The sequence below is a fragment of the Rhinopithecus roxellana genome, chromosome 3, assembly GCF_007565055.1.
Source record: "Rhinopithecus roxellana isolate Shanxi Qingling chromosome 3, ASM756505v1, whole genome shotgun sequence".
NCBI lineage: Eukaryota > Metazoa > Chordata > Mammalia > Primates > Cercopithecidae > Rhinopithecus > Rhinopithecus roxellana.
In genome coordinates, this window is record NC_044551.1 from 69,311,445 (window position 1) to 69,455,623 (window position 144,179).

Below are 144,179 nucleotides of genomic sequence, written 5' to 3' on the forward strand. Positions count from 1 at the left end.
TTTCGTAACAGTTGTACAACCAGGCTAAAGAGCACACCCTTGTCTTTCCTGAAGGGGAGGCAACCTGCAGTAATATGAGGTAATTAAATTTAGCCTTAGAAAAGTCTTTGAAACGTTCTAATCAAGACTTTCAGCTTTCCGATTGTGTGCGCTTTATTTTTCAATTCTTGCTAGTCCCGATTTTGCATTTCTAATGACAGTGAACTGACAACGCGTGAAAGCGGTCTGAGGAGCAAAACAAAGCCAGCAAGCCTGCTTCTGGTGTGCCAAGATTAATCAATATTCCAGAAACCTCGGGGTTTCCCCCTCCTCCCCTGTGCGGTTTCCATTCCCCGCTCCTCCTTTCCCGGGCACAGACTCCTCCCCTTTTCTTAAGTTGCCCTGATAGTAACTTGCAGTCTCAGAGCACATGCACACTGTCAGAGCTAGCCTGCCTGCTTACGCGCGCTGCGGATTGTTGCTCCGTTGTACCTGCTGGGGAATTCACCTCGTCACTGCTTGATATCTTTCACCCCTTACAAAATCAGAAAAGGTAAGTGTCACATTCTGTGTTCCTGCTGGGTTTAATTTCTCCTTTCACTTCTCTGCCGATCTATTTTGCCTTCCAAGCAGAGGAGTAGCCTGAATCAAGGCTAGCCATTTTGGTAGATAAAGTCCATGTTAGTCCTCTCACGTCGTGAGAGTGTGGTGTCTATTTATGCCGGGTCCTCTGCTAATTTGGAGTTGAGTCATTCGGGGTGGATTGGGAGCAGATTGTGGCGCGAGATCTAGAAAAGGATCAAAGTTGAGCGGATCTGCTTAAAAGTGACTGGTAAGAGGAATCAGAGCTATTAGTTAAAAAAAAAAAAAAAATCTGATCTCTCCTACTTCCCAGTTTTCATTTCTCCCTAAGTATTTAATCCGGTGTGACGTCTTAAACATATTATAAGTCTTAATATCACTGACCCCAACTTGCAATTATATTTAAAAGGCAAACTGTTAAGACAAGTCTTTTTTTTTTTCTTCCTGCACTGGGATTTGCTAAAAGCTTGCAAGGAGTCATTTGCGAGGAGTCCTTTGGTTTCCAGTTACCTCCCCCACAGGCGCACACGCTGGCTGCTTGCGTTGGCAGCGACACACAACCAGGGTACGGCTGGTTTTCACTCGGATTGATTATGGGAAGGGCTATGGATTAGAACTCCTGTAAAGCACCAGGAGGAATCCCTTGATTTTTCAAAACAGCTGATTTCCACCAGGAAAGAGATTTACTGAAATGTAGTTAAATAGCGTGAGTGGTTTAAAGAAACCAGAAACCACACGCTGTAATGTTTGGAATGAAAATTGGTTTCATCTCCTCATCTGTTCTAGAAATCCTAAATCTTAAAATGCTAAATCTTAAATGCTAAATCTTAAAATGCTAAAAAGTCAGCGATGGTTTCCTTGGAAGACTCCAGCATGTGTGTCACAAAGAAAAACGCTACTTCATACTTCCACTTGTGATAAAAACGAAGCTGAATTGTGATTTCAGATGATTTATAGATGTGCCCAGAGCACTTTGCTTATTTCATGGGAAAAAAATGAAAAAAATTACCCTGTAAAATAGTCACATGTATTTCCCATGTACTGTGGGCACTTGTGTTCTTTTTATGACCATATTTACTAGTAGATATTATTATTTTTTAATGAAGAAAATAGCTGATTACTTCACTACATATAATAGAGAAACTTCTACCTATCAATATCTTAATTATTTTTATTGACCTGGTTGTGCCTTCAATCATGTATACAGCATAATTTGTCAAGTAATGATTGAGTATCTTCTGTGCATTCAGTTCAATTGGACATTTATTGAGCGTGTACGTTGTGTAAGGCATCAACTGGGTTCTGCGGGGGATAGGGGATAGGGGTTCTCAGTCAGATCCAGCTCTGAAGAACCCTTTCATAGCCTCATTGGAGGGGGAAGGACGGAGTTTTAAAAAGAAAATAGAACGTAAGTTCTGCATATATATTTCGAATTTATGCACATTTCCCACACGTGGTCCACTAAAATATGCACACTGCAGCCTTGAAGTCTGGTATTGTGGCTCTCCAGTCCTTGATTCCTGCTGAGATTATGCAGTTTGCCAAGAGCTTGCCTGGTGTAGAGCAGCACTGATTTCTCACCCCTGGAGGCTATAACTCATGTCTCTTTTTCTCCCATTCTAGCTGTGTTTTCTAATACCAAAGAGGAGGTTTGGCTTTCTGTGGGTGATTCCCAGACACTGAAGTGCAAAGAAGAGACACTCCTAGAAAAGTAAAATATGACTAAAAGCAATGGAGAAGAGCCCAAGATGGGGGGCAGGATGGAGAGATTCCAGCAGGGAGTTCGTAAACGCACACTTTTGGCCAAGAAGAAAGTGCAGAACATTACAAAGGAGGATGTTAAAAGTTACCTGTTTCGGAATGCTTTTGTGCTACTCACTGTCACCGCTGTCATTGTGGGTGAGTCATTTGATTAAAAACAAACAAACCTGTATCTTGTTTCTCTGGGGCATCTGGCTGCCCGGGGAATATTATCAGATGAACTAGTTGTAGGTATCAAAATGATAGCCTAGGCTTTCCTCTGAACTTGATGGTTTTTCTCCACAAAAATGACTGTCTGGGCATGTTTGGAAGAATATATCATAAACACATCATCAGGCATCATTAAGCATTATGCAAATCAATTGTGTGAGGAAAAAAATAAATACAATATTTTCCCATTTCATGTAAGGATAAAGAAGCGATAATTTCATCATTAGGCATGACAAAGCAAGCATGCTAGATTTGGCCAAAATGTAATTATATACAATGTCAGTTCCACTTAAAACTAATTTATACAATTAGTACACCTAAAATAAGATGTTGGTTCCGAATAGTAATTATATTCTAACTGGTGCTGACTTGAAGCTAAGTATCAAGACTTAGACACAGAGGCCGAATCCTTTATATGTTTGCACTCTGTCACCCAGCAACTGGGAAAGGTAGATTGGGGAAAATGTTAACACAGATCTCTTTCATTCATTGCTTTGCAGAGCCTGCCATAACCAGCTATACCTTTTTTTGAGTCATTTCCATCTCTTACTAATTTAGCAGGGTTGACAGCAATCTGTACTAATAAAATATTACTGTTTTGTTTATTGATCTTAAAAGTTATAGTTTATTACTTATGGGTGGCATTGGTCCCACTTTAAAATATAGCTGAAAAAACCTACTTATTTGGAATTTTTGACCAAACCAATATAGAAATCCTTGGGTTGACAAACATATAAGCCAAAGGCAGATTGTAAAAATGCTCTAACTTAACCTACCAATTTGCCACCAAAAAGGAGCCATTCAGTACAGTTTTAATCTCTACTTTGGAGTTTGCCGAGATTTCCATCAACTTTAAAGAGGTAATGATTTAATAAAGATTAAGAAAATTCTGTAGTGTGTAAATATAATTATAACATTTTTCAAGGAAATTGAATTCTTAAATTGTAGACAAATGAAATATAGCAGGAGAGTTTGCCACAAGACTTCAGATACATCCCATTTTAACATGATTCTCTTACATTAGTAATCACTGGTGATAAATGATGGTTCAATTAATTTTAGAGATATTCAAAGAGAACATATCCTAACTGACCCAGAGAAGTAATGGCTGTCCACAGTAGTTTTCCAGGCTTGAATATATTCCTAGATGAAGTATTTCAGTCCCACATCATTGTCCTGGAAGTCAATGCAGAATGCTGTCTGCTTGCCTCATTTTTCACTCTGAATCAAAATCATTGCCAAGCCAAGAAATAGCTGCATAGTAATAATTGCAAACATTTATATAGTACTATTCCAGCTACTCTGTAGGAGTTTTGTTTATATCGGCTCACTTAATCCTCAAACAGCCTATGAAGCGAGTGGGAAGGTATGATTACTATGATCTTCCTCATTTTGTAGATGAAACTGACTGTGGAGACATCAAGCAATTTGCCCAAAGTCACAACACTAGCAAACTCTAGAGCTGGAAGTCAAATTCAGTCTAGTGTCAGAGGCCATTCTCTTAACCACTCTATTCTTCCTCTGCTCTAATGCTAGTTGACATCTTCTAAGAGATGTCAGGAAAAGAAATACCCTCATAAGTTGATGAAGGCCAGTTAGCTAGCAGTGCTAGATGCATTCACATAGCATTGTCATTTAACTGTATGATTTACCCAGTTAAACTCAACAGAAAACTTACAGTTCTCCTATAGACCATTAAGCCACATCCTTCTCATTCATTTAACAAATATTCATTTATAATTCATGATCCTGTACATATAATAAATAGAGCTCAGTAATACTGGAGTATATTTGAAAAAGACGGAGAAACACCATTCAAAATGGTGTTGTAAACACCAGAAGAGTTGAATTTCTAAGACAGAAATGTTTCATTCAAGAATAGAGGAATGGAAAGTCATAAAACTTGAACATGGAAGACAGATTGATGGAGAAGGAAGTTCCTAAGTGATTAGTACGAAGCAATAACATCTCTAATAAAAGGAAGATAATGCCAGTATTTAAAAGTCTGTTTTCTCTAGGAGTTCTGGGATCATTCCTCACCCAATGAGGGCTTTCCTAAGATTTGTGAGAACTGCAATAAGAGTTGGCTGAGCTAGGGTAGATAAGTTGGCCGGGTGCCCTCATGGTTGGCTTTACTAATGGAAACTGAGGAGGCAGAAGCAGCAAGAAGAAGGAGCTAACAAAGAAACACATAAAAAGAGCTCATTGACAGTCCAAGAGACCACTGAGTCTACATCAAAGACTTGGAATAGCAAATAGACAACTTAGGAGCAAATAGATTTAGGAGAGAAGGAAGAACCCTTCAGTTATCTGTTAGTGTGTCTTCCACTGAGGGCCCAGTGGATATAAAGGCTCCATTTAGCTTGTCACTGGGTTCCATGTCTACCAGTCTTAAGAGATAGAAAAAGAACGTGTCTGTACACCAACTCTTAACTTATCTGCAGTAGCATAAGAAAAAACAAGAAATATGCTAGCAAGGAAGGAGATAATTATTTTCCCCAAAGATGAGATGAGAAGAGCTATATTTATTACCTAGTTTTCAAATTCCTAGGTTTTTATTGCTTTTAGAAAAAAACAAAAATCATTGGGAAAACCTATGTACTGGGTTGAATCTTTGGTTCAGTCTGGTTTTTTCTGCCTTTTTGAAATAAAATGTATGTGATTTAATGTGTGGAAGTGGAAACTAGAAAAATATGACAAAGACATGTGAATCCATATATTCAAAATAAAGTAGAAAATTATAAGTATTTTGATATCAATTCATCTACAAGCATAAGCATAGAACCATTTGTACAATTTTATGTAATTTCTACTGTCATTTCTAAGCAACGTCAAAGTCTGAATGTGCCATGCTATGACAAAAGCTCGTGTAACAAGAGTGGTTAGCAATCTGAAAGAACACAGTGCCAAGTTCCACATCCCTTAGAGGGCCCATCATGAAAGCATTAGGTAATGGTCTGCCAGGGCTGTTGTGGACATCTGTCTGACAAAAACCGCACTGGGAAGAGTGGTTATTGTCTTTCTTCCTCCAGAAAGCAGTTTCTCCCTTCAGACTATGGTAAGTTGTGTTAGAGTGACCTCAGACATCTCGCTGAAAGAAAGGAAAAGTCCTTTGTCATGTTCAAGTCACAGAACACTGACTCTTTCCATGGCTAGGGAATGAATTACACAATAAAAGTGAAATCTCAGGACAAACAATATAAAGAAATGGGTCATAAGATCATAAGATCAGCTACAAGGTGGGGAGATGTTTATAAATACGAATGCACAAAATTGAGTGGTGGTTTTACCTGAAGGCATTCACAAACACAGTAAACTAGCAGCTTTCTCTGATGTTGGTCTTGGCGTGCGGGCACACACACACACACACACACACACACACAGAGTTTACATTTGAGTTATCCTTTTTCTGATGTTCTCCTTGCACAGTTTACATTTGAGTTCTCCTTTCTCTGACATTGGTCTTCACACACACACACACACACACACAGACACACACACACACACAGACACACACACACACACACACTCTCACAGAGTTTACATTTGAGTTCTCCTTTATATGGATTTGAAAGAAATTGGTGACTTCTCAGGAAAGAAATCATCCTGGCTAAATTTTTATAAAGCATTTCCCTCTGTTCTCTAATACTCTGGCTATGAATTTAAATTGCACTAAAATTCAGTGCAATTCTGTAATATCTCTAGATGGATATACAAGAAACTGGTCAGCATGGCTGCCTGTTGGGATAGGAGCTAGGTGTCTAGAGAATGGGGTGGAAGGAATACTGCTTTCCTTTGAGTAAGTTTTTGTATTATTTGATTTTTCCCCTTATTTTTATATTATCTACTGATAGCTATTATCTACTAAGTAAATAAGTTAAATTATTTACTTAAAAATATTCAATGCTATTCAATTTAACAAATATGTTAAATTGTTATGTATCTTGGATGTTATGTATCTTGCCCTGTGCTATGCTATGGGGATCCCCTGTTCTCAGGTAATTTCATAAGAGACATGGATGAAAAAGAAGATGAGAAAGGAATATCCAAGGATCAGAGGTGGTAATAGAGAAGTTTCTAATTAGCTGTAAAAAAAAAATTTTAATGAGATCATATTATGCATACTGTTTTACATAATATGGCATTTTTCTGTGTTGGGACTTTAGAGGTTCCATTTCCTTTTAATAGCCACATTAGGAGTCCTAGATGTGCCATCTGAAAAAAAAAAAAAAAAGAGTATGGCTTTTGATGAAGGTAGATCTGGATCCATGTGCCAGCTGTATTATTTAACAGCTGTGTGATCCAAAGGAGGCATCTCTGAGCCTCAGTTTCCTGTAGCTATAATATATTTTTGCCATAGTTATAATATGTGTTGCTAACAATAATAGAGGCTGGGTGCAGTGACTCACGCCTGTAATCCCAATACTTTGGGAGGCCAAGGTGGGAAGATCTCTTGAGCCCAGTAGTTTGAGACCAGCCTGGGCAACATAGTGGGACCCCATCTTAAAAAAAAAAAAAGAAAGAAAGAAAGAAAAGAAATAGCCTTGTTGATGTTCACTATTTTGGGCTGGGCAAGGTGGCTCACACCTATAATCCCATCACTTTGGTAGGCCAAGGAGGGAGGATCACTTGAGCCAGGAGTTCAAGATCAATCTGGGCAACATAGTAAGATCTCATCTCTACAAAAACATTTTTAAAAAAATTATCCAGGTGCACATGTCTGTAGTCCCAGCTACTCAGGGGCTAAAGTGGGAGGAGGATTGCTTAAGCTCCTTATCGCTGCAGTGAGGCTGCAGTGAGCCATGTTCATGCCATTGCACTCCAGCCTGGATGACAGAGAGAGACCCTGTCTCCAAAAAGGAAAATAATAGTAATAATGATAATAGCTAACACTCACAATGTATGGAAAGCACAGTTGTATTTAAGTATATTAACTTTATTTAATTCTCACAACAACCCAGAGAGGGAGGTAATTTTATTACTCTCATTGTACAGATGAAAAAACTGAAGCCCAAATCCTTATCACACAGCTGATGAATACTGAGTGGGATTCAAATCCTCCATTCCGGCTCCAGGTGCTCATTCACCACACTGTTCTGGGTGCTAGAACACCCATTCTGGCTTTACTCCAGCAATTCGCTGAGGGTCTGCCTGAGGTAGCAACGGAAGAGATGGAAAAGAGAGGTTGAACTGAAAGACCACTGGTGAGACTTGGCGATTGATTCAATGAGAGAAGGTGGACTGCAGACCGATGGCACGATTTCTGGCTTAGGTGGCAGAGTGGCTGGTGACGCCACTGTTGAAGGTAGGATACAGGAGAAAGATTGGGGCCTTGGGGTGCACGAGTTCAGTTTGGACCTGTTGAGTTTGCGGGGCGGGATGCCACTGAGGTGGATATACAATGGGAGAAGCTTGTTGCAAATCAAGATTTAGAAGGTATTCCTACAATCTCCAAACTGAACGAAGACAGTTCTGTCTTTGGATTTCAAGTGAATAAGGATCAGTGAATTGGGCTATCCTACTGCAAAAGTGAGTCTACTCTGTAAGTGAGTCTATTCTCAGAACAGTTTCCATAACTCTAGGGCCCTCTCCTTCATGTTTAAAAGCACTAATCTTTCAGAAATGCTATAGTGATTTCTGGACGTAACTGGCCAAGTCCGTTAGGTCAGCCAAGCAGGTTAATCAATATGGTTTGCTATCAGCTGCTGAACTGAACTGACCGGTAGTGGGACCACACCAGTCAACTGCTTGGGTTCGTGAAGCAGGCACAGTTGGGCACCCACACCTCTCAACTTCCTGAACCCCTGATAGCGGGGCATTTCCACACTGATTGAACAACAGCAATCCAAAGAACGATGGACAGATATCTGGGTTCAGACTTACGGTTTCTTCAACACTTCCTGGAAATGAGCAGGGAGAGAGGAGCTTCAGGAAGCTGGGGGGAGGGGGATCCTGAGTCCCCTGGTGTTACCAGAGCTCAGCTGTGCTTTCACTAAGCAGAGACTGGGAGGCCAGGAGGAGGAAGCTGAGGATTTGCAGAGTTTTGCTCTGGAGAAGCCACACTGGGATAGGGTATAAGAACTAGGGTCTGATTTATCTGTGCTTTATCTTCTCCCCTGGGAAGAAAAAATACAGAAAAATTGTCAGGGCTAGTGATGACACATGTGCTGCCCACAGCACATGCATCCTAGCCCTCTCCCACCTTCTCCAAAAGCACTCCAGGAGCTGCCTCCTACTGTGAGGGTGTAGCCCAGTAAGGTATAGTGGAGATCAGAGCTATGTGCTCTGGAGTCAGACAGCCTAGGTTTATGTCCAGTTCTGGAACTGAGCCTCTGTTTCTTCATGTATAAAATAGAATAATTATAAAAACTGTCGCCAAGATTTATATATCAGTTCTGCTCTGTACAAGCCATGTCACCTTAAATGATTTCCCTAAGTGCTTGCCAGGTAAAGTGTTCATAGACATTGTAAACCCCATGTCTTTTATTTACATCTCTGATATGGCTTTGAGCCGTCATATGCACTGATTTGATGATGCTGATCTTCCAGAGAGCTATAAGACCCTGGCATTTGGGGAGGCTGTGGGGCAGTGATTTCAGAAGATACTCACCTGGTTTGGGTTTAGAAGTGGCTTCTATTTCCTTAGCTAGAGAAGAGAGCCAAGAGAGTTGTAGGAAGAGCCTTAATAGTTGTAAAGGGCTTTTAGATGCAGAAATGAAAGCCTCAGAGTAAGTGATACCATCATTATCTGTCCCTTACCAATCTGGCCTCCTGAGCAGAACCAGAAAGTAATCCCCAGGCAGCCATTATCACAGTACACTACTCAGTGGAGGGGGCGCCTGAGAGTGGACGCCTCTCTCGGGAAAACGGAGAGATGCTGAGAAATGTTTTAATAAGTATTGTAATACACTCAATAGTGAATTTTTTGTTCATACGCCTCGGGGCCAATCTGAGTGTTCACCACCTCCCTGGTTTCTTTTTTTCTCCAGCCCTTTGGTGCCTACTGCCCATTAACTGCCACTCTGATCAGAGTGGGGGCTGGCTGGAACCCTGAGAAAAATGTGGCTGGTTTCCAAGAGAGTTGGGAAAGGTGGTTTTGAAGCAGTGGGTAGAAAACTTAATGTTGTTCTAAGTGTATCTCTGGATTCTGTTTTGCTCTTTTTCTTCTTGTCAATTCAGATATTGAGGAAACAGAGCAAATAATTTCAAATTTCTCTTTCAAGTAGGTCATCAAATAAGCAAGTGTGTTCAGAACAATTAACCTGCAGTAATAATACCTTTCATTTTTGTGGTGTTACAGTTTACAAAGCACTTTCTGTTGCACTCTCTGTAGCATGTAAGCTATGGCCAGGCCACCCTCCTTCTGATTCGTATCTGCAAATGTCTGGGATGCAGCTAAGAAAGCATTGAGAGTCTAAAGGTCCTGGGTACAGGCCAGGCTCTACCATCAACTAACTCGATTTATGATGTAAGACATCATAAATCTCATTTTCTCATCAGCAAAGTAAGTTTGGACTAATGTCTGCTTCCAACTCCAAAATTCTATCGTTTTAAGTCTAGTTTATCTTCCTCTAAGGTATCTGAATATATGGAATAATAAGCAGAGATGTTTTGCTTTATTTTGTTTTCTTTTGTTTTGTTTCCAGGGCATGACACTGTACCATTGCTAGAATCTTTTTCCTGGATAACCCATTCTGGCTGGTCTCTCCAGTCTAACAAATAGCCCCCTTCTCTCCCTTTGACCTCTCGAGGGCCCCTGGCTCTGGGTCTGATAATCAGTGTTTCCTAGCCAGTGTTTGAGAACACAGTGAGGGCACACTTTGCAGGAGCCCCTTCTGTCCTTCAGTCTCTGCCCATCGCTCATAAATTAGGGGAAGAAAACCACAGGCTTTTGTTTTTGCTATAGAATAAATAAGATTGTGAAAAGCCTAACTTGTTTAGAGGAGGCAACCAGAGTTTAAGCACTGTCTTTTGCAAGCTGTACGTTCCAGGTACTTGATATTTATGGAACACTAGGATACTATCATTCATCAAGTATTTGCTGGCAGCTAGGTGAGCTGCATCATTGCTGGGAGCAGAGAAAACACACAGAGCGCTTCAGTGCACAAAGTTTAGCAACTGTACTCACTGAGTATAAAAATGATGAATTTTGACTGCGTGCAGTGGCTCACGCCTGTAATCCCAGCACTATGGGAGGCCGAGGTGGGTGGATCATGAGGTCAGGAGATCAAGACCAGCCTGGCCAAGATGGTGAAACCCGGTCTCTACTAAAAATGCAAAAATTAGCCAGGCATGGTGGCGGATGCCTGTAATCCCAGCTACTCGGGAGGCTGAGGCAGAGAATAGCTTGAACCCGGAAAGTGAAGGTTGCAGTGAGCCAAGATCGCACCACTGCACTCCAGCCTCAGATAGAGACTGCATCTAAAAAAAAAAGATGAGTTTTGTGTCAAGCTTCAGTGCTATCAAGATTGCCTAGAGCTTATTCCCTAGGCCAAGAATATTCACATCACTATGCCCTATCAAGAGATGGACTCAAGAGAGTTTGAAACCAAAAAGAGAAAGATAAAAGGCCCAAAAAGGTTTAGATAAAGGAAGATATACCCTGGATGAATTAAGGGAGGGCGCTCCCTTTTTCCCTTTGTATAACTTATCAAAGATTGGAGGGTAGATTTAGGAGCAGCGAATTGAAAGGCACAACCAAGTTTTGAATTTCAAGACGGGGTTTCTGTCTCTAGAGAGAGCAACTCCATTCTTCTTGTCCTCAGGCTTCTCCAGTTCTCCAACAATGATTCCAGGCTACAAACTGCTGCAGCTTCACAGAGAGAAGACAGTGGGCTGTTAGCGAGAGACTTCTTATTCAGAATCTTGTACGAGGCTCATTTATCCCTAATGAGAGTAGGGAGAAAAATACACCCTGCAAAGATGGTGCCTTCTTTTATACACATTGCATTACTTGAAATTTCTTCTTTCAAGCAAATGAAACAAAAGCCCGGGTTTCTTGTGCTTATCTAGAAGCTTGCTGGTGTCTTCAGCTACTTGATGAATGTGAAGAGAAACATCAAGAAGGAAATTATTAGTCTACCAAGAAACTTCTTGTGAAAAAAGTAGTCATGCTTTTATTTAGTTATTTATTTATTTTTGTTTTCTTAGATTTGCTCTCTTAGGGTTAATGAAGTAGTTCGTAAGCAAACCTGAGATTCAGCAGACTTTTCAGGGCTTTGTAAGTTCTGACATTGCAATGCTTTCCACGAGATGATGGATGACGAGAAGCTTGTCATCTTCGCAGAGCGGTTTCAGTTTTCTCATTCTTGCAACTTCAAGGGCTACTAATTGGTTGAAGCAGCACATGAGCCTATAATGATTGAGTTCAAAGTTTTTTCAGATCCACTTCCTTGTCTCCAAAAAAAAGAAAGCAGTTTGGTCAGAAAGTGATCTACTCACTATAAATCTGAGCACAATGCTCCTAAATCTACCCTGCATGGCCTAAACTAAGTAAATTCCTCATTAAAGCAAATTAAAGCAGGATTGAGAAGAAATCAACCCAGACTCAAAGCGACATTTTAGAAAGATGCAGGCATCCAGCAGAAATATTGCAGAAAAGAATCCAGTAAGATTAAAAAAGAAAGAGGGAGAAACAGTGGTGGGCCTTTTTTTTTGGCCTATTTTATTTTATTTACGTAGTAAATAAATTTACATAGTCCAAAATAAAAAAGTACAAAAGCTTGTAAAAAGAAAGTATCATATTGACCCCTATCCCCCAGGGTTCCCGTTTATCTTGTTATTCATTTCTCATATGCCCTTGGAAAGATGTTATGACTATAAAAATAAATATGTATTTATTCCTTTTTTAACTCTTTGTATACAAATAATAGCATGGTATACATAGCCCACTTTTCACCTTGCTTTTTTCACTTTACAGCATACCTTGCATATTATTCCTTAGCACGTAGAAAGGCCCCTTATTCTTGGGGCTACATCGTATGGGTATACTATAACTTATTTAAGCAATTAGCAATTGATGGACACTTCGGTTGTTTCCAGTCTTTAGACATTTTTATTTTAAAATGGTGCAATGAATGATCTTTCACCCACGTATCTGTGGATATACCTAGAAGTGAAATTGCTGGGTCTAAAGGTATACTCATTTGTAATGTTGATAAGTATTGCTAACTTGTACCCCATAGAATTTGTGATCATTTGCTCTCCCAAATTGTGGGATTTAAAAAAGAGTTAGCCTCGGTACTGTACTGCCTCTGCCAAAGGTAAGCATGAGTGGACTTTGCAGTTTGTGTGGGTTACACAGACAAATGGAGGAAACTAAGGAAATCAGCGCATTGGAAAACTGCAATTTCAGGATTGAATTGAATGCAGGTATCTCCCTTCTTCTAAAGCCCAAATTTAATCCAGATACAACACCCAAAGCTTTAATTTGTATGTTACGTTCAACTTTTGAAGCACCTTCACGTCTCTTACCATCTATAATCTTCACAATAAACTGTGAAAAAGATGGACCAGGGTTTCAGTTTTTATCGCTCCCTCTAAGCCGTCACCTCCTACCACCGATTTAACACAAGTTTAGAAAGTGAAACATTGAGCAATGTGTCAAGCACACTTAGAAATAAGAGATGGCCAGAAATAAGACTATAGAAGCTAGGATCACCCCGCTCCCAGGCCAGCCCTGGCTCTTTTAGGTACAGTCTTAGGGGATGCAACCTGTCCATTAATAATTCCCCAGAATACTGGTGCTGACAGTCTGAGCACAAATGGGTCTCGGCTGGGCTCTAGAGCAGAACATAAAATCAGGAAACAGGAGCAAACTTTACTCTTCATACTGCACAGAGACGTATCAGTTAGTAGAACAGAGGCTCTGAAAGAACAGAAGAGGGAATAGATGGAAACGGGAACACCCTTGCTGTGCACCACCATATAACACACAAAAGGCACCAGGGGAACGTGGGAAATTTTAAACATATTTCATTTCCAGTTTCTACTCACTCATAATAATATCTTTTTTTCCAGAAAGGAAGGCAACAAGTCCTGCTTTTAATTGCTATTTCTGGAATAGAATATTTTTTAAAATAACAACAGATTGGACATTTAGAACACCTGTAGGATTATTTGTAAATTAAATTACCACATCACATAGCCTTTTTCAGTGCAGTTTTTGGAAGAAAGCACCAGGCCTTTCTTAGAACTCCAAGGTTCTTCTGATGCAGTTGTCTCTAAGAGTCACACACCGCATGCACATAAGTCTGTGTCTCCACTCTACTTAGTCATCAGTCACCCAGGGCTCGCTCATCTGGGCACCCCTTGTGGAACAAGGCTGGGGCAGGTATTTCCCACCTTCAGCAACAGGAAATACCAAAGGACAAAAGAATGAGCCAGGCCAAGGCCCAAATCTCCCAAGGATGTGGGAACAGAGGAGTGGGGGAGGGTTAAGAGGTTGCCTCCAACACCCAGTAGCTTCTCACCAGGAAACGCCTGGAAGTTTGACAGAAACAAAAGACCAGGGACCAGCAGAACTCTTACCCAGGTAGATTCACCATTATGGCTTTGCCTTCTTTGTAAAAATAAGCTAATGCAGCTTGGCGCACTGGCTCACTCCTGTAATACCAGCAACTCAGGGGGTTAAGGCAGGAGGATCCCTTGAGACCAGGAGTTTGAGACCAGCCTGGGCAACATAGTGAGACCCTGTCTCTAAAAAAATTTCTAAAATTAGCCAGGTGCTGTGGTGCGCACCTGTTGTCCTTGCTACTCAGAAGGCTGAGGCGAGAGGATCACTTGAGACCAGGAGTTCGAGACCAGCCTGGGCAACAGAGTAAGACCCTATCTCTAAAAATAATGAAAAGAAGCGAGTGGAAATTTATGTCCAACAGCTTCATCAAACTGGCGTGAGACAGGCTTATGATTTCTCCAAAGTGGGCCAATTCCTGAAATAGAAATTTTTATTTGATTTCTCAGATCATTATTGCATGCCTGCCATAATAGTTGTAATGGCTAATTTGCCAAAACATTTTGGACTCATTAAATGCTCTCATATGTATTATCAAGGAGTTTAGAATTCATTAACAGAAACAAGTTGAATTAGTATAAAGCAGCTAAGCTTAATAATGTTTTTGATGAGCATGGTTCTTTTAAACTCAGAACTTAAAGTTCAGGAGGATCTTAGACACCACCCATTCCAATTGGTCTCTCTCATTTTGCAGATTGTTTTAAAAAAGAAAAAAAGAGGCCTGAAGAGATTGTGTGATTTGAAGATATTGAAACAGGCAGACCTAAGTTTGCAATCCCATCCTGTCATAACACTTACTGCAATGTGACCTTGGGCAAGTGACTTATTCTTTCTAGGCCTCAATCTTTTCATTAATGGGATACTGATATTAAATCCTACAGGTTTGATGTGAAGATTAAATCATTTAGATAAAGCATCTCCTACCCTAAGTTACTGACAGGATCAGGCCCAGAACTGTCTTTCTACAGCATCACACTTGCTCTCCCTTCTACTCAAAAAAAACCTACCTTAGGAGCAAATTCGGGATCCATAGCTATCACTCCTCATTTGTGAATTTAGAAAGCTAAGCCTATGAGAAATCATAATTCAGTCAAGATCCAGTCCCACAGACCATGAGAGCGAAATCACATGGTTTTGTACAAAGGGGACATTCCTTAGGGTAGGCTACTATGCTCAGGGAGTGCAGTAGGGAATTGGATTTACTGGGGAGCACAGGACAGAGAGATTCCTGCATTCAGAAAGTGTGCTCAACACCAGGTGGGGACCAGGCACTGGTGCATCCTGTTTATCTGAAAGAAAATAAGTCATGTTTGTTCATTTGTTCAGCAATATATTAAGCACCTACTGTGTGCCAGGAACTGTTTGAGGGACTTGATATAGGTCAGTGAACAAAACTGTCCAAAAAAAACAAAAAAAATTCTAACTTTGTGGAGCTTATATTTAGCAGGTAGAGAAAATAATAAACAAGCATAATAAACAGAAAATTATATTGTATTTTGGAAGGTGATAGGAACTATTAAGACAAATAAAGCCAGCTAAGGGATAAGAAAGTTCAGGGTAGACCTCGTTCAGAAAGTGACATTTAAGCTAGGTCTTTTTTTTTTTTTTTGGCAGACTCTCTGTCTGTCACCTAGGCTGGAGTGCAGTGGTGCGATCTCGGCTCACTGCAACCTCCACCTCCCAGATTCAAGCAATTCTCCTGCCTCAGCCTCCTGAGTAGCTGGGACAACAGGCGTGCACCACCACACCTGGCAAATATTTGTGTTTTTAGTAGAGACGGGATTTCACCATCTTGGCTAGGCTGGTCTCCAACTCCTGACCTCAGGTGATCCACCCGCCTCGGCCTCCCAAAGTGCTGAAGTTACAGGCGTGAGCCACCGCGCCTGGCCGAACTAAATCTTAAAGGAGGTAAATGTTGTGAATGTGTGGGAATTATGTTTTAGGCGGAAGGAAAAGCCAGTGCAAGGATCATAAAGGGGGATCATGTCTAAGATGATGGAGAAATGACTAGGAGGCAAGTGTGGAAACAGGTGAGAGCAAGCAGAGTAGGAGATGGGTTCTGAGGCAAGGTGGATCTAGGGGGCTTGCCAGGGGCAGCCACTGATTGCATGGCCTTGGGCTTAGACTACATAAGAGGAGGAGTCAGTGGAGGGAGTAGGGGAGTGAGAAGCTGACCTAGGTCTCAGTGTTCTTTTGGGAATAGGCTGGAGAGAGGTGAAGCAGAGACAGAGAAACCAGTTAGAAGACTACTGCAGTAGTCCACCCAAAAAGGAGGGTGCCTTTGTAAACTTGGAGGCTTCTTCATTGACAAATTATTAAAAAAAGTTGAATCATAGAAGGCAATAGAGTTATCCAGGGTCACACAGGGATTTAAGGGCTAGGACTAGAATCTCGACATCATTCATTCCTTAAACATTTGTAGGGCATCTTCTCCATGAAGATAGAAGCAGCCTGGTAAGGAGGCCCAGAGACTTTTGCATGTTAGATTGACCTCTAACTGCCACGTATAGCTCACTTGTCAAGTGTGGGTGGGACTTGTGACTTCTAACCAACAGAATATGGCAGAGGTGATGGGATGACACTCTTGTGATTATATTACAATTATACATCAAATTCATGTAGCCTTGAGATAAATTGGTGCTAGTTGGGTTTTGGTTTTGCTACCAAAATGGAAAGATCCTAACTGTGAAATAGCAGCATGTTTGCCATGTAAAACCAGTGAGTGGTGTACTATCAACACTATGATTTTCCTTGAGCCACTAAAGTGGACATCATGGTCTCCTTTCTGGCTAGATATCAGGCTGAGGTTTTTCTGGGCAATGGGTATTAATGTCTCCTGGCCTTCCTGTAGCACTAATGCTCAAAGAGCTGGCTGGCTCATCTTGGTCAGGCACTTAGTTTTCTCGTGGTTGGCCTCAGAATGCGAGGTCTTTCTATCAAGATCATTGCCTCTATTGCTTTGAGATTTCCTTTTGACATTTGAGCTCCTTTGGGGCACTACCTTGCTTTCTGGAAGATTTTGAATAGTGAGTAATAACTCTTAGAAGACTTTGGTCTGCCAAGTTGTTCATGACAAGGTTTGCAGATAGAGGGGATAATTTAGTAAAATTTTACTATTTCAAACTCCAACATTTACCAAAAATTAAGTAGTGTGATTTGGTCTAAATTTTACTTCAAATTATGCCTCATTTTTTACTCTTAAATATTTTCTGGCATCTTAATATTTTCAATAGTCTTATCAGATTAAATGTGGACCAAATTCTTAAAGTTGGTCTTTAGCTTTCAACTTATTGTGTGTGTTTGGCCTTAAAGAGTAAACCTGTGATATCTTCTTTCTGAGGCTCCAATGTGCACATTGTGTCTTAGTTTAGAAAGTGAGACGATATTTAATTTTCCAAAGTATTAGTTGTTGGCTGGGCGTGATGGCTCACGCCTGTAATCCCAACACTTTGGGAGGCCAAGCCAGGTGGATCACAAGATCAGGAGATCGAGCCATCCTGTCTAACGTGGTGAAACCCCATCTCTACTAAAAAAATTACAAAAAATTACCCGGGTGTGGTGGCAGGTGCATGTAGTCTCAGCTACTCGGGAGGCTGAGGCAGAATTGTCTGAACCCAGGACGTGGAGCTTGCAGTGAGCCAAGATCATGCCACTGCACTGCAGCCTGGGCTACAGAGGGAGACTCCGTCTCAAAAAATAAAATAAAATAAAGAAGAAGAAGAAGAAGCATTTGTTGTTAGGAAAACAAGGAACTCCTGAAGGACTCCTTTCTTGAACTTTCTATATTAGCAAAGAGAAACTATTTAAGCAAAAATGCAATTTTGTTTATAGCATTCATCCAGCACAGTTAATTTTGATCACCTTAAACATTCTAGTCAATATATTTTCTAGATTCTAGAAATCTTGTTAAAATACTAACACTGGAGTAAACCAGAAATCTTAATTAATATTGCTAACCAAAGGTGCATGATCTGAATATTGCTCATGACATCCATATATTGTATATCATCACCTAGATGCAAACTTTGCAAAATTTGTTTTAGCTCTAACAAATTCTGCTAGGAAGTTATTTTGATTTTCATTGCTATTTTTGCAGAGTAATCTATAATAAAGGGTTTGTTCTTTTGCACTGAGGATCTGGAGTCCGTAAAGCTTTTTGTCAGCCGTGGGACTATCAATCAATGTGTTTCAAATAAGTGACCACTAACGGAGCTCAGTTTTGCAAAGGGTGCGCTGCTTTGCCACAGAGAAAAACTGGTTGTGGCCGGGCGAGGTGGTTCACACCTGCAATCCTAGCACTTTGAGAGGCTGAGGTGGGTGGATCATGAGGTCAGAAAATCGAGACTACCCTGGCCAACATGGTGAAACCCAGTCTCTACTAAAAATACAAAAAAAAAAAAAAAAAAAAAAAAAAATTAGTTGGGCATGGTGGCGCATGCCTGTAATCCCAGCTACTTGGGAGGCTGAGGCAGGAGAATCACTGGAACCCAGAGGCGGAGGTTGCAGTGAGCCGAGATTGCACCACTGCACTCCAGCTTGGGCAACAGAGAAAAAGGGAAGAGAAAGGAAGGGAAGGGAAGGGAGGAGAGGGGAGAGGATAGGAGTGGAGGGGAGGGGAGGGGAGGGGAGGGGAGGGTAAGGGAGGGGAGGGGAGGGGAGGGGAAGGGAGGGGAAGGGTGGGGAGGGGAGGGGACGGGAGGGAAAGGGGCGTTGGAAGGACAGAGCAAAGAGGGATCTGAGAAGTCTGTGCATCAGGCTGTGTTTCCAGGAAGGCATTTTTCATTGCTGGGCTAGAATGTAATCGGAAACCAGAACTGCCCACCAACACAAGCAGGCTTCGTATTCACCGCGTTTCCTCTTGATTTGATGCTGATAGCTGGTGGACCCTACCTCTGGCTTCAGCTCTAACATGGCTTGTAGGAGCAGAAAGCTGACAAAAAATGACTTTTGTTGATTCATTCAGCAATGAGTTAAGAAAAGCTAGCTGTTGACTTCGTTGAGTAAAATCAACACAACTTTTCCTCAGCTTAAGCTCTAGATTTAGTTAATGTCATTCAAAATAGATGAAAAAATAGGCAAAATATTGTGTACCCATTTAGACTCCTTCAGTCAGTACCACGGTTGTTGAGAGGCTGTGAGGACAGTAGAGTGGGTGAGTCTGGACCCTGAAGCTGGACAGTGTGGGTATCAGGTCCACCTCAGCTACTCCATGGACTTGAGTGAGCACATGACCCCTCTTTAAGCCTACTGTGGTGGCAGCCTGCCGGCTGTGTGGTTTTGGCAATTTACCTGCCCTCTCAATGACTCTGATTCCTCATCTGTGAGGTGTGGATAATAATAATAGTCCTGGCCTCGATGCAATATGTGAAGCAATGTGCTTGTGAGGACTTGGTATCTGCCACGTGGTCAATGACTAGGAGCTGTTGCTGTTAAGGACACAAACGTTGACACAAGTCTTCATTAAGTTCTTCATTAAATGTCCTTTTCACGTTATTACCAATGGTTTCTAGTGACTGAAAATGTGTGCAGTGGAGGGAAAGGCAGACTACTTTAATTAATAAACTTTATATAAGATTTATTAAATCATAAAAAAGGATTTGGTATAGCCATTTTTGAAAGTGGCAATACCACTTTTGAGATCTTCAACAAGTAAGAGGACCTGTAAAGGGTTCGAAGATGTGCTGGGTGCTGCCAGGACATGTCTAGGAGATCCAAGGTTATTCCTCCAGGGTGTGCACCATGTAGGAGTTCAAGATGCTAAAGATCCAGGAACCAGGCTCCTTTGAGAACTATACTCACGCCTAGGCTACAAGGACGTGTTTGTGTTTGAGAGGCATTAAAAAAGTAATGGAAAGAGCACTGGGCTTTGTGTAGAATCCCCCCACTCAACCACTTATGAGATCTATAAGCTTGAGAAAGTTAACTGACTTCTGAGCATCAGTTTATTAATCTTTAAAACAGACACAAGGCCTGGTGCAGTGGCTCACGCCTGTAATCCCAGCACTTCAGGAAGCCGAGGCGGGTGGATCACGTGAGGTCAGGAGCTTGAGACCAGCCTGGCCAACATGGCAGAACCCCATCTCTACTAAAAACACAAAAATTAGCTGGGCCTGTGGGTTCATGCCTAGAATCACAGCTACTCAGGAGGCTGAGGCATGAGAATTGCTTGAACCAGGAGGCGGAGGTTGCAGTGAGCCGAGATTGTGCCACTGCACTCCAACTTGGATGACGGAGTAAGACTCTGCCTCAAAAAGATAGAAAAGAAAATAGATACAATAATATCTACCTCATAAAGTTGTGATGAGTGTTAAACACCAACATTAACACATAGTAAGGGCTCAATAAATGTTTCCCTTTCCCAGTGTAACCTCATCTTTTTCAAGAGTAGAAATAGCTCGCCTGGTAAACCCAGAAATAGTAAACCAACAAAAGCATAGTCAGGGACAAAAATGATTCAAAGTGTATCTGAATCTACTATCACTCTAAACAACACTTCTCTTCAAAACTTTTGACGTAAAACTACCCCTTATAAATACATAATGTCTCCTCTCTATAGAGAAGAGATGTCCTACTTCAGAGAAATGATGTCCTCCTACCATAGAGAAGAGCTTTTAGACAATGTAGGTGTTGTCTTGAGGAATGTAAATAAATAGAGACACACCCTAGAGTAGCTAATTCCAGGACTGCACTTCCCAGCAAGACCAGCTTGTTAACTATAAGGAGAGACACACACAAAATATCACCACCTCTTGAGACTTTGCTCCCCTGACTGTCTTGCATTGTTCTGTTAGATATCTGTTTGGCAGGTGAGAGATTTTGTCACACATTACCCAGAATGCATTCATGGAGCTGGCTTACTTTCCCTCCTAACACCTAAATAAAAATTGTTGCACTGACTAAGTGCAGGGCTTGAGCGGGGAAGAGGAGAGAAGGTAGTAAAACACCCAAGGAGAGGAAGAGGCTGTACACACAGCCAGTGTTGTTGTATCAATGGGAGTAGAGTTAGTGTAGGCTCAGATAAGACTCTGGGAGATGAGATCAAGTGCACCTAGTGTTTAGATAATCGCTTCCTTCATCAGCACTTGTTTGACTTTTGCTCCTAGAACCTATATCATTAGCAGAATAGCTATTCTATCAGTTACTTATAAATAAGATAAATTTTTTTGGCTAGGTAGGATCCTGCCTACCCTTGGAAATATTACTGTATGTAAGTAAGTGTATTTCTAATAACAAACAGCCAACTAGGATATGAATTTGTAAAAACAAGCCTGGTCTTCAACTGTCGTTTGCAGAATATCTAAAACTCCTAACAGCTTGATACGTTCAAATTCCAGATGACCAAAATGAGCCCCTTGTGTTTACCATGCACATGTTTTGTTACAATTCAATGTCAAGTGTTTAAATCCATTCAAATGAAGATCAGAAAACACATAATCAATTCCAGTAAAATTAATTTGATTGGAAATAAAGCAAAATATTTGTTTATTTATTTATATGTGATAAAGCACTTATCTTTGTGTGACTAGGCTTTTATGTGAGCAAGCAGGAAAAAGACAGACATAACCAAAGTCTTTTATTAATTCCTATAAGTTATGGATGCTGCTGTGTTAAATAATGCACATTGTAAATCAGAATTAAATGCCTAACCCCAGATTGAGTTCCAGGAAGACTGAAAGTTAAATATTTTAAAACAAAACAAGTAAACAAAGAAAGAAAAATGAATTTAAGATGCATCAAACTTGTGAGGGGGGAGGGAAATTAAAACATATAAACTTATGAAGAAATCGCCTAATGAAAAAGGTGTGCAGACATTGTTACAAAAAATGCAAAATACCGGTACATGTTTAATGCAATAATGTAAGGCAAACAAACCAGAAAAACACTTATAGCAAATATTTTATACATAGACAAAGGGTAATTATCTTTATTATGTAAAAATACTCAACATGTACACACACACACACACACACACACGTACATGCCTAGACCCTTAAACGATTAGGATCAAATAGATGCTTGGAGAAAATACAATTAGGAAAAATAATCAACATCATTAGATGTTAAGTAAATACAAAACAAAACGAAATATATACTATTTACTCATCACATTAGCAAATTTTGCTTGTTTTAGCAATCTTTTTATGATAATACTCTGTTCCTGGGGGTAGAGGAAATAAAGTCTCATTCACTAGGGGAGCATTAAGCTACCCAGCCAGCCCACGCAGAAAGCAATTTCCTAACATGGATTAAGGTAGTCGTATCCTCTGAGTCGTATCTTTTCTCTAAAACTACAATTTTAAAAAAATCCCAGATGTAAAATAGCCTTCATACATTCATCATGATATTCTTCATAAAAGTGAAAAATGCCAAACAACCTAAATGTTCAACAATAGAGCGAGGATTAAGTAAAGCCTGATACAGTGAATGAATCTGATATCAGGAGACCTAAAAGTGATGTTTATGGTGACCGTATATGGAAAAGTACATTCTGTATGATTTCCACGTGTTTAACTATGTTTTGGAACATCCTGTAAAGAAACACACAAAGTGGTTGCCTTTGCTCTACAGGAGAAGAGGAAACACATAAAAGGGTAAGAACCTGGGATCTGGCCGGGCGCGGTGGCTCAAGCCTGTAATCCCAGCACTTTGGGAGGCCGAGACGGGCGGATCACGAGATCAGGAGATGGAGACCATCCTGGCTAACACGGTGAAACCCCGTCTCTACTAAAAATACAAAAAACTAGCCGGGCGAGGTGGCGGGCGCCTGTAGTCCCAGCTACTCGGGAGGCTGAGGCAGGAGAATGGCGTGAACCCGGGAGGCGGAGCTTGCAGTGAGCTGAGATCCGGCCACTGCACTCCAGCCTGGGCGACAGAGTGAGACTCCGTCTCAAGAAAGAAAAAAAAAAAAAAAAAGAACCTGGGATCTGAGTCCAAACTGTTTTTAAATCCTAGCTCTGCCACTTGAGTATATTTGACTTTGAGCAAGTTTTCAGTTCATTGTGATTAGGTTTCTCCCTCAGTAAGTTTGTGGTAAAATAGTACCCTCCTCCCGGGGTTGTTGAAAGGATTAAATTTGCTGCTAACCTAGGTAACGCCCAGCATATAGCAAGAGCTCAGTAAGCATTAGTTATTTGCTATTTATTTCAGTGATACAACCAATATGCACAGGCTTTTGTCCCACCTTTCTGCGTTTTCCAGTTCAACTTTTCTCTCTTGACCATGTTACTGTTATATTGGAAAAAAGCAATAAGTATTTACCTGAAGGCCCTGAGAGCTGGGTCAGTTGGATTTTTTTTTTTTTAGCCACATAGATTAAGATTCTTACTAGAATACCACAGTTTAGAGACAAAGAATGGATACTTTATGGTTGCTGAGACCCAAGAATTGAAATTGGAGTTGCAGTGACAATTCAAATGAACTTTGTGTCCCATTTCATAAGAAGTTAAGACAGTTCACTTTCCGTAAAAGATTGCTTGCCTCCTCTGGAAAAGCTGTGCCAACCCAGTATTATTCCTGCTTCCCCCCACCACCCCACTACCCCCAGCCTTTAGCTCCTAGTTAACCCAGTGCTGGGCATGCTACTTTCTCTATAACTTACATGGACCTTTTTAAAGAATGGAATCACATGTTTCAGTAACAATAGCAAGGCAAAAACTTTACAAACTTTTACAACACTGGCATAAGTAAATTTTCTTTGGCAAGGAAAGTAAATTAGGGAAAGGGGAGAGGGAGTAAATTTACGCTGTTGACACCAATACCTTTATTAATTTCTGAACATTTCAGCAGTTATCATGTATAATTTGATTTAAATGTAAATTTCTCATTCTAAAAAGATTTTAAAGTTTTAGTTATAGAGGGAAAATTAAGAGGAAAATTGCTTTCTCTTTCCCCTATATTCTCCCACGTTTTCAGGGAAAATTTTGGGGAGAAAATCTCTGCTCATATTGGAGTCTTCTCTTGCCAGCAACTAACAAGTCTGTACAATACAGTTACCAAGGCAATGTCAAGACCATGTAGACAGAGGGAGAAAATGTGATGTGAAGACAGGGAGATGATGAAAATGGACTAACAATGTAAACATGAGGAGTTTTTCTAACTGGAAAATAAATAAAATCACTCTATCCTTTAAAAGTGGTTATGTTAGCAATTCCTTTTTTTCTATATCACCTGTTCATGAACGCTTATTTGTTTCCTTTTTTTTTTTTTGAGACGGAGTCTGGCTCTGTCGCCCAGGCTGGAGTGCAGTGGCCGGATCTCAGCTCACTGCAAGCTCCGCCTCCCGGGTTCACGCCATTCTCCTGCCTCAGCCTCCCGAGTAGCTGGGACTACAGGCGCCTGCCACCTCGCCTTGCTAGTTTTTTGTATTTTTAGTAGAGACGGGGTTTCACCGTGTTAGCCAGAATGGTCTCGATCTCAGGCTGACCTCGTGATCCGCCCGTCTCGGCCTCCCAAAGTGCTGGGATTACAGGCTTGAGCCACCGCGCCCGGCATGCTTATTTGTTTCCTAATTATGCCCCAATCTTTGTAACTCTGTACTGAGCCAGATCAGAATGAGTTCCACTGCATTCAAGTTAGACAAAGGGATTTTTTTACTTGTTGAAACTAGAAAGAGTTTTTTTTCGGTAAGTTCTATTGAACCATGGATTTAGCCAGACCCTCACAGGTAATGACTGCAAAGATAGATACATCTCTTGCTCCCAAAGCAGCACAGATATTTGCTGCTTAAATAAATACAACCACCAGTCAAATACTTACTCATTTTGCTAGGGCTGTTCCTTCTGTTTCAAAAAAGACTCAATTTTTCTTTTTTTCTCCTTCAGGTACAATCCTTGGATTTACCCTCCGACCATACAGAATGAGCTACCGGGAAGTCAAGTACTTCTCCTTTCCTGGGGAACTTCTGATGAGGATGTTACAGATGCTGGTCTTACCACTTATCATCTCCAGTCTTGTCACAGGTATCATAAGCAGTTGTTGGTTTGTTTGTTTTTTTTTAAGTGTGCTTATTGCAAAAGATTGCTTAGAAAAGCCATTGCTTTAGGTTTCTGCTGGATGCATGCTCTGTTCTAGAAAAAAAAAAAGATGGAAAGGAGGCTTTAGTAATGCATGAATGATTATAACTCTCGTATTTTACCAATCACAAGAGGAAACGAATTTAAGCAGCCACGTAATCTGGTTCGCCTCACCATGAACGAGGTGCTCTGCTAAACACCACACCATCAGCCTTCTCTGACCACAGTGATGTAGTTGACAACAGCGTACAACAGGTCTGTTTTCTCACCCTCTTATCCCACCCAGATAACATCTGGTTGGACAGCCTATTAGCTATTGATGCAAGAATGCTTGTTCTCAGAACCACCAGGACTTGAGCGGGAGCCTTCTTGGAAGCCTCATCAAGAGGTAATGCCCACAACACTCACCAACTCTGCTGCCACCAACACTTATCTTTTCCTGGTGTACCCGCATGATTTCATTTCCTTCTCCAGTTGCCTCCCACCCCCATTACCTTTTATGCTGGTGGGAGAAGGGGGAGGGGGCGGGAGATTTCCCCATCTGAATATTTTATCAGTGGACACTTGGATTTTTAACAAGTGGAAGCTTTGCAGGATAGGATTCTATTTTCTATGACAATGAGATAACCATTTATTCCTGCATGGGAAAAGGTGAAAGAGTCATTTGTCTATGTGATTGGTGAATCAAATGGAGCCAAGAAGTTGCAGAAAAATGTTACTGTACATTCCTTCCTGCCCACTCTTCTCTTTCCCCACAGCACATCTCTGACTTGGAGAAGGAATTTCCATAGACACTGCCCCAGCGGGATGATTTCTGGGTTTGTAGGTAAAGCCCAGAACTCAGGTATTACTGACCCTATTCTTTTTTCCACCCTTGGCTCACTGTTCCCCTATTGGGCATATACCACTCTGCCTCTATGTGAGCTGGCACTGAGAATCCTTCCCGTCCCAGGGAGTTCTCAAGGATATTTATACTTTCCGTTCAAGATCTCTGTGTGATGAGAACTTCATAGTACAACTCAAAAGTCATGGAGGAACATTCTATTACATGCCTTGGAGGGCTGGCTATTACTTAGACAGGAACTATGTCAGATTTTCCCTCAATGCCTTGCAGATCTCCGCTGGTTTCCACTTGTCCAGGGCCTTAAACAAGTGATTGCATGTACACATGTTTTCACTGGAGAATGACTTGCCCATAAAACAGTCCTGGAGTTGATTTGGTGTACTTGTTTGTGAAGCTGGGATGGTCCATTGCTGACCAGGGGTAATCACAGCAGCTACAACTCTTACCACCAAAGCTATATTCATGCTGACATGAGGGCACATGCTTATTTTATTATTCATATGCTGATATTTTTCTGGGAAACAAATTATTCACAGAAAGCGCTTGTAAGACAGAACCCACATCTGACATTTTCTGTGGTACAGCAGAGTCTCTCCTCACCATCCCTGCTGGCAGGACATCTGAATTGAGTGCCTGCCGTTTTCCTGTACACAAACTGAGGGGTTCTGGATCTTCTATACTTTCTCTTCAAGGGTGGAACCAATGTTTAGAGGTTTCTGCTTTCTCTTAACTGTGCTGAAAATCCAATGTGTTACTCTTAAAAGAGAAAAGCCCTTGTCTGATACAATTAGAGAAGTGTTACTTCCCCGTAGTAGCAGTCCCAGTTGACCACCACCTTGAAGTGGAATTTCCTGATTTTTCTTAATACCTAATAACAAACAACTTTATTGAAGAAATAAGAGCTTTGGTTGTGTAATTTTTCAGAGAAAAAAAAAAAAACTATGATGCAATCCCTTTGCATGGCTAAAGAGAAATTTTTGGTCAAAACTTGGAAAAATCGTCAACATTTATAATATTGTTAAAGAGAAAGGAATTATAAGCTGCAAACAACTAATATAAAGTGAACTTTTAAAAATGTAACCTAATTGCAAGTTGGGAGTGTTGCCAAATTGGACCATTAAGAGAGTTTTAGCTCTTACCCAGAACTGTGTTAAGGCAAAGAGCCTAAGGGGCATAATTTAGTTTGCCAAAGATCTTTTTAAGGTGTTAGTTTGAAGTAATTTCCAAACTACACAGTAATTTAGATATTTATGATCAAATGGAATGAATGATTGTTTCAATAAGAACGTCCTTTACAGTTTTGAATACAATAATTCTAACCCAAATGAGGGTATGACCCAGTTGTAATGGGGAAGGGAGGAACTTTTACAAATTACACAGACCCTGAGGATCCCTGTGTATACTGGGAAATGTTACTGGAGAATGTGTTGCCTAGGGAAGAAACAAAGTCAGGTTCCATTATTTTAGAGTGGAAAGGCAACCTCAAATGCCTCCAGTGGCCACGTGGGTGATGTATGTCCATGAAGCTGCCCTTTCAGGCTACTTTTTGTTTTCCTATTTTGATAGAGTCACGGATACAGAGAAATATTTTTCAACAAGAGAAGTAAGAGGGGCAAGTATGATGATAAGCGGAGAGGGAACCAACTACAGAATAATGTGGCAAAAGGAAGGCAAAGAGACTACTGAGACAAGGGTCAGATCTTCCCATTTTTCAAAAGTATCCAGAAATCTCAAATTTTTTAAGAACCTGCAGACTTTTTGATACACTTCACAGAACAAAACACTGCAAGGCAAACACAGTCCATCTACAGGCCCATTCCAACCCTCAGACTACCAATACTGGAACTCAGGTTTGAATGTCAGTGCTATTCATTATGAGAAATGTACTGCTAAACTTGTGTGCCCATGAAGCTATTACCGGATTTCATACGTTGCCTTATCCAATCACTGGCAGTCCTGTGCCAAAGCTTAACTGATAATGTGGAATTCCCTACTGAACATCATGTTTACTGCTGACTAAACAAATTGCTATTGGAAAGCCTCTTCTCTCCATCTTCTGGGTATAACAGCATTGTGTAGTAGCCATTCTGGTCTTTTCTGCACCAGAAGGAATAGTAGAGTAAGAACTCAGGTCACACTCCCATAGGAAATATTTCCCAGTGGGAAAATACTTTATAGACTTGTTGCTTCTAAGTTCAGTTGTCCCAGGGTCTGTAGACAGAAACTGAAATGCATAAAATTATTATTGTTTCCTGGACTAAGCATTTTATTGTGGAAGATTCTAGAAAACATGCTATAAGTTTAATTGTACTAAAGCCACATTTAAATTCTGAGACATCTAAGTTATATATTTTACTTGAAACATCCGTGTTTATGAGTTGTGGCTCTATAGCCCTTGCAAGCCATGTTCCCTTTTCCCTGAATTTGAAACTCCAATCTTTCCAAACATCCCTGGTGTGTATTAGCATTCCAGAGGCTGCCAGAAAGAAGCTGGGAGGAAGCCTAATGGCTAGATTTCTACTCAAGTACCTATTTTTTGAATAAGAAGACTATGTCTATGCCAACACACCACACAATAAAATAGGGGTTTGGTGCCAGTTTCTATTGATTTGGTCAGGATAGGCAGCCAAACTAGAAATTTCATGCCAGAAATATGAGTTGGTTTGGCTGACTTAGCCTGACTAAATTCACTGGATAATAATTAAATGTCACATCTGGTTGTGCTGTGTAGACATAAGTATTACCTCCTCACTTCGGAATCTTTTCAGAAACTAGTGCTTTCTTCTTTTCTCATTCTAAGCGTGCATTCCCACTCAATCACTTACTTCAGAAGAAATCTTTGGTGTCACCCCAGTTTTCTGGAAGTGGGGAGCACAACTTTTGACAGGCAATCTCTGTGGAGTTGGGCATGATGTAAGTAAAAGAGGTGAGAGAGGAGTGTCAACACAAAAGTGTTTGGGACCTATGGTAGGGCACACTGGAGGCAGGATTATCAAATAGATGAAATTTCTCATTTAACATTCATTCACTCTTTAACAGCTGTTTATTGTGCTCCTACTATATGTCAGACACTGGGGATATGTGAATACAAAGATAGAGTTCCCAAGAAGATGTACGTTGGGTGCTGAGGAGTGAGCTTCCCTGCATCCCTTAATTCACACAATGTATGTCAGCAAATTCCCATTCCAGTTCCAGCTAAAAGGAGATAAGACTTGTTCTCTGTACTCCCAACAAGAAAGAGACAAGTTGATTTTTAAGAACATGATTTCAAATCTGATTTTCATGTCACAGCATCTCCATCCTAAAGTCAACTAGCCCAGAATTTTCCATCATAGGTACCACCTCAGTCTCATTTACTTAATATTTTCTTTAAACCAACATACTCTTCTTCCACAGCCTACAATCGTTACCCAAAATGGAAACCTCCTATTACTTGTCATGTGAAGGAGATAAGTAACAATGTTATGAAATTGTAAACTGATACAATTGCCTAACAAAGGCTCTGGGAGCCTGTGACCCCACTCCCCCACTCTTATAGTATTTTTAAATGGCCGGGCACTGTGGCTCACGCCTGTAATCCCAGCACTTTGGGAGACTAAGGCTGGCGGATCACTTGAGGTCATGTGTTTGAGACCAGCCTGGCCAACATGGTGAAACCCCATCTCTACCAAAAATACAAAAATTAGCTGGGAGTGGTGGCATGCGCCTGTACTCCTAGCTACTCGGGAGTCTGAGGCAGGAGAATCACTTGAACCCAGGAGGCTGAGGTTGCAGCAAGCCAAGATCGCGCCACTGTACTCCCGCTTGGGTAACAGAGTGAGACTCCATCTCAAAAAAAGAAATATAAATAAATAAATAAATAAATAAATAAATAAATAAATAAATAAAAGAGGGGATTAGTAAATGTTAACAAGGTGTTAAATACACATTAGCACCAAAATAAGACTGCCTTTCCTGTAATCCAAAGAATCAAAAGAAAATTGAAAAGAATGACTTCCTCACTGTGATTTAATATTAATTAAGGTAGGGTTTCCACACCACCAGGACACCTATCCCACTTTGGGAAGCACTGATCTGGTCCAATCATTCCTGCAGTGTCCCTTCCAAATGACTGTCCAGCTTCTTCCTGAACATTTCCAAGGACAAGAGATCTTTGGAACCCATTTGTCCTTAGAAAACTCTAACAATACTTTTTTTGTATCCAAAATAAAACAAATAAATTTAAAAACCAGAAAAACAAAACACAACACCTGTCTGTCTGGTCCTCCAAGCTCTATGATGTGTCACGTATTATTTGGGCAACTTCTTTTCAAATCTATAGACCAACCACTTCAGTCGAATGTGGGACTCAACAACTGTTGAAGGCAACAAGCTGGAATCACCACCAAAGGGCTTTCTTATTTAAAAATAATAAATGTTGTACCTCCAAGTATGGTCCTTTGGCTTCAGAGAAACGACAGTTGCAGTAAGATTGAACTGAAGTTTTGTCATTTCATTTAACACAAGAGGGCTAGACAATTCTTAAATCTGGAGCATCTGAAGGGTTTGTCAAGGGCTTGCAAAATGAGTCAAAACCACTTAAGAGAAATTTAATATCTTAAACTATGCATTGCCATGGCTCTGGTGTATAGCTGAGGCCTGTTTGAATACTCTGAGCATTTATGGACAAGAAAAGGAGCTGTAGATTTCACCACCTGCCCCCTCAACACCTACCTGTACATTGTATTGAAAAAAACAAACAAACAAACAGTATCTATCTCAGGCCGGGAGGAGTTTCTTTAGGCTTCCCTTTCATTCTCTGTAGAATGTAAGTGATAGGATACCTGTGTCACAAGGTTGTTGTGAGGATTTATGCCTGGCACATAGTATGTGCTCAATTAGTGGTAGTTGTTGGTGGTAAGAGTAGCAGCAAGAGCTGTCCTCTGGTGGTTCCCATTGTATAAATGAAAATTCTAGAGCAAGAAGACAGAGCTTCAAGTCAGGGGCACGGAACTAAGGCTCCAGATTCCACACGTCTCATTTGTCTGTGATCCCTGAAGCAACCACTTTCCTATTAAGGTAAATGGAAGAAACCATAAAATTAATCCAGTAACAACATGGGAGTCAGCGAGAATTCCTTCCTCATTACTGGAAGGGATAGGTTTCTGCCCTACGGCATGGAATTCGATTACCTTATCACAGCTGCATAATTCTAAATATTATCATTGGTTATACAACTGCTCCGTCTTTTCTGAGAAACTCAGCCCCAGTGTGTAGCACCCTGGATTCCACGGGGCAGCACATTCCATACACTGCACCCGTGCTGTGAATGGAGATTTTCGGACTGACCAAAACTTGAGGTGAACTGAGTCTCCATCATAACACTCAAACACACTTCATGGCAGCCTGGAAACAAGGCAATCATTACGAAGCTTCAGCCCAGTTCATCTGAAACCAACTTACTGGGCCTGCTTCATTGTCTCTCTAGGACTAATTACAAACATGTGGGAAGGGAAGCTAAGGAATGCCTGTCTAGAAAGGGAGGTTGTATAATGTAGTGGGAAGAACCCATCTGTGGGATAAACTTTTTTTGCATCATGTAGAAAGTAAATCTGGGTAATTAAATGTGTGTGTGTGTGTGTGTGTGTGTGTATTTAGGTTTTGGTGAGGTATAAAGTCATTTAAGCTATACCAAAAAGAATTTACCTTTCCATTACAGATGATTCATTCAGTAAGCATTTGTTGAGGATTTTTATGTGCCAGGTGCTTCTCTAGGAGCTGAGGATACCAAAATGGAGAAGACAAGATTTCTGCCCTCAAGGCGTTCAACGTCTGGTTGGGAGATGGACTCATGATTGCAGTATTCATGGTATCAGTGACACGGGTAGTACCATCTCAATGAAGGGACAACTTAGGGAAGGAACGATGCACCAGTCTCTTCTCCTGCCTCTCCCGTATTCGGGCTTCCTTGCTGGGAAATAACTCTATTAGCAGAGAAGAAGGGGCTCTTTTCTTTCTTTCTTTTCCTTCTTTCCTTCTTTCCTTCTTCTTTCTTTTCTTCCTTTCTTCCTTCTTCTTCTTCTTTTTTTTTTTTTTTTTTTTTTTTTTTTTTTTTTTTTTTTTTTGCCCTGAATTGTTTTCCTCTCACCTGAGTCTTTCACCATTAAATGCAGAAAGAACCAGAGGTGGGGCCCTGTGAAATTCCCAACAAAAGTCAACCTGGGGAAGTAAAGAAGAAAAGGTGCTTGACAGGCTTTCAACCACAGAAACCTTCCTTTTCGGAGGGAGCTTGCAGGAAGGGAGCCAGGAGACTTGAGGATCTCTGGGCTCATGCAACCTTGCTCCCAGAGCAGGAATCCCCTCTCCAGCCCCTGGAAAGTGGACATGGAGCTCCCCCGAATGCTCCATTCTTACGTGGTCTTAATTATGAAGTCTGTCTTCTGTGAGGTCCACCTATTGGTCCTAATTGTGTTATTTGGCACAATTAGGATGGCAGTTTTTCAGATGGTCTCAGGGAGAACCTAGCAGTCTCTTGCGCACCTGAGCATAAGCGAAGTGTCCCAGTGCTGCTTCTATGCCTGTTCTCCAGGCCCTTCACCATCCTGACTGCCTCTCCGCCATCCACTGTGCTCCCAGAGCTGATCCTGGTGATCCAGATGTCATGTGACTGGGTAGGGACAGTGGCCTAGATCCAATCCTCTATTAATGCAGGCCAAGGTTGGGTCTGCTGCTTTACCAGCCATGACAAACCATTGGCTTAGAGGAGTTAAGCTTGTGGTCAACTAAATCTTGCAGAACTGACTGTGGAAAGATTTTTGTGGAAAAAATGGAATTGTTCTTCAATTAAAAGATCAGTAATAACCGGCACACGGTTTTGTTGTGGGACACTGCTTTCCAGAAGGCTTGAGCCTGTGCAAGTTAGAAATTCTTATTTGCTAATTTCAGCAGCTTCAAGTGAGCCAGTGATTTTGATCAGTTCTGGTTTGGAAGAAACTTTTGAAAAATTTAAAGAAAATGTAAATAAGAAAGGAAAGTTTAAAGTTTCCTTTATCTCTAGGAAAAATAAGATTTTCCACCCTTAACTTATCAACTTAAGTCTCCTTCAGAATGCTGTGGAACTTCAGGTTTCTTCTGCTGATATGATCTTTGTTTCCAAGAGAGTGAGTTACCTGATTAATTCTGATTTGGAGGTTTGTGCCTAAGGATTGGAGGTAGCAGGTGAGGGTTGGAGGCGGGGAATGCTTCCGAAGTGAGGCACCATCTTAGGCTCTTCCAATTTCTAGAGTTCACATTCTGAGAGGATTCACTGTCCCATCAGATTAATTGCACTACATAGAGGTAGTGCCCAGCCCCCAATTCCTGCCCCCTACCCCAGAGTTCCTTAATTAATTGATCTGAAATGGAGCTTGGGAATTGACGTTTATTTGTAGTTCTCTAGATGATGTTATTTTGCGCCCACGGTTGAGAACTACCACTTTACAGTTTTTCTAGAATTGTTCTTTGTTTTCTGGTGCCACAGTTCCCCAGTGTTACCACTTTAGTTGGTATCTTTATTAGTTCAGACACCCCCTCTTTTAGGAAGCTTTCCCTGGCTTTCTCCTGCTAATACAGGCTTGCAGAGGTGTAGGTACTATGTTTCCACCTTATCACAGTTACGGCATCACAATGGAATGTGCTGTTAACATTTCTGTCTTCATCATAAAGGCTTCTTGAAGGTACTGTGTCTTTATCTGGCACATTCTTTGCATTGCCTAGAGGACAAAGTCTGCATTCTTGGCACAACAAATAAGACCCTTAGCAGCCTTCGCAAGCCCCTCTACCAGCTTTATTGCCTGCTGCTTCCCTGGCAGAAACCCTGTCCCTCTCTCAACGTCCTAATGCCCTCAGCACTTCATCCTTAGTATGTTTCCCTCTTCCCCAGCTCCATCAGAATTTTTTACCTCCTTCAAAGTAAATTGAAAGCTTAGCTTTCAGTCTTTCCATAAAGTTAGCCCTACTTGCTCCAGCTGAAAGTAAGGATCCCTCCCTGGAGTACCTGTCACTGTCACTCATACATTACCAGCACATGCTGTCATGCTCCAAACTAAACTGGAGCGTTCCACTAAGACCGTGTTTTATGTATTTTTGTGGCATCTGGAGCAAAGTTCATCCTGCCTGAGAAGTGTACAATTTTTAATGTTTTTTTTTTCTTTCTTGAGATGAAGTCTCGCTATGTCACCCAAGCTGGAGTGCAGTGACACGATCTCAGCTCACTGCAACCTCCACCTCCCGTGTTCAAGGGATTCTCCTGCCTCAGTCTCCTGAGTAGTTGGGACTACAGGCACCCGCCACCACGCCCAGCTAATTTTTGTATTTTTAGTAGACAGGGATTCATCATATTGGCTAGGCTGGTCTCAAACTCCTGACCTTGTGATCCGCCTGCCTCGGCCTCCCACGGTGCTGGGATTATAGGCATGAGCCGCCACGCCCAGCCAGTTATTTTTAATCACAAAAGCAATGCATTCTCTGTTAGAAATGACACATACAAATATTGATGAGCACAAAGTAAAAAGTGAAATGCTACTCTGCTGAGGTAACCACCGATAACAGTGCTAGACCTGTTGCTGGAGAAGCAGCGTGTGGTAGGGAATAAGTGTTCTGGCTAGAAGGACTGAGTTGGAAGCCCAGCGTGGCCACTTCCCAGCTCAGTGACCTTTGAAGGGCTACTTTATCTCTCTCTGCCTCAGTTTCTTTATCTACGCAGTAGTAGTATCTACCTCATTGGATTGTTGTGAATATGCAAGTTAATACTCATTAAGCATACTGCCTGACACACAATTGCTGCTAAAACATCAGCACTATTAATCTTTCACACTCTTTGTTAAAAGCTTACACACAAATATACCACTGTTTTTATGAAAACGGAATCTTGTATTGTTCTATAATATGCTTTATTTGGATAGTATTCTCCTATATTAGTACATGCAGATATGCCTTATCACTGAATGATTAGCGTATTTGTAATATTCTGCTCTTTCAAATAATTCTGCAGTAAACTTCAGCATGTATGTATCTTTGTAGTCTATTTCTGAATGATTGATGACTAAAAGCAGAGTTGTTAGAGCACCAAGCAAGTGCATGTAAAATCCAGAGAGATACTGCTAAATTACCTCCCAAAATTATTCTCCCAAAATGTGCTGTTTTCTACTCCTTCAGAAGATATTATCCACTATAAATTCCATGCAGTTTTATTTAAAGTCATTTTTATTACTCAGGTGGTGCATGAATGCTTATATTTGTGTAAGTAAAATAGAAAATGCTATATATAAGGGAAAACATGAAAGTACACTGCACACGCACACACGCGCACACACACATACTCACAAACACAAAGACCCCCAGTATATTGACTTTAATTTGAATCAACTTCTGAACTGATTACCCTGGAAATGACTGGGAACCTGCATTCCATTATAAAAAGACTCTGTGCCCATAAAGACAAGTAAAAAGATGCTGGAGTTTCTCCTAGCAGAAATAGACAGAGAGAGAGAGAGAAGAGGTGGGGCGGGGGGCAGCGGGGAAGGGTCTATATCCAGACAAGAATTTCTGTGGCCATGTCATGAATTGTATGCCTCCAGAGGACAGTTCTGTTTTTTCCCTCTGTTTGGCATTTGGTGGTCATTTCATGATACGCAGAAAGAAAACTTTGGAATAGTGCTATTCTCTGCTGAAGGATTGATTTACCTGAATGATCTTCCAGTTTTGAGTCTGGGCAGAATCTAGGGTCCTAAGTCTTAAGTTTCTGCAAATTTATTTTACCAGGCAAGATAGACTTCTTTTTGTTTCTTCATAGTGAAGATCCTTGCAATAATCTCAGATCCTCAGGCTGGAAGCCAGTGCATTACCCCATGATGTCCTTCTTTCACTAACCCATCAACTTCTGTACTATCAGTGTAACACGCTTCTCAACTGGACTGCCTCATATAGGCTTGCCTTCTTTGTGTTTATTTTTTAAAACAATTGTTTGCCGGGCGCGGTGGCTCACGCCTATAATCCCAGCACTTTGGGAGGCCGAGACGGGAGGATCACGAGGTCAGGAGATCGAGACCATCCTGGCTAACATGGTGAAACCCCGTCTCTACTAAAAATACATTTAAAAAAATGAGCCGGGCACGGTGGCGGGCACCTGTAGTCCCAGCTACACGGGAGGCTGAGGCAGGAGAATGGTGTGAACCCGGGAAGCGGAGCTTGCAGTGAGTGGAGATCGCACCACTGCACTCCAGCCTGGGCGACAGAGCAAGACTCCATCTCAAAAAAAAAAAAAAAAACAATTGTTTGAGTTTTCATCCAGGTTTCCTTCAAAGGGAAGAAATTTCCCCTAAATTACCAAAAGAGTTTCCTCTCACAAGGCATTGGATTAAGAGTGCCCAGTAGCTGAGTTTTGTGATTCTGAGGATAAGTAATAAGTCAAGAAGAGCTATTGGCTAATCCTTTAGAAGGATTCTATAAGAAGAGTAAGATGATTGTAAGCTTCCTAGATCCAAGCTGTTAAAATGACATCCGTATTACCAAGACTTGTCAGTACTGTGAAGGGAAAACAGAGGGGAAACCCTATATATATAAACACAGTCTTGTTTCATCTGTGATACCCCTGGTCCCCCTCCTTCATCTACATTGCCACCCCACCTACACCCACCACTTGATTATTTTATAGCCGATATTTTATTACATTTTTGAAAGCAAAGGAAACATAAGACAAATGTACTATTTTAAGATTATATTAACATAGTTCATGTTTCTTTAATGCCCCAACACACATACACACACATACACACACACACACCAAGGGCTGATCACTTGAACAAATTGTTAACCAATTGACTTGCTTCCCATTTCTGGTATAAGCTTCTGTACCAGTGCTTTATATTAATTACCAAAACCCTCCTGCAGCCAGAACATGATACATCTCTAGTACAGGATGACACAATAAAATATTTATGCTATGAAATTTGGGAACAAAATTTTTCATCATGGCATAATGTGCATGTATGGGCACACACAACTTTGTCTGTTTATTCTGTTTTCAGAAGTCCTTCCAATTCTAAAATACATTGTAGTCTGACAGTGCCTCTAATGTTAGTAATTCTTTCTAAGTTTATAACTTTTCCAGAGTTTCTTTCTGCACTTTAAGGTTTCTTAACTAGATTATTTCTAGTTGAGCTGTAATTTCAATGTGTAGTTCTCCAGAGTGTTTGTGCTAAGCGTGGAAGTTTCATTATTTTAAAGCTAACTCCCTGAAAGTATATTACAAATGTTCTACAATTGTAATATAGTGATTCATACCAAAAAAAAGAAAAAAATCCCTATTGTCAGCATACCTAAACTACACACTAAATATTTAAGAAAAAAAGTGGAAATGTTAGTAGTTTTTATACTGGAATCTTGCCATTTCTTTTTCAATTTAGAATAGAATTTGATTGTCTTATCTTGGGACTCTATGCTTCACGACATACCTGAAAGCATTCTTTTGGCATGGATTTGGAAGATAGTTTTAGAGCCAGACATCAATGTAGTAGTTCTCAAGGATACTGACAATTCATAACATTCTTATGGGTATAATAAAAAAGTTTACATATTGAATTCTATAATATAAAGTAGGAGCACACTTACTATGAGAAATATAGCTCCTATGCAATATAAAGGCAAAATTATAAGCATATTTCCATAAACAGTAAAAGCTATTGAATCTAAGCATGATTGGCAATTTCGAATGTTCCAATATCATTTAGGCATAATGCTTCAAAGTTTTCAAGCCCTTTTTCTGTTAGCTTTCAGAAAAGTAGAGGACAAGAAAGGATGAAGAAAAATTTATAGTGAAAAATCTTAAAATAGAGAGAATTCAATCTATTAACTTTAATCTATAAACTTTTTTTCGCCGAATTGGGTACAATGGCATCATTATTTGATTTTAGCAGCAAACATTTGGGTTTAGCTTATGGAAGGCAGATGTCCCGTGGGAACGTGACTTGAAGTCACCATATAACGTCTCACTAAATAAACAACTGAACTGTAACTTGACAGCTACGAAGTGAGGTCAAGTGTCTGAAAGTGCTGTGTACACCCCGTAAACATGTTTTCCTTATGTGAAAGATGCATTTCTAGCAATGCGTATCAGACTTTCAAAACATACTTGCTGCCAAACTTTGCCACCCACCGCTAACCTCCATTTGATCCTTAGAAGGTAGAAACTTACTTTACAATAGAAAAAGATATTATTTTATTTGTATGATGTCCTAAAATTATTTCTTGGTATTGATAGACCTAGGTTTATCTTATTTCAAGTTTTCCTTATTTTTTAAGAGGTTTACTGAGATGTAACTCACATACATGCAATTTACCCATTTAAAGTGTATGATTTAATGACTTCTAGTATATTTATAGAGTTGTGCATCCATCATCACAATCAATTTTAGGAGATTTTTATCACCCCAGAAATAAAGCCTGCATTCGTTGGCCATCATCCCCTAATTCCCCCAACCCCTCAGCCCCAGGCAAACTCTAGTCTACTTTCTTTCTCTGTAGATCTATTTATTATGAACATGTCATTCAATATATGGTCCTTCGTGACTGGCTTTTTTCACTCAGCACAATGTTTTCAAGATTCATCCATGGTGTTGCATATATCAGTACTTCATTCCTTTTTATGGCTGAATAATATGATATATGCATATTGCATATACATGGACCTGTGGTATGTCCATATAATGGAATATTACCCATTCATATAATGAACATATCACGTGTCTATATTCCATATATGACATGTCTATATAATGGAATATTATCCATTCATTAGTTAGATATTTGGGTTGTTTCTATATGTTGGTTTGGTTTGGTTTTTGCTATTATAAATAAGGCTGCTTTGAACATTCATGGACATACATTTTCATTTCTCTTGTGTATTTACTTAGGATAGAATTGCTGGGTCATATGATAACTCTTCTTAGCCTTTTGAAGAATTACCATGCCATTTTCCAAAGTGGCTGCACTATTTTACATCCCCAGCAGCAGTGTGTGAGGGTTCTAATTTCTCCACTTTCTTACCAACACTTCTTATTATCTGTCTTTTTATTATTATTCATCTTTTTATCAGGGCGGGTATCAAATACTGTCTTACTGTGGTTTGATTTGCACTTCTCCGATGGCTAATAATGTCAAGTATATTTTTATGTGCCTATTAGTCATTTATACATCTTCTTTAGAGAAATGTCTATTCAGATCCTTTGCCCATTTTTCAGTTGGGGTGGCTTTTTATTATTGAACTGTAATTGTTCTTTATGTATTAAACTTACACTTTGCAAAAATGCTGGGCACTAGACTATACAGGGATTACTATACCACTTGTCATAAATCATAGCTATGGTCCTCCCTGAGAATTCCTTACTGTAGTTAACACCTGTTCTAAATAAGCACTCTTAAGTGCTTGTTACAAAGTGTAACGTGGGCCAGGTGCGGTGGCTCATGCCTGTAATCCCACCACTTTGGGAGGCCGAGGCAGGTGGTCAAGAGTTCGAGACCAGCCTGGCCAACATGGTAAAACCCCGTCTCTACTAAAGATACCAAAAAATAGCCGAGCGTGCTGGCGTGCTCCTGTAATCCCAGCTACTCGAGAGGCTGAGGCAGGAGAATCGCTTGAACCCAGGAGGTGTAGGTTGAAGTGAGCCAAGATTGGGCCATTGCACTCCAGCCTGGGCAACAGGGCAAGACTCTGTTTCAATAAATAAATAAATAAAGTGCAATGTGAATAATAAAACATTGGTGAAAATCAGTAGTTTTATACTATTATGTACTTTTGAAATGAAACATCTCCCCACCTATAGCAAGGAGATATAATAGCCAAAACCAAAAAGGAAATACAGTGGGACATCATTAGTAATACATTTTGGTTGTCTTAGGTGTGAGAGGACTCTTGCTCTTATCTGCATGATACATGTTTTAGGTAAAACTTCGAAGTCATAAGATATGTAGTCTAGGTATTGTAATTGTGCATTTCACATTTCAAAAACTGTAAAATTCAAATGTTAAGTCTTTGGCTACACTAAAATAATTGTTGAAATCCCTGAAAATGTAGATGGTAAACTCATCAGTTGTAACTTTTTGTTGCATTCCAATATAATATGAGTTTATTTCTTTAGTTGTAGTGAATAAAAATAAAGTTAATTGCAAAAGTAAACCAGGTAACACAACTATTTGAATATACTTAATACTATTGAACTGTACCTCTAAAAATAGTTAATATGGCACATTGTATTATGTGTTTTATAGCATAATTAAAATTTTTTTTAATAAATCAGATATCAATATTTTAATGTCAATTGTTTTGAACGGAATATTCTAAATGATTACTTGCTTATCAGTCTAACTGAAGCACAGTTAATCACTCTTACGCTGCTTTGAGTACACTGCCTTGAGTTAGATAGCTCCTCCCCATCCTAAATTTTACTTTCTGAGATGAGTAATACAGATACTCAAGTTAACCAGGATGTTAGTCTGTGGGTCAGTGATCAGGTATCTACAAGTCAAGACATTCCTCAGCCGCCCCTGTGGTTGCCCTGTGAAGTGGTTGGGGTAATGGTGGGCCTGAGGGGAGATGGCTGCAACAGGAGGATCTCTGAATTACATACCCAAGTTCCCTCTCAGGAATGTGGATGCTAAAAGTGAAGTGCTGTTAACAAATCTCACTGGTATGAAGTAGATTTTACAAGGTGCTTTGATCTCAGGCTACATCTCAAATTATGGGGTAGCCTTATTGCTGAAAGTTCTGTGTAGATCTTTTACAATAGTATTGCATTTTACATTCATTATAATGCTTTTTATTATGAGTTCTAATTCCAAGTTAGTTATTTTTAATTCAGAAAGAAAGTAAATATTTGCTTTCTGGAGGTATCTGCACTTGAGTATCTGCAAGGAGAGCCCCTCAAGCTCTGTTTTTGGATCCTCCCCTTTCGAAAGCACTAATTGGACCTCAAAACCAGATTTTATCTTTGAGGACTGACTTCCACTGCCTTTTTTTTTTTTTGACAGAGTCTCACTCTGTCACCCAGGCTGGAGTGCAATGGCATGTTCTCGGCTCACTGTAACCTCCGCCTCCCGGGTTCAAAGCAGTTCTCTTCCCCAGCCGCCCAAGTAGCTGGAATTACAGGTGCCCACCACCACGCCCAGCTAATTTTTATATTTTTAGTAAAGATGGGTTTCACCATCTTGGCCAGGCTGGTCTTGAACTCCTGACCTTGTGATCTACCCCCCTCAGCCTCCCAAAGTGCTGGGATTACAGACGTGTGCCACCATGCCCGGCCATCCACTGCCTTTCGACCATCAATAAAAAAGGCCAAAGTGAAGCTTCCTGGAAAGGCTTTCTAAGCCAACCATTCTTGGTAATTTTGGGGTTGTTTCATTCGTCCTTATTTGGAGGAGGCTAAAATCAGTTGCACAGTTGTGGTGAGCATTATGGAGTCCTGTTATTTGAATTAGCCATTATTTCCTATTTAATTGGAGAGTTGGGGTTAATGTTTTCTTCTATCTCAAGTCTTGAATTCCCAGCAGAGGCTATACAAAATTTATTTCTACTTCATACACCAGTTTATCATGATGCAGATTATTGCTCATTTTCATTCTTGAGTAGAGCTACAAGTCAAGCAACTTCTTGCATTGATATTGATGTCCTCTTTCACATATATAAGTAATGTATGTAGTGATTATAAGACATTCCTTTTGTTCATTAAAGAAAACTCGCAGAAGACTCTTTGGAATAAGCTATGTATAAGCCACTGAATACTCTTTAAAGAAGCAAACCTATGTCATTAAGGGAAAGCTAAAGACACGTAAGCTTTTTGAAGTTGAAGCTTTTTGAAGGAAGGCAGCATTGCTTGGTTGGTGCAACTGCCGGAGACAGGACAGACAGGTCTGACCAAGGACAATCTGGAATTGTAAAGAAAGCTGACAGAATATTGCATGGACAAGTTTAGATAACAAGGGCTGGCATTTTTCACTAACACTTGGTTTCCTCTGTGTGTTTTTCTTTTTCAGATTTATCTTTTCTGTGTTGAAATCCACACAAGGGACATAAAATAACCCTCAAAAAATATAAACACAATATCCAAACTTTTTGGAAATTTAAATGTTAAGTATTATTCAGTAATGTCTGCCCACTGTAGCTGGACAAAACCACATTCAGGTCTATGTGTCAGCTTTGTCCCTCAGCCCTGTGATTTGCTTTTGGTGGCTCAGGGCCACCTTTCCAAGGGCAAGCTGCATGAAGGCAGACAGCGCGTCTCCATTTTGATGAAGCTTTGCAGTCAAGCTCCTCAGTGTGTGTTAGAGAGGCATAGAGCTCTACAAGGGTATGTTCATGTCTATAACAATAATTGACCTCCCTAGTGGAAAGACAGGATTTTCCCAAGGAAAATAGTTTGTGGTGTCACATTTGTGGTCTCTCTAAAGAGACAATTCCATAAGTGGTTCCTAAGCCTTGGAAAATTCTCTTTTGCAATAGTACCCACAAATAATGTTCAAAGAGCTATTTTTGAAGAAAGGATTCCTCACATTTTTGCAGGTGTAAGTCATTCCTGCCTCAGTGGAGTACAAAGAGTGACGTGAGGGAAGCAGACCTGCTGGCAGGAATTTTAAAAGTATACTGTATTTGTCCCACGTTAACTGTTCTTCTGGGGTATAAAGGTCAGGGATAGAACTGGTCCTGTGGGATGTTTCTCATTGAAACCACCTCTATTCCAAAGCCCTGGTGTCACTAGCCCAGATGTATCTATTCTAATAAAATATTGGTCTCATATGACAACCGTTACAAAACACACATTTTCATTTGTTTTTCTTTATCTAGTCTATTGGAAATGTGTGATTCTTTTGTAGTTTCAATTAGGAGTCTAATTTGGTCTTTTTCCTCTTAAAATACTCTTCAAGTCCTGTGAGTACTCAACAAACACTCACCATTGACCAATTTCTATTTCTAGCCACATACTGGTTGGTCATAATGAAACCTACTTAGAGGATTTGAATGAAATAATTTAATTATTTTCAGTGTATGAGAGGCAAAATTATCTGCCATGAATTTCTCTGGAGTAAAGCATCCTCAGTCCATCCAAGTAAATGTTTTCATTTTTGAAGTTCAATCAGGAAACACTCAAATTCAACTGTATTTTTTGTTAAGAAGAATATTTCCTTTGGCATTCAAAATGATCCCAAACATTGCTTGAGGAGAGAAGTGGGGAGAGAGACCACATGTATTAAAGCATATTTAACCAATTTTACTTTGGCACGTTTTGTTTTGCCATTCTACCTATCAGTCTTCTCACACCGAAGAGCACTTATAAACATTAAGATCGAATTTTCATCTTTTGTGGAAGGAGCTTTTTGTCGGCATTGGAAAAAGGGAGATTTGGGTCAAATTTTGACTGAAGGGCCATTTCCTTAGCAAACATCCAGACTCCAGGGATCCATTTTGTTTTATTTTTGCCACTGAAATCAGTTTCTGAGAAAAGGCAAAAGTCAAAATTATCAGGCTTTAAAAGAGAGCAGTTTCTTTTATCACAATTTGCCGCACTAACTTCATGGCTTTTTGTTTGTTTGTTTCTTATTTTTAATTTATTCCAATATTTATTTGGAGGAGACTAAAATCAGCTGTGGGTGTATGGTGAACATTCTGGAGTCAGGGTTAATGTGTAAGCCATTCTGCATTTCTCTCATCACTTAGATTTTTATTTAATTAAGGCATTAATTAGCATGAAACTTACTATTTGGTGTCTGCTTATCTCTTTTTTGTGGACCAAGCACATAGATGTGCAAGGAACAGTGTTTTTTTATTGTAAATACTTTTCCATGATTAAGAGGTTTTTTTATGATTATACTGTCTCAATGTTGAAAGAAAAATTTTTAAAGATTTGCATTTCAATTTTTTTACCTATAGGCAAGACTGTACCACTCTGAGCAACAAACTTAAGTTTCAGAAATTTAACTTAGGAACTTTTCAAGGAAATTTGAGATTTGTGTCAAGAAACCTTTTTACTAACGATTAATGTAATTTGGAACACGGTTCTTAAGTTAATGTGAATGTGCAAAATCTACCATTTTTGCCGCCATAATAAGTCAGATCCTGTACTACTTAGAAATGCATTCTGTCCCACATCTCATGCTGTCCATTCCTCAGAATAGTTTGGGAGTTTAGCTTTTATAACCTTTGGTTGCCCTTGGAAGGTATTTATGGCTTGGATGGGCTTTGTTCATAATCACAGTGTTCTTATAGGATAACCCCCCTGGCCTTGCTGTGACACTGAGCTACTGATAACTTCTCACGTGTCCAGATAATCCAAATCCACATTCAAAAAGTGCAGCATCATCAAGACAGACTTGAACAGGGCTTTTTTAGTCATCAACAGGTCATTAAAGATAGCACATCTCACTATTTTTCCCTTCAACTACACACATTGTAAAGACTTAATGGGGGAAGGTGTAAGATTTTGATCTCTTGTGATCCTAACTGCATTAATGGCCTGTAGTTCAAAGATTACTAAGATTGCAATAGAAGAAAAAAATATAAAAGCAAAAAAATTTCCCAAAAAATTACCACAAGTATATACTTTTATACTGCACATAATGAACATCCCTGACTGTACAGTGCTGTTATTATAGTCCTTACGTATGTTTAATTGTAAAAATCACATATCTACCCTACTTGAATGAATGTATCTGATTGACTCATTGGTAAAAGATTCTTTATCTCAGCTGGGCCTGGTGGCTCACGCCTGTAATCCCAGCACTCTGGGAGGCCGAGGTGGGTGAATCACTTGAGATTGGGAATTCGAGACCAGCTGGACCAACATGGAGAAACCCCATATCTACTAAAAAAAAAAAATACAAAATTAGCCAGGTTGGGTGGCCCATGCTTGTAATCCCAGCTACTCCAGAGGCTGAGGCAGGAGAATCGCTTGAACCTGGGAGGTGGAGGTTGCAGTGAACTAAGATTGTGCCATTGCACTCCAGCCTGGGCAAGAAAAGCAAAACTCCATCTCAAAAAAAAAAAGATTCTCTATCTCTATTCCATATCTCTATCTCCACACCCAAAAAGGGACAATTGGCATAAATTCCTATTTTTAGGCTTCCCAAAGGAAAACACAATCCTGTGTTCTGTTGGTTGACAAGACTAAGATTGAAAAGTGACCTAAAGAGTAGGGCTACAGTCTTTCTATAGTTTATTATTTGTCTCCTAAAAAGGAAGATATTTGTATTTCTTTTAGGAACTTCACTCCAACAGATTTATTCTTAAACAATTCCTGACTGTGTTGAAATAATGAAGTATAGTTCACTTTGAGAAAATACCCTAAAGAAAAGTCCTGATCATTGATTCTCAAAATTTTTCCAGTCTCAATATACTTATGAGATAAAAAGTCATTCTTCTCAGTAATTAATAGGAGTTAATATAACCCTTTGGTTTTGTGTTTATTGTTGGTGTGGAGAGAGCAGAAGGAGCTATGTTAATTTGTATGGCTTTTAAAAACTCTAAAGATTATTCTGATATCCGGATATTCGTTTTGCCCCAGTCCTCAACCCTTGAGTGAGATGGGCCTTCCCAATTGAGAATCACTGTGTAAGTTTTCCAGAAACAATTAGTTATAATATGTTCCATCATGGATTACTTAGTGAACTTAAAATTTGACTCAAAATTTTAAAAACATTTATTATACTTTCAGAAATACATTCGTGGGCAGATGTGTAATTTTCCTATGGGAATATCAGTTTACTGTTTTGGGGACATCCAAATCTTAGTGTAGAGGCGGGTGGGGAAACTAGATTAAATGTTTGGTGAACTTGTTTACCGTTTCTACCTTGACCTCTGTCAGATGAGGGTGGAAGTCCTCTCTCCTGAATACAGGATAGAGATTGTCTGTAGTCTGAGGGAAAGGCTGCTTTCTACTGGGGTCATTTATCTATCTGTAAAAGAGGATTTTTCTCCCCTTTAATGTAACCATAATACTCATTATCACTTGTTAAAAAATAAATAATAAACCTTTAATAATGCCATCCAGTCAGTTTTCAAAAATCCCCATTTCTTTTCTTTCTCTTTTCACAGTTTGTTTGAATCAAGCCACATTCATGCATTGAATTTATTTGACAGAGTCTCTGAATGTGATAAGTTTGCAGGCTAGCTCTCACATTCTCTATTGCCAGCTTTATCTCTGTCTTCCTTTCCCACCCTTTTTATTTGTAATTTGTTCGTTAAAGAGATCGGGTTGTCAGGTAAAATTAGTCTTCCACAATCTGGATTTTGATGATTATATCACCATGGTTTTGTTTAACATCTTTCTCTTTCCCCCAAACCATTGTTTTTCAGTCATAAGAGATAGATACAAGCATTAAAACTATATAGCTGAAATGGCCTTGAAGATCCTTAGTAACCACAGCTTTTAAAAGCTGGTACAAGTCAATTGGCCAAAGGATATTGAGTTAGGCAGGGCCAGTCTTTGGCAATGCAATTGCTGCTTCCTCAGACCCATAAAAATTGTTTTCTTTGAAAATGGGTAAAAGCTACAGGATAAGTCATAAGGCATAAGCATAGCTAGAATTGTCTGCAAAATAAGCTTATACACATGGTAAAGGCCTCATGATTCTAAGCCTGTCTCCCAGGCTCCCTTTCAAGTTACCAAGATTTGCAGTTACTTCATTTATTATGAAGATGGTGAGTGCATGCAGAACAAATGTATTCCTGGTAAAAGAACATTAACATGATGGGGAATGCAGCTATTTTAGATGTGATATACAAGAGTAGGGAAACTATTGAAGTTTTTTTGTGTGTTTTTTTTGTTTTGTTTTTTTTTTTTAAAAAAAGGAAATGTAGAAACTAGGGGCTAAACTAGACACTTGGCCCCTCCTTGGGTTCCTTCCCCACACCAGGCTTATTGATTCTACCTCCCTAACTCCATTGACCTCTGCCATGGCCACCATCTGCACCCTAGTCTGGGCAACATCATATTGATCCTAATCTACAATAACTTCCTTTCTAGTCTCCCTGCCATGCCCCTACCCCGTGCTCCAGGGTCTTGCTCTTTTCTTACCTACTTTTTTTGCACAAAGGTAGCATGTTCTTCCTAAAACTCAACTCTGGGCTCATTCCCCACATTGTTTTTGGAATAAAGACCAAACTTCTCACAAGGCTCCAGCTTGTGCCTTTCTGTCTTATTTCTCATTCCTCCTCCCCACCCTCCCACCCCAAGCCCCACCCCACTCCCAGCCTAGTGTCTACCTGGACTTTTTCCCCAGCCTCGTCACCTGAAACCCCTCCTTACCCTCAGGTCTTACCTTGCATGTCATTTTCTCCAGGAAACATCTCCTACACACACAGTGCAGTTAGGCAGCCCCATTGCCAGTCTCCACCTCCTCCAGCCAACTGTGTCATGAAAACAGGGACCATTTTGTTCAGCACTCCATCCCTGGGGACAGACAACAATCATTTCCTGAGATTCCAGAGAGTCTTAAGTTATTTTATAAAGTGTTGTGAAAGTCTCCACTTTCATGTTAAAAAGTACTACACACTGCATAACATTTTTCAGAAAGGGTTATTATGGGAGGGCTGAGGGTCAAAGTTCCAAGTATTACACTGCTTCCTTGAGCAGTGTCAGACCAGAAAAACCAACACCAGATTCTTGACTTAGGGAAATATTGCACCCTACTGCCAATTTATGTAGTTGGCTTTTTGTCTTTTTAAACAGGTAGGCAAAGAGAGCTTTGCCATGCTTTTCCTGGAAAGATTCACTGATTCAATCCTTCAGTTAATATTTGGTGGAATGGCTTCTAAAGTCTTGGCATGCAATTCTGCTGTAGGACGAGAGTCGTGTGTGCCTGCCATTGAAAGCAGTGAGCATTACATGGGAGTTTTCTGATTGCCAGCTAGTTCGCTTCCCCGACAGGCACTTCCAGATGTGAGGAAAGATTTATTTTGGCACTCTCAGCTCCAAGTGAAGTGAGCGCACACACACATACACACACCACACACACAACATTCACTCTCCTTCAGTGCTTAGGATTATCATCCTCTGCCTTCAAAGTTGGTAAATTGAGTTTACGCTACCGCAGAATAGCTGGCTCTTGGTAACTTTCAAGGGGAGAAAGGGCATCTCTCCCTCCCCTGCAACTGAGTACAACAGCTTAAAAATAGAACAATGTGTGTTTGGTGTGTTCTTTTCATCCTCTGCATCAATAACAGGTGTACAGTTACAGACTGTACAAAGAGCTAGATTCACGTCTTCTGAAGCCTCCAGAGAATTCCCAGAGTTACCCACAGAGCAAGAACTGGGCCTAAAATGTTTAGTAAAAAGAAAGTAACCCAATATATCTATGTATTATTGACACTGCTGTCTCACATGGCTTTATTCTTCTCCTCCCATAGTGATCCTCAGATGTAAATGCACAGTGGAAGAAAATTTTACCAAGAACAATTCTTAGCAACCTTACATACCCACACTTTTCCCAAAACAAAATAAAGTTAATACCTCTAAAAATTGAAGTACCGAAATTGGTGTGACTGCTGTAAATAGCAAGCTTGGAAATGCTTTGGGTGAGGGTACAATACTGAACATTCAAATGCTTCTACTGGAGAATGAAAGTCTAGCTTCATAAACCCAATGTGAGAAGTCAGATTGATTTGCTAGTTTGCTTTTTATGCATTTTCTAAGATGTTTCTTCTTGTTTTATGACCTCTTAGAAGCACTGACCTCATATTTGCCTTGTGATTGAATGCTTTGCCCATCTTGCCGCACATCTGTGATCATTAATGATACTACTTAACGAATAAGTTAGCACGTAAATTTGCAATGTGGAAGCTGCATCCCCTGCCAACACACTTCTCAGCAGCTGCTTACAATTCTTTCACGTTCCCTCCCACGAGGAAATGGTTCCTAACAGAATTGAACAGATGCTAGGTGTTTGGCAGCATTGTGAGGGATACTGGTTTTCAAAATTTAGGTTATTTCATGTCAGATAATTACAATTTCAACAGCTTTTACACCTTTAGTATGTTGCAGTGTTCACATAAATACTTAACCTCTGACTCCACACTTAGCCCTCTCAAGTTCCCCTAACCTATTTATTGGTTCTGACAACACCACTACTAAATGCTTGGCACTCAAAGTCGAATCTGGTAAACATGCATGGGCAGATCTGACTTGGCACTAAAATTGCTCCTTCTTTCTAGATGAGCTTTTACAGTTGTTCCTGACAGTAGTCAAGTGTTGCCAGAACCCCAATGTATAGGTTAGTAGAGTTTCCCAAGTGCCTCTCTCCCAGACCCCACGCTTCTGACACACACAGATCTCTTCTTTCTCAACCTGATGCACTGTTCTGTCTCATGGAATGCTGTACTCCCCCGGACCGGTGAGCTCTGAGAGCAAACACTAGGTTGCATTTCTGTCTAGAGCTCCTGAGAGTGGCATACAATAAGTGCTAAATAAATGCATCCCAAATGAGCTGAGGATAATTAGCTAAAAATAAGGAAAATATTAATGTTTTCTTATTATCATTATTTTTTTTTGAGAGAGAGCCTCACTCTGTCGCCCAGACTGGAGTGCAATGGTGCGATCTTGGCTCCCTGCAACCTCCACCTCCCGAGTTCAAGTGATTCTCCTGCCTCAGCCTCCTGAGTAGTTAGGATTACAAACACGTGCCACCACATCCAGCTAATTTTTGTATTTTTAGTCGAGACAGGATTTTGCCATGTTGGTCAGGCTGGTCTCAAACTCCTGACCTCGTGATCCACATGCCTCAGCCTCCCAAAGTGCTGGGATTACAGGTGTAAACCACACCCGGCCTAATGTTTTCTTCTTAATCAGCTTTAACATCAGGAGACTCAAAATCCACATCTGAGGGGTTCTTACTCCCCTTCAGGGGCTGTTAGGAAACACAGTGAAAATGGTTTGGGCGTACAGAAAATGCTCTGTGAGTGGGATGAGCCAACGGAAATGTTCTCATGCTGCAAAACACTCAGCGGTAGATGAAGGGTGGTTTGGGTATCATAATGACTGATTCCCTGCTCGTGGCTATCCCATTCACTTGACTTCTTAACGTGGTTTATCTCCCACTTGAAATGTTTTACCTTTCTTCCCATTTAAAATTTACTCCACACACATTCATGAAGCATTTTACAAATGCTGCAGCCTCCATAAGACTGGATGCTGACACACTTCTAAAGAGGCACAGACTCCGTAAGACTGTAGATGCCGATACACTTCTCAAGAGGCACCATTTCCTTTCTTTCCCCTAGCAAGCCTTGTCCCCTCACTGGATACACAGGAAACAGTCCTGACAGAGCATCTGCCATATATCTTCATGCTTCATTCCCTTCCTTGTCCTCATTGCATGTGTGATCTGAGTTATGCATGGCTGCTATTGTCTAGCTGAGGTTGTTAATTCATTCAGTATTGAGGCCCTCCAGTTAGCTGTGCTAGGTGCCTAAGAAGGAAGTCACAGTGCTGTTAACCATAGACTCCAGGTCCTGCATCTCCTTCCTCTGCAGGGCGAGGAGATGTTTGCATCTGAAAAGGTGAACAGGGGCCAGGTGAGTGGTGCAAGGGACATTCACTCTGGCTGCACTTATTTGTGGTAATTCCTTTTTGGTTTTTAAGATCACAAACTTCTGGAGCTACCAGTTGCAACATTGACTAGCTGTGGGAGAAGTCACTTTGGCATTCAGGGCTTGTTTATGGGGTGGAAATAATAGTAGTGACAGTAATAAAAATGTTTGTCATGTGTGCCTCCTGGTGAACCCGGAGGGGAGCTCATGGGAAATCATGGCTGTGAGCGTGATCTATGTGAATCTATAGGCATTGGCTAATGTCAGTGACTACTACACTCTGAGATTCTGCTTTAATATTACAAACACCAACTTCAAAAGCCCTTTTGGCTTCTTTGCCGGAGAGTATCAGGTATAAGGTCCCTCCTAGAGCTTGCATCTAAGGTCTGCCCAGAAAGGATCATTTCCTCAGCCTTGGCTTGGGTCAAATGATGGCATTCTCACTGGCCGTGCCCTGGCTTTGTCACTAACTGTTAGGCAGTTTCAGAGATCGTGTTGCACGTTACTTCACCCCCTTTCTGCTGACTGGCTGCCTCCTGGGTCCAGCTTCCTGCAGTTCGTAGATGTTTCTGAAAACTGCTTATGGGTGACCTTGAGTAAACAATTAAAAGTCACTGTATTTTCTGTTAGAATTAAAAAATCGACCTTGCCAAGAAAGCTTGTGACCTTGTAAAGATTGGGAAAACTCCACTTGTCATAAACTTAACCAGTTTCCAACGCATGTACTAAAGCAAAGCTTTGGACCACTTTGCCTTATCAAAAAGCCATGAAACTTTCATTCTGTCTTAGCCTCACCACTAACTAGTGGCATCATTTTGTACATCGTCGAGCCTTTTGGATTCCTTGACCTCACTCACCAGACCTGGAGGGCCCCGGCCAGTTTTTGGCATTTAATTTTGACTTTTTGATGACAGAATTGGTTTCCAAGGGTGTTTGAGATTCCCTATGGGATTGTGTTCTCTACAATCAAATTTCTATTGCATTAAGATGAGTGCAATTTAGAGGCAACACATCACAGGGTTTACTTAGCCTGGAACAGAGCTGGACGCATGGTTGCTCCTCAGTAATTAGCTAAATAAGATGCTATTTACATCAGAAGCTGTAAATGACTGAGAACATTGGTGTTGCAATAAAGATTATACTTGTTCTACCTTAAAGTACTAAAATCCTAATCGTGATTATAGGTTCATTCTCTAATTGGTCAGTGACTTTTTAATTTTACCTGCCATAATAACTGCTAGCAACTACTGGGTACAAAAAATATGCTGGTTATTGAACAAATGTACTTGTTATTCCTTCTGCAAGGTCATTGTTATTATTCCCATTTTGTAGATCAAGAAACTACGTCTGAGAGAGGTTGCATAATGTCTCAGGGTCTCCCTGCTAGTGGCTGAGCTTGAATTCAAACTCAAATCTACGTGTCACTAAAGCCCCCTCTCTCTAGAGCCATGTATCCCCTGATGTGGTATGTGGCCTGTAGATTAGTACTGGATCAGTTTATAATGTTAAAGTACATTTGTTGCCTTAAGTCTTTTCTCCACATAAGCTAAATATTTTTCATAATTTTTCTGTACTCATGTACTTAGCCCTTTACATCATGTGTGGTTGATGTATTACTTGGTGAGACTATGACTTGTCTAATTGTTTGGTGAGAATCTGACTGTCTACACAACAAAAGAACTCCTTGAGAAGAGGAGCTACTATTTGTACATTTGCATTCCAGCGCTAGTTGCGGTGATGAACTCTTGCTATAGTACGTTACAAAAATATGTCATTGATTTGTATGTTGAGTATAGTTGCTTTATTATTTTCACCTGCCGAATTTGCAGAATTTGTCATTCCTCATTCGTTCAACAAAGCTATACTGAGTTCCTGCAGTGTTAGTCACTGGGCATATAGTAATCAATGTAAACCATCAAGTATTATTATACTTGAAGGGGTGTGACCTGGAAAATCACTGATATGTTATTCCAGAAGGAATAAAAGTGAAGATGAACTAAAGGCATATACTTTAAAATAATGGACTTTTTAATAATCATTGTAGCACAACCAGAAATTTTTGCTAATGAATTATCCAATTAACTTTTCTGAAGCCTAAAATAATTATGCTATCATTTCTTTTGCATATTAATAACTTCTGTTTGTATTAATCCTTGATGCATTTACATCTCTGCCCAAATGATATGACATTCCTATCTAGCAGGGAAGGATATTTATTAGCTTATTCTTCTCTAGATTGATACTACTGATTCTTTCAGGAAAAGAGAGTAATTCCTAAAGTTAAAACTCAGGCTAACAGTGTTCTCACAAAACATCTTGTAATAGCTTCACGTGCTATAGGGAATCTTTTTTGTTTAAAAAGTGCTCCCTTTCTATAATCACTTTTTGGCTGTGGAATTCCTGAAACATTTTGTTTTGGTTATTCTGAAAAATTCTGAATCTTCCCTAATACCTTTAGTAATAAAATAGGACCTGATAAAAATCATGAAGTGTCTTTGAATCTGACTGAATATCTAGACTTAATGAGTGTTTAAGGCTCCATGTCAACTGCAAAGACACCTGGTGAAGCACGTTTGTGTACTTCTCAAAAAAACCCTGTCCTGTTCCATACTTTAATCAATGACTAAACAACGTAGAAAGCATCTACATAGTGTTTTCATATGACATAAGCTCAAAAAGGATGACTTCCACTACATATGCCTGCGATCATGATTAGAATGACTTCAATAGGCTGAAATGCTGGATGGAAACCAACAAGATGAAGTTGAGCAAGGAATAAGTGTACATTTCTGCTTTTAGATTCAAAAGGCAATTGCGCAATTACAGGATGGGGAGCAACTGAGCTTGGCAGCAGTTCATGTGACTAAAGGCTTAATGTGAACCAACAGTAGGAAGTGGTGGCTAAAAAAGAATGAATATAGCTGTGTGCTTCCTCAGTAAAAATATTAATAGTCACTGTACTCTGCACTGACCACACTGAATTGGGAATAATTTGTTTCATTCTGAGCACCTTCAGGAGAGGCTTTGACAAAGCAGAGTAGCTACTAAGAGGGTGTTGAATCCAATCCAAGATACATTTATTAGACTCCTGTTTGGGGCAGACAATGTGCTAACCAGGGCAGGAAATAAAGATACAAAGAGACATTGCCAGTCTCTAGGCCCAAGGAGTTGAAAATTTAAATAGAGAGCCAGACAGGTACACGCATGACTGTAAAACAAAGCACCCCCCCATGAAACCAAGAAGCACAAAGAAAGTGTTGTGGGAATTCAGGGGCTGGGCTAGTGGTCAGATTTCCACAGGAAATGAGAACGAGAGCAGAGGAAGCCTTAAGAGCAAAGAGACAGAGACAGGAAAACCCAAGGCATGTCTAGGGAATACTGAGAAGTCTGGGTTGCCTGGCAGAATAGGGTAGACCTGTGTAGGAAATGAAGCTTAAAAAAGATTTCGGCCAGAGTGAGAGGACATTAACCGGTAGGCAGTGGGAGGCATTACAGGTTGGTGAGCATCTGGAAATAATGACACATGAGGATCAGTTGGAGAAATGATGCTTATTGAGTCTATAGAAAAGAAGACCAAAGTCCCCTGGTAAACATATATCAGACTTGCTTTGGGTTCCTCCAGAAACAAAAGTGTATCTCAAAGGGAAAGGGTTAAAAGGAATGAGATTTTAGATTTCTAAGCAGTTTTTGTTGTTGTTGTTGTTTGTTTGTTTGTTTGTTTAATCAAAGCTGCCCAATGGTGAAGACTTACCGTAGAAGATTGTGAGGACCATTGCGGTGGGACTCAGAGAAAGTTTGGTAACTGACACTCTAAATAGAGTTGGCGGAGGAATGCTGCATGTTCACTAAGTGGCCTGGGCATTCTAGGGATTACCCATGGCCTTTGCAATGTGTAATTATTCATGGTTGAGGTTTTTTTCTTTCTTCTCTGACTTCAGACATCCATTAGTGTGTCATTTTCTGAATAAAGCCACCATGTTATGACTCTCCAGTTCAATGAGAGATGTCAAACTAACTCCAGTGCAGGTCCCAGGGCTGTGACAGTAGCCACTCACCATGACTGTGGCACTTTACAACTTACCCATTTTTTTTTTTTTTTTTACTGTGATATATGGCTTCCTTTCAAACATGATTTTAAGGAGATTACTGTCACAATTCCACATTGGATAGATCAAATGCAAATCAATGATTGACACCAGTCTAGTGTGAAGAAGAATTTGTTTTACAGAAAATCTCCAAGGCAGCAAGCATAGTGATCAAACAGTGGGCTCTGTAGTTGGAGAGACTTCAGATGCCAGCAATGCCACTTATTAGCTGTGTGATCCTGAGTGAGGGACTTAACGTCCCTGTTTCCTAATCCATAAATGCAGAGTGACCATAGTTAGCCCCCACCTTGAAGGGTTGTTAGGAGGGTAAAGGAGGTGAAGCACTCAGCACAGTGCCTGGCAGTAGGCTCTAATTTGACTGAGTTCTTATGGTTTACAGTGGTGTTTGTATGGTTTTCAGAGCTAAAAATACTTTTTTAAAAACAAAAATAAAAACATCACTGTCATCACACGCCACATAATCTTAAGGCATCACATATGTTAACTTACTGAATTCTTAAAAACATCCATTTGCCAAGAGAGTGAGGGGTTACATACCTTGACCAGTCACAAGCTAATAAGTGGGAAAGCCAGGATTCAAGCCAAGCAGCCCTAGGGTTCACGCTGATGACAACCATTTCCTTCCAATTCCTACCAACACATTTCCGTTTTCCTCTGATTCCATTCCAAATCACTCTGCTGGATAATTTGATGTGTTTTATTTGTTTAGGCCAGTTTCACAATTTTTTTTAAGTTTTATTGACTCTAGAAAATGTATCAAAGGCTTAACGTTTATGTCCTTTGCCAGAGTATCAAGAAGGTCCTTAATAAATGTTGAAAGAGTGCAGGAATAAGTAAAAAAGTTTTAATTGTAGGAGTAACTAATAGTCACTTTTAAAAGAAACACGTTATCCTGAATGTCACTTAACTACCTTACCAACTCATTCCATTATTTGTGATGAGCCATAGTCCTTTGAATCCTTCATTTAAAAATAATGGTTTTGTATCTGACTTCTCTTTACCTTATGTATAGGTATTCTATTCCATACTTCTTTTTAACAACAATGTCCCCAGTTCTATCACTCGCTGTCTTTTTAAATCATTTCGTGTGACTATATTTTACTCAAATGTATCCATCCACCAATTGTGTTTGTTCCAAACCCTGGTGACTGTATCTTCATCACTCACTCTATTCCTAAATTCCAGATTAAACAATTATTTTACCAACCCGTCTCATGCAACTCAGGTCAACCAAATGTTACTTCCACATCCTTTCTCTATACGCCTTCCTAGACCCCTGAAATCTATTCAGGATAAGTGAAGTTTGCTATAAGGGACTGTCCACAATTTTCTTTCATAATTTTTGGGATTCCTAAATATCCCTTGATTAAAAAAAAAAAAAAACATCAGAATATGAAGCTGAGAAGAAACAATGCGCATAGGTATTACAAAACTAAAGTAGAATGTGCAGAAACAACTCCCTCCTAGAGAAGGAAGAAAGCTATAAAAGTGTTGTGCCACTACTTGTGGAATATATCACCAATTATTCAATTCCATTGCTGCCCTTGGGCCTGGGGGCAAAAAATGTAGCTTTTCCTGTTGCAAGTGAAGAATGTTCTCTTACAATGGTAACCAGAAATGAGGGAAGACGACCAATTCTAGAGTTTACTATGACAGTGTTTTCACTCTATGTAGTGACACGGCTTTATTGTTTAACTCTGGTAGCTGAAAGAATAATCTCCCACTCCCTAGGTGAAACTGTTCTTTTGTAGGAACTATTCCTTTAGATAAGAGCAACCGATGAGCTCTTAAATGCTGAGAAAACTAATCAGAACTGAAAGGGGGTGCAGTTGGCCACAGCCCAAGAAATATGCTGACTAAGATAAAAGCCCCTTCTTAACTTTTCTCCATCCCATCTTCCTTTGCTTTCTTGTCTCCCTTCCATCTTCCTTTGCTTTCTTGTCTCCCTTCCTTTCTCTATGTTTTCTCTTTTCTCTTTCTCCTCTTGTAATTCTCTCAACTCTGTCTCCGCAATCTTCCCTTTCTCCTCTCCTCAGCCCCAGCTCTATCACCAAAGATTTCATTTTGCCCACTCCCTTTATGGCCAAAGTGTGGACCTGAATTTTTAAAATTTATTTTCTTATATAGTAGATAAGATTCACATCGCTGGATTTAATTTTAAAAATAGACAAAGTGGTGGCTCACGCCTGTAATCTCAGCACTTTGGGAGGTCCAGGAGGGCGGATCACCTGAGGTCAGGAGTGCGAAACCAGACTAGCCAACGTGGTGAAACCCCGTCTCTACTAAAAATACAAAAATTAGCCAAGCATGGTAGTGGGCAACTGTAATCCCAGCTACTTGGGAGGCTGAGGCAGGAGAATCACTTGAACCTGGGAGGCAGAGGTTGTAGTCGGCTGAGATCACACCACTCCAGCCTGGGCAACAGAGAGACACTCCATCTCAAAGAAAAAGAAAATAGAAAATAGATAAGGCGAACATGTTTTATTCCCTAGTTGCTTTTTTCTTTAAAGAAATACATCTATTTGAAAAATCTTAATTTCAGTTTCAAGCAACAAACTTAACCTCAGTCCATTTCAGAGTGCTAAGGTTGGATTCTGGTTCCAGAATCTTTGCAGAGTGTGGGTGAGCACAGGTGCGTGTGGCCCTTTTGGCCACAAGAATCTGCTGCTTCCCAGACTCATGGTTGGGCCTGGAGTCACCCTCCTGCTTCGGCTGTTCTTTGGCAAAGCAGGGCCAGATTGCATTGGTCTTTAACATTCATATATTGCTTCCAACTTCTATGAGGCTTTCATTTCAATTCCTTTTCTTCTGTGAGGGACAGGCCTTCCATGGGAAGAAAGGGCACCCCTTGAGTCTGACATGCTCTGCAGTCAACTTGAGAAGTCCTTTGGTTAATTTTGGACAGGTCAAGCCTGGTTGTGGAATTCAGTCCCATTTAGCATTCTGCCAGCTAGGAAACGTGCTATCTCGATCATCTTCCCAAGACAGTCATGCGGGAAGGTCTTTTCCCTAACAAGGAACACAATCCAGAGTAAAGACGGCTTTTGTGGAAACTGCAAACTACTCATCCAGTGGTCAGTTGTAAATCATGATTCTTTTGGGATAAAAAGGGAGACAGGCTGAGGCTCTGGCCCTCAAAGAACTTCCTCTCATTAAACCAAAGCAATTTGCTTCTCTCCCCAGGCTCTTTCTGTGCGTGAATTCACCTACTTTTCCCGCCACCATCAGCGCTCCTGGTGCTGCTGGTGAATGGGCATCACGGGGAGACAGGGCTTTCCACGTGATAGAGGTTTCTTTCCAAACCCAGGCTTTACAGGTAGATCCAAGGGTGGCTTTCGTCAGCCTGTTGCCCCCACTGCCCAACACACACTTTGCTTTTTGCTGCTATTTTCTGTGGTCCTGGGTTTCTAAATCTTGGCAAGAGGACAGTCATTCCTTTGTGCTCGGCTGTTACAATGAGGTAGCCAAAGAAAGGGTCTTGGTCTGAGGCTGTCAGCTGTTACTAATCACGACTCCCCGGCCCATGGTGGGTCTCGCTCGCCTCTCCCTCTTGCTCTGCTTAGCACACATAAAGAAGATGAATTACTCTCTAGTTCCTCTTCAAAAAAGCATATTGTGCGGCACATTCCAATACTGTGAGCGAAGGATGGGCTCATGTGAAGGGTAAATGGGTATCCAAATCGCCTCGCAGCGGGGCTCGAGCCGGCAGCTGTGGCCTCTGAGAAGTGAATTTCAGAGCTGCGCCCTCTGAGACTTTCCGGCGACCTTGCTGAGAGGGAGAGGAAGTCCCTGCGGTGGGCTCTCTGGCAAACCACATAACTGGAAAGATCACAGGGCTGTATTAAGCTGTCGTGAGAGTCAACTGAATGGTCAAGACCAGCGTAGAAAGAAATAAAGCTTGACCACTCAGAGGCCACCACGGGCTGCTTACCCGGGAGAGGCAGTCTTCACCCCAAAGGTTAAGCCAAAGGGCGCTGAAAGTTCTTTGATGTTAGAAGTAGCAGTGGTGAAAGTTGTGCCTCAGTTTCCTCTCATTGCTTCCGAATTAAAGTTCATCCTCAAAAGACGACTGTAGCCAGAGAAAAGTTATTGTCTGCTTAGTCCTATCAGACCCAGGATACGTGATTTATTTGACTTTTTCTGTCACTAATAACATTGTCTTCGCCACTGATTTTTTTCCACTTAATCTTTCAAAAGAGAATGTTTCTCTTTTGCTTTTCTGCACTTCGTTTTCTTTTCTTTTCTTTTCTTTTTTTTTTTTTTTTTTTGTTGTTGTTGTTGTTGTTTCTTGTTTTGTTGTTTTTGGTTTTGTTTTTTGAGATGGAATCTCGCTTTCTCCCCCAGGTTGGAGTGCAGTGGCACGATCTCTGCTCCCTGCAACCTCCGTCTCCCAGGTTCGAGCAATTCTCCTGCCTCAGCCTCTCGGGTAGCTGGGATTACAGGCATATGCCACCACGACCGGCTTTTTTTTTTTTTTTTTTTTTTAGTAGAGACAGGTTTCCCCATGTTGGCCAGGCTGGTCCCGAACCCCCGACCTCAGGTGATCCACCTGCCTCAGCCTCCCAAAGTGCTGGGATTACAGGGGTGAGTCACAGCGCCCGGCCCTGCACTTCGTTTTCTTAACGAACACTAGAGCTCGAAGAAAAAGACGTGTTGACAAGTTTTAACGGTCAAATTTAAAAATCAGTTTCCCTGATAAATTATGTACCATCACATGTGGCAAATCTGTAAGGAACACTTGGTGTTTTCATGCAATGTAACCTTATAAGGCTAACCCGTGTTATAGGCTAGTAAAATGTCATTTGTGATATTATAAACAGCCATAATGAGAAGGAACCTTTGACCAGGGTGAAAACCCATGTGAAAATGCCTGTGACTGTGAATTCTGCAAAATAGTTCTCCACTCTTCATGGAGGTGGTTTCATTCTCTTCACCAAGAATCACTGATAAAAGTAAATTGCCTTCTTTGCTCAAAATCCCATAAAGTGAACCTTTCTAAAATGTATTCCCTTGTTATGATGTCCATAAAACTTCTGTTCAAGTGAAATGACCCAATACCAGAGATCAGTATCCTCATTCTGTGGTCTCCACTAGTGAGATGAAGCAAGTTCTTGGGTATGGTGGGCAGTCCAAGATCATAGGAAGCAAAGATGGTAGGAAGGGAAGACAATACATAGTTCATGGTTCCCTTTTGTTGTTGTTGTTGTTGTTGTTTTCAGACGGAGTTTCACTCTTTTTTGCCCAGGCTGGAGTGCAATGGCATGATCTCAGCTCACTGCAAACTCTGCCTCCCAGGTTCAAGGGATTCTCCTGCCTCAGCCTCCCGAGTAGCCAGGATTACAGGCGTGCACCACCACACCTAACTAATTTTGTGTTTTTACTAGAGACAGGGTTTCACTATGTTGGCCAAGCTGGTCTCGAACTCCTGACCTCAGGTGATCCACACTCCTCAGTCTCCCAAAGTGCTGGGATTACAAGTGTGAGCCACCATGCCCAGCCCATGGTTCCTTTTTAAAGCCTCTACTATTAACCAATGGGGGCTTATGCCAGTGTTTGCAAACTTTTTTGTTTTTCTTAACCAGAAACTACAATAATAAATATATTTTGTATTGCAATCTGGCACTCACACACATACACACAAGGAGCTGAAAAACATTCTCACAAAACAATACTTACCTTTACCACATGTGACCTACTGTGATATTTACTATTCTCCTTGATTAATTGATGAAAATACTAGTTATGACCTACTAAATTGACTTCATAAAGGCACACATTTAGACCACAGGCCTCTCTTTCATTCCCTTCTCTGTATTTTTGTTTTCATTTATTCACTCATTCACCTGTTAACATATGGACAGATAGAGCTATAGCAGTTACTTCTATAGGCCCATCTGCAAGAAGGAAATATGCTAGCAAAAGAGGGAAAATAATATAGGAGTACCAGAGAGAAGGCAAAGGAAGGGAAAGCAATAGGGTGCCCATTCCATGGTGGTGAGTAATAAGTGGAAGTTTTCCAGAACCCTGGGCTTCCTGAGCAGCTTAGGGCCACCTTGCCGGGAACTCATTCCCAGCTCTGGAAATGAAACTCCGGGTAACGCTGGGTTTGCATTGACACTCTTTCCCCACAAGGTTTGTCACTTATTGTTCCAGACAGAATGAACCTCATTATTTTGGATTAATTGGGGTAAGATCAACCAAAATTAGTGAGTCAGAATTAAAGAGTGTTTTCAACAAAAGCAACTTTAGAATTTGTAATTCATATAGTAACCCAATCTAAGTGTTAGAAAAAAAAAAAAGCTTGTGGCCTTTATCCAGCATAGCAACAAAAACACTAATAAGAATGGCTGGTTATTCAAAAAAATGATCACTGAGCCCCTCTATGTGCAGACACTATGCTAGGCACTGAGGCCACTGCAATGAATAAGACAGATGGTCCTGCTCTCTTGGCACTAAAATTCTGGCAGCAGGAGACATGGAATAAACAAAACTGTCCTTTATCAAGGACACACTTTGTACCCTGTAAGTATGTTTTCTCTAATCTTGCAATGTAGGTATTGTAGTTTATTTTCTGCATCAGAAATAAGTCTTAGAGGTGAAATAATGCTTTGTGAGCAGCTTGTTTATTATGTACCTGTTTAATGAGTAATAATAACACCTAACATTTGTTGAATGCTTACCATGTGCTGAACACTACTTTAAGTGCTTTCTATATGGAAGCCCCTTTAATGCCAGTGAAAACCCTATGAGGGAGCTTCTATTTTTCACATTCTACAGAGGAGGAAACTGAGGCTTGGAGAAGCCACATGGTACCAGAGCCAAAAGTAGAATCCAGGTATTCTAACATCAGAGTCTGAACTCTTAACCACTGTGCCACTGTGTCTTTTAGATTACATTCCAAGGTTATCACCGGCTTACTAACTGCGATGCAAAATTGTGACATAATCATTCTTCACTAACAATTTGGTGTTTAACTTTTAAAGATTTGTCTTCAGTTCCAGAACCATTCGAATCGTAGCACTTTGCAGTGTTTTTACAAGCTAGTCTATAAAGGGGCCACAAGAAAATATTTTTGTGCAGAAAAACAATATAGTTCTAGCTAGAGAGAGATTTGAAGTGACTTTCTTTGTGCTCCCTCACCACCCCTCACTGCCTTTCCTGGGTGAGTTTTTTCACCCTCCTCCTCACTCTCTTCCTAGGATGGCAGTGTACCCTGGCCCCAGCAGTGGGCAGCTGCCTAGGACACAGGGGCCCATTTTTCAATCTGTAATTATGAAATATATTATATTTTTAGAGTTTGATTTTCTTATTTAAAAAAACTTGTATTCACATGAATACAGTACATATTAGCGCTCATCCTTGCTTTCGTTGTAAGTTTGCGCATCTTGAAATTCTAGGAGGGTTGAGAACAAGCGGCTTTCATTAGACGCATGTTTGAGAAACTCATTGTGGAGAAGGAGTACATCCAAAATAAAATAAAAACTGAAACAGAACAATTTTCTTGAATCAGCAGTTGCCGTCACTCTTTTCTGTTCCTCCTGGACCTGGTCCAGTGGCCCTGGAAGAACAATGAAACATCATGGGGATAAGTGGGAAGACAATTCAAACCGGAAGACTGCTTCTCTAGATTTCGTGTTTCAAAACCAGAGATGGGAATTGTTGGGGGGAGTACACTGGTACATGTTAATGTCCAAGTCATAGATTTTCAGCAGACGGGAGAATAAAATCCATGCCGATGATGGAAACTTGGGAACTTGGCACATTTTATGTTGTCTTTTAATACTTGATTGAATATGTATTTTATTTATCCAAGAAGTCATATTAATTATTATACCAAAACAGATCTAATTTACAATGCAGTCTTACAGAGTACCACATAAACATTTATGAAACATTCCCTCTCTGCCCCTAAAATCCCATGAATTTGGTGCATATTTGTTGTGACAAACCAATTGCCAAAAGGCTATCTTTATAATTACCCATTTGCTCAAGAAACTCTCTTCCTTTCCTCTGTCTTCCATGTGACTACTGCCTAAAATACTCAGGTGCTTGAAGCAAAGTTTTAATCTTTTGCTTCCTAGAAAGCGTCTTATTCCATCTCCTTCTGATGCTTAACTCATTGTTGAACAGAAGTAGGTTTGGAGAAATGATTGTTTGCTTGGTAAGTGGTTATTTATGGCTAGATTTGCAGAAAAGAAAATAAGACTCAAGTGCTCACAGAAGCCAGCAAATATGCACGGCTCTCCACCCTCCATTAAACATGCTCTGGGCTGTTTTTCTAGGAATGAAGAATTTGCACTGATATTATCAGCTCTCTAGCTAGTCCTTCTTGTGGCCAGTGTTAATCACCTTGATCTTAAAGTAGGTTTAGGGAATGTTGAGTAATTGGACAGAGATTTTTCACAATTATATTCCTCCATAGAATTATCCTCAAGCCAAGTGGCTCATCTGAGCAATTAACTAAAATGCAAGAAAGTTAGAGAAAGTCAGCATGGATAACAAGCAAATAAAACATGGGTGACTCCTGGCTTGTCCATAAAAAGAGAGGTACAGCAGTAAGAATACTGTCTTGGAAATGTGGGTTCAAATCCTGCCACTGCCATTTATTAGCTGTGCAACGCTGGGCAAGTTATTTAACTTCTCTGGTCTCTTGTTTCTTCACCTATAATATAATATCAACAATATCTGCATCATACAATTGTCATGGAATTAAATGACTATTACCATCATTCAAAGATAGGACTTAGTGAGTGAGTCTTTGGACCAGATAAAAGTTAACTCAAAATGTACAAAGCACAAACACAAATGTGTCATTGTAAGTGAAAGAGCCATGATGGTACTTTAACAATAGTACAATATAGTATTTCTTTGGATTTCAGGGGGGTCTTGGTTCTGTAGGCAGGTTGTTTTCTTATTAAAGATGTCATGATGTCTTGAATTGCGCTAGTTTAGCTAAGCCCAGATCAAATGAAGAAAAAGAAGCTAGTCAAGATCATTATCTTTACCACTTGCTCTGGAATGTGTTTCTCAAATATGTATTTAGATGAATGCATGACTGTCATAACACACTCCCACAATTACCTACATACCAAAGTGACTTTCTGTCTCCCTATCACCCCAGTGCTCTTTTTTCCCATATATTTTAAAGTGATAAGGCTCAATGTAAACTTCCTCCTTCCCAAATATTTAGGGCAGTTCCTGCCAAGCGCCCCGTTCTACAAAGTGATTTAGTACTTTAACCTCGCTCCAGACACTCTGACATCTCTGGTTAGTCTCTGGTGTAAAGGTTAGTCTCTCATATTTCTTGAGGTTGGGGAAAGGAAATGGTCACAGAGTTTAGGTGAGGGTGGGGAAAGTGATGCCCTGCTCATTTGGGGTTTTATCTTCCAGAGTTCTTCCTCCATTTTCCTGATGCCACCAGTATTAAGGCCATTGTGTGTGAACAGATTGTACACATCAGTCCTGCTGTTCCCTGATGACAGTGTACCACCTTGTTCCTGGTGGTCTCATTCGTTTTACAAGCCAGGGTACCTGGAACAGAGGTGGTAGAGGTGGTCAAGTAACTCTGTGTGGGACTTCGATCCTCCTTTAAGGGAAGGACCTACATGGAGATGTGATTAATGAATATACTTCCTTACCTTTCTTGGCCAAAACAATAGCAGCTGTTGTTTTATTATCTTTCAAAAGATAAGGGCCAATATGCAGAGGTGAGGGAGGCCTCTCATTTGATGATTGATTCTCCTTCTGTGCCTTTTGGGAAAAAAAATGCCTTAATGGTTGTCTTCAGCTATTTAGAATTAGAAAGTATGAAGAAAATGCTTTCATATTGGTTTTTACTTTAAACATGTTTTAAAAACCTATAAACTTTATTTTCTAGAGTCAACAGCCCTGTAGCTGTGGGTACTGGGATAACTTTGCCTATCCCTCTCCCCATGGTGTGAGAAAGGACATATAAGCCTCATCCTTTTTTTTTTTTTTTTTTTTTTTGCCACTGTGGTTTCCAGTGCTCTGCCTTGACCACTTAGCACTCTCTCCGAATAGCTGTAGGTCGAGAATAGTGGGCAGGAGCGTCAGAGAAGAGTTGGCGTGAGAACGGAACAGCACCACAAAATAGAACGCGAGAGGGAAAAAAGGCATCTCGGAGGAAGAAAATACTGCCGCCTGGTACTCCCTGGTACCCAGAGATATCCGGCGTATTGTGCTTACACCACTCGCCGGTTCCACAGGGAGAGAGCCGGAAGAATTGCAGGCTTTGGTGGTGACAAGTTCAGGCACTCATGGGAAAGAGAGTGGGCCCCTTCTGAGAGAAATCATTTTGAGCACAGCCAAGCCAAGATATTTTCAGATGTGATTCAGACCTGAGAATGAAACTGCAGGGGGATGGGATGCTTCGGTTGGGAACAGATTAGCCCATTTTTAACATAGTTGAAGTGTTGAAGTGGTGCCATCCTAACAAATGAATACTTAGCCCCTGGTTTCGAGAAAGTGGCCCAGGATAAAAGAGGCTAAGTGCATGGCATCAAAGCCAAAGCTGGCCTCCTTATCTGTGGGAGCTACAGTTGGTTTTCTCAGAGGCAGAAAGTGCACTGAACCTAGTTACATAAGACCCGAGTTCAAGTTCCCACTCCATTCCACTTGGTGTTAAATCCTTTAGACTGTTACTTCATTGCTTTTTAATCTGTATTTTAGGTTGTTCAAAATAAGAACATATGAAATACTAAGGGCTTATGATGAAAATTATAAGTGATATGTTTCAAATACAAATGAAATTATAAAATGAAAGTCATGGCTTCAATTTCCACTTAAGATAATTACCTTTATATTAAGATTTTTGAGCAAACCCAGCCAGTTATCTGGCAATTGTAGACACCATTTTTTATCAGTACTTTACCTTCTAAATATGCAAATATTTAGAGTTCGCACAACCTGTACATATGTTTGTGTGAACAGGGCCACTAACTAAATATTAAACCACCATTAGAATCTGATACTCATTATTGAAATACAGTATAACATTTTAATACATTTGTGGAAACATCATTTTAAATTGTTTAAAAAAACTCAATTAACTGTAATTGGATTACACTATAATTGGATTTCAGTGGTATTGGGGAGGATAAAGAATGAAGAAAAGTGAAGATACAGCTAATAAAACAGAAGAGCTCATATTAATATAGATGATTTAATCTTTTGAGAGTTTTGTGTCCTTTCCAATAGCTTTTCAGCCGAAAATGCATCAAACTGTGTTCCATTAGCTACAGCCATTAGGAAAACCTTAAAAGTCACGCCTCCTTTTTTCTCTAGGATGACACCTTGCCTGAGGCAGACTTTGAAGATGTCCTGAAAATGAGGGAAAGAGGGATGTTTAGCATGAGATGAGGCATCTCAGACCTGTGGGCAAAGGAGAGGAAGACAGGGTACAAGAATGAGAACTGTGCCATGATAATTTTTAAAAATTTTTTGATTGGATGAGATGAAATAACAGAGAAACTATTTGAGAACCTTATAACCCAATGTCTACTTTAAATGCAAATTGAAGATAGATCAGCAGGTGATCAGAATAATAGCTTAAATTGTACATTAAAACATCAAAAAAAAGACTCCCAAATACATATATAAAATAATTCCTTTGAAAGAATTTAATGGCAGTTAATCTGTGTGTGAATCACCACAGTGCTTGAACTTGAAGTAAACTTAGATTATCCCGCCGGAAAAATGTTTTAAGTATTTCTTTACACACACATGCACACAGGCACACTCACACACACAATGCTCACACTCGTAGCTTCCCCAACTAGTAGTAACCTAGGAAAGAATCTGATGCGCTTTCGGACCGTTAGAGAACAGTATTGATTTGGCTATGTGAAATCTACTCCTGGGGCAGAAAATGAGTGACTGCATGTTCACTGACACCGCTGATGCCTCACCATTCTAGCCTCGGCCTTTTCCCTTCACCTTGTAAAATTTGGGGCCAGGTTCTCACAATATGTACGAAATCCCATTGCTGGGTGGGATGAGGGTAGGGGAGTATAAAGGAAATGCTGTTCCCATTGTCTTCCACTGCAGAATTCCCTGGACTGACTTCCTGAAAATCTTCTGTTTGCCTCCACCAGGAATGGCGGCCCTAGATAGTAAGGCATCAGGGAAGATGGGAATGCGAGCTGTAGTCTATTATATGACTACCACCATCATTGCTGTGGTGATTGGCATAATCATTGTCATCATCATCCATCCTGGGAAGGGCACAAAGGAAAACATGCACAGAGAAGGCAAAATTGTACGAGTGACAGCTGCAGATGCCTTCCTGGACTTGATCAGGTATGTCCTTGCAAGCCCGTTCTTTGGGGTGTATTTTCACCATCCAGATCCTCTTACTGGGAAGTTAATCAAACCCTGGAAGGGGTGCCTGACTGAACCAGCCTTGCAAGGCTTGAAATGAAGGTCATATATCTTTACTTCTTTCTTATAGAAACTGAAGAAAGGATCCATTTTCTGATCTTGTATGAGAGAGGCGAAAAGAGCCAGGAGAGGATATGGATTTTGAGAACCTTGCTTTTAGGATTCAGAATCTGGTCACTGAGCTCTCTCAACTATGCAGCTCACCTTGGAATTTTAATAATCTTAAGCTATTTTTCTTAAGTGCTGTTCTTTAAGGCTAGTTTTTATTCAAGTATGCGCTATTCTTTGGACCCTTCTGATTTAGAACTTGTGATCAGTATCATTGCCCACCATGCACAACGCATTATACACAGTTTGGTTCCAGAGGGACTTTAGAGATCATCTTGCCAAACCTGTCCCAAGGTTTTCCTTTCATAATGTTTATGGAGAAAGAATTTGGCAGGCCTGTAATAAAAGAATAAAGGATGGTTTCTTTAGTGTTGTTTTACATACAAACCGTACATTGATTACAAATGAGTCTTATCTGCTACTTGAAGCAGACTTGGTAATAGAATCGGCCTTATGTAGAACTGTGAAGTAAGTCAAAATTCGATCCTGGCACCTTCCTGTTTCCTCTCCCCTACACACTTGCCCTTGCTCAGTCAGGTCCTGGCAGGAAGCATACCACATGCTCAAAAGGAACCTTGAAGAAGGTTTGCCAAGGTGCGGGCAGCCTTAAAGGAACCTACCAAGGATGGTGAGGCCCCAAAGCACTAACAGTAAGAAACTATTTTGTTACCACCCTTAGCTATGAAGGAGCAAAAGAAAGGAGGTGTTACTGGAACCCAGAAAGAGCCATAGCCTCGGGAGAGAAGGGCCTCAGGAACCCTAAATGGAGGAAGGGAGCTGCCACCAAAATCTGTCAAAGAGAGCTCTAGAAGAATATAGACTCCCTCTGCCCTGTGATCTGTCAGTGCATGTCACTAGACAAACCCAATAGGAGTAGGAAGCCAGAGGGCGAGAGAACCCATGTGTTGTGGTCCATAGAGGCCAGGCTCCCAGGGCACAGACAGAATGGAGAGTGAATCTAGAAGGATAAAGGAAAGATATCTCAGCATAGGCTCTAGATCCCCCATCTGCTTAGCATTCCCCCACTGTTTAGTCCCTCCCAGCCTGTCTTCCCAAAGACTAGCTCTTTCCTCCCAGCTTTTCAGCTAACTTACCTGCAGAGTGACTGGGTTGCCAATTCTAGATACCTGTGTAAAGGGCCCATTCCCCATTGATCATCTGAAGGAAATTCCTCCATTGCATCTCATCTGCTGTGGCAGGTAAAGTCAAGAGAGATTTGGGGAGCAGAGGGTACCTTCAGCAGCACCTCTCAATTCCCACCATGGGTGACTTCACACCATCTCTATGTATGTAAACACTGCCCAAGGGGCCTCTTCTTCAAAGTCTTTTTTCAGGGAGTTAATCACAATGATCTGCATGTATCAAGCCACCCTGTAACATTACTCCATGCCAAGCTGACATTCAATAGCTATGTTTTTATTTAGTTCATACAATTAATTAAGGCTTTTCACCATTTCTTCATGAACTTTACCCTCACATCTTTTAGATTAGAAGTATTTTATTATATTACATTTTCTTTCCCTATAATTTTTACTCCTTGTTTGAAGAATTGGAATCTAGTCATCCCCAGTCTGGTTGATCCATCAGAAGACTGTGTTTCTGCCCTGCCTTGCTCCAGTGACAAATGTATCCTGCTCACAACCAATCACTTGGTTTGAGTATTTATCCTGGAATCTTTTGAATGCACATTTCTATCAAGGTTGATAGCAACAACCCCATAGATAGATAGGAAGGAAAAGAAAACAGGATGGTCTAGTAGGAAGAAAGGGACAAGCGTTTATAATATTAAAATATAACTTTGGTAACATGCAACTGCTGGAATCTTGAGCTTGAGGTAACTGCCGGGTCATGTCTCCTTCTCCCACAGTCTTTCATCTTGGAGTCTTAATGATAGTTTAATCCAATCTCCTCTTTAAGAGATAAGTCAACTGAGACATAAATGGGTGCCATGACTCAGCCAGTGTCACACAGCTGATGACAGACTTCTCAGCCAGAGTGTTGTCCCTCACTCTACCCGCTACAAACACAAACACTGCTTTGACACAGTCTCTGAAGAAGTAACAGATCCTGCCACATGGGCTTCAGGTTCAGATTTTGCAGGTCATCTCTCCATTGGCTACCAAAGAGCTGCAGAAGATTTAGCAATTCAGTGCCAAACCCCCATTCCCCAGAATGCCTTTGGGAGATTTTTCTGGAGAACAAAATTCCATAGGCTGACCGTGGCTTTTGATTCAAAACATTTGGTTCCAAGACACATAGCACGATAACCAAAATGACCACTGCTGAACAATACCCTAGCCAGAAAGCTAACGATAAAAGTCATTTCCATTCTTACTTTGATTATTCCTAGCAGCAGAGTTTTTAATAAGATAATGGCTGAATGAAGAACCCCATTGGCTGACAAGAGGATAAATGAGTTGAGTTTGGACTCCCCTGAAAATATAAACAACATGGGCCACACTTAGGGAGGACCATATATTCCTTTTCAAGTCGTAAAATCCACTAACATTTTTCTTTTTCCATTTGTTGCTTGGTTCAATGCGATCTTTACCCTACACACAATGAAACAGAATTTAAGGAGCAAACTTATTACTTGGAAAATTTTGCAAGTGACTATTATTTTCTTTGCAGGAACATGTTCCCTCCAAATCTGGTAGAAGCCTGCTTTAAACAGGTAAACACTCTACAGACATTAACTCACCTTTGAAATTCCTCTATTTTATACCAAACCAAGTGGGACCCTCTTTTCCCCCCTCATTTCTCTGCTATAAGAAACACTTCTCTTGTCAACCAGATTAAAAACACTAGTGATTTCTAGGAATTTTTTTGGGAGGGGATGGTTCTTACCTTGTATTGAAGGCTTAGTAGTTGCCAGACACTGTGTGTCTTGCATACAAATAGCTCATTGAGTCTGCTATTGTTAAGAAGGCTAATCACAAACCCCCACCCCCCTTTCCTATCCCCCAACTCCCTGCTGGCAAAAGCCCATCAACCAAGCAAACACCAATATAAAATATATTTATAACTTGCCTTAAAGAAGATTAGAGAGATTATTCAGATTTCTGGGTTTGATTTAAATATCAATGGACTGGTTTTTTTTTTCAAGTCTACCAAGGACCTAATGGACTCTAAAGGAGAGCCAAAGCAGAAAGGAATGGCATCATCACTTATGGAAATCCTGCTATATGCCAAGCACTAACATTATTTTTAGTCCTCACATAAATGCAATAAATATCATTGTCTTCATTTCACTGATGGGGCAGTTCATCTATATGAACTCAAGACAATTATGTATCATGCACAAATTCTCACAAGTAGTAAGTGGCAGACTCCGAATTCAGATTCACTGTGTTGACTCCAAATTCTGGCTTCTTTCTGCTACTCCATTCTGCTTCCAAGAAAGGAATATTCAGGGTGATGAGACCCCAACCTGGAGACTATAGTGAGGTCCAGCTCCTTTTAGCTCATATACAAGCAACTCTTGGCTCTGTGTTATGGATACAAATACCTTTTACTATTAGAAGATAAAATCAATAAAGTTCACTTTAACCTCACTTGACTATAAGAGCTTTGTTGCCTAAAATATTAAAAGAGAAGCAGACACTCTGGGTTAAATAATACTTCCCAAACATTTCTCCATATGGTGTCAATTCACTCCTGTTGTAATTCCCTAATGCTTCTGCTTAGGATCTGTAAAACAAACCAAACAAAACCCCAACCTAGTAGAAGACTGGGTTTTACACATATAAGTCTCCCTTTGTTTTTTTTTTTTCCTTGTAATAATTTTTAAGACTATTTTTAATATATAATACATGCACACATTGAAACATTCAAACCAAATTCTTTCTTTTAAAATAAATAAGCCTGAGGCCAAAATCTAACTTTCTTTGTTCAAAAACAACTATAACTGTAAATAATAAGCGCCTTTCAATCCAACCAGCCAACTCCAGCACCATGGGGCTGACATTCCAGTAAGTCAACTGGCCGTGGGTGATATCAAAAATGTTGATTTCCAGATCTTTCAGATAGAAAAAGTGCTGACTTGTGCAGATTGATTGTGTTTGATTTGGGTTTGCATTTACAGGATTTTGAAGGGAAAGAAAATGTTTCTCTCCAGGTCTAGTTGGCTTAGACCAGAATGCAAACAAAGTTGCAGTTTCTGTGCATGCTGCAAAGAGAGTCTAAGGGGAATGCCTTAGAGGCATAAGAAAGGCTGATCAGGATTGAAAATCTACCCTGGACAATCCACAAAATGCATAAGAATCCAGTGGAATAAAGAAATTTGAGAGTTGATTGGAATAGATGAATGGGGCCAATTTTTTTTTGCTTGAAATTACCAGTGCTACTAACTATTCAGGAATGTGTCCATAGTATTGACAGCTGGCCATGCCTTTGTTTGGGAACAGTTGTTTCCCAGTGGATAAGAAAGTTTTCCATTAAGCCTTAGTAAAGAAATGACCAAGCACTTCATATACAGCAGCACTTTCTTCCCCTGGATTCTAGATTCACTCACCATCCATATATTATTACTCTCACTGGTGCTTTCCCTACAATTGCTATCACGATCAGGAATTCTACTCTCATTAAAATCACAAAGGGATGAGCTTACTTGTTTCACGTGGCCAGCATCTCCTGACTGGGGCATCTATGCAGAAACTGAATAGATGATGGGAAAAAAGACCATCTCTTGAGTTAGAAGTGAAATCCCACCACAGACTTGGAGAAGGTGAGTTGTCCTCACCAACTATTAATCAGGCACCTATTCTTAAGAATTGATAACATCAAGAATGGCTTGGAGACTGGTTATTTAGGGATTTTTAATTTTTAATACCCACTGAAATCTCTAAACAGGTCTAATCCCTGAAGGGCTTTGTCATTGAGCACCGTTAGCAGAAATTAGTACAATACTTTAAAATTTGCAAGATATTCTCATACATTCTGTTTAATTTGATTATCACAACAACACTGTGAGGTAGAAGCAGCACAGTTGTTCTTGTTTCACAGCTGTGGAATATGAGAGAAAGGATACCAGGTGATTTATCTATTATACCATAGCAAGATCCCCACAGAAAGGAAGAGGACTATTGTGAATATTTGGGTTTATGGTTTAAAACAAAAATCCCATTATAGTCATTTTATTAGGGTTTCAGAAGAAAGCAAAAGCAGATGCATGTGTTCAGTCCAGCATCTTTAGCTGGATATCTCTTTTCTGTTATCATTTGTTATATATTTGAGTGAGTGTGTGCGTGTGTGTGTCTGTGTGTGTGTGTGTCATGATTTGTATGTATTTCAGTATGTGTTTCTGTCTATGTTGAGAAAGCAGTAAGGGTTTGCCACAGATTAAAGAGAGAGAGAAAGAGAGAGAAAGAGACTTTCTATAACACTAGTCTCTGAATACAGAGCAATAAATATCATTTTAGAAAATTTGACAACAGGAAAATATAAAGAAAAAAATAAAAAATCACCTTTAATCCTCATTGTGCTTTTTATTTTTAAGTTTAAAACCAACTATGAGAAGAGAAGCTTTAAAGTGCCCATCCAGGCCAACGAAACGCTTGTGGGTGCTGTGATAAACAACGTGTCTGAGGCCATGGAGACTCTTACCCGAATCACAGAGGAGCTGGTCCCAGTTCCAGGATCTGTGAATGGAGTCAATGCCCTGGGTCTAGTTGTCTTCTCCATGTGCTTCGGTTTTGTGATTGGAAACATGAAGGAACAGGGGCAGGCCCTGAGAGAGTTCTTTGATTCTCTCAACGAAGCCATCATGAGACTCGTAGCAGTAATAATGTGGTATGTATTTCCATTTTCTGTATATGCTATATACAAGATGGTTATTGCCATCAACATGTGTTCTGTACTGAGGAAGGTGTCACGAGTCAGGATGGCCAATTGCAGTGATCTCACTCTGGTAAGCACAGGAAAATCAATGAATCTCTGGGCCTCTAGAGGCCTTGAACCTATCTGCAAGTCTCTCTTAATAAGTTTGCTTCCTTGTTTTCAAAAGCTGTCACCTCCTTTTACCCCAGTGCTGATGGAATCTCATTCCTCATTTCTCCATTTTTTATCTAGTTTTTCACTCAAGACCTGATTATTGAGTGTCTACTATATGCTAAGCATATAGTGCCAGGCACTGTGGATATAGCAATAAAGAAAATATACAAGGATATTCCAGATCTTACACTCTTTTAAGGGAGACAGACAATAAACAAATCAATCAACCATATGCTTTAGTCACAGGTGCTGTGGAAAAATAAAATAAAATAGCAGGTAACTAGGAGAAGGCACAAAATTTGCCTTGGATGGTACAGAAAGGCCTCTGAGGAGGTGACATACTTTGTTAAGACCTGAATGAACAGAGGAAGAAGACATACCAAAGTGCCAGAAGAAGGATCTTTTCAGTAAAGGGAAAAGCAAACAGAGAGGCCCCTTACGCCATCAGGAAAACTGAGGGCTCCTCATCTGTTTCAGCCCTAAGAAAGAATTGTAAATGGCAGTTCTGCTGCAATGTCTAAAGGATTCATAGGAAGTATTATAAAATGCCAAGCCACGATTTATGACAAAATTTGCTTTAATAAAGTTGACAGCAGGAGACAAAGGAAGAGACTATAAACCCAAGAGGAGCATTGACCTTGGAAAGTAAACTTTACCCAACAGGGAGAAAACCCTTTGATTGACTTAGGCTTTGTGTGGAGGTTGCCTCTCTTTCATTCTTTATTTTTAATCCAGTCTCCTCTGTGGCACCTGAAGCAGGAAAGAATCCATTGCTAAGAAAAGCAGTCACTCACCAACATGATTAAAAATGCGCTTGTCTTTAATGCCACCAAAGCCCAGAGAAATCCATTTTTCAGGAATTTGTACAAGATGGATATGAACTTGGGCACAAAGACAGATCAGAATGTGGTCTCCATGGGAGTCCCCACTTGGAAGGCTCCTTTGAAGTCCTGGCAGGAACGAAAGTGGACATTTATCTTCATATTATTAAATGCCTCCACCTTTCACCTCTTTTATGAAAGAAGCCCATTCAAGGCCCCTGAATGAATCTCACATGCAGCTTGTCTAGCAGTACATTCGCCTGCATATTCAACGCTCAGTTCCTATATTTCTGAAAACAGGTATTCCTATGATTTCCTGGCCTGGGTTCTCAAAGGACTTTTGAAAGAAGCATTGTATTTTCCGCTTTGAAACAAGTCCTCCACAGTTCCCAGGAGACCCTTCTCCTTAAGTGTGATTGGCTTCTCTGTGTTTGGTAATGTGAGTTTGGTTGTAGTTTGCTGCACATATGAAACAAAGAGAAGGGAAATCCAGGCAGCGAGGTCTTTAAGCAACCTCTGGGTTATTTCAACTTGTAGAAGTCATTTTGAGTCTCAGTTGCTTTTTCTTGCGTTGTCTGCAGGAGGAAAGCTCACAAATGGCAGTAGCAGCCTGTGGGGAACAATGATTTCATTAGAACACCTATAACCTGATTGCGGTAGTACATACATGCACATTATTAAGTTTAATCATGAATTTACTTTATGGACATCTTCTATTTATGGCAAGCAGTACTAGATTTTCATTTGCACTACAACATAAAATTTTCTCTTAAAGTAAATTTACTCAAGTAAAAAAGGTGATTTGAAGAATAATACTAAGTAATCTTGTAAGTGGTATGTAGATATGGAAAGGCAATAATAAAAGTAGCCCTTGAAAAAGAGAACTGACTGCAAACCTGAGACACTGCCGTAGCGTCGTGTGCCTCTTGCTTTAACTTGGGAATTAGGCTCTGATGTGGAAAATGCTTCCAAAAGTCTGGATATTGGTGCAGTGGATTCCAGCAGTTCAGGACACTTAGCAGGGGAGCAGGAGGCAGAGGGAGCGAGTGGTATCTGAGGACCAGAAAAGCGACCCCCGTGTAGTGAAAGGAGGGCTGTCTAGGAAGACAGAGGTGGGTATCAAAAGCTCTGTATCTGCCTTTTTTCCCAGGTTTAAGAGAAAAACATTGTGTCCTAGAGCAATTCTGAGGGAGGGGAAAGCCCGATTCTGCAAGAATCAGGGGAAATTCATATTTACAAAAGAAAAAAAAAAAGTCCACAGTTTCTGTAAGTCCCAATGGTATCCTGGGCAGGAAAGTTTGGCAGTCAACTCTCTTTCACTTTTTCTTATCACTTGGAAATTTCTGTGGACTAGCTTGGTGGAAACCAGACTCCAACCGTGCTGGTGTTGCTTCTCCCCAGGTACGCCCCCGTGGGTATCCTCTTCCTGATTGCCGGGAAGATTGTGGAGATGGAAGACATGGGCGTGATTGGGGGGCAGCTTGCCATGTACACTGTGACTGTCATTGTTGGCTTATTCATTCATGCAGTCATCGTCCTGCCACTCCTTTACTTCTTGGTAACACGGAAAAACCCTTGGGTTTTTATTGGAGGGTTGTTGCAAGCACTCATCACCGCTCTGGGGACCTCTTCAAGGTATGTATATATGTGTGGAAAATGAATCTGAAATGTTACCTTGAACCAGGGTCCCTCAAGTAGGGTGTAGGAGGAGCCATTTTATTCTGGGTTTTAAACTTCCAGGAATGATGAGTCAGCTTTCTCACTTCTCATGCCAATCACACCTATTTGGGATTGGGGAATGCCTGGCTACATATCTTTTGTGGGGATGAATTGGAAAACAACTATCCTTTCCCACCCACTTCATCTCTCTTTAGTTGACATCTGCCTGAGGGAGAAGAGGCAGAGTGACTTGGCACAGGCTGTCGTGATGGGGGCATGATCACAAGTGATGCCTCACAGAGGAACCCAGAAGCAGGAGAGCTGCCAAATGACCCCGTGAGGGGACCACGCTGTTCTTAACCCGCTCCCCTATTTATATAAGTGCTGACTCAGTTCCCATTAAGTTACAACATGGGAGAGGAAGGAACTGTCTGTCCCAAAGACCAAACACACAGACAGTCAGAACGACCAGGATGCTCAGCTGATGTGCCCTGTTTCACTGTTCTCAGTTCTGCCACCCTACCCATCACCTTCAAGTGCCTGGAAGAGAACAATGGCGTGGACAAGCGTGTCACCAGATTTGTGCTCCCTGTAGGAGCCACCATTAATATGGATGGGACTGCCCTCTATGAGGCTTTGGCTGCCATTTTCATTGCTCAAGTTAACAACTTTGAACTGAACTTCGGACAGATTATTACAATCAGGTACAAGGAAAGAGTTCTATACAGCCCTTTCTTAAGAATGCCTTTAAGGCTGGGAGCAGTGGCTCACACCCATAATCCCAACACTTTGGGAGGCCAGGGCGGGTGGATCACCTGAGGCCAGGAGTTTAAGACTAGCCTGGCAACATAGTGAAACCCTGTCTCCACTAAAAATACAAAAATTAGCCAGGTGTGGTGGCACGGGTCTGTGGTCCCAGCTACTTGGCAGGCTGAAGCAGGAGAATTGCTTGAACCCAGAGGCAGAGATTGCAGGGAGCTTAGATCGTGCCACTGCATTCCAGCCCGGGGGGACAGAGCAAGACTGCATCTCAAAAAAAAAAAAAACAAAACAAAAAGAATGCCTTTAAAAGACAAGAGGATAACCAGGGTTGGGAAGGGGATCCCACATAATCAAGAGGTGGGGATTTGGGGTAATCATTTTATATTTAGATATTTTAATTGCTTTTTTTTTTCTTTTAGAGTATAGATGTATACACTCATTAATAACAAGGTTCAAAAAATATAGATATGTATAAAGTAAAAAGGGAAATTTGCCTGCCATCATATCACCCCACATCTTTCTGTAAGTGACCATTGTTCATGTTTGGTTTGGAAAGACTCTTCCTATGCATAGACATGCACACACTTTTTTTTTTGTAGTTAGTGAAATTATATTATACATACATGTTTGCCTTTGACTGGTTTGCTTGTCAATAGACCAATAAATATGTCTACCTCATCATTCTTTCTAATGCCTGTAAAATACATAGTATGGATATTTCTCCTTTTTAAAAGTGTTAGATTATACTTCAATATTTAAAAGCATTAAAATAGGTTAGGTTGTATATATACTGCCATAAAATAAAAAGTTAGATGAACTTTTTCTCCTGAGTGAGTTTTTTGTTTTTTTGAGATGGAGTCTCACTCTGTCACCCAGGCTGGAGTACAGTGATGCAATCTCGGCTCACTGCAACCTCCACCTCCCGGGTTCATGCTATTCTCCTGCCTCAGCCTCCTGAGGCAGGAAGACTACAAGGGCCCTGAGGCTGGACTACAAGGGCCCGCCACCACTCCCAGCTAATTTTTTTCTATTGTTAGCAGAGACGGGGTTTCACCGTGTTAGCCAGGATGGTCTCGATCTCCTGACCTCGTGATCCGCCCACCTCGGCCTCCCAAAGTGCTGGGATTATAGGCGTGAGCCAACGCGCCGGGCCTGGGTGAATTTTTAGCCAGTGTAAGATAGATGACAGACCACACTGACAAGTAGTTCAAGAATCTGACTTTTATGGAAAATTTTTAAAACTATTATATTTGAGGTGTTCAGTGAAAAGTTATTTTCCTTTCCATACCTTCCCCCAGTCTCTTAGTTTCCTTCTGCAGAGGCAACCAGTGTTACCTGCAAGTTTCTTCTGTTGTCTTTCCAGAGATACACCAGGCATACCCTTGTGCATATGCATATATAATCCCTCCTTTTTACTTATTAAAAGTTATTTTGCACAAGGTCCGCTTGAGTCTAATGGCAAAGGGACGCTTTTAGACTCACAATCCAGATCAGCCTCTGCTCTTCACTGTTGTGTGGTTTTCAAAAAATTGTTATTAAAAGTACATTGTGGAGAGCAAAATAAGTCAGATTTGGGGGGATTTTTATCACTCAACATTTTGTTGTGAAATTTGCCCTACGTATAGGGAAGTTGAAACAATGTTATAACAACCATCCTCTACCAGATAGAAAAATTGCAAACGTTTTGCCATTTTTGCTTCTTCTTTCTCTGTCTTTCTCTGCCATTATGACATTTCACCTGTACATAATTCAGCATGCATCTCCTAAGAACAAGGATATTTTTCTACATAACCACAATAGTAAGAATCTTAAAAATACTTCCAGAATATCCAATCTATATTCAAATTTCCCCAGTTGTCCCCCAAAACATGTCTTTTACAGCTTTTACTTCCAGACCAAATTCCAATCCGCATTTATGGCCTACATTTGGTGTCTTAGTTTCTTTTCATCTAATCAGTCACCATACATTTGTTGTTATGCTTATTTAGAAATAAGTTGTTAGACTCTGTATGTTTTGTGTTAGTAGAAAATGATAATAGTTGTAGTAGGGTGCATTGGAGTAAAAAGGACAAGGTTGATCAGGGCCAGAGGTCACTGACTGACCCACGGGTTCTGGGAACCTCAGGCCCAAAGTAGTTGCAATAGGACTTAGGAGATCATTATCTCAGCTCACCCATAACCTATACTTTGGCATATTGATTGAAAGGCTCTGAGTTATAAAAAAAGGTTCAGTTGCATGTGACAGAGTTAAAAATAACAGTAAGAGTGACAAACAAGATAAAAATATATTTCTCTTTCATGCAGCACAGCTCTGCTCCACAAAGCCTTCAAGGCTGATTGATAGATGTTCTGTAGTATAAGGGACTAAGTCCCTTGAGTGTTATCATTATCCAAGGAGTCTGGGATGACTCACCACTCCCAGATTTTAGCCAGTGGGAAGTGGGGAAATGGTATACCCTGCAAGTTGCTCAGTCACTTCCATGCATGTCTGACTGGCCAGAGGTTAATCTAAGCTTCAAGGGAGGTTGGGAAGTGTAGTCTTCATTCTGGGGAGCAATATACCAGCTTTTAGTTCCAGTACCTTAGAAGGGGACCAGTATGGGGACCATGAATACTTTCTGTGCCAGACTTAATACTTTATTAATACCACTTATAACTAGATAATACTTTACTATTTATAAAACATTTGCTTTGCAAGCCATGTCTACACTGCCTTCATAAAAGGTATTCCTAATATTATAAAACTCTGTGCATAAATCATTTTGCTTTTGAATTAACTAAGCAAACCAAACTAAGAAACCAAATTTGATTCTTTTGACAATATTAATCATGAATGTTCAGTAACTTTACAACCCTCCACTTGGATAGGGGAATTATTAGAAACAAATTATTATTGTAACTCTACAGCATTTTAGACTTTGCCTTACAAAATACTTTCAGGGATGTTAAAAAGTGTATAGCTGCCAGTTTGCTTTAAAACAACTAGAATAGTAGGTCCAACTTCACAAGGGTCATTGTATGAGGACCAAATGAGATAAGCCCTGATTAGTATATCAGAAGACACATAGTAAGCACATTATAAATATTAGTTAGCATGATGATTAGTTCAATTTATTTTTTAATCTCGTTTATAGGCTGGGCATGACGGTTCATGCCTGTAATCCCAGTACTTTGGGAGGCCAAGGTGGGTGGATCACTTGAGGTTGGGAGTTTGAGACTAACCTGGCTAACATGGTGAAATGCCGCTCTACTAAAAACAAGAAAATTGGTCAGATGTGGGGGCATGCACCTATATTCCCAGCTACTCAGAGGCTAAGGCACAAGAATCGCTTGAATCCAGGAGGAAGAGGTTTCAGTGAGCCTAGTTGGCACCACTGCACTCCAGCCTGGGCAACAGAGTGAAACTCTGTTTCAAAAAAAAAAAAAAAAAATCTCATTTACTTTTTTCCTGAAGCGCATCCTCTTGTGTTACATGGCAAGTCAGGCATTGGCACCGTGCGCATTTTGCAGCGTATATGCTCTACGTGGGGAGCTTTGTAAAAGTGTTTTCTGTTCTGGTACTTCTGTTAACAGCATCACAGCCACGGCTGCCAGTATTGGGGCAGCTGGAATTCCTCAGGCAGGCCTGGTCACCATGGTCATTGTGCTGACATCTGTCGGCCTGCCCACTGACGACATCACGCTCATCATCGCAGTGGACTGGTTCCTGTGAGTATGCTTGGCCTACATTCTGGCGCACTGTCACAGGGCCCACCTCTGTCACTCTAGGGCACCAGGCAGCCTGGCACAGCTATAGAAAGAACTATGAGGAGAGGGACCACTCGGCCCATAGTTAAATTGTCCTCATTGTCTGACCCCTGGTCCTTATCTGGAGACCGAGTCCCAGCCGACATGTGCACTCACTCCCCTATCAGCCTGAGGGGCACATCTGGCTGCCATAGATCTCACTCCATAAAGTCATTCAGGAATTGGGAAACCCGCTGTCTGCAAAGGCAACATAAATCAGCAAGGCTGTTTCTGAGTTGCACAACACGCCACAGCAGCTGGAACAAAGCTGCAGGCCCCACATGCCAGCTCAGGCCCTGCCTCTGTGTGCTTCCCATTCCGGTGGGAATGATTTTCCCATCCTAGCCCAACAGCGTGAGGCTGAGCCATGCCGACACTGGGAAGAGAGCTAGTGTCATTAAGTGGAATTGAGTTTTGGATCTGGGGAAAGTTCCAAGAAATGTACCCTCCACACTCTCAAACTCTAACCTCTACAGGCCCATCCCTGTGCCCCCTTTCCTTGCTCTTCCAGGTGGCATTCTCTGTGCCTTTTCTCTTGAAAGTTTACTTCCACTTTTGAAAATCTTTCCCCAGGATGCCCAAAGCAAATGCCTAGAACACAGTAGGTGCTGGAGTTAGCACAACGTGTGTTCACTGGAACTGAGACCATGAAAAGAGCTTGACAGTGTGTGTGAAGCCCCAGACCAGGCAGAGAGGATTCACTTACGGAGACCTGTGTTTGTGTCCTGACCTTGTGTGAGACCGGGCAGATTACCCAACCACCCTAGGTTCTACCTCTGTAAAATGAGAGTGCCCGTGTCCACTACCTCCAAGGGGTACTGTAGGCTTCAGTGCAATGATGCCCAGAAAGTATGCAGCCTACTGTCTGGCCCACAGTCAGCATCGGTTAACATGAGCACTCTCGTATAAAGCTACTGTTCTCCACAGTCTATCTTTACACTTCATAGTTATTGAGAACTGAAACAACATTTCATCTATATGGGTTGTATCTATTCATATTTATCATATTAGACAAACATAAATTTCCATTTGTTAATTTAGAACATGTTCTGTTTAAAGGTGACAATAATAAATTCATAAAATGAATAAATAAAATGAATTTATCATCCTTAAAAAGGTTACATATGCTAACATAAATAGCATTTTTTTTGTAAAACATAACCATTTTTGAGCCCAAAATTTATTTTATTTGTTTATTTACTTGTTTTGAGATGAAGTTCCATTCTTGTTGCCCAGGCTAGAGTGCAATGGCACAGTCTTGGCTCACTGCAACCTCTGCCTCCTGGGTTCAAGTGATTCTCCTGCCTCAGCCCCCTGAGTAGCTGGGATTACAGGTGCACACCACCACATCTGGCTAATTTTTGTATTTTTAGTAGAGACGGGTTTCACCATGTTGGCCAGGCTGGTCTTGAACTCCTGACCTCAGGCGATCCACTTGCCTCCGCCTCCCAAAGTGCTGGGATTACCTGCTTGAGCCACCGCGCCCGGCCTCGACCCCAACATTTAGTGAAAAGAATGGTACTATTTTATATTTTGCAAGTTTCCTTAATGTCTGGCTTAATACAAGATAGTTGGAGTTTCCTAACTGTTTCTGCAGTTTCACAACTGCTTCAGTGAGTTGTGACATCACACGTCATGAAGTCTTTGCAAAACTCCACTATACATTCATGAGAAAATGAGACTGAGAGGGACAAATGATATCTTAGTATTATTTTGAGAATAGCTGAAATAGAAGGCTTATTCCCCACTGTTGGGACTCTCACTCCAGTCAGACTAATAACTGAATATTCATCATCTATATGGCCTTATAACTTTTAATAGCTACTATTATGAACATTATGTGTCTGTTATGTAATCTTGCAGTTGGTAGACACAGCAAACTGAATTTTAAGAGGTGCTTTGCTGGCCAGTTCCTAATGTAAGTTGAAATCTTGTGACAGTCACAGGAGCCTCATTTTTCCCTCCTCCCCACCCTGCCCGCAGGGATCGCCTCCGGACCACCACCAACGTACTGGGAGACTCCCTGGGAGCCGGGATCGTGGAGCATTTGTCTCGACATGAACTGAAGAACAGAGATGTTGAAATGGGTAACTCAGTGATTGAAGAGAATGAAATGAAGAAACCATATCAATTGATTGCACAGGACAATGAAACTGAGAAACCCATTGACAGTGAAACCAAGATGTAGACTAACATAAAGAAATGCTTTCTTGAGCACCAGGTGTTAAAAACCATTATAAAATCTTTCCGTCTCGTTACAGCTCATTCTCTACAGCAAGTCCCTTAATCCTCTTTCCTCCCTTCTGATAAGATTGGAAAGTAGTCCTCCAAAAAACAAGGGAGGATTTTGGGTGGCCAAAGTGTATAGTTTTCATCCCACAATTGAAATTTTTACATCATTTCATGTTAGTCTTACCTGATAAGACACCAAGATCAAAAATATTCTTGATCAGATCTTACAAGTTTATGTGGCACACAATCCTGTAAATGTGATTTTTTTATATAAGTTAAACAAATAGTAGGCTAAAAACATTTTAAAATCAACTTTTGAAATTTAAAAATCTTTCAGAATACAATTGAGTTTTAGTTTCAAAATGTTAACAACTTGAATTACAACCGGTTATCAGTTGAACAGTAAGATTTTGTCCCTTTGTCTTCTGACTGGTATACTTATTTCATTAGTAGCTAGGTGCACATATACATCTAGCAGAGCTGTGAGGAGAGACAGAGGCAGTTTCCATGTGGACTTGAGTAAATCTCATCTCACCTCTAGGCTTCAGTGTCCTCATCTATAAAATGAGGGACTTCCCTAGATGTCTTTGTGGTCTCTTCCAGCCCAGACATCCTGTCATGTCATGAAAGCGCCTGCCGTCTATTTCCCCTCAGAACACCCTGTACCATCCATGGAGCACAAGGCTTTCAGAAAGGACACTTTAATGGGAGTGAAAATTTCTAAGGACAGGATGGCTATGTGTGGTGGTCACCAGGTCCTGTGTGCAAAGTGCAGGTTATGCAAGTCGCCAGGCAGGAGGCCATTCCAGGACTGGGATTATTCATAAAACCCTTTGCCCAGTTCATCCCAATGGGGGAAGTATTCCCTTCTTTCTTACTCTGGGAAGAATGTCTCCCGCCACTTCTCAAACAGAAGAGAAGGCTAGCAGCTAGCAAGGGTGCTTGTGGGCACACTATGGAACACTAAAGAGCTAGGAAAGAGTGGAGCACAGGCAACATTATAAACAAAGGATTTGAAAACACCAAGAGTACAGGTCTTCTTTAAGGAAGAATAAAAAAGAGGTTCATTTTTTTGGCTTTTTTTTTTCACCTGAAACACTTTTTCTCTTGAGTCCAAAATCATTCACCCATGAAATCTGCCTACCAAAACATAAAGACCACTTATATATTTGAAAGAAGTCAAATGAATGAGCTGTCTAATAGAAGTCCATGAGTTGAGTGGGTATTTTTTATTTGAAAGTGTTTTTCTTTAATCAAAAGTCCTTAGAATGAGAGAAACAAAATATTTCTGTTTTGGAATCCCACTTATCAAATCATTCAAAACTTTCAGCTGGAGTGGGGTTTGCTTTTGTTTTGTTTGTGTCCATAAGAAAATTGGTAGAAGATGAATCAGTATGAAGACACCGTCAATGAGATTATGAGAAAAAACAGCAGGGGCATTAGTTTCAGGCAAGGCAGCTCCCAGGTTTAGAGATTAATTTTTACCCCCTAAGGAATATCCAGTCAAAGAAGCTGAGTGGGAGCTGTCAGGCAGTAGCAGCTGTGTTTGAGTTTCTGGCTGAAAATGGTGAAGAATGGACTTAATTATGCTAACAGACTGAAAACCTAGACATACATCCTCTGATATACAATTAGAGATATTTTCATATAGACCCCAAGCATTCTGTGTATAAAAGTTAACATTAGGCTGTGATGGAGTAACCATTTAATGTCGAGGCTCTATTTGGGAAATACACTACAAATGTTAATGTATGTGGCTGTCATCTTAAGATACTAGTAGAGCAAAGACTTAATCATATCAACTTAATTCTGTTACACAATGTGTGTTTTTTTACATACTAACCATTTCTTATGGAAAGGTCCTGTAGGGAGCCCATCCTCTCACCAAGCCATCACAAGCTCTGCATACACATACACTCAGTGTGGACTGGGAAGCATTACTTTGTAGATGTATTTTGAATAAAGAAAAAAATAGTTTTACATTAACATCTTTGCATGTTGTTATTCTTCTCCTCAAAGGAAAATACATTTTCCATTCATGGAAATATTACAGTAAGCTCAGGGCAGTCTCTGGAAGGATCCTGTGCAGCAAAGTAAAATCTTGGCAGAGCCAGCTGGGGGAGCCAGCCACAAGAAAATAAGTAAGGACATGCTCTCCTGCTCAACTCCAAGAACTGGAGCTGGAAACAGGAGGAGGTGAGCGGAGCACTTTGCTGAAGCAGACCGTACTTCCTTGTCCATGTCAGATTCAAATTTCTCAGATGAATTGAATCATTTCCATGTTGGGATTAGAAAAGTGTGATGCCACCACGGGCCCTTCCAAAAAAGTAACTTTCTATCTGACGTTCAAATTAGGTAGATTTATCTCTGTGATTATTACCACCATTTGTGAAAAGAGCTAACTAAGATCTCAAGGGATTCCCAGAAACAGCGATTGTGCTAGTGAACTGCTCTATTCATTAAGAACAACTTACGGATGGCTACTTTTCATCATGGTTTTTAGTAAAAAATTGGCAGGCAATATCATGAAATCCCCAGATTGAAGTAGTATCTGGAGACTATAATCTGACCCTCTCTACCTGCAGGTGGCAGCCACCTAGAGGAAAGGCTCTTAAATTGGATCCATGGACCCCTAGGTCATCCACATGAAGAGTTCAATAGGTTCATCGCCCTTGAAGTTGTGGGGAAAGTTTTGTGCATTTGCCTTTTTCTGGGGGTAAAATTCTTAATTTCCATCGGTTTCTGTAACAGATCTTACGACTAAAAAAAAAAAAATTACAAATTGCTATGTTTGAATCATACATCCTAACTTTTGTGAAGGCATATATGGTATTTACATGACCAGTTTGGGAAAAGAAAGGCTGCACAGACTGAGGGAACCAAGCCTGGCCACCCTGAGCGGATCAATATTTTCCCCCTGCCAGATGTTCTGGGAAGTGCCACATAAAATCAATCCACTGCTAGGAAGTGCGCCCTTCTGCCGGGACCATTTTCTTCCCTTCTGCAGCCCACGCTAGGTTTCGGCCACCTCCACAGTGCAGACCTGAGAAACAGGTCATCAGGCTGTGGGAGGTCTGTGGAGAGGCCCTTATGGTTAAGGGAAGTGCCCCTCATCCAGAGTATGACAAAGAGGGTGGAGAAGCGGGCCTTAGATCCCTACAAGTGGTAGTCACAGATGTGCTCACAAATGGAACTATGAAAAATATTCAGGTTCACTTTTTTTTTTTTTTTTTTACCATACAGGTTCTCACTCTGTGATTATGGCTCAAGGCAGCCTCGAATTCCTGGGCTCAAGCCATCCTCAGCCTCCCAAATATCTAGGACCATAGGCTCACACCACCACGCCCAGGCTAATTTTTATTTTTGTTTTTTGTAGAGACAGGATCTCGCTATGTTGCTCAGGCTGGTCTCAAACTCCTGGCCTCAAGTGATCCTCCTGCCTCAGCCTCCCAAAGTGCTGGGATTACAGGAGTGAGCCACTGCACCCAGCCTCAGGCTGACGTTTTTTTTAATGTTTCTTATAAGAAATCACATTTAACAAAACGTTTAAATCCTACCCTCAAAAGTTAGGGGTCTATGTCCTCCTGTATCCACATTCATCCTGGCACCACCACTGTCCCACCCAAGCAAGATTCTGCTTTTCAAGAGAAAAAAAAATCTCATTTTACCTCACTACACCTATAAGTAAAGGCATAGAAAAAAAAAGTAAAATCCTTGACTCATCATCTACACCGTGTTGAAAACAGAAGTGTTAGTTCTGTTAGCTGAAGGGGCCTGGAGGAAGCGTGGCGGGAAGGCTGGATCCCCGCCGCAGGGGCTGCGGGGCTGCGGGGCTGCGGCTGCCTGCCGGCCGGGCAGGGCCGGGAGCACGCGCTCCTTCCGTGTGGCCGCGGGCCCGAAGGCCCCGAAGACATCAGGCTGCCATCAGTCAAGCGGCCTCCGCAGCAGGCGCGCTTCCCCTTCTCCCACCCGGGTGGTCCCAGAACTGGGGCAACAATGGCTAGCTCTGTGTGGCCGCGTCCTGGGGCCAGAGTAGTCTGGACGTGTCACGCCAAGGGCGGGCTCCGAATGAATACGCTGACAAAGGAAGAAGGAAGAGAGAGCTAGGGAGGTGATGGGCAGCGTCTATGAGGGAAAGCGGGAGATGAGAAATCTATGGGATCCGCGAGGCGGCGTCCGGGGAGCGAGCCTCATAGTGGCCACCAGGGGGAGTCTGGCGCTCACCTTGGCCGCTTTCGCGGGGAGCCCCAAAGGGTGCTGGGGCACTTCCTCTTAGAGATCTCACTTGGGTAACATCGAATTCCAAGTCTGCAGTGCGAAGAGGGAGCAATCTGTGAAAGCCATCAAGCCAGGTTTAAAATTCCTCAGTGCCCCCGTGTCACTTTTCCCTCTGTTCACCCTGCTTCTTCAATAGCCTCCCCGGAGGACCCCCTTCCTTTCTGGGTATCCTGTTTTGTCTCCCTTGTGCCTCACCTCTCTTCTCTCCCATCTCCTCTTCTGGATTCTCATCTCCCCATTCTGTCATTTACATGTTTTGCAGCTACAGACAGGTACTCAGAAGGTGGCATGGTAACATTTCCCTGCAGGTCAGGCCTCATCGTGCCCACAAAACTGCTGCCTCAACCTTCAATTTTGAAACATTCACAGCATGCTGAATTCCACATATAAGTAGGGTTGTCAGATAAAATACAAGACACCCAGTTAAATCTGAATTTCAGGTAAATAACAATGTTTTAGTATAAGTATTAAATAACAATGTGGTGGTATCAGTGTGCAAAATACTGCATGGGGCATGCTGTAATTTTATGTGTTAATCTGGCAACCCTCTAGACACGTGAAATGTGGAACTCAGAACAATTTATATTTGCTTCAATGAAGCTGATATTATAGGTGAAAGAGGTTGCTTGGAGTGGGGGCATCTTCATTATAAAATCATCACCCCCATTTTGAATTTCTCTCTGAAAGCAAAAACATGCTTTAAAAAGCAATTTAGATCTAACATTTCCTACTATTAATTGCTCTGGTGACATTATCACTTATGTGTTTGTAAATCTTGTGGCCACAGTTAAAAAGCTTGATGACGGTGAAACCCAGTCTCTACTAAAAATACAAAAAACTAGCCGGGAGAGGTGGCGGGCGCCTGTAGTCCCAGCTACTCCGGAGGCTGAGGCAGGAGAATGGCGTAAACCCGGGAGGCGGAGCTTGCAGTGAGCTGAGATCCGGCCACTGCACTCCAGCCTGGGTGACAGAGCAAGACTCCGTCTCAAAAAAAACAAAAGCTTGATGAATCACCTTTAGGATTTCACAAAACTGTCTTGAATAAATTAAGCAATACCTCAGTTATCCATAGTTGAGATATTTAAGACTGACATCTGCTTTTGTTTTCTTCACTCTCCTATTTTCTTCTTTCCTTCTCTCACTCCTTACTTCTACCCTCCCCACTACCCCAATGTTAAATATTTTCTGTAATCCATTACAGAGCTGAAAATTTTGGCATTCATGTATTGTTCTCCAAAGACGGACACTTTTTTTTTCATTTGGGGGGCACCTATTAGAAAAGCACCCATATTTTTTTCATATTGTGCTATTCAAACTTGATCATTTTCCAATCTCTGACAGTTGAGAATGAGGCATTTTTCAGTCTCTTCAGGGAACTCTAGCCTCCATGAATGGGAATCATTCCCACAAAAACCCCCTTTTTAAGCCAAGTCTGAAGGATATGAAAAAGCAGGACCCAACTGACACCGCAGAAGGGGAACGAAATCAAATCATAAACTCTTTCCAATAATGGCATATGCAAAATCATGTAAAGACGGTAGTGAGTGTCCTGGAAGATGGTGTCAGATGACAACTTTTTTACTTCTTTTCCAACTCTTTAACTTCAGAGGATCATAAGTCCTGGAAGCAGCCAGCCAGGAGCTTCCAGACATAGCTGTCACAGGGGAAAATAAAGATCATTTGGAAGTCAGCTCAACCCTGCACAATGAACTGATGACTGGCCTCCCCTGGGAAGAACTCAGCACGCAAAGATTTTTGTCTGCAACACAAGCCTCTGAACGCTATAACCAAATTCCCCTGCCCTTGGCACTCCAGTGCCTCAGTGAGGCCTTCTTTCATGTAAGCCCATGAGGAGCTGTTAGCTAAAGAAGTGGAAAACAAACATGAGAAAGTCAGCAGGCACGTTAGAAAACTCACATGGCTAGACTAAAAATAGCTTTATGCTTCCTAAAACTTAAAGGTCTTCTGCTTTAGAGTGGTGGTTGAACTCAAACTTCTACACAGGGGTGGGTTGAATCCACACCTGTTACACCTGAATTCTTAAGCAGTTCAGAGCCCCTGGCTGGTCCACTCCCTGCACCTCCGCATCCTCATCTGTAGATGTGGGGATTGTATGAAACCTACCATCTCCAAACCAACTTTCATATCAAGTGTCTGTGTATTGGAGGGGATGCTAGAGTTAAAACGCCCCTTAGTTAAATGGTCAACTGCCCTTCGCATATGATAGGTGAAACTTCAACTTCCCCATCGTAAATGGGTATCATAATACCTTCTTTATTATGGTGTAATGAGAATTAAATAGATAATAACTACATACAAAATTCTCGGCACAGTTCCTGGCACTCAGGGAGATTCTTAAGATGTTCAGAACAACCCCAGCTCAGTAGGGAGGAAGAGGCACGGGGTGACGCTGGAGGAAGGGAAAGTGGCTCCCGGCGCCATCTGGGCCTGCTGTGAGCTGGAAGGAACTCCCCGAGGAGGCCACAGACCTACATTGCCCGGGGGGGACGCTTTGCGGAGGTCGTCACCCCTGGAAACCGGCATCATGAGACACTGCCAGGCCTCTTCACGGAGGGGCCCGGGCCTCTGCGCCCGGGGCGGCCGGGCAGCGCCTGCTCGCCTCCGCACAGGCCTTTTGTCCCGCGGGCTCTCCCAGCGGCCCCGCGCTGCGTGACGGTTTTGTGAAGGGCACAATCCGAAGTTCTGAGGAGACCACCCAGCTTCCTCTCCCAGAGTCTCCCAGAGAACAAAACCGCCTCTCCGTGTGCCAGCGACCTCCCCTTCTGCCAGGCCCCCTCCCACTGGCCTCCTCCCTGCCCTGTCAAGCCGGGACGGAGAGTCAATCGGCCCTGGCCGGGTGGGAACCCAGTTGATAGTGCGCTTATGAACTGTCCTGAGCGCGGGGACAAACTCTCTGTGCCTGGGCCGCTGCTGCCACCCTGCGGCCAAGACCTTTCTCTAGGCCCCGATGGCCCAGAGCAGCCCAGACCAGACCACGTGCAAACAGGAACGTTTAGAGCAAATTCCTCCCTGAGGGGCTCAAGGAAGGCTGGAGAGCCAGGAAACAACAGTTCGGAAGTCTGAAGGAAAAAGGAACTCATGATCTGTGGTCACAGCACTAACTCTCAAAGTGTGGTCCCACAACCAGTATCAGCATTCCCTGGGAACTTAGAAATGCAAAATCTCAGAGACCACGCTAGACATACTGAATCATAAACTCAGAGGGTAGACCCCAGCAATCTATTTTTCGGTTTGGAGGAGTTTTTTAGAGATGGATCTTGCTGTGCTGCCCTGGCTGGAGTGCAGTAGTTATTCTCAGGCACAATCATAGCGCACTACCGCCTGGAAGTCCTGGGGCTCAAGTGATCCTCCTGCCAAAGCCTCCCAAGTAGCTGGGACTACAGGTGCATGCCACCTCACCCAGCCCAGCGTCTGTCTTAACAAGCCGACCAGGGGATTCTGATGCACACCCAAGTTTCAGAACCACTGGTCTAGACTCTAAAAAGAAACAGACGTCAGAGTTGACAGAGCAGGACCCTAATCCTGGCTTTACCTATGAGCTGTGTGACTTTGGGCAAGTTTCTTAACCTCTCCGTGCCTCCTCTGATTCCTGTCATGATGAAAATTATTCCTGATTTCTAGGATTGTTGAGGATTAGATCAGAAAGAAAGGTGAAGTCACTTGATAAAAGGTGCTTGCTTCGGGTGTTATTATAATGGGGTCATAAATGTGCCCGCATTAACACTAGAATGTACAGAGAAAACGCAATTCCTCCTTTCATTTATTTAGCAGGTATTTATGTGATGCCTACTGTAATGAGCAATGTCGACAGAGCCCCTCCCTCCAGGGAGGTACATTTTAATATCTGTGTAATATAGGGTGCTATGGACTGAATTGTATCCTCCCACCCTTCACCAACATTCATATGTCAAAGCCCTAACCCCCAATGTGACTATATTTGGAGAGGGGGCTTACAGGGTTAAATGAGGTCACAAAGATGAGGTCCAAATCCAATAGGATTGGTGGCTTTCCAAGTACAAGGAAAGAGAGAGAGATCTCTCTTTCCACAAGCACACACCAAGCAAAGGCCATGTGAGGACACAGTGAGAAGGCAGCTGTCTGCAAGTCAGGAACAGGGCCCCACAAGAAATAAGTCATGCTTAGAGGGTCAGAGAGTCAGACAGAGGCATCCCAGTGAAAGCAACGCCGTAAACTGATGTATCTTCCTCTCCCCACACCTCTGCAAGGCAGTTCATCCAGCACGCTGCTTTTGAGCATCGATGTAGCTGAACTACACAAGCAGGATTACTCTATTCTTAAAGATTCCCAGTTGCTGGTTTTAGAACTTAATCCCCCTTCCACATTAGAAATGCCCCCCTTTAGTGATTATAAAGTTCTCCTACCACATATAATGTAAAAACCTTCAAGTACAGAAGGGAAATATAGCCTGGGCTGGCACGATGGCTCACACCTGTAAATCCAGCAACTCGGGAGGCCAAGTCAGGAGGACTGCCTGAGCCAAGGAGTTTGAAGCCACAATGAGCTATGATCGTGACGCTGTACTCCAACCTGGGCCACAAAGCGAGACCTTGTCTCTAAAAAGAGAGTGAGAGAGAGGAAGGAAAGAAGGAAAAAAGGAAGGGGAGGAGGGAGGGAGGGAGGAAGGCTGTTGTGTAGCAGGTACCTCACAATGATCCTGTGAATAGACATAATTCTCTTCATTTTACACATGAAAATGTTGAGGTTCAGAAAATAAGTAACTTACTCAAGGTAAAATCGCAGTTTGAGTCTCTCTCCAAATCCAAAGCAGGTGTTTTCCCCCTTAGACTGTTTTAACCATGGAAATTATGTCTGGTCAAGCACTGCAAACCAAGAACTTCATCTGAAATATACTGTGGTATAATCTCCTAGGCCAGTGTTTTTCTTTTTTTTCTTTCTTTTTTTTTTTTTTTGAAACGGAGTCTCACTCTGTTGCCCAGGCTACAGTACAGTGGTGCGAACTCGGCTCACTGCAACCTTTGCCTCCCGGGTTCACGCCATTCTCCTGCCTCAGCTTTCTGAGTAGCTGGGACTATGCGCCCACCACCATACCCGGCTAATTTTTTTGTATTTTTAGTAAAGACAGGGTTTCACTGTGTTAGCCAGGATGGTCTTGATCTCCTGACCTCATGATACGCCCGCCTCAGCCTCCCAAAGTGCAGTGAGCCACTGCACCTGGCCTAGGTCAGTGTTTTTCAAACTGTAGGCTGTCAGTTTAGAGGGTCCCAATTAGCATTTTTTAGTGAAAGAATAGAGCAGAATAGAACAGAAAATATCACATGTATTAAAGTATTGTTTCAGGAAATTTTTATTATAATTGTGAACATGTATGTATAGGCTTGTACCTTGAGTAACTTCCATTTCATGAATAACAAGTGTAAAGCCACAGTTCCAAACTTTTTGTGATCAATAACGAATCACCAATCAATAATTTTTCCACCCCTTGAATTCAAGAGTTTGAGTGCCTTGCTGTTTCCAGAACTGATCACCTTCAAGGAGCTTTTATCTTCCAAATACAAATTGTTTCTTAGGAAGTGATGCTGTGGACTTGTATCTTAAAGAGCCAAGTGTTCTACCACCACACATTTCCAAATTCAGTTCTGGGTTCTGTAATACACGTTCTTCTGACCTAGCTCTCCAAAATTACCCCACACTGATGAATGTGAAGATGGGCACCACGACCAAGTTAAGCTTCTCTTAGACAACCATGCCTGCTGGTGCTGCTTGCCAAATGAATAAGTGTACCCTGGCACCTAGCTCTGTAAACAACCAAGTGGAGGAATCTCTTGTTAGCACTGACATCTGGTGGTCACCGAGACGCCAGCACCCCAGCATCTTGAACTTAAAAAAAGTATCCACCTGGGAACCAAGACGAGGAATCAACTCCAGCAGAATTGATTCCTCATCCCCCTCCTCTCCTGGACCATCTACCTTCTCCATGCAGCTGGACTCAGCCAGGTGGAGGGCAAGAGCAAGGTTTAGAGTCGGATGCAGCCAGGGTCCACAGCCTAACATGTGACCCTGGGTAAACAACCTAAACTCTGTAAGACTCAGCTGCAAAACTGGGATAAGAAAACAATCTACAGTGGGCATTGGGGTATCTTATTTAACTCTCAAACAACTTCTTTGATGTTAAGTTCCAGATACCTATTAAGCACCCAAATGTTGATTCCCTTCTTCCTTCTGTCATTTTATTTAAGGTATGCTCTATTCCTTAAAAGTCTAGAGTCCCACTTCCTTTCTATCTTTTTTTTTTGGTCTGGCTTACTCCATTGAAATAATAGCTAATATTTATGGAGTGGTTACTGTGAGCCAGGTGTGTTCTAAGAGATGTACATTGTTAAAATTGAGCTATGTCAGCCTTCTGAAGTCAAGATTATCATCTTCCCTCTGTGTTACTGATGAAGAAAATGAGGTGGAATGAGTGTAAGCAGGTTGCCGAAGGCCACAAGTCTTGGGACTAAATTTTTAAACACAACACTGTAGCTCCAGAAGGCATACTCTTAACCTTTGAGCTCAATTTGACTCTTTGCATTCTGTTGTAATAATAGCTAATGCTTATTGAGTGATTATTAAGTGCCGAGTTCTTATATATGTTATCTCATCTAATCTTTACAAAAACCTATGAGATAGTTATTATCATTATCTTCATTCTACAGATGAAAACAACTGAGGTTAAATGATCCACCTGAGGTCACAATGTCAACAAATGGTGAAACTGAAGTTCCAACTTGGATAGTTGGATTCTGTAGTCTTTGGCCTTAACCATCCTTCTCCTGGAGGGGATGCTGGAGTCATGTAGTTCCAGCCTCCCAGTGAGCCTGTGATCTTGAAAGCAGAGCAGTCTCTGCTGGTAGAAGGCACTTCCTTGCCAGATGGTTGATGACAGTGATAGTGATCTGGCTACACTGATGAGGCTAGTCCTGCCCTTTGTGGCTGCACAGTACTACAGTTTCAAGGAGAGTCAATAGAAAAGGCTCAATGACTCTCAGGTGACTCTCAGCGGATTTCCAGTCCAGTGTCTGAAGGCAAGGGACAATAATACTGACACTAAGAGAGCTCTCAATTCAATGTGCCATCCCTGACATGGATTCTTGTCATTCCCTTAATTTAAACTCTCCAGTGGCTTCTCATGGCTCCAGGATAAAGTATAAATTCCTTCACAGAGTGTCAGGGCCTCTGATTACTGAACCCCTGCTTCCCTCTCCATCCTCATTTGCAGTCCTCGCCTCTGTTGGAAGGAAATAGCCACAGGACGAACTTGCCCCCCATGGCACTGTGCTATCGTAACTCCAGGCCTTAGTTACACATGCTGGTTCTCACCTGGAAACATCATCTCCCTACCCCAACTGTCCTCTCGCACCCCAAACCACTCAGTCCACCTCCTTGCTGACTCCAACTCCTACTTCAGTGGAGACAGCAGGTGCTTCAGGAAGCCTTTCCAGACCCCTCTTTGTTCCCCTTGGCCTCCCGGGTTACTGATATCATGGCAGAATGTGGTCTGTCTCCCACCAACTATATGCTTCTTTAGGGCAAAAAGTGGGTTTTTTAAAAAACCATTGTACCCCAGTGCCTGGCACAGAGTAAAAAAATACATTTAAGTATATATATATAAATTTAAATATATATATATACACACACACATATATGTAAAATGGTGAATTTCAAATGACTGTTGTTAGCATCTATTTGAGTTCTGCGCACTTCCCCTTCCACTCTCTCCCAGTACAGGTGTTATTGGCATTTTTGGTGAGACAATTCATAAGGTGGGATTGCCCTGAGAATTGCAGGCATTTGACATCCCTGAGTCCTAGACACCAGATGCTGGTAGGTCCCAACCCCTCTACCATCCCCATCACGCTTTCCCATTTTCCACCTTTGCATCCTTGTTGCTATGACAACAAGGTGTAAAAAATACACCTTTACATATTTTTTAACGTCCTCGGAGAAGTACCTTCCTTAGAACCACTGTAGCTAAAAGGTGTTTCTGATTCAGACGGAACATACTTTCCTTGAATCGGGCATTCACAATGTTTATGAAAGTTTACATTTCATCTCTAATGCCATTGCTTCTGTATATTTCTTTATACATTCTGTATATTTCTAATGCCATTGCTTCTGTATATTTCACCTCTAATGCCATTGCCTGTCATGTGTAAGTTCCAGGAGACCCTCTTGGGTGACAGTGAACTTGAGCTGTGTAGCAATGACATTATCATGATATGAGTCTGCCCATGATAAGGATAAAGAGTAAGGAGGGGAGAGGAACCCAGAAAGATGAAAATGTTAATCACATTGTCAGGGCACGGATGACAACAGTATTCACCTTTTCTACTTGACCAACTTAATGAAAACAGTAAAATTCTTTTGGGGGAATTCTCAGTATCCATTGTTAACATCCATTACACAAGCAGTAGACATCAGGTCTGTGTCAGGAGCAAATGGCTGACCTGAAGAGATGCCTTATGTGCTTTGAAGGTAGTGCTGGGAGGGCTTACAAGTTATGTTGAATATTTGACATTGCTGATACCCAGTTGTTTTGGGAAAGTAAAAATCCTTCCTTTGATTGACTGGTGGTCTCAGTTTTCTTCTCTGCAGTGGGGATTTTTTTTTTTTTAATTCTTCTGTTTCTAACTGGATAGAGCAAGGAGAAACCTCAGGAATTTCAGAAATAAATGTACCATTCACCTTTCTATTTTGAAGACTAAGTCAGGCCTTGTATCTTCATGATCAGTGTCAGGACATCAAAGTGTTAAGTATGGGACTCTGTTATGAAAAAGACCATGAAACTCTACCATCATTTCTTTTTTTTTTTTTTTTTTTTTTGAGACGGAGTCTCGCTCTGTCGCCCAGGCTGGAGTGCAGTGGCGGGATCTCAGCTCACTGCAAGCTCCGCCTCCCGGATTCACGCCATTCTCCTGCCTCAGCCTCCCGAGTAGCTGGGACTACAGGCGCCCACCACCTCGCCCGGCTAGTTTTTTGTATTTTTTAGTAGAGACGGGGTTTCACCATGTTAGCCAGGATGGTCTCGATCTCCTGACCTTGTGATCCGCCCGTCTCGGCCTCCCAAAGTGCTGGGATTACAGGCTTGAGCCACCGCGCCCAGCCAAAAATTTTTAGTAGAGAAGGGGTTTCACCATGTTGGCCAGGCTGGTCTCAAACTCTTGACCTCAAGTGATCCACCCACTTTGGCCTCCCAAAGTGCTGGGATTACAGGCGTGAGCCACCACGCCTGGCCGCATCATTTCTTTTGTACTTACAGGCACTGATCACTTTAATCAAAGATAAAACACCTTGTTTAAAACAATTAGCTTTGACAATACATGTATAAGCAGAACTTTAAATTGTAAATGTGTTCATTTTCTTCTTCTCTACTACACATATTAAATAATAGAGACAAGAAAAGTAGGTGGAAGATGATTCCAAGTAATTTTCGGGCATTATTACAAAGTGAAGCTGGTGAGATTTTTGTCTTTTTGACCAATTCAAGGAAGCCCGCAGAATAAATCTTCTTTCAGGAGTACATTTTCACTCAGCTGTCCTCTAAGTAGAAATGCATTACTCCTAGAATGAAAAATGAAAGTTCTTCAACTGCCGAAGACAAAATGACAGATTTGGCTTCCAGCAATACATTCTTGACAGCTACTAGAGTTTCAGGAAAAGAAAACAAGAAAATTAAATTTGACAGAAATGAAGAGGGGGAAAAAAGAAGGAATGTTTTCCAGTTAGCATCTCAATGTCTTTGGAGGGATTTTAGGGCAATTCAATAACAGACCACTTAGGCATCTCCCCCATGTTCCCCTATAGATGTGAATGTTATTTTAATGGAGCTGTCACCCTATAGACAACAGGTGGTACCTACATGTGAGTCCACAGACTGACTGCACGATGACTTGTTCAAGAGAACTTGAGAACAAACGGGAGCCACGACCTGCTTGGAAATGAATTGTACAGCTTTTCATCAGACTTCATTTCTGTAAACTTAAGAATATACTTCTGCAGAATTTTGCAAAAGCCTGTGCTCAAGTTTGGCCTTCAGATTGAGGAGCTTGTTTTTTCCATGTTTGGACAGCAGTGTGATCCAATATGGCAGGAGCTATTAAAATGTAAATTAATATAACTATGTTATTTAAATCAATTACCTAAATTAATAGGTTGATGATATTTAACATGCAGCTAAAAAGTCAGTTCTTCAGTCACACTAGCCATGTTTCAAGTGCTCAAAACCCACATGTGGCTAGTGGCTACCACGTTGGACAGCGTGGATACAGAACATTGCCATCATGGTGGAAGGTTTTATTCGCTGAGTCATCTCTGAGCTCAGGACACAGTCATGGACAGTGAAGGGTGGGAATTAGGAGTGAAGTGGCATAAAAGGAATAAGCTGGGGAGAAGAGGTTGCAGCGGACTTCTGTGAGCAATCAGAAGGCAATTTGAGTCAAGAAATAATTGCTAGCCTAGACATGGTGGTTCATGCCTGTAATCCCAGCTCTTTGGGAGCCGAGGCAGGCCAATCACTGGATCCCGAGAGTTTGAGACCAGCCTGGCCAACATGATGAAACCCTGTCTCTACCAAAAAATACAAAAAATTAGCCAGGTGTGGTAGCACGTGCCTGTAGTCCCAGCAGCTACTCAAGAGACTGAGTGGGGAGGATCACTTGAACCCAAGAGGTGGAGGCTGCAGTGAGCCAAGATCATGCCAAGGCACTCCAGCCTGGGCAATACAGCGAGATCTTGTATTAAAAAAAAAAAAGGAAAGAAAGAATTGCTAATTGCCAACGCATAACCACAGAACCTGAGGGAAACAGAGAAGAATAAGAGATGTAGTCCCTGCCCTCAGGAAATTCAGAGTAGGACAAAAGAAACAGAAATACTCATTACAAAACCACTTTAATACAAGTTCCAGTGCCAAAAAGGACATCTCAGTAGAGAGTGATCGAGGAGCTCATGGAGTTATAAACAGGAATTAAAGATGAGATCATTAAATGGCTGAAGGATGGGTGAAAAAGGAGACCAAGGGGTAGGAGAGGAGGAGAGGACTCCACAAGGAAGATGACAGGGATTGGAGGGAAATGCGGGGGTGTAAGTGCTGGCAAACACAGGCTTGATGTGGAGCCAGGCAGGCAGAGGGTGTAGATGCCACAGGATTACCAAGGACCGCTTTTTATTCATCTCTCACCACTACGTTTGAAAGACACTTATTCTTATTACTGAAATGATGGAATAGACATGTGCTTTGGACTCAGAAAGTCTTGGGTTTTCACCCTAGCTCTACTACTATGTACCAGCTATGTGACCTTAGACAACTTACTTACCCTCTCTGAGCCTACCTTTTCTTCCTCATCTACAGAACTGGGAAATGATAGCTATTTCTAAATACGGTCACGAGGATTAAATGATGTGTGTAAAAGTGCTTAACAGAGTGCCTAGCACATAGTAGATACTCAACAGGGTTAGTTTCCCTTCCCTTTCCTGAAGGCAGTGGCTATGTCTGCAGACTTTGGGGGCAGACTGCTTGGTTAAACTCCACTCCGCCTCTCATGCTGGCTGTGTGATAAGTGGGCATGTTGCATTCCAACAGAGGCATTCCCAAGTGACAGGTGAGTGTGGACATGTTACAGCTTAAGCCTGAGCACACCACTGCAGCAGGAATGGAAACTATTGCCAAAATCACTTGGTAGGATTCCATTCACACTTCTTATGCTAAGGATAAATGTTTGCCAGTTAATCTCACAGTAACAATTTGAGAATGATGGGAAAAAATCTTGAAGCAACCACTCAGAACAATTGGTGAGGGAGAGGAGGCATTCAATAGGGTTTTATTTACACTTGTATGGTCAGATCTATTGCAATCTGCACCCGTAGTGACACCTCACGGCACTCCCTATTGGTTTACACTTTTAGAACTTAATCACATACATGTTGGGCTTATGGTGTTTTCTCCTCTATAACAGATCATCTGCTTCCTTTTCCTTTATCTTATCTCCCAAGCCAGTATCCAATTTTCTTGAAGGCAGAAGCTGAGTATATGCTCTTTCTATCCCAGGTCATACCTAGCACAGTCCTGAACTTGCTGTAGAAAGGAGAAAAAGAGAAAGGAAGGAAAGAAAGGAGAAGCTTGTATTCGTGCTTGAAATCTGAAATAAATAGATATTTGATAATAAAATGGCCATACTGGGTAAGACTCACACGGTCCATTACAGTCTAACATTTGGTGTCAAGTGCTGTGTTGTGGCACAGTCTGGGCCATCTTCATGTCAATCTCAAATAATCAAGACTGTGTCTTGGAAACATGCTAGAAAAACCCTTAAAGGTTCTGCAGTCATTACTTGTTCTAAATTATTTTAAAGAGATACAATAAATCCTTTTGCTCATATTTTATATGTTTTTTAAAATAGTATATGAATTCATTTTCTTGTAAAAGATTTGAAAAATAGGGAAATATAAAAGTAAACCATAGAAGTTGCCTTCACACTTTCATCTCACTCCCACTCCCCTGACAAGCCCTGTTAACTATTTATTGTGTTTCCCTGAAGTAATCTAACTCACTAGGTTCAAGTTAGATCCATGCATTCATTTCCTGTGGCTGCTGTAACAAATCATCATAAATTCAATGGCTTAAAGCAACAGAAATGTATTCCCTCATAGTTCTAGAGGCCAGAAGTCCAAAATCAGTATCACTGGGCCAAAATCAAGGCATTAGCAGGGCCATTCTCCCTCCAGAGGCTCCAAAGGAGAATCTGTTCACTGCCTCTTCAGCCACTGGTGGCTGCTGACAATCCTTGGCTTTTGACCACATCACTCCCCTCTCTGCCTCCACGGTCACATTGCCTTCCCCTCTCCTGCGTGTGTCAGATCTTCTGCTTCCTACTTAGAAGGATAGTACTTTGGTGACAGGTAGGGCCCACTGGATAATTCAGGATCATCTCTCCACCTGGAGATTCTTCATTACACCTGCAAAGACACTTTTTCAACATGTCAAAACATTTACAGGTTCCAAGGGATTCGAATCTGGTATCTTCAGGGGCCATTATTCAGCCCACTCCAGTAATTTGTTTCATTTTTTGAAAAAACAGTAAAGTCTTCCTTCAAAAATTAATGACAATAGTAATAACAAAACTGCTGTCGAGACCATGTTCATGTTACTACAACTAGGAAAAGCTAATATTCTGATGAATCTCTAACATCCCTCACCACTTTCCTCTACTTAATTATACTCCCTTTAAGGTCATCTGAAAAGAGTGGGATGTTCTCAGGTAAATATGCAGGTGGTAATTTAAATTCAGTGCCTCAAGATAATGTTTTTAACCTTCCTTTCTGTCTTCCCTTTCACAAGGGTAACTTAACTCCCAGTGCTCCCAGCCCCTTCCATCCTGTTGCATCAGTTTCAACTATGGTTGTTCCAGCCTCATTGTCAGAGCACGTGATGAAAGATCATTAGCATCTGATGCAAGGCTGTGCTCCCTCAGTGCCTGAATAAGTTGGCTGCGTGCCCCCATGTGGAAACTGGGCTGCCTGGCGGTGGACCATATGCCAGTCCCAGGAGCCCTAAAGATTCTGACTTCAAAAGCAATCTTCAGGGCTTTACCTGGGAAGCAGAAGAACTCTGCAGGACTCTGTACACAGGTGAGTTCACTAGGACCGTGAGCAAAGTGGAGGTAATGTACACTCCAGAAGGAAGAAAAACCAAAACAGAAACCTCAGCCACCACTGACCAACCTTCCCCTCCTGAGTTCCCACTGAAAAGGTTGGATCTTCCAGAGACAACCTGGAAGTTCTTGCCTGGGGAATGTACAGTGTAGAGACTTGGCACTTTCGTTTTCTCATGTAATTATGCATTGAAAATGATGCTTAATATTGAGCCGATAAGGAGAAGTTGAGTTCAAAACTTAACACCTTCCTACATCTTATGCCCTTACTCATCCTGGCTCCATCTCACCAGTATCTATTTTACTTTGGGGAAGGAGGGAGTTAAATTTCAATATGAAACAACAGGTCCCAGAACTTTCATTTACCACCAGTAACTACTGCTCAGGGAAAGGATAAATAATAATAACAATAATAAAGCATAACTCCAATTCCCCATAATCTGCCTGCTAATTATTTTCAAGTGGCCAACACGATATTTACAATATATTTTAAGTCAAGCATGAAAAAGTTAAGACTACCAATAAACTTTATTATTTGGAGTGCTGACAAAGAACATAATAAAGCAATTAAACACCATGTCAGACCGGGTTCATTACACAAATATGCCCATCTTCCTGGAGGGCGGTTGGGTGGAATAAGTGAGGTAATGTATCTAGGGTGCTCTGCACAGTGCCTGGCAAGTGGTAAAGGCTTGATAAATAGCAGCTAGCGCTATTCTTAGCACAACAGTGGGGCCCACATGGAAACTCCACCCAGTAGTAGGCAAAGGGAGGAAAAGATATGAGAAAGAATGCACTGTAAGAGGTGAGGAGGGAGAGAAAGAGAAGAAGAAAAAGAGAGACCAACAATCAGGCAGACAAGTCTTACAAGTTTCCAGCAGGATCACTTCTACCCTGGATGCATAATCCAAAATGACCATTTTATCTGATTGTTAACACCTGATTGAGCTAAAATTGTTACACTTTTTATTTAAGTCACAAAACATTTTCCAACTGTGGAAATGCAGTTAGCTCTATTTATTTTCTTTTCTTTACAAAAATTAAAGACTCAGGTGATGATTTTTTTTCCACTCTTCATCCCTGAGATTCATTTCTGGTTTTATGGTTTCATGGGCCATTTACCTATCTGGAATATCTGGAAAGTGTGCCTGATTGGGTAAAACTTTCCTTTCCTGGTCAGCAACAAAGACCTCCCTTGATTCCCACAGTGAAATGAGTGAAATCTGCACCAACACGCCTGCCCTTTCAATGTGCTGGATTAAAATAAATTGATGACGTTCATCACCAATCTTTTGCTGGAGAGAGGGACATTAATATTCTTGTTTGCTTATTTGTGTCCTGTATTGGTCCATGGAGAATTTGAAGAGCTTCTCAACAAGAACACATACAATACTATTAAAAGTTAGAATAAAGAATCAGCAGCAACAGGGGCAAAATAAATAAAAATAGAAAGTCGAGACTGAGAAAAGCCCATGGTGACTGAAATTTAGCTGGAGAGAGAAGTATCCAGGCAGCCTGAGCAGCAACCTGGGAGCCAGGGCCCAGGAGGCCAACCTGGGGACTGGACAGAAGGAAACAGCAGGAGCCTCTGGAATCATCAGGAGGACTGCAGGGCGGAGCACAGAGAGGGGAGGTTGAAAAGCCTGAGAGTCTGGACAGAGACAGCCAGTGAGTCAGAGATATCCAACTTTGGTCTTGTTATTGCAACTCAACTCCGCCCCTCATCCCCCTTTAGTGTGGCCCCAGGGAAATATAGACTACTAGTTTCCAGTCAAGAACTCATTGTGTAGGGAGCCTGAGATGCTGGTTAAAGGGAGATCCAGATGCTTTTGAGGTCAGATCAGCAAGTGGCAAAGGGAGTATCTGCAGGGTCCCCCGTGAGCAAAACCAGGAATTTCCTGGAGAAACAGAGTCTGCTCTAGCATGGCAACAAATAAAGGCTAAGCTTGCAGCATTCTATACCATGGGTCATGGCTCTGATACTCCTGGCATGGAAAATACTTAAATCGGGTCTTACCAGTCATTCAGCAAGGTCACAAAAAAAAGTCTCAGAAATACCCTCATGAGCAACAGCTTCCCAGTGAATCTGCCTGGATGAATTAACTGCACAATGTGCCCCCAGAGGAACTAGATGAAGAAGCCTGCAGCAGGCGGGTACTAGATATGAGGCAATCCATTTTGGAGGACATCTGCCAAAAGAATAATTTTCAATTTAGAATGGTTAATATTGAATCACTCTTTAAAAAAGAAAAACAATTAGCTAGTAGGACCACCTATGTGCAGTAGACCCCTCCTGGTCCCTACCATGAGGCTACAAATCAGCAAACTGGAGGGTTTGCATGTTTGCATTCTCCCGTCATCTGTAACCAGGCATCCGGGTGACTGCAAAGAAGTTTCCAATCATTAAAATATGTCTTTGCAAATAGGTGACAGTGGCAAGGCACAAATCACAAATTTATCCAATTTCTTGGCAATCTCTTCTTGCTTGGCTAACCCTACTTCTTACAGAAGTATGAATATACTATGTACCAGGCTTCCTATCACATCTGAATTAATAGCATAATGATTTTTGAGTGCTATGAACCTTCCAATTGCCATTTCTGATTAAAAAACTGTGTGGGAGGAATCCACCGGGGTACCTCTTCCCCAGTGTCCTTGTCCTTTATTATCTCAGGATAAGTAGAATAATGGCCCCCCAAACATATCACATCCTAACCCCTGGAACCTATACATATGTTAGGTTACATGGCCAGAGGGGATTCAAGGTGAAAGTGAAATTAAGTGGTTAATCAACTGATTTTGAAATGGGACATTATCTGGGGTTTTCCCAGTGGGCCCAGAGTAATCACAGGGTCCTTAAAAGTGGAAGAGGGAGGCAGGAAAGTCAGAATCAGAGAGATGGCATTGCCAGAAAGACTCAACTAGCCTTTGCTGGCTTTGATGATGGCAGGAAGCCTCTAGAAATCAGAAACGGCAAGAAAACAGATTCTCCCGTAGAGTCTCCAGAAAGGAACTCAGCTCTGCCAACACAGTGCTGATTTTAGCCCAATTTCTAATTTCTCACTGTAAAATAGTAAATTACACCTTACTAGTATGTTATTTCTCCCCAATTGCAACTCATACATAACCGGAGAGTTCACCTCTCTCTCTTTCCAGATGGCAGTGGTTCTCCAACCTTGGCTGTGCATCGAAATTCCTTGGGAATCTTTCAAAACACTGAATCCTGGGGCCCAGACCCAGAAAGTCTGGCTTAATTGTTCTGGAGATTGCCCCAAAATTAGGAATTTTTAAAGCTCCCCTGACAATTCTAACATGCAGGTGAGTTTGAGAAGCACTGTCATTAACTCCTCAGTGTCTCGACGGTTTTCAGTGTCATGCTCTTCATGCCATAACTGTTTCCTATCAAAGGCTGATGAAAGAACAATAAAAGATATAAACTGACATATAATTGTTGACAGATTTCTCTCCATAATAATGAGAGTATAACCATGATCAACAGCGGAGAAGCCATACTTGAACCTTGTTTGCTTCTCATATAAAATATTGGCATAGGCCATTGGGTCCCTAAAGCTCTACATTGATCAGAGTTTACTTGCAAATAACTGAATCCACTGTAGCTAGTTTAAACAGGAAAAATGTTTACTATAGGATATTAAATGGCTTACTGAATCATTGAGAAAGTTAAAGAAATAGCCTCCAAGCCATGCTTTCAGAAACAAAAGCCACAAGGTACAAATGGTTACCTTGGAGCTTCTACCTCTTGTGTGGTGTGATCAGGAAGCAGCTAGCTCTGGAATCATACTACCCCCACTACGATGGGGAAGCTGCAACAACGCAAAAGCTGCCATATCAGGAAGTCGCACCTGCCTGCCATGACACACATCAGCAGAAGGAATGCCCATGGCCAGCCTCTTAGTGCTCATCAACTCAGTTATCAGACACTGGTATCTATGATAATGCTGGGGGAAAAAAAAAAATCCCTCCACGACTGTGCTTTCCAGAAAAAAAAAAAAAAGCCAGAGCAGCAAAAGTACAGCCTCCACCTCACTTCTGCTGTCCAGATCTTGCAAAAATATGTTTAACTGGCTCAATTTAAACGGCATTCAAAACCTTAGCTGCAAGAGAGTCTGGGAAAAGCAATTTTTTTACTTTCTAACTTTCGTAGTTGAAGAAAATTCTCTAGAAGAAAGCTTGAGTGGATACTGAGCACCAATCTACCATAAATTCCATAGAGTGTTCCTCTAGCTTTTCAACATACATGCTTACTTTCTGCCTGTGTTAAAAAAAAAAAAAAAAAAAAAAAAAAAAAAAAAAAAAAGCACTCACTTCCCTTCAGAAGGAGAAACCCAAAGACCTCTAACTCTCTGCATCTATCTTTGGGTGATATTCATTTCTTCTTTAGCTCAGTCACAACCCCACCATAAATCCATTTATATGATATTCTATAAGATATAAATCACCTCATAAAGTCAACCAACATCAGTAGGCCATTTATAAAATTGTGAGGATGAGGGAAACGAGAAGAGGAAAATGGTTAATATATCCAAAATATACACAACAGAGAAAGGAAGAAAATATTGATGTTTATGATAGTTCTAGTTATTGTCACAAGGCTGTAGTTGTTGGCACTTATAATTTTTTTCCTCCACAACCCATTATAAGTTACTTTTGCCTCAGTCAGCAGAATAGCTGGGCCGGGCTACTTATCTGGTGGAGTCACCCAAATCTTCATTCCTAGTGGCTCTGAGCCCCAGTAATCCTGATTATACTAGATTTCAGTAGTCTGCCATTAAAAATTGATATTACATATGTAAATTAAATATACAATACTAATATAAGGTAACTTTTACCAGTGGGCATGATGTTACTTTGAGGTGCCCCACAAGATCCCTTGGGTTCCAAAAATACTCTTTCTTAGTACTGTTATATAACAGCAATCCTATTTCCCCTTGATAATTGAGATTAATCACCCTGCTGACAGAGTAGTGACCCCTCTTTTGCCTGTTGGTTCATCAACACAATTTGTCCAAAATGTTCAATGGCAATCTCAAATTCCAATCCAATGAGACAAAGTGGCATCATGGGCATCCTGATGTTTTCCATTGAGAAAGACACAACATTGGTTGGGTGGTATTCCTGCCAAAAGTGCATCCCCTGAATCTAATTGTGAGGAAACAACCCGTCAGACTGGGGAAAGAGGTTTACAGACATTCACAAAACAGGTCAATGTGTCCAATTTATTTTTCAGCAATTTCTCATCAATACATGGTTGTTGTGAACAAACATATAAGTCACACATATCCTCATATTCTGTGCCCATCCTGTAAGTTCTAGTCACATATGTCTTCTGCACTCTTTCTTGACACCAATATTCCAATCTTTTGCCTTCCATATTTCTGATTACCAGCTAATCCAGTGCCCATTAGCCATTACCAATGAATCTGTGTTGACCTGGACCTCTGAATATCTTTATGTTTAGGCAACATTGACAAGTTCTGCCCATTGAGAGGTTTTCTTTCCCCCACTTCAAGATCACCGCTGAGTGGTGCTATAATGCTACATCAGTTGACTTCCAACTGACACAAGAATGTCACGCAGGTGCATCCACAAACCAGGCTTGATTTTTTTTTTTTTCTTTTTCAGAAAACGTGTTCATTGGGCCCTCCAAGGAATCTATAGGTGTTGATTGAGGGAGAGGGTGATGCAGCAGGTGATGCCCTAACACCGTGAGCCTCCCCTCCCGGCTCATACGATGCACTGTGTCTTCAAGACCATGTAACAGTGAAAAATGAAGAATGAGAAGACCCATTCTTATAGCATACTTAACCAATTAACACCCAGCTCATGAAAAGCAAACCAGGACTGTTTCTCAAAGGGAGAACAGTCAACTGACAAATAGGGCATGGCTTTGCTCCATAACCCCAAGGAACTACACTGTAATTCTCCTAGAGGGGTTTGCTACAGGTTCCATGCACCATCCATATCTGATACAGACACTTCAGCCACTATTAGATCAGCTGGGTTATTAGGGCCAAGTGGTAGCACTGCTTGCTCTGCAGTCTGGACCATCTGAAAAGCCTTTTAATACTCTGGGCCCTACTCAAAGGTGGTAGCCATACAGGTAGCTCAGTAAATGGGTCCAAGTAGCACATCCAAATGTGGCATATATACTGTCTCCAAAAGCCAAAAGAGATCTGCCAGGCTTGTACAGTGGAAGGTGCAGCAACTAGTCTTTTTTTTTCTTTTTCTTTTTCTTTTTTTTTTTTTTTTTTTTTTTTTTTTTTTTTTTTTTGTGGCAGGGGGAGTGGGGGAGTCTCTCTCTGTCACCAAGCTGGAGTGCAGTGGCGCAATCTCAGCTTACTGCAACCTCCGCCTCCTGGGTTCAAGTAATTCTCCTGCCTCAGCCTCCTGAGTAGCTGGGACTACAGGTGCGCACTACCATGCCCAGCTAATTTGTGTATTTTTAGTAGAGATGGGGTTTCACCCTAGTCTTTCACTTTGGATGGGGTATCCCAAAATGCTCCAGGCCACTAGCCTTCTATCAACTTTACAGGTGATGGTTCCTATGTTCCTATGATTTTTTTAAATATCCTCCGTCATATACACATCTTACCAAGAGCATATGCTGCTTCTTTCACCAGGCCCAACAGAATGATGTCATTAATGTAGTGAACCAGCATGATGTTCTACAGCATGGCGTGATGATCAATGTCCCTGCAAACTAAAATGTGACTGAGAACCTGACAGCTGACACAGCTCAGAGATAAGATGGGGATAATGTACTACATTTCTGTAAAGTAAAAGACAACTGATTCTGGTATCTGTACTAACTAGAACAGGAAAAACAGTATTTGCCAAATTTACGGCTCTATACCAGGTTCAAAAACTATATATTAATTTCACATGTGAAGCAGCAAAATTGGAGTCACCGTCTGAGAAAGTTTACAGTAATCTACTGTCAATCTCCAAGACCCATAGTTTTTCTGTAAAGATCAAATATGTGAGTTTAATACATATATGAGGAGAATCATCATCCCTGCCTTTCTCTGTTATTTCCTTGAGGTTGTAGTATTTTTTCTTGGAGGGGATGGTGTCACTATTTTGACAGGTGAGGTAGTTACAGCTTCCACTGGACCCTTGACAGTTAATAACCTTTACTCCTCAAAACCATTCTCCAGGTGCTGAAATGTGTGCTCCAACTATGCATTCAGAAGTTCAGAAAATAATCACAAGATGGCTTCACAAACCCTCTAGGATCACATCACTGAGAGATAAAAATCAGACAGGAATTCTACTCGGAACCTCTAGAGAACCACAATGACATGTTTGGTCTCAGGGGATTAATGTTAATAAAAATTAGAATTCAATAAGCCCTCAAAAGTCTTGGTTTTTCCCTTTTCCCTATGCAGAGTTAAGTTGTTAAATTGCTACAAGTTTCTTTGAGGAAGGTTAGGAGGAAGATTTACAGCACATTCTCTTAGTAAGATCTCAGGATCCTGGCTTCCTCTTCATTCAATGGCCATAGGTTTATAAACCGCTTAGTCTAGAAATTGAGTGAAGTTGGGCCTATGTTTTCCAGATCTACAGCATTTCTTTAATTAAATTGATCCTGATAGACTGGCCATCTACTCATTCCTAGAAACTCAATGACCAATTAACTTACAACAAAGATCAACTTGCCACTCCGATCCTGCTGCCAGTAGCTGTTTCCACCATGCTTCTGGCATTCAAGAACTGTTACTTGGCTTCTGCCACTCCAGCATCTCAACACACCCATTAATATCAAAATGCCCATTTCAATAGCAGCATTTTCTACCTTCACTCCTGGCCTGCAGAGGACTTCACTGCAATACTTTTCAAGAACGTGTTTCTCACAATTGTATTCTCAATGCCTTGGTGAAATAAGCATCCTTGGCGTGTAACTGGGTCATACATGAAACATCCATTCCAATAGTTCTTCCTCCTAAATGTTTGGATCCCTCCCTGTATCCTATACCATGAATTTTTGACAGCTCAATTTCCACTTGCCACCATAGGGTCCTGTTTCCAGTCAATCAGGCAGACTAAGTTACAACCATTCCCATCTGTATCAACGAGAACAATGAACTTATACCAGTAAATCAAGCCAGATTTAAAGGTTTGCATCTTCCTCTGTGGCCTAGATTCTTCTAATCCACTCCCACACCTACTCCCCAGGTTTTTGCCAATATAAAATGGACAAAATCTTGCAGTTCTTTGAGTGTGTAAACTTTTGCTTCTTAAGATAGGCATTGTCCTTTTGGGGTGTGCTGGGGTTTGACTCTAATTATAGGTCTACAGCAATGAATCACCATTGATGAGAACAGGAAGAAATCTGGCAGCCCCTTACATGGAAACCACTTCAGCAAGACCATTCCAGAGTCTCTAAGGAAGGACAGACCAGCCTCATCACACAGAGGAGGAGAAGACGTGTCTACTGACAACGGAAGTTCGATGGAGTTTGGAGGACTCGCATACTCAGGTTCAGTTGAACTCACCCAAATGGCTCCATTTCACTTCTCAGGGTCTCACCTCTTCCCAATCAATACCCAAACTTTCACGTAAGTGACCTAGTGATGCTGTGAGTTCAGACCATCTTTCAACCCACAGGATCAAACTGCATGTGATGACAGAATGCATCAGTCCTGTGGCTACATGAAATAATTGATTATTCTAGAAAGTCATAGAAGTTCCTCGGTCCTCAGATCATACCTCATACTAAAAACTTTAAAATCCTTAGCATATAGTTTTCTTTCTTAAAGCTCTCCAGTGTAGGCAGAGACAGCCATCCAAATCTAGTCTTCGTTTTCCTCATTTTCTCCATAATGATTAGCAGGCACTCAGTCCACTAAAGCCTTTTCTTCACTGGGCATTTCATTCCAAGTGACCAGTGGGTGATATTTTAAGTAACTATTTTGCCACTGCATGTCAAGCACTGCAAGCATTCCGTATTCTAATGCTAACCTAATCATAGTTCCTTTCAAATCTAATCAGGTCAGAAAACACAAATCCAGGTTTCCAGTTTCTTTAGAGTATGTTGTCTGTAACCCTCTTGTCTATAACCCTCCTGGCACCAGTAACAGTCATAGTCAGGGTCCTATTGCAGAGAACTTAAGCCATTCTAGCAAGTTTAAGCATGAAGGGATTATAGAGCATTAAAAAGCTCACTGAATTATTGGGAGATCCAAGAAAACAGACTAAGTTTGAAATTTCAGAAGTGGCTCCCAATGTCACGTCATAGAATTGGGTCACCAAGGAAGCTCTTGGGTCACCCAAGATTAGGAAACCACCACGTCCTAAACCATAGACTGCCGAAGTCAGGAATCCACCACAGTGTGGAAGCTTTCATGGACAGAAACTGTCTCCATGTCATAGCAGAGATGCTTTAATCCTCGCTTGCAGAAGGAGATCTCTGTGACTCACCTCTTGACACCCACAAACTTCTGCTAACACTGCCATAGAAAATGCAAATGCCTTCACAAGCAATTCCAAAAGAAAAAGCAGGCACAGCAAAAGCATGGGCTCTGCCTGATTTCTGCCTTCCTCGTCTTGCACCAGTGCAACATAATGGCTGGATTTCAATCACATCCAGAATCCTGAGGGCAGGGGTGTGCAGGAAATGTGGTGGTTGGTTCTCCAGCCTTGGCAGTGCAGGAAGGCATATTAGAAGGCAGGTGAAGTGGGGCAGATCTACTAAACCCATGACAAGTGCCAAATACTGAGTTCTAGTCTTAAGCTCCAACAAAGAACCCATGTAGATGTAACTCTGTTTACAATCAATGTGTCCACAGCTTATATCTCTTTATATTCCCCATGTAACTGGTATAACCCCTTGACAGTTATATGTAAATTGTAACTTCCAATTGATTTCATGATTGGTTTAGAATATGTTATAACAAGAAAGCCTTTTTTTCTGACTGTTGACAGGATCCCAGAGGGGCTTCTGAATCATCTAAGTAACAGTAAATTATATTTGGTAGCATCACAGTTTGAAGCACACTGTGCAATATACTCATTTCTGGAAACTGATATAGGGAACAAATACATCCCTTTTTTCCATTCACTTCAGAAAACAGAGAGTTTACTGTCTTAAGGAAAGGCACTTTCATGGCCTCTTGCCTTGAAGTCAATAATGTGCTATACCCAAGAGTCCCAGTGGGGATGAACAGTCTATCTTCTCCAAGATATCCTTTCTTATCTTGCATTCAGCTGTCTTAAAACTCCTAAGGTCTCTGGAGTAATCATTCTGCCTGAGACAGAGAACATCTTTGTGAGTATTTCCCAGAGGAACAACTGACCCAGAGAACTATGGCCCCCTCCTTCAAAGTCTGCTCTGAGCACCAAAATCTATTTGGATTATTTAAGTATCCAATTCACACAGTGTGCCAAGTATTGGAGAGAATCTACACCTTGCACAGCCCACCTGCCTGCTCAGAATTTCGGAGATCAAAGGTCATCCTGTTCCTCCCCCTGCCTCCAGTCAGGACCATGCCAAATCATTTCTAGTCAACAAGAAACCAGTTGTGACTTGGGAATAACATGAGACACTAAATAGCCATTTTCTTCTCCTCAAACCAAGTATCCCTTGTTAGTTTCTTTCTTTTTTTTTTTTTTTTTTTTTCCAGAGTCTTGCTCTGTCGCCCAGGCTGGAGTGCAATGGTGCAATCTTGGCTCACTGCAACCTCCACCTCCTGAGGTTCAAGCGGTTCTCCTTCCTCAACCTCCCCAGGAGCTGGGATTTACAGGCATGTGCCACCACGCCTGGCTAATTTTTGTATTTTTAGTAGAGATGGGGTTTCACCATGTTGCCCAGGCTGGTCTTGAGTTCCTGACCTCAGGTGATCTGCCTGCCTTGGCCTACCAAAATTCTGGGACTACAGACGTGAGCCACCACACCCGGCCCCTTGTTAGTTTCTAAACCATTGATTGAAAGAAAACTAGCTAAGGAAGGTGAAAAGGTTCAGTTTCAGAATCCCCAAGGAGATCTTGCCAAGGCCCATACAGGCCCAGGTCAAGGATATTTCACTGACTATTGTGTCTTGCTCAAAAAAAATTTAAGGACTTAGGAGGCAGCACAAGCCTGGTAATGTGGCACACATTGAAGGAGGCAGACCAAATCTCTCTCTAAATACAAAAAAGAAAAGAAAGAAAGTGGAGATAATTATTTTAGTAATTCAACAGCTCCCCTCCTGAATTACTGCAATAATTGCCCCCATCTTTAGTGGAGATTGGATTGTAGGCTTAGTAGTAGCTCTAGGCTTGGATCCTAACCATGGTCTTCAGGGTAGGGTAGTCTTCCAGTCCTCCACTCCTACTGCAAACTTTATGCTCCTTGGCAATGTGAGTACAACCCTCTCCGTTTTCTTTCCTTAAACACACTCATATCCGCTCCTGTTTAACCCTAAATTCTTAGGGCTTGTCCATCAAATAGAGCCAGGCCGTGGAGGGTACTGGCTAGAACAGAGGTTATGGCTCGGTAGGAAGGTGTTTAATGTGGCATTATTTTTCGAAGGAACCATGGACAGTCAGATGCCATTTCTAGTCCTTTATAAGAAGTCAGCAAAGGAGTAAAAACAACTCCCCAGAATCTCTTGCTAGAATCCTGTCTGGCCCTCAAGGCAATCTCAGCTCTGTCTTGAGGCTTTGTGGCATCCATCTTTGTCTCCCAACTCCTTCCCCCAACATGCACCAATGAAGTGTCTCCGCATGTTCTTGCCTTTCTGACCTAAGTTGTGCCTTGCACTCTCCCTCTTGTCTCTGTCCTACCCCTAGCACACATACACACATACACACATGCACACACATGCATGCACATGCATGCACACGCACATAATCTTTTACCCCCACCCCCACACACACACCCCACACACTGATCTTTTGCCATGACCCCAGTAGTCATAAAGAACAGCAGCTTGGAGCTTGTGTGGGTTCCAGTTGTGGGACCATTTCTGAACTATTGGTCAAGTTCTATGCCTCAATTTTTTAATCTCTAAAATGAAGATAACAAAACATCTATTACAAAGAGTTGTTTTTGAGGTACTTAGAAAAAATGCCTGGCGCAACATGTATTAGCTCTTATTATGGGGACACGGTATCTGGGATGGTGTGTGCTGGCCAGGCCCATAGCTCCCTTCAGAGAAAAGCAGTCACAGGTAGTCCTTTCTTAAGATGCCATAGCTAATGTTCATTGAATTGAAGATGAGGACCCAGGCCAAAGGGAGCCACATACAAGTAAACAGAAAATGAGTAAGACCAGTTGCCAAGGAGATAACTCTGCTTTAGATGCTACCCAATGGGGACCACCACTCAATATGGAGTGCCCTGATCAGAACTTCTCTCTTAACATTTTTGAATATAAAAGCTCTCAGAAAATAAAACAAGAGAGGCCTGCTTGGAAAGAGATGAAAAGATGACCAGATCACTAGCAGGGCCATCATATTCTGAATGGCAATGATTCACTGAGTTATCCATGAAGCCCACTGTGTGCATTTAAGCCTGGGAAGCAAAGGATCCAGGGATGGCATAGATGCTGAGATAATTTCCCACATTTCTTTTCTTCTGATGTATCTTTTTCTCAAAACCTATCCCTAAGCAGTGGTTTTCAAACTTTAGTGTTAATAGGAACCTGTGAGATTTGTGAAGATACAGATTCCTAGGTCCCCCCGCTAGAGATTCTGATTCAGGAGAACTGGGATGGGGCCTCAGATAGGGCCACTATTTGTGGCCACGCAGCTTACTCACTGCACTCCTCCAGGAAGCACATTCATACTGACTGTGATGTGAATGCCTCCTGGGAGTCGTACAGTACCCAAGCTGCCCCCCTGAACGTGGCAGCCAGGAGTAACTCTTATAGAAGTGGCTCCAGGTTCACAGTAAGAAATACTGAAGGTAACCTGGATACTTTGTCACCTGAAAGAATTCGGGGCCAGGCATGGTGGCTCATGCCTGTAATCCCAGCACTTTGGGAGGCTGAGGCAGGCAGATCACTTGAGGTCAGGAGTTCGAGACCAGCCTAGCCAACATGGCGAAACCCTGTCTCTACTAAAAATACAAAAATTTAGCTGGGCGTGGTGGCAGGCGCCTGTAGTCCCAGCTGCTTGGGAGGCTGAGGCACAAGAATCGCTTGAACCCTGGAGGTGGAGGTTGCAGTGAGCCAAGATCATGTCATTGCACTCCAGCCTGGGCGATACAGTGAGATCCTGTCTCAAAAATAAATAAATAAATAAATAAATAAATAAATAAATAAATAATAAAAGAATTAGGCAAATACTAGTTCCCTGTTGACCTATTGCACATCCTAGTCACTACTCATAACCACACAGTATCTACAGCTGGCAAGGGCTTTGGTAGAAAGGGAAAAGGTTAGGCAGAGAAAGGACCAGTACATTTGTGTTTCATTATATACAGAAAGTTTCAATAAGAGGCTTAGAGTTTAGTCTAAATATATGTCCCTTCTGAGTGCTACTGGCTGTGAAGCAATCGGAATGAAACCAAATACAAAGAGTGTGGAATGAATCGTTGCTGAAAACCTTACAACACCCTGAGGCACTGGCATTGTGCTCCCTGCTCCCTGCCCCTCATTAAAAATACTGCTTTCCAAGCCCCATTAATTGGTGAGGGTCTCAATATAGTCAGGGAGTAGGAAGACTCCACAGGCCTTTGAAAAGATAATTGTGCATAGAGAGAAAGGATTTATCATCTACCAAGTGAGCTCAAGTCAACAGGTTTTGCAGAGTACTGTTAGGGGTTGATAGGATAAAAAGGAATTTAAAGACTCCATCCCAGCTACCCAAAGAAACTGATGTCTTTCATGGGGAAGGGGGACACAATTAAAACATAGAAACACATTGAAGGACAAGGAAGAGATATGTCATGAAGTGCCAAGTTACTGAGCCTGTACATGCAATTAGAGTTCAGAAAACCAAGAGAACAGTGAGGCTTCCCAAAGCCACATGGAAGCAATTGAAGAATATTCCAGTGGCTACTTTTGTAAAAGGTTTGAAAGGAGAAGCAGACTTGCTCACTTTTCCGCTGACAAAGCCCGGTGCTGGATGTGGCTTATGTCCATTTCATGTTCTCTGGACCTCACATATTACTCCAGTTTTCCTGAGTACACCTCACTTCTACTGCGTGATTGCCAGGGGCTTCTCAGACGCCTGGCCTGGAACACCTATGCGAATCACCCAGCACTTGGGTGAACCTGGCAGTGTGAGGGAGTTAACACCTGGAGTTGATCAGTTGATCCTTGACCAGCCAAGGGTGGGAGCTTGTGGATGCCTGTCCCCATCGTGTCCCTTGAGTAGGCAATCATGAGATTCATTCTTCGTGGCTGTCAGAGAGTCCCAGGAGGATCAGGCTCCAGTTTCCCACGACTGCAAACAAACTTGATAACACAACTTTGTAGGTATTGGTTTCCCTCCTTTCTTTGTTTCCTCCTTCCCAGTCCCCTACTCCAGTTCCCTGAAATCACTTCCGAAAATAAGCTACTTGCACACAAACCCTTGTGTCAGGCTCTGCTTCCTGGAAGGAATTCAGGGGCTATGACAAGCCCCTGGGAATATGATGAGTTCTGTTTTTTAGAACTCGAATATTTTCTCAGTTTGCAGTGAACTCTGACACAGCAGTCTCCCCAAGCAGTTTGCCCTCTAGGAAAGTGTAAACCAAAATGTACTATAGGCTTGACTTAGAGGTTTAACCAAAAATGAGATTATATTTTAGGAAGGCCCAGGATATGAGGACAAGGAGCAGAAAGGAGCATTTTCTATTTCCTAAGTCCCTATGATGGGCCAGCACTTTATTAATGATTATGTAAACCTGATTAGATAAGTAGAATGATCTCTTTTTTGGACAGGAGAAAACTATGGCTCAGAGGGTAAAGGAAGTGACAAAAATTATAGTCTGAAATCAGTTCTAGGGACTCCAGAGCCCACATCTGGTTCATTTCCCTGATGCTGTCTCCCATGGCTTATTCATTCACGGGGTTAGGCACATCTCTCAAGTATGTCAATGGTCTTCAGTAAGTTTTTTCAAGTGTTGAACTAGAAATCAGTGATCTGCAGCAATTAGTTGGCATTTTAAGCTCTCCAGGTTGAGGGATAGAGTTGGCCCCTTAAAAGAGCGTGAACACCCAGAACACTAGAAAGCTGCTTATATCGGGCTGCTACGCTGAGAAACTGAAAGCCAGCTTCAGCTTGGCTCTGAGAAATGCAGGGCAGCTGTCTGGCTGGTGTACAACACAGAACATGTGTCACGCCTATCATAGCCCTGGGCTCAATGCTGAGCACACAGTAAGTACACAAGAAACATTTGCCAAATTACCTAAAAGCTCTGAGAGCCACAGCTCCATTTTCTTTGTGTTGCAGGTCACAAAACACATTTCTTTGCTGTCTACACTGTGCGCCATTCATACCTTTTACATGTGGACCACCAGAATAATAAGGACCTAAATGCATTTATTAAAGCCACACAATAGCATCTTGAGTCTGAGAATCTTCTTGTGCTCACATAGCTCCTGGAGCATGATAACTCACAGCTTTTTGAGTTGTCACTCTATCTTGCTCCTGCACAATGAGCTAGATCCCTGCTGCCTCATGTCATCATCCTCTGTACTTCTCCTGATTCTGTGTTTATTTACTAATTGGCTGATTCCAGTTGTTTTTTATTGACTTAGAAGTCAACACAGACAAAACAATTCAAGTGCAGGGTATTGAAAGCCTAGGTATACATTCTCACACTGCTTTCTTTGGTCACAGTGACCATGTCACATCTCTGAGACCATCTATCCTCACTTTGCATCTCCCAACCTTGGAGAAGAAAGAATCAGAAACATTTAAGCCTCCTGCAGTGGACATGCCACATCCATTTGTTCATTTGCATTCGCTGAGATAGAACTAAGTGATTTTTATACAATGAAAAGTAGGGACTCTAATAACTGATATGAATTTTTTTGAGCACTAGGTTGCCAAGGAGTTGGGATGCTATGCAGTGTTTCCTAAACTACGGCCCTTCAACCAGCTGCGTCTGAATTTCCTGGAATGATTGTGAAAAATACAGATTCCTAGCCTCCATCCCTGATCATTAGTTCAGAATTTTGTTCGGTTTTGTTGTTTATAAGCCTATTGATTGCTAACCAAGAGATTCTCATCACAGTAAAGCTTGATACCCCCTAGGTTTATGGAGACCTGCAGGGCCCTATGTGGCCAAGCAAAGATTTTACTGGTGCACATCGCCTCTACCTTGTCCACTTCAGAACTCTCACCCAGCTCTGGCACCGTGTCATCTAATCCTTCTTCATTATGTGAATTTGTGAATGTATTGGTGGAGGTGAAAAGAAATGAAGAAGAAATATTCAAGAAATCACAATCCAAAAAGTTCACTGATGGACTATCAGAAGGAAATTGACCCAAAAGTAGACTATGACAGTAAGTCACTGTAAACACATTATGCCTTCCTGCTATTTTCCACATCTGTGTTTGGCTCTCAGAAACTTCCCTGCAGGTACCCCATTTTGGTTCCAAAACCACAGTTATCCAATTACAGTCTGGAAGCAAGGAAGAGCTAACCTAATTTTCTAATTTCCATTGAGAGTGTAGAAGAAATTTGGCTTTGTATAAAAGTTGTGTGTTGTCTAAATAATAATACCTCCTCAAGTCTGCAAAGTAATTTATGGTTTCAAACGTCATTTAAGGACGGTGTCTTATTTGAACTTTTCATTGTTGAAGATACCAAAATTATAATTTGGTAGCTACTAAGGTAAACATCAAGCCAAGATTTGATTGCTTCCCCCCAAGTAATTTCTGTCAAACACACAGGTCTTAAAAACCAAATCAGAAGAAATTCTTCAGCAAGGGCGTGAGAAACATGCAAACGCTGCCTCACAGGCTGAGTTTTGTGAGATACTTCTGATCTCCACATATACAGTCGACAGAAAAAAAAAAAAAAATCATGATTTGCCAAAACGAAAATTAGCTTCTCTGAGTCACTGTGTTTGAGGGTATAAATTTTGTTAATAAAAGTACCTGTTATGGATTTGGTTCTAGGAGACATATCATGTCTTAAATCACTTCCTGAATGTATTCAAATCTGCCTGCCAAAGAAAGGTTCACTCTCAGACATAATGCTTTTGACCACAAATAAAGTCTCTGCCATCTGTTTTCACACTAGGAAAATGCTATTTGGATTCAGTGATGAAATAAAAAATCCTATTCACATAAATCCAGGTCTTGTTCTCTTACCCTGGGATACCTCCTGCTGAAATTACAAGAAAAGGAACTTCGTTAATTAAAATGATGAAGTGTGAACATATGTTGTTCAAGAATAGCAATACCTCCACCTACATCTCCAAATTATTAATATTCATATAGCCCTTGGTTTTTATTTGTTTATTGGAAATGAGAGCTCTTCACAACCAGGGCTTCAGATATCATCATTTCATCAGGCACCACAATACATGAGGGAGGGGGTGTCTTTATTTTTACAGCCCCTTTTAGCTTTGTACACCAAATACTTCAAGGATATTTATCACTGCTGAGTATCTTCTTGAAATGAGAAAACACAAGCATATTAGGACACTAAAGAACTAGAGAAGGGAATTCAAGTTTGGGTAGACAAACGAAATATTATCATGGTTGAGAAAGGTGGATTCTGGGTCCCTAAATCTCACCCCATTGATGACCCCTGCTCAGGGCACGGAGGAGGACATGACTTAAGGGAAAATGCATGGTCAGCACAGGCTGGAGTTTCAGTCCCAAACTTTTAGCTCCATCCTGGGGAGCTCAGGAGGCCCCCTTTTCCTCTGAGCACCAGAGCTAGAGTGAAGGCAGGTGGAATATCCTGTTACCCAGCTCATTACTCCCAGCCCCGACCATGTTCCTGATAGGAACATCTTGCTATTTTCCCTCCAGAAGAGGAAGTATGAGGATGCATGAAAATGTGAGCATGTGTGTCCCCCAAGATACCTTTTTATGCTTCTTGCCCCTTGCCCCAGCCAAAAGAACATCTAAGGAAGCTGGGGGATAATCAGGCCCAGAGGTGCCCTGGACCAGACGTCCCATGATCTAGCACATGCGAAGGAAAATACTAAGAAAATACACATGGAGAAGACGAGGGATACAAGGTGTTTCTTTCCAACCTCTCTGCTTCTCCCAGCAAAAGCCCCATCCTCTAGCCCTCAAGCATGCTGGCCCCATGGAGTGTAACTAATCCACAGCAGCATCCCTCCTTCTGGGGACAGAGTGTTGGGTAAGAAAGTGTGGGGGAGCCAGAGTCTTTGAAACCTTATCAGCCTAAAATCTCAGGGTCACACACAAGTCAGAGGCACTTTCTGCCACCCCTCCTTCTGACCCTGGTCCCACCATTCTCTCAGGTAGAACGCTCCCACCATGCTCTCCCCCTCTATGTACCAGATTAGTCCAAATGTTTCCCTCACGTCATCTCTCATGTCTATAGCTTTCCATATTCACAGTTTCCACCCTAATTCACATACCAGGATTATTACCAGAGACTCTGTTACTGGATTCCTTGACTTTCCCATCAATTATTCTATCTCTTTGCTTCCAAATGACTCTTCCTAAGTATCATTGTCTTCGTGCCATGCTTACGTAACCAACCTTCTGTAGTTCCCATAACCTACAGATTATGATGCAAGGAACTATTAATAGCACAGATTCTGGAGCCAGTCTCCTGGAGCTCCTATCCAGGTTCTGCCACTTATTAACTCTGTTACTTTAGGCAAGTTACTTAACCTCTCTGTGCTTCAGTGTCCACCTCCTAAAATAAGATAAGATAGTACATACCCCATAGGATTGATCCGAGGATTAAACGAGTTAATACAGAAGTGTCTAAGCAACCAGGAAGTGGTAGCTATTATCACTCTTGTTACTGAATGTGGTCCCAACTTCTCAGCCCAGCATCTAATGGGGCATACAATCAGTACTCTGAAACTCTCGAAATTGTAGATGCTATCCTAGGGGTCGCTAATAGCTTCTAAAACAAATTAGAAGCCCACTTAAGGTGATAGTCATGGTGGCCAATGAGTCATTCTCTGCTCTCACAGAGTAAAGATTTAATTTGAACTAAGAACCTTAGAAGAAATACAGAAAGCTAGGGAGGAGAGGTGGTTTTCTCCCCGCTGCTGTTCCTGGGGACACATGTGATGCTCAGAGAAGCCAGAAGGGAAGATTCGAGCTGATTATAATCTAATGAGGCTGACAAATCAGTTTTACTTTCCAATACCACATAATGACTGGTGAGTCTCATGGGCCCTGAGCCAAGATTATTTTAAGTGGTAGCATTAGCTGGGTCAGACTGATCAGCCTCTATGGGGAATACTTTGGGAACTGTCATCTTCCAAGCCAGTGCAAGAGCAGCCTCTGCCACTGAACTGATGGTGATACACATGGTATTTGGAGGGCAAATCTGATTCATATGCAGTAGCAGTAGACGGAAGAATGGTTAAAATGAAAGGGAGAGGAGAAAAAGAGCAAGAGACAAGCATAATACAGGAAGAAAAGAATAATACAGGTAGAATAGGAATTACATAGAAAATGTATGTAAGATCATTTTTTTAAAAAAATAAGGGCCAGGCATGGTAGCCTATAATGGTAGCCAGCACTTTGGGAGGCCATGGCTGGAGGACAGCTTGAGGTCAGGAGTTTGAAACCAGCCTGGGCAACATAGCAAGACCCCCATCTTGACAAAAAAAATACAAAAATTAGCCAGATGTGGTGGAACACACCTGTAGTCTCAGCTACTCAGGAGGCTGAGGCAGGAGGATCACTTGAGTATAAGAGTTTGAGGCTACAGTGAGCTATGATCATGCCACTGCACTCCAACCTGGGTGACAGAGACCCTGTCTCTAAAAAGTAAAGAAGTGAAATAGAAAATAAAAACAAACAGTAGGAATAAAAGGAACTGAGTAGTAGGGGGCAGAGGCATGTCTAGGGGAGAGAACTAGAACTGCCAAGGGATTTGAGTGCCTGATGGATTCTGAAGACTGAAATATACATGACCCCAAAAAGTAATGTCATTTGTAAATATTTGTTAATGAGCTTAGTGAAGTGCTACATGGAGGAATGATCTGGCCAATGAGAACAATGTGCACCAGTCAGCTGGATTCTTGAAGCTGCCAGTTGGATTCTTGAAGACCTCATCTTCAGCCACAGCAGGTGGCTGGGAGCTAGAGTTACTTGGGACTTCCCCCAATGCTCTAGTTCCTTCTATCTCTTGGAAACAAGTCTGGCTCAATATGTTCAGCAGCCCCACATAAATCCATTGATGTTGCCCAGAGGAAGTGTGGATCAGGGCTCGTTGACCCCACGGTTAGCAGCAGAAGAGCAGGGCCTCTGCCTCCCCAGCCAGGAAGCCCACAGTCTTGGCCACATGAATCAAGGAGGTCTTGGCAGCATCTGACACACCTCGGGGTAATGATTTAGCCACCCCAAATTACCATGTCTCCACAAAATAGTCACTTGGGGCCACACTACATTGTGGAGAGACAACGAAAGACCTTCTATTTTTGAGCTATCTTTTCCTCATATGTGAATAAGTTCACACACACACACACACACACACACAAAGAAAACAGCTTCTCTCTGTCACCTACTGACTCAGGAACAAGGATCAGATTATCTCTTAGATACCCACCCCAAAAAGAAATAAAAATCATGAAAATACGGGTAAATACCATGGTGGACATTTAAATGAAGCTGAGAAAGAAAGCTTTCTCTATTTAGAGATTAATTCAAAATGGATGGCTGGGGATGGATGCGTTTGTTGAAAATAAGGAAGAGGAAGAGAAAGGTTAGTAAATAATAGGTCAAATCTTCAGCCTAGAGGGCACCACTCAGTTTTCTCTTGTTCCCCCTTAGGTTTCCTGGTGTAGCTGTGCAGTTGCAACATAGTCTTGTTTTTTGGGTTTCTTTAAACCTACAGCGATGAGAGGGACTTGGTGGCGATGGACTGCCATGCGCTAGGTCCTTAGAGGGCTTTTGAGTTTTTCCCACCGGTCTCCAACTTCAGGGCCACCACTCTAATGAAGCCACTGCCATCTCTGACCAGCTCCCCTACTGTGGCTTTCACTCTTTCTCTCTTTACAGCCCACTCCACACAGCAACAGCCAGCATGGCACTTCCTGTTCCGGGCCCCTCTCACTGACTGCACCCTGTGCTTGTCCTTCAGGGCACTCTCCACAGTGTGTAAAGATCAGTATGTGGGGTGATTTGACTAACGATTCTCTCCCCTTAAGTATAAGTAAACCCCTAGGGCAAGGACTGCTCACCAGGTGCCTGGTAGTATGCCCATCCCATAACAGGCTGGAGCTCCTGGGTGTGTGGGAGGGAGTAGGAAGGAAGCAACAGCTGCCAATCAAAGGCCCGTTTGGCCATGTGACCCTTAGCTAGCCAATCAGATTCCTTTCCAGGGTTGTAGCAATTGAAGCAGTTGGTTGGGTTGTCTGTCTTGTCTTGGATTGGATTCTCCCAGAAGGAGATCCTGAGTCAATGATTCAGATGCAAGTGGATTTCTTCTGCGAGCCTTTCTTTAATAAAGCACTTGCACCTGAATCATTGACTCAGGCTCTATTTCAGGATCTCCTTCTTAAGGGAGAGGGGGAAGCAGGATCCAGAAGAAGCAAAGCAATGGAGTAGGCACGGGATCAGGAAGAGGAGAGGGAGGCTGCCGTGAGCCCAGCAGACCCCCTTTCAGGCTGTTAAGGAGGAGAATTCGTACGAACATGAAGGTGGCCCAAGTAGCTCTAAGGTCCCTTATCTCATCTCCTGTCCTTACCCGGGCCGTAGGCTCTAGATAAAACGCTGCCCCGCCGCCTGCCTGGGCTCTTGTTTTGGTTCACCTTTCATCCGCCTTCTCAGACTCTGTCTGCCTCAGCTGAACCCAGAGAATTTGCATTTGCTATTTTCTATCTGCACTGGGTAGCCTGGCTCCAGATGTTTGGGGCAGCAAATGCAGAAATTCCAGGCAAACGGATCCGATAATTCTCTGCTTGGCTCCACTAGCTGCATCCCAGGCACCAGATGCCTCGCTGGTGTCTGCTTACCTTCCTGGGAGGCAGATCCACCGCTCAAAGATAGAGCCCAACGACAAGATCCTGTACTTATGGAGGCCTTTTATTTAATAACTCATTTCACTGAAGGAAAAATCTGGAATCTACTAAGACCTCCTGATATTTTTTAATTAACTAGAAATTTTGGATGTTTTCCTCAATATTTTCATCTAAGGTGGTTCAAATGACAATGGAGGGGAGACTGTTTTAAAAGCATGTTACTCCATTACTTTCATCTACCTCCATCAATGATAATATGAGTTATCACTCTTTAATATTAACCATGTGGCAGGCTTCATGCATTCTCACACACATTTCATCCTCAGGCCTGGAGAAGATAATTTCATCAAAGTCACACAAGTAGTACACGGAAAGGTGTAGATTTGAACCTGGATCTGACTACAAACCCATACTCTTAACTGCTTCATTCAACTTTTGCCAGCAATCATTTCTTATAGACTAAATGCCAACACCTAAGCCCAGGATTCTGTAGTATACAGAGGAGAAACCGGATGTCTTTTGAAATGATTCAGAATGGTTTCTATAGTACATATCGGAGCAGCATTCCGTGACCAAAGGATGCCAGATCATTTGCCCCTTGTATTACAGTTCATTCATTCAACAAATGCTTATAGAGCACTCCTGTAAGGTATTATTCTAGGCACTGAGTGTTTGTTATTGAACAAAAAGGACCAAAAAAAAATACCTCACTATTCTCATAGAGTTTACATTCAGGGATGCAAGGAGGGTGAAACAGGAGAGAAGAATAAACATTAAAAATTAAGAAAATTTTGTAGTATGTTAAGAGGTGATCACTAAGTGGAGGGGAAAAGCAAAGTAAGTGAAATCAGAAGTGCAATTTAAATTAGGGTGGTCAAGTTAGGACTCCCTACGAACATGACTTTTGAGCAGAGTGCAGGAGGTAAGGGAGTGAGGCATGTGGCTATCTTGAGGAAGGGTGGGCGAAGCAGAGAGAAGAGCCAGTGCAAAGGCCTTGAGGCCCATCCAAGGAACAGTGATAAGACTGGTATGGCTAGAAGTGAGGGTAATAAGAGATGATGACACAGAAGTAACAGTAGCCAAAAGGCCAGAAATAAGAGGCACTGTTTTTATGTCTTGGTCTCTTGAAGGATCAGTAATGTGGTGGCTTCCTCAACACCTGCTAAGCCCTCAAGGTCTTTATATATGCATCATTTTCAGGATTCCAAATGAAAAGAACAGTATGGTCCTGATGGTACCAATGGGGCAGCTTCAGCTGCTCAGAGAGCTATTTCTATCCCATTCACCCCACTCCAACAGCCATACCCTTCAATTCAGTCTTTCAAGAAGCTGGGTTGACCAGAAACCGGAAGAGGCAAAATTCTCCATCCCTCAGGCCATCTGCAGCTGCCACCTTTACATGCCTTTCTTCCCCACAGAGCCTGAGCACCTCATCCCTTCCCTGAGAAAGTGCCCTCTAGAGTCTACTTACCCACCTAAGAAGAGTGTATCAGTGAGTGAAAAACTTGGTTTCGCAAATTTTTTTTACAAAGTACTTTCTCCAAGTAAGGGAGGCTGAATTTCCACTGGGAGCTAACGTCATTAATCAGAAAAGTAGCAAAATGTACCAAATCTTAGGGACAGGCTAGCACATAATCAGCAAACGAGTAAGAAGTCAGGGGCCAAGGGCAATACCCAGTGAGGTGCAAGTTTGGGTTGGGTCTAGTGGTTTGAGGACAGTCCCCTCCTTGGGAATCCCAACTTGTGCCAGAGGATGGGCTCCTGTTGTTTAAGGGCTCTGTGCCAGGCTGGACAGATGTGGCTGTATGCAAATCTCACTGCCATAAGTACAGGCCACCAGTGCCAATGTTAACTTACTGGTAGGGGGAAAGCAGAGCTTTGTTTCCCATGGCTTTGTAGAGTGACATTGCCACATGTCAGCAAAGAATCCTTTTTCACACAAACACATTAACCCCACTGCGACTCTCACTTGAGGGAATGTAAGACAGCCCGTCTCTTCATTTCTGTTTGAGATTCAAGCTGATCGTGAACATGACCGAGCATTTGGAGTCATCCACAGCAAGAAGTCAAGGCCTTTAACTGCAAGGTCAGAGACTCGAGGTTGAATCCCAGTTCTGCCACGGAACAGCTGGATGACAAGTTACCTTAAATTCTCAGAGTCCCCTTCTTGTAGAAAAATGTGGCTAAAATCATACCTCGAAGGATTGTCATGAAGATGAAGCAGGCTGGCCCATAGCACCTACTCAGATAAACCCTTTTGGAAGAACATCATTCAGGATACTCTGTGGGCTGCAGAATTAGATGACACATTTGAGAAACTGAGGCAAAATATGGAAATGTCAATGATAATCTCCTCAGAAACATACTATTTACTTTCAACTCCACTCTTAGATCTCTGAGCATCCAAGGGAAAGTGGGATATTCAGCCCTCAACCAAAGACCTTGCCAGAATGTCTCCAGACAATCCCAGGCAAACCCCAATTTTGATGTCCTTTCTTTTGCTGAGCGTAGTTTATGGAGAAAAAGGCACAAATAAATTAAAAGTTTATTCTGATAGATCATTCTCTAAAATGACTCTGTGGAAAAGACAGCAAGGAAAAATCTTTAGGTAATCTTTCTTTCCGTGACATTAATTCACATAACATAAAATATTTGATTTCAAAATATTCCCCACCCAAAAGGATTAAAGGCAACTTTAGCCAATGTTTGTATAAAAGTCACCTATTTCTTACAGTTTTAGACCTTTATAAAGATATTTTATGTGGAAAAAAAGGATTCCAACATTTACTGGTTAATATTTTGGCAAGAAATGTCAGAAAGATCTTGAGTAAATTCAGGGTTTTTTCCTCTTCAGTTCTACTTAACACTCTGAAAGACATGAATGATTTCCAGGATTTACCACCAGAGGGCACTAATGCAAAACTGAGTCACAAAGTCGCCTACGGTGTATTTGGCCTCGCTATCACCGAAATGCTTCTTTTTAAATAAAATGTTCCCCTCTTATTTAAACAAAATTTTGAATACAAATGCCTCACATTAGCACTGACTGACTACATGCAACCATTCATATAAAAGCATATTATTCAGGAATACTATACATAAGTTGTTTTCTTTTTTAAAGTCGCAGTTTATAAAATTAAAAATAGGGTGGAACTGAGAACATGTTCAGAATAACCATGCCCTCATCTCTTGGGCTTGCTTCTCAGAGTTCTCTAGCTCTTGCTGTCTGTACCACTCCTTTGGGTTTTGCATCTAATAAGCTCCAGTGAGGCTGTACTGCAAATAACAGAGTATCTAGACCAGATCTGGATTTGAATCCCAGCTTTTCCACATAATAGTTCTGTGACCTGGAGAAGGTCTCTGTGCCTCCATTTCCCCACCTGTACAATGGAAGCAGTTAAAGCTTGCAGAGCTGTGGTAAGGTGTAAGAGATTATGGTTACAAAGTCCCTAGAACATTCTGGGTGCCTAATTCAATGCTGACATTTCATGGGATTATATGTGGGATTCCTGTACATAAAGATGCTAAGAAAGAAGTACTATTATTATTCCTGTATGACAGACATGGAAACTGAGGTTAAGTAATATCCCAAAGGTCATAGAACTAGTAGTGAGCAGGCAGAGTTACAAAGCTTATGTTATTTTGACTTTCCACACGGCTTGCCCTCGAAGGGTAGAGGATGAGTGGGCAGACATTGTATATTAGGCTTCTTTGTACCTGCAAGGCTGACACACATGATAGGTTCTCAATGAATGCACAGTGAAGATGATGAATATGCATACGTGGCAGATTCTGAAAAAAAAAAGGGGGGGGGGAGAAAATACAATTGCTCTGAAAGATCAAAAGGGCTTTACCAAAGCGTGGTATTGTTTTTACCATTACTATTAACCAGCACCTGTTTGGCAGATTGCAGGACATGCAGATATGCAGACTGTCATTTAGCCTAACAGGTGATACCTTCCCAGGAAAGGAAAAGAAACGGGAGCTGAGCTGAGGCCCAGGGAGCTCAGAATTTCTGAGGCAAGAGAGGAGCTGGGCCTGTGCAGGGAGAAGGACCAAACGGGGCACTGGGCACCTCGCAGGTGAACCAGTCAAGGGTCCAACAGGTGGCCACACCTGGATGAAGAAGAGCAGGCAGTAACAGGGCACCAAAAACATATTCTAACAATGTGGCATATCTGAAGGGGAATACCTGTCCCCAGCCAGTCCCAAAGAACAGTCTGAACTTGATGTAACTTCAGTCCTGGAACCACTGAGGGAGATGTAATCATTGCTGGCCTCCTGGCCTCTGCATCCATCCCTGGTCCTGCCCCCGTCATAGTTCCTTGTTATCAGGGACTGTGTCTAGCCTGTCTTTGTATCCGGATTGCCAAACCTAATAGCTTGCTCAGTAACTCTCTACAGGCTGAAAAATGAAGGGCCCCGTGCTCTCCACCACCACCCCAGAAGGAGGCCTTACCAGCATCTGTCCTAAAGCATCAATGTCAAGTGTTTTCAGCTCTAGCACCCTCAGAGCTCTGAGACCAGTGTTTTCTGGCTACACAGGCAGTAAGAAGCACAGGCTTACAGCAGGCCAGACGGAAGCTAATTACAGCAACCTGAACTTGCCACGACTAACATGCTTATTTAATTCAAGTGTTTGTTTGCTGACCTCCAGAAATCAAATATAGAGGCCTCACAGGCCAGGCCACCACTGGGGCCCTGGGAGCAATGTCTGTGTGCAGAGCAATTACACAGGCTTGCAACCAGGCAGGGGTTGGGTTGCATGGTGATACCTGGAACATTATCCACTCTGGAAAGATGTCAGTTCTGTGGGGAATGTGGTTCAACCTGGGCAGAAAATGAAAGGCATGAAGCTGGCCATGAAGGCTGTTAGCCAGTGACGGCTCTCCTGCAGGAAGGCTAATTTGTGGAAATAATAACAGCCCCTTTCACCAAAAACCTACTACGTATCAGGTCCTTTATGTACATTATTACATTTATTTCTCCCATCTTTGTGAGACAGATATAATTATTTCAATTTTACAGGTTAAAAAATTGAGTTTTTTAGGCAAGGATCAGGTTAAATAACTTTTCTAAGGTCAGATTGTAATAGTAACAACAGTAACAAATATTTTCAGGGTGTTTACAATAATTCTGAGCTGAGCACTTCATATAATACCATTTAGTACTCATACAAATCCTATGAGGTAAGGATTATTATTAACTCCATTTTCCAGATGAGGAAACTGAGACTTGGGGAGGGTTGAGTAACTTGTCCAAGGTCACAAACAGCTATGATATGGCAGAGCCAAGGTTGCTGTGATGATAATAATAGCTAACATTTAAGGCAGGAACAATGCTCCACGGCTTTTGTCATTTCAGTCTTCACAAAAACCTTGCGAGGTAGGAATCAGTATCCTCATTTTATAGATGAGGAAACTGAGGCTTAGGAAGATTAAGTAATTTATCTAGGGATTAAAGATTTTGACACAGTCTTACCCCAGCACTGTAGCCTGAAATCACTATGCTATGGGGCTCCGTGGGCTAGAACTTCATTAGAGCATAAGGAGTGAAACTAAGATTCAAACCCAGTCTGTCTGGCTTCAAAGCCTGTAATGCTTTCTGGCTCAAGGTTATACAATTCTCCAAATGAAGCTTTTGTCTGAGGGGCAGCAAATGTTCTTTAAGTCCAGGCATATCAGCACAGGTTGCTCTGATCTACGGGCAGTTAAAACAAGCTTTCAAAAGACTGAAGGCACATGGAGCTAGAAGGAGACTGGAATAAGAAGGCAAGGATGAGGCTAAAAGTTAAAGCATGTCACTCAAATCAGCAACCAAGCATCCTCATCCTGAACAGAGGCAGCGAGATTCCGTCCAAGCATGGGCACTTGGAGCAGACTTCAGTTACTGATAATAATGATGTTAATGACAACTAATATTTACTGAGCATTAAACTAGGTACCAGACACTGTTCTAGATCTCTACATGCCTTTCTTATCTATTGTATCTCCATTTTACATACAAGCCAACTGAGGCTCAGGGTCCTTGAAGACCTACCCAAAGTGACTCCAGCAGGAAAGGCACAAAGCCAGCACCCAGATTTGGATCTCACTCTAGAGCGTCCAGGCTGGGTTCTTTCTGCCACTTACGTCACCATGACCCCATGGTCATGAACTAATGTAATGCCTCAGTTAATTAGACTTCTTCATCTACAAAATGAATTCATAAGTTTCTCTTCTTTTCATAGGGAGAGAATGTATGAAAGCAGTTCTTTAAAAAAACAAAATCCCAAAGGCATGAAAGTTTTCCAAGCTGTCACTAAATAAATGATATTCCTGTTACAGGAAAGAAGCAAAACCTTTAAAGAGGACAGCCACAGCATCAACACAGCATCAAAAAAGATAACATTTCCATTGTTTGTTTGTTTATTTTTAAGATGGAGTCTCACACTGTCACTGGTTGGAATGCAGTGGCTCGATCTCAGCTCACTGCAACCTCCACCTCCTGGATTCAAGTGATTCTCCTGCCTCAGCCTCCCGAGTAGCTGGGATTACAGGTGCACACCACCACGCCCGGATAATTTTTTTGTATTTTTAGTAGAGACGGGGTTTTGCCATTTTGGCCAGGCTGATCTCGAACTCCTGACCTCAGGTGATCTGCCCACCTCGGCCTCCCAAAGTGCTGGGATTACAGGAATGAGCCACCGTGCCAGGCCTCTCCATTGTTTATTGTGATCAATTAAACCCAAAAAACATGAAATGGAATTGCATCACTTTTCATAAAAATATACTAGTTACACACACACCACACCCACACCCACACCCACACTCACACCCACACACACACACACACCCCTTCACTACACTGTAACTAATGGAGATTCCTCCCTGCAAGGAAGTGGTCAGATCTGTGTGAACCAGGTAGTGTGAAGTTAAATTCCAAGGTATGTATAACGTGCTGTAATTCCTCTACTCTCCATAAGCTGCTTTTGCCCCGCAAAGAATCAGGGAGTTCCTGGGGAAATCTCTAAAGATTCACCAGGACTGGGAACAGGTCTCACTGCTTTGTTGATATTTCCAACATAGTCATCAGTCACGAGTCAAGGACCCAGCAGGTAGCCACACCTGGATGAACAAGGCAGGCAGTGACAGGGCACCAGAAACGTACTCTGCTAACAATGTCACTTCTTCTATATAGACCACAATTTAGAAGTTGTTTCAGGCTGGGTGCAGTGGCTCATGCCTGTAATCCCAATGCTTTGGGAAGCCAAGATGGGAGGATGACTTGAGGCCAGGAGTTCAAGACCAGCCTGGGCAACATACTGAGACCTCATCTCTATAAACACCATTTTAAAATTAGCCTGGTGTGGTGGCACATGCCTGTAGTCCCAGCTACTTGGAAGGCTGGGTTGGGAGGATCACTTGAGCCCAGGAGTTGGAGGCTGTAGTGAGTCGTGTTCATGTCACTTTACTCCAGACTGGGCAAGACAACGAGACCCTGTCTCAAAAAAAAAAAAAAAAAAAAAAAAAAAAAAAAAAAAAAAAAGGGAGCTATTTCTCCTCAGCAGTCTCTCCCCCGATAGAAAGAAAAACCCAAAAAGTTCATGTTAATTTAATACCATCACTTGAACTCAGGAAACACATTTTAATTCATATTTGCCTGCCTCAGAGTCACAATATCAAGAAAAGAAAATGCTAGCAAATATTACTTCCAAATTAATTATTTCTGAATGTTTTCATATATTACTAGAATCTCATTATGATTACAACAAATGTAGGCTAAAGTCCACATATTAATATTTAACTGTTCCGTGCAATGGGTTTATTACTCCAAATACTGCTAAATCCCCAAAGATTGTTATTTAGTTAAATGCAGAGAAGTCTTCATATAAAGACTTCTAATTTATAATTTCTAGGCCAAGAGTCTCTGAGGTCTCATTTCCATTTACAAAATGCTACTGCCATGAAAGAAAGAATTAATGAAATCAAATGGCTATCTTCCCTAAGACTGAGACTTGCTTATACTTGAATCCTGGATTTAGGGCATAGGTCAAAAGATCACCATATTTACAGGGAAGCCCCCTTCCTCCACCACCTTGAGCACACACCCACCAGCAGCATCCTTTAAGTTTCCAATTCTATATAGAGATATTGCTGGGCTATTGGAACTGCAGTACTTAAGATTCTTACAAACACATTTCTTCATCCCATCCACCACCTTGGCAGAAATTCTTGGAAAACTGATGATATAAGTTGGTGCTAAGACCTTGTGAGCACATTAAGGCTTGTCATAGAAAAATGGGTGTAGCGTTATTAAGTCCAAGAGATAGTTCCAGCTTCCGGTCCTCATGTCAGGTTTCTACATCTAACGAGCTAACAGGAGTGACTAACCTCTGGGGTGCAGTGTTGGACAACTTAAAACAGAACATTAGCCCTGGTCCCCATCTCACCCACACCCATTCTGCTCCTGACATAGTTTACCTTAGTTGAAAGGACTAAAAGACTTTGCCTTTAAAAAGGCATCTTTGATAGAGCACAAGTGTGTTTATTGAGCATTCTATCAATCAGTTAACTTTATAGTAACTGGCCTGTCTACAAATGTATAATGATTATTATTATTTACAATGGTCATTTTTAAGCTCCTCTGATCCTGATCCTGTGACCAGGTCCTGTGGCTTCTGTTTCCATAGTTCCTCTGGCTGTACAACCTCTGTTTTTCGCAGCCTGTCCTTAGATGAGGACTTCATCCTCTCTTGCCAGGTCTACCATCCTCGTCTCCTAACTGATGTTTTCGCCAGCCCATCTCATACATTACACCATGCCTTATCATCTGCCCGAAAGCACAGGTCCAATTTTTGTCATTTCTCTGCTTAGAAGCCTTCAGTAGCCCCTACAGCCCTTCATACTCCTTGATCTGCCATTGACACCTGTCCACCAAATGGTACCCAATATCCGCCTTTGCAAACTCCTCCTCCAGTGTCTCCTTCACATGTCTCCCTGTGACTTTCTATCTTTCCCCCTTGACTCCAGAGATGTCAAATCACCCTCCTGTCTCCATCTCTGCCTGTGAGAATTCTATCCTCATCTTTTCAAATGCTACCTTCTTCATGAAGGTTTTTCTCACCTCACTCCACCCATTCCTCTCACCAAACACACACACAAATATGACCTGGCCTTCCCTGAATCCCCATTACACTCTGCACATTTCTAAAGATGTCATCCTCTGGCCAGTATTAAAGCTGGTAGTGAACTTGCCCTAACCACAAGCACCTTACAGGGTCACATTCAAATTTGTAATCCTCCAATGTTTAGGATAATGCTCTAAGCACATACCAAATACTCAGGAAACATTCGTGTGTACATTCATTCAAACAATATACCTTCATTTTGCTTTCAAAAGATTTGAAAGATTTTTAATTTTTACATTTGCAAAGAAAAGAATTTTAAGACATAGCACTGTTCTGAAAGGCTTAATAGTATATGGTATCATTCAAAATAAAATATTTAAGCAATGGATCCACCTTGCCCATAAGTGCACCAATCCTGCAGATTTGACAGTTCAAACGTGTGACCTTGTGAATGCTGCTAGTAAATATAGCTCAGCGGTCTGAAGCCAGCCTTACATGTGGTCTCCATCTCCAATCCTTTGTCCCTTTTCTCCATGGAGCTTCTTTATAAGCTTTTTTTTTTTTTTTAAACTCAAGTTGGTGCTGAATTTTTGGCACTTACATATCTATCACTCCAAAAAGGAAGCTCAAAAAGTAATAAGCAGGCCCAGATTTATGTTCAGTGCCCAAAAAATATGCAATTTCTCCATTTTAATCTGATCCAGCCAAATGGCCAGTCCAATGTGCAACATATGTCCAGCCAACTGGTTGGAATCCATGCATTTAGTTCCTTCTGTAGATTAATGAGATTATGGCATTGTTAAAAAGAGACAGAAAATGCTAATTTGACATCTACCATGATATACTTTACAGTTTGGGGGGTTTCTGCATTTTAAGACATTTTTAATTACTTTGTTATGCTGTGCCAATGAGGACCATATGCCCATTCTTGTCCCTCCACGCTGTCTCCATAGTCACCTGCACATTCCCAGGCAGCGCAGACTGTCCAGACCTTGCTTATCACAGCCTCTGTCTAGGAGAATCAAAAAGCAGCCTTCTCCTTCCACTAGTGCATGCACCTTCTGGTTAAAGCTGTTTCAGAAGAGAATAAAAGTCACCTACATGTTCAGAGCTATAGAATGAACGGACCATGAAAAGAAAACTTACTTCAAAACAATAGGCATTCACTTGGTTGCAAAAGAAAGCCAGTCACATAGCAGTAGAAGCACTCACCAAAGGTACACTAACCTGTGACTTAGCAAAAACTGGAATTTTTACTCCTATGGTATACATTATCTGCATTTAAAAAAATAATTTATCATGGGGCTGTGAGCTATTATGCTGCCCCAGAAGGTTGTTGGAGATGATTGATGTAACACATGCTAACATACAGGATATTATTCTGTCCTTTGCAAATATTTCTGAACACCTCCAAAAACTTGAACAAAGCAGAATTGGATCTTCCTCCATTGATTCTCAGGAGAGCCTTCCCCCACATACTCATCTCTTTGTATGGAGATGGACTTCACAAGGACAGAGTGCTGAGGCTGAAGGGCAGCACCACTACTCGCTGCTGCCTTCAAAACATTTTCTAAAAGTCCACTTGGAGCTGACAGCTAGAATTCAAAAAATAAAAACTAAAAATTACCCATGCTAAATCATGAATACTAGCAGAAGCCTGCCACTTATGAAGCACCTACTAAGAGCCAGTCATCATTCTATAGGCATTACCTCTATTAACTCATTTAACCCTTATACTCATACTATGATTATTAGATAGATATTGTTATCATCTCTTTCTCACAATAAAGGACACAGAGGCACAAAAATGTTAAGTAATAAGTCCAGTGTCGCCCAGCTAGAAAGTGTTTGAGTCAGCATGTGAACTCCAGAAGTCTGGGAGAGACTGCGCCCTTAGCCACTACATTATACGAAGAGAAAAATATGAACAGAGACAACCATCCTACTGAAAATAGAAAGATGGAATGAACAAGTTTATTTTTCCAAATTCTTTTGAGCAATTATTGAAAATGTTTTGTTTACTATGAAAGAGTTTTAACATTTTGGGGTTCCAAACTATGAAATAACGGCATATAGATTGAGTTAAACATTGGCACGATGGCAGCCCTGCGTTGAGGAGGTATACGGGAAAACAATGCAAAACAAAATACAAGCATATGCACCTCAAATTCACCCAGCAAGAACACAAATGGCAGGGAAGAGAACGTAAGCCTCTTCTCTTCCCTACCCAACACCTGCTCCTCTTACCAGATGGGAACCTGGTTCCTGTTCCCGGAAGGCCGTAGAAGGCTCCCAGATGCAGGTGGAGCCAGCAGCTCCCCCACCACTTGGAGGCAGCCAGGCAGTTTCTTGGCACAGATCTATAGTGAACAGAAATGTCAGCCCCAGGTAAAGGGTGCGGGAGTGGCCAGGAGGCAGGGGTGCTGTCACAAACTGCTCTTTGGCACCAGCATCACCCACCCAGGAAGAAGAGGCTGGGGACACACCCTCTTCCAGTGCTGCTGGAGGCCCAGGGCAATAGAAAACAGAAAGCCCAGGAGGAACTAGCAGAAAAAGTGAGTAGGCCAGTGAGCCTCCACCTCTCCTTCTCCACATCTTAGGATGGTTCCTGGTAGCGTGGGCCAGTGGCCATGGGATGAGCTTTAGAGTTAGCCTGAACCTTGGATCAAATCCCAGGTGTGCCACTTTCTGGCTATGAGACCTTGCAGAAGTCATTGAACCTCCTCCTACTTCGTTCATCACTACCTTCATCCTCTTCCTGGTTGCCTTGAGATCAAGTCTACGCTTTTTATTTTATTCTATCTTATTTATTTTTTTGAGACAAGGTCTCACTCTGTCACCCAGGCTGGAGTACGGTGGCACAAACACAGTTCACTGCAGCCTCAACCCCCTGGGCTCAAGCCATCCTGCCAACCTCAGCCTCCCAAGTAGCTGGGACCACAGGCATGTGCCACCACACCCAGCTAGTTTTTTTGTTTGTTTGTTTTTTGTTTTTGTTTTTGTTTTTGTTTTTGGTGAAGATGGTGTTTTACCATGTTGTCCAGCCTGGTCTCAAACTCCTGGGCTCAAGTGATCCTTGTGCCTCAGCCTCCCAAAGTGCTGGGATTACAGGCGTGACTCACTGCACCCAGTATAAACATCCTCTGAACTAAGTTTTTTATAACCCATAGGTTCAGACCCCTACTTACCTCTTCAGTCTCATTTCTCACCCACATCTATATTCCAGGAGTCATTCTAGTTCTCACTTCTGGACCTTGCTCATTCTATTCCTTCCACCTGGAACACTTTTCCTGCCCTACCTCCCCTTTTTTTTTTTAAACTGATCCATCCTACTCACCTTTCAGGTCTCAGTGAATGTCACTTCTTCCAAGAAGCCTCCCTGCCTGTCTCCTGTGTGCTCTTATAGCACCAAATACTTACTCTTATGGAACATTTATAATCTTACATTGTAAAGCTACCTTGTAATGTAGCTGTGATGTGCACTTTACAACCAAGGGCATTGTAATAGTCTGTCTGTTGCTTAATGTATCACTATGCTGTGTGTTCCTAATGGGAAGAGGACAACCTTTAACAGCACCATATTAAACTATCCCTCTTACCTCTTTCATGTTTCTCTTTCATGCTAGATTGTAAGTTCCATGTGGCCAAGGACTACATGTATCTTGCCATCTTTGCATCCCCAGAACCTAGCATGTAGGCTGGGCTAGTATATAGCACAAACTTAATGAATATGGTTGATTAAATGAATAAATAAACCTCTCTACATCTCAGTTTCCCCATCTGTAAAATGGGGTAAAATAATATTCATCTCGAGAAGTATGTATGTGAGAATTAAATGAGAGAGCATGTACAAAGCCCCTGACACACAGCAGAAGTCAATAAATGGCAGCTCTACTGTCCATTCATCCATTCAGCCTACATGCATGGTTCCAATCACCTTTAAGTCCCAGGGAAAATTTGCATTTACATTTTGTCCACATCCCATCTCAGAAATATAACTCTTGCCCTAAAAATCTCTAGAGAGGATGCCACACCTCTCCCTCTGGCAACTACCTGTGTTTCCCAGTCCTTTGTTAGTCAATCAGCCAATAATTATGTCTAAATCATGGACATATGATAGATGATAGATATTCAACACAGTATTTACGGAGTTCTTCGATATCCAGAATAAGAAAATCTTGCACAGAACCATCAGAGTCATTTCCAAGAGTCGTTTATTCATGATCCTCTCTCTCTCTCTCTCTCTCTCTCTCTCTCTCTCTCTCTCTCTCTCTCTCTCTCTCTCTGATACACACAGTCTCCAGGATACTAGAAAGTTTTCAAGGGACAATGAGTTATCCAATAGATTAATTTCATTCCCCATCCACTGCGGACTCACCTGATGCGAGCTACATACCGAGGCAGAAAGATCGATAGAGACAAGATAGAGACAAAAATAGAGAACTCCCTTTGGGAGTTCGCAGTCTATTGGAAGGAACAGGCACGTAAAAAAATAATCTGCAGAGTAAAAGGACGGACAATGGAACGCTGGGTAGTACCGCAGGCTCCCAGAGGAGGGAGCTAGAGAACAACCTAGTCAGATCCTAAAATGGCCCCTACCAGCAGGCTCTTTCTAACAAGACTTTTTGCCACATCTTCCACCCACTTGCTCTCATTCTGTCTCCTGTGAAGACGGAGAACAGTTCATCAGCATCTTCCTGATAATAACTGCCTCAATCCATCATAAAGGCCAGTCCTAAGGAACACAGAAGTCACCAAGTTCACGGTCCCTGTCTGAATATTTCACTGTCACAGAAGTCTATAAAAGATAAGACTTGGAATCTGACCGGTTGAGCTAATAGGGAATTTCCAAGCACTAACTATTACATCCTTTCATAGATCAGCTCTTTGTGGGTTGTGGTGAGAATACATCATTCTATTTGTTTCTTGTGAGGGCTACTTTGAGCACTGACTTGGTCTTTAAACTTCATGGCACTTTATTTTATGTCCTGAAAAACAGGACCCAACTGAAATTCAGAATCATTACTAAATGCAAAGAGAGAGAGAGAAGTATGAATTATAAGTGCAATAAAATATCATTTTTTTTCTGTGTTGCTAATGAGGAGGAACACATTTCTTTCTGTTCTGAGCATGCTTTCAGAGAGAGGCACATGGAGGAATCCACTGCCAGAGACAGTCTAAGAACAGGTGGCAGAACAGTTCTCGAACAGCTGTGAGCCGGGTGCTCAGAAAGGCATCTTTGACCAACTCCCTCTCCCACAAGCCCTGCTCTGGACACCAGAGTCCCCACCACAGGGAGCCTCCTGAGATACAGAGCACTGTTATTGGGGGAGGATAACCTTATGCTTCCGTCCACAGTATCACATTTCTGATGACGACTAACTACCACCCAGAACAGATCCAGATAATGAGGGGTGGGAGGCAGACCTGGTAAAATGTAAGCAATGGAATAAGCTTGCAGCATGGAGTGCCCTCTGCTCAAATGGGGTGGTGATCCAAGGATACAGGTCCCTGGAGGAGTGTGTTAGCTCGCTAGGACTGCCTAACAAATACCATACACTGGGTGGTGTAAACAACAGAAACTTACACTCTCACAATTCTAGAGGCTAGAAGCCTGAGATGGGGTTGGTTTCTTCCGAGGCCCCTCTCCTTGGCTTGCAGGTGGCCAGATTCTCCCTGTGTCTTCACATGGCCTTTCCTCTGTGTGTGTCTGCGTCCTAATTTCTTCTTCTTATAAGGACACCAGTCATATTGGATTAGGGCTTAATTACTTAACCTTAATTATTAACATCTCTTTAAAGGCCTCATCCCCAAATACAGTCATATTCTGAGATACTGAGAGATAGGATTTCAACTTGGGACACAAGTCAGTCCGTAAGAAGGAGTGGACCAGGAAACATGGGATGAAAAAGGAGGGACGCTGCTGGGAATCCAGCAGTGCAGGCACTCACACGAGTTTGATCATATGGAAGGCTGCAGGGCAGAGGTGAAGGGTCACAGCTGCCACCTCTCCACTGATGACTTTCAAACCTAATTATTCAACTATGACTGCTCCCTCACATTCCAGCTCCATGTTTCCAATGGGCTACTGGACACGTGCCACCTGGATGTCCTGCCAACATTTTAAACAAACACAGGAAAATGCAAATAGAACTCCTTTCTGATTTCTATTATTGTCATCACTAACCTTCCAGGAATTTTTCATCCTTTCCCTCTCCCCGCAAATCTAAAATATCACCAAGGTCCTTTGCTCTTGCTTTCTTGTGTCTCTTGATCCACCTCCTTTCCCCGGGCTGATGGTTACTACATCTCCTCTGGTCATTATTATCCAGACCACTGAAAATATCCCCTAACAGGCCTCATGCTTCCAGGCTCTTTCATCACCGATTCATCTACATCTACTACTCCTGGAGTAATCTTTCTAAACACTGCTTTTAATATGAACCTACCTCTGTTCTAAAAACCTTCCATGGCTCCCCATTATCAATGGAAAAACTTTTAACTATACGACCTAGTATTCTAGGCCTCTATCAGTCTGGTCCCTTCTAGTCTGACAGCCTACTCTTCCCCTAAACATTCTGGGGGAAAGTGGAAATATATGAATGAACAAACTCCCTACACAAACCTTCCATTCCACAAAAGAATAAGTAGATCTTCTTATTTATGGCCTCCTTTTAATATGCCACGTAGATGCTCATGTGCCCAACATTTTCCCCTCTGCCTTTCTAAATTCAACCTGTCTTCTAGTTCCCATCAATAGTGCCTCCTCCATTCCTGACGTTTCTTGATTGTTGAAAATATCTTTTCCTACTTCTTTCAACAGCACTTACCCATTTAGCACTTCAGTGTGATATTTTTCTTATAATTTTTTCCTATCTATTTCTGTGTGTCATCTTACCCCACGACTACGTGTGTGAGTATGCCTTCCTCCCCAGGCTCCTCAGGGGCAGACACAACGCAAAACCTGTCACACTTAATAATAACCAAAACACTCATTGAGTATTGATCACATGCCAGGCACTATGTTAAGTGTTTTCCAGCATAATTTCATTTAATGCAAACAACAATTCAATAAGGTAGGTACTATTATTATCCCCATTATACAGATGAGGATATTGTAGGTTGGAAAGGTTAAATAACTCTCCTAAAATGACATAACTAGTAAATGACAGAGCTAGGATTCAAACACAGGTCTGCATGACCCAGAAGTCCCTTATAATAGTTTCTTGCACAGAGTAAGTGTCTTTCAGAGAGTAAGTGCTGAGCATATGTTTGTGAATTAAGGCTATGCCTGTTGCCAAAGCAATTGGGGTGTGTGGCAGGCAGAACAATGGCTCCCAAAGATGTGCACATCCTGTTTCTCAGAGCCTGTGAATCTATTACATTACATTGCAAAGGGGAATTAAGGTTGCAAATGGAATTAAGTTTGCTAATCAGAGGACTTTAAAATAGAGAGGTTATACTGCAGTCTCTGGGAGGGCCCAACATAATCATAAGGGTCCTTAAAAGTAGATGAGGGAAGCATAAGAGAGCCTCAGGAGTGATACAATGCCTGCCCCTGCCTTGCTAACTTCAAAGATGGAGGAAGGGCCCATAAGCCGAAGAATCTGGAAGCCTCTGGAAGCTGGAGAAGAAAGGAATGGATTTGCCCCAGAGCCTGCAGAAAAGGGGACAGTCCTGCAGCCTGACATGTTCATTACCACCCAGCGAGACATATTTGTGTCAGATTTCTACCATACTGAAGTGTAAGATGATAAATGTAGTTGTTTTAAGCCACCAGATTTGTGGTATCTGTTACAGCAGCAATAGGAAGCTAATTCCATGTGCATAAATTCACAGCTAGCCCTGAATTATCCTGATGAATGGGCATTGCCCTGGTGAAAAATAAGTAGGCAGCTCTCTGTAGAACCCAAATACCTGCCTTCCATCTCCATGTCAATTCTTCATAGGCAGAAACCGTACCACTCTCATCTGTTTTTGGGCTGATCCTTTTCTACCCTGTCCCTGTGCTATTCTGAAAATAGCTTTACCAAGAAGGACATGAAACTGTGAACAAAAGTCACACATTGGTGACAAAATTTTCTCAGGAAGATTATTATTCCAATCAAAACATGTATGGTATCCTTTTAAAATATCATTACCCAGCGCTTTCATTCTAAAGCACTTCCCATATATTATCTTAGGTGTCTGTGTCAGCCCATAAGTGTGCATAAATGGGAGTTTCGAGTGCACACTGGTTTTTAGATTGCAGTTTTTGAGTTGATTCCAAGAATTTTACTCTTAAGAGGCCCAAACAGCACTGCAGACAAATGTATTTTTTGAAATAGTAGAAAAACTAACAGTTCAGAATTTTTGGACTAAGTAGCTGATAGAGAGCAGGTTGGTGACAGGAGACTGGTGTAGACTCACAGACTCATACCCTTCTTGCTGAGTCATCCTCGCTCTGTGGCTTGGCCTAATTGATTTTCTAGGATCCTTAACCACGTCTAGGTTGTGGATACATCTTACATGGTGGCATGACTACATTGGTGGAGTTAGAGCTGAGATCCACCTTCCTATTTCTCATTTCCTGTACAGCTGCCTTTGATGGATTTTCCTTAATCACCTGGACCCTCACAGCTCTGCCACTTTCCTTGCTAGCTCAGATTAGTTTGATGTTTATGTGTCTGTAACAATGGAAGCAATAAAAACCACCAACCTGCCTGCTATTCTCCAGGTGCTTTACATACACATTATCATTTAACGTGCAGTTTAGTGCTGTGATTACAGCATGGACTTTGGAACTAGACCACTTTGTTTCCAGTCCTGGCCCTACCACTCATCAACTCGTGTGACTGTGGACACATTCATTTGCATCTCTAGGACTCAGCTCTTCCATCTGTGAAATGGCAATTTTAAAAGTACTTCTTTATAAAGCTGTTGCGAGGATCAAATGTTTAGAAGGGTCCCGGCAACACAGTCAATGCCACATAGGTGTATGAGTTCTTCCCTATCTTTTGAGGTAGGTGTGAGACTACTGTACTCAGAAAAGTGGAAAGACTTTGGGCAACTTGGGAACAACTTGCCCAAAGTCACATACTTGATGAGAGGCAGAAGCAGGATATAGAACCAGATCAAGTCCAATCATAGACTTTCCGCCCTGCTGCGGCGTCTCGAGTTTGGCCCTGATTGGTTCTGAATCCCTGGCGCCCATTCTCATCCAGCCCATCCGAAGATAAAACAAGCTTCCTCCCTGCGCCCCGCTGCTTCCCCGGAGCTCCCAGGAACTCTAGAGAAAGCAATTAGGAAACCTGAAAAGTGCGCTCTCCCTGCTCTGCCAGGCATGTCCCTCAGGGGGAGCCAACAAGGCTTTATTTCGTCCAGCCCGCTGGCCCCTGGGCACGGCCCCCAGCCCGGCGTCCCGGTTCCAGCCGCGCTGCAGGGGCACAAGGGTGCCCGGCTTGCAGGTGTGCGCGTGCACCGCAGGGCTGCCCGAGTGCGGATGGCGGAATCCCTCCCCAGCTGGGGAGGAAGGCAGTTGTTTTCTTCCTGGTGGAACGTTCCACTTGAAACGGTTCCACAAGGGCTGTTCTCGCCTCCGACTCCGGGAGGAACTGTAATTAACACAGCAACAAACGCCCACGACGCTAACTGGCAAAGGGAGTGTAACACGAGCCGCTGCTACAACTGAACTGGGCCAATTGCTTTCCCTTCTTGCCTCCCATTTGGTCTGTTTTGGTTCCGCAGTCATCCAACTGTAGCGTTTCTTAAAACATGTCAGTGGCTGGTGTTTGTGTTTTGGGTTGAACAGTTTCACACACGTCGCTGGAGCCCGTGCTCGACCAGCTGCTGTGCTGGGGATTTGCTTTCTGCGGCTTTGGGAGTGTCAGGTAGCAAAACGAAGAGAGTAGTCGACTAGAATGGTGGCGGGGAGGAGGAGGGATTGTCTGCAGTGGAGTCGGGAGCCTCCTCCGGACCAGGACAGGTAAAACCGGTCTGCCAGGTCTCCGGGGGAGCGGGTGGAGACGTCCCACCTCACCTGGCTGCGCTCCGACTCTGGCTCAGCCTGCAGGTTCTGGGGCAATGGGGGAAGGGAGAGGGGCCGGGGCATGGCGGGTACTCAGGGGCCAGCCAGGTGCCATCCCAGGTGGCCCAGCTTAGGATGGGCAGCCAGGGTCGGTGCAGGGGTGCGTCCTGAGTCCTTTACCTTCGAAAGGTCTGATTTCTGCCCTTATATACACCCTTGCTCCTGCCGAGTTTAGTCCATGGCTTCACGGGGGAACTTGTTACATACAGATTCACCGGCCCTGCCCGAGACCCAGTGAGGCAAAATCTGCCCTTTACCAAGATCCTCAGATGATCTGCAGGCACCTTAAAGTTTAGGAAGCCCTGACTGCCTTATGACATAGTGTACTTTCCTCTAAGGTATTTCTATCAATGTCCCGTCGTGCGAACACACTACCTTAGAAAAATGAAGAACAGACAGCGGCTTTTAGAAATTGTAACCCTGCTCTCAGCTAAATGTCTGCCCGTTTGATGCTTAGTAGTAGTTCTCTGCTAATCACTGCTAAGGGGTAGAGTGGGGAGAGACACAGCCTGCTATACAGTCCAGCCCAGAAAAGCTCAGAGACTAGATGGGGAACCAAAATCCAAACAAGAAGAATGATGTAACTCTACAAGGTAAGAATACACAAGGCAGAAATGACTACCATAAAAGCAGCGTAAACAGTATGTGCTGCATGTTTAGTAAATTCACTGTATTAAATATCTACCACCAATTTTGTATGTACTCTCTCTATACACAGATTCATACATATACATATATGCCTATAAGTATATGGAGACAGACAGAATATATATTCTGACGCAGTAGGGATAAATAATTATTGCATCAATAGCTAGAGCCCATTGTAACACATTCTCCTGGAAAGAATTTTGTGTTTTTGACCAAACCAGCATGTATCTGTTCCAAAATTAAAATGTATTACCAATAACCAACAGTCCATTTCACACGTCTTTTAAAACATTACATATGTATTCATCATAGGTACATGGCTCCCATTTGAATATGATGGTTCTAGAAGCCCAGAGAGGCCCAGCAGAGCTACTTCAAGAATCCTGCGAAGTCTTCCCAGTCAGAATAACCCAACGTACCTCCTACATGTCCATTAAGTCCTCCCAGGCCACAATGCTCTCATAGATCACAGACTGTAACTTTTTCAGAGCTGTTTCTTTCTTATGAGTTATTGATCTGCAAGCTAAACATTTTCAAACTGAGCTTTCACTCAATGGCCTGGAATTGATTCAATTTATTCTGTTAAGTACTCAAGGTTCCTTACCTAGGCACTGAATCATGTGAGTTGTACATAGTGAGTATCAGTGAAAAGCGAGGTGGAGCATGCCTCATCTCACCACATCAGAAGGAATATTACAAATTTTTTTTTTTTTTTTTTTTTTTTTTTGAGACAAGAGTCTTCCTCAGTCGCCCAGGCTGGAGTGCAGTGGCGCAATCTCTACTCACTGCAAGCTCCACCTCCCGGGTTCACGCCATTCTCCTGCCTCAGCCTCCCAAGTAACTGGGGCTACAGGCACCTGCCACCACGCCCGGCTAATTTTTTGTATTTTTAGTAGAGATGGGGTTTCACTGTGTTGGCCATGATGGTCTTGATCTCCTGACCTCGTGATCCGCCCGCCTCGGCCTCCCAAAGTGCTGGGATTACAGGCGTGAGCCACCACGCCCGGCCCCAATGATTACAATTTTTAAAATTCATTTGTTCCATCTAAAGGGGCTAAGGTTAACAAAACATTGCTGGTATTTTTTTCTGTTCTTTGTCTCTGTTATGTCCCCAAGTGCCTAAGACAGATCAGGGAGAACAGCAAGTTCTCAATAAATATTTTGAGTTGAGCCAAACTGAATTGGTGCTTGAGTACATAACCAAGAAGAGATTATCACTCTGTCACACTGTGACATTACTACCTGTACTTGACATTTCCAACAATATTTAACACACAATCTGAAGTGTTCCCTCATGCTTTATCCTTGCTGGAGACAATCAGGGCTGGTAAGACAATGGAAGGCAAACAAAGATTCTAAAGGGAAAGGGTTGCAGGAGGGAGCGGGGAAGCACATGCATTTAACAATGTTTAGTGAATGAGAACCATCACTTTTGAATGTGAATAGTAAAAAGGCAGAATAAAAGGTTGAGAACCCAATCTAGAATATAATTGCTATTTTTAAAATAAAAGTTTCTAGGCCGGGCGCGGTGGCTCAAGCCTGTAATCCCAGCACTTTGGGAGGCCGAGACGGGCGGATCACGAGGTCAGGAGATCGAGACCATCCTGGCTAACACGGTGAAACCCCGTCTCTACTAAAAATACAAAAAAAAAAAAAACTAGCCGGGCGAGGTGGCGGGCGCCTGTAGTCCCAGCTACTCGGGAGGCTGAGGCAGGAGAATGATGTAAACCCGGGAGGCGGAGCTTGCAGTGAGCTGAGATCCGGCCACTGCACTCCAGTCCGGGCAACAGAGCAAGACTCTGCCTCAAAAAAAAAAAAAAAAAAAAAAAAAAAAAAAAAAAAAAAAGTTTCTAAAAGGCAAGAACTTCTAGTTCAATAATGCTTCCCCGTTCACTATAATAACCACAGCTAATATTTATTGAGTACTTACTACATGCCAGGCACAATCCTAGCTTTTTACACTGA

At 41.8% G+C, this 144,179-nt stretch overlaps 1 protein-coding gene across 2 annotated transcripts; it reads left to right on the forward strand.

Annotated features, from left to right (window-relative positions):
- The first annotated feature begins 327 nt into the window (after positions 1–327).
- SLC1A3 (solute carrier family 1 member 3) lies at positions 328–84,336 on the forward strand. Of its 2 annotated transcripts, XM_010373374.2 has the most exons (10): positions 328–532; positions 2,185–2,460; positions 24,865–25,002; positions 66,706–66,910; positions 69,731–69,773; positions 72,597–72,889; positions 75,313–75,546; positions 76,080–76,274; positions 79,906–80,040; positions 82,102–84,336. In XM_010373374.2, the coding sequence occupies exons 2-10, from the start codon at positions 2,280–2,282 to the stop codon at positions 82,304–82,306; spliced, it is 1,629 nt and encodes a 542-aa protein (XP_010371676.1). In that variant the 5' UTR covers positions 328–532; positions 2,185–2,279; the 3' UTR covers positions 82,307–84,336. The 2 variants fall into 2 exon arrangements, with proteins under 2 accessions (XP_010371676.1, XP_010371680.1); XM_010373378.1 differs by lacking the exons at positions 328–532; positions 2,185–2,460; positions 24,865–25,002 and adding an exon at positions 25,385–25,444.
- Positions 84,337–144,179: the final 59,843 nt, after the last annotated feature.

Bases quoted from the DNA above. Each gene is read 5' to 3' on its own strand.
- SLC1A3 (XM_010373374.2), top strand. From the start codon at position 2,280: ATGACTAAAAGCAATGGAGAAGAGCCCAAGATGGGGGGCAGGATGGAG. The intron at 25,003-66,705 runs GTATCATAAGCA...TGCCTCCACCAG, and splicing joins CATCTCCAGTCTTGTCACAG to GAATGGCGGCCCTAGATAGT. The intron at 69,774-72,596 runs GTAAACACTCTA...TTTATTTTTAAG, and splicing joins TAGAAGCCTGCTTTAAACAG to TTTAAAACCAACTATGAGAA.